Source organism: Symphalangus syndactylus, chromosome 7 (assembly GCF_028878055.3).
Source record: "Symphalangus syndactylus isolate Jambi chromosome 7, NHGRI_mSymSyn1-v2.1_pri, whole genome shotgun sequence".
NCBI classification, from domain to species: Eukaryota; Metazoa; Chordata; class Mammalia; order Primates; family Hylobatidae; genus Symphalangus; species Symphalangus syndactylus.
The window spans coordinates 54,813,338-54,930,315 of NC_072429.2; the positions used below are offsets into that span (position 1 = coordinate 54,813,338).

The 116,978-nt window shown below is 39.4% G+C and overlaps 2 protein-coding genes across 5 annotated transcripts; one reads left to right on the plus strand and one right to left on the minus strand.

Annotated features, from left to right (window-relative positions):
* Nucleotides 1–32,585: 32,585 nt before the first annotated feature.
* Nucleotides 32,586–77,204, minus strand: YTHDF3 (YTH N6-methyladenosine RNA binding protein F3). Of its 4 annotated transcripts, none has more exons than XM_055286240.2 (5): nucleotides 76,562–77,204; nucleotides 76,052–76,076; nucleotides 69,149–69,234; nucleotides 58,329–59,927; nucleotides 32,586–35,687 (listed from the first exon to the last, which is right to left on the minus strand). In XM_055286240.2, exons 1-5 carry the CDS (start codon nucleotides 76,583–76,585, stop codon nucleotides 35,664–35,666), a joined length of 1,758 nt encoding a protein of 585 aa, XP_055142215.1. In that variant the 5' UTR covers nucleotides 76,586–77,204; the 3' UTR covers nucleotides 32,586–35,663. The 4 variants fall into 4 exon arrangements, with proteins under 4 accessions (XP_055142215.1, XP_063499342.1, XP_055142216.1 ...); XM_063643272.1 differs by having other exon boundaries at nucleotides 69,149–69,228; nucleotides 76,562–76,845; XM_055286241.2 differs by having other exon boundaries at nucleotides 76,649–76,828.
* On the plus strand, nucleotides 76,723–77,743 carry LOC129486404 (uncharacterized). The gene has a single exon (XM_063643275.1). The coding sequence runs from the start codon at nucleotides 76,723–76,725 to the stop codon at nucleotides 77,200–77,202; it is 480 nt and encodes a 159-aa protein (XP_063499345.1). The 3' UTR covers nucleotides 77,203–77,743.
* Nucleotides 77,744–116,978: the final 39,235 nt, after the last annotated feature.

Consider the following 116,978-nt stretch of genomic DNA (forward strand, 5'->3'; position numbering starts at 1 on the left):
GGTTAAAGGATATTTACTTAAGCCTTCAGTTATGCCCACCCCTGTATATGCACATAGAGGAGTCTTACTTTTCAGCAGTTCACATTCTAAAAGATATAACTTTGGTATGACTAAACACGGATATAGCAGTAAGGCAGACATCTTATATTGCGCTTCCTTATCTACTCATAACACCCTTCCAGGGTCAACAGATATTCAGAAAATGATACACATGATAAATATTAATTCAACAAATAGTTTTTAAATCCCTGTTGTGTGCCAGAAGCTACATTAAACACTGGGAAAACAGTGGCAAATAAGACAAGAAACATTCTTCCCTGATAGGACTTACTCTGTACTGGGAGAGCTAGACAACAAATATTTAAACAAATAAATAATATAATTACAGGTTGTGATAAGTGCTACCAAGGAAATCAACATGGTTATGCAATATCTGAGAGAGGTTAACCTCTGTAGGGTGGCCGAGAAAGACCTTTGTGACAAGGTGATATTTCACCTGAAAGAATGAAAATGCACTGGACTTCCAGAAGCCCAGAGAAAAAGTATTGCAGACAGAGGGAAAGTTAAGTACAAAGACTGTTTGTGGCAAAGAATTTAAGTGACTATGAAAAAGAAAAGGAGATGGTGCACCTGGTGCACAATGACGATGAAGGAGAGAACATGAAATGAGCTCAGGGAAGTAGGCAGAAGCCAAGCATCCAGGAAGCTTGATGGCCAGAGAAAAGATTCTGATTTTAAGAACAGACGGGATAGTGGAAACTGATGTAAATTTTTGAAATCTCCCTGGTTGTTGTGTGTGAATGGATGGGTGCATAAACTTAAGAGGAAGTGGTAGGGACTGTGAGGAAGCTGTCCCAGGCGGACAGGTGCCAGGCGAGGACAGCTTGGATTAGACTAGTGGCAGTGAAATTGGAAAGAAGTGAGGGATTTCAAGAAATAGGTCTGAGGAGTTAGATGTGAATAGTGAAGAAAAAGGAGGAATCAAGGTGAGCCTCCTAAGTTGGAAGCCTGAGTTTTTGGAGAGACTGTGCGGAAAAGGTTTTGGAGAGAGCAGGGGGCAGCATTGAAGGTGTCTGCAGTAGGATTTACAAGTTTGTTGCTCAAGAGACAAAACTGGGCTGGAAATATCAATTCTAATGTAATCAGCAAATCCATGGCATTTCAAACCATGACAGCAGATGAGATACCTGTGGAGAGACTGTAGATGGAGAAGAAAAGAATGCCCACGAGCAAGCCCAGGGGTGTGGAAATAGACATTGGGTAGGGGAGGAAGAAGAATCAGCAGGGAGTGTTAAGTAGGAGGAAAGCCAGGTAGGTGGAAAACCAGGAAGTGGTGTCAGGGAACCCAGGAGAGGAGAGCATTTTAAGAAAAGATACTGGAGCCAAATGCTGCTGATCTAAACACTGAGAAATTGTCCTTCATATTCAACCGGGTGGAGCCTGCAATGACGTTGACATAGAAAGCGGGAGTGGCATGGTAGAGACTGACAGTGAATTTGAGTAAGCTGAAGAATAAATGCAGAGTGAGAAAGTGCAGACAAGTGGAGACTACCGATCTGAGAAGTATTAAGAAGGCAAGGGAAGCCTTGAATGAAAGACATTGTCTTCTAGCTCTTTGAATAACTCACCCAAGACCAGCCCCAGGGTTCATGCCTGCAATCCCAGCAGTTTGAGAGGCTGAGGCGGGTAGATTTCTTGAGGCCAGAAGTTCGAGACCAGCCTGGTCAAGACCCCGTCTCTACAAAAATAAAAAAAAAATTTAATAATAGCCAAGCACTGTTGAGCTTCTTTGAAGTTCTTTGAATAAATTGAGAGAGGAAGAGGAAAATGGGGAGGTAGCTGAGAGGAAGAAGGTAAAGGGAAGTTGTTGACATCTATAGCAGGGGAGAGTTGAATATATTTAAGTGCTGTTAGAGCCAAAAGGGAGTGAAAGACAGAACGCTGGAGAGAGGTGAGATTGCTGACAGATGGGAGCCTCTGAGCAAGCAAAAGGACACACCATTCAGAGCCCTACTGGTGGAACCAGCTTTGGCCAGAGAAATTCACTTGGCGAGGAGGAATAATAGAGATGTAGCGCACGGGTGGGGACGGCGGTGGGCGTGGGGCAGGGGGATTTCTACATTCTATGTGAAACCGGAACAAAAATCATCTGCTATTGGGGAGGAGGAGGAGGACAAGTCTCAAGAGAATGCAAACAAGGGTGTATGAATTAGGAATTGGGGAGAGAGACTGGGCTGAACTGAAAAAGGAAAGAGAGTAGAATCAAATATCAGACATTCAAATCTCAGCAGGATTTTCTATTTTAGTCAAATACATCTCTTTGTACTGAGAAGCTGTAAAGTTAGTATAATGCGGACTTTCTCCAAATCACAAGAGCAGGGGAATGCTAATGCCCTGTCTGCCTACAGCAAATCAGCTCACTGGGCTCCCCAGCTGAGTAGCAAGGGAAGCAGCCTCCAAGCCCCTTCCTGCCATTGGGTTCTGATTTTTTCACAAAGTGCCGTCTTATCCCTGGTACCATCCCTGGCCCTGCCCTAGGCTTTTGAGGGCCTTGCTCTGGCCTTGCAGCCAGACCCCTTCCCACCAAGCAAGGATCAGGGACAGAGCTCACACCCCAGACCTCCAGAATAGGGCCAGAGCTGCCTCTTCCCCTGCCACATTCATTTTGGGGCAGATCACTCCGTGGATGTACTCTTCTCTAAACCTGAGTCGTGCCTGCAAGATGGCTGCTTGAAGGGAGAGGGGTGTGGACAGAGTCGGGGTTGCAGGTGGAGGGGTCCACATGCACACTTACACACACACACACACACACACACAGCACTCCTGGCACAGGATGGAGCTGGGGGTGGCAGAAAGAACAAGTGGCATTGTGAACTGTGTCAGCCACATTCTATTATAAGAGGAAATTCTAAGGCATCTAAGAATTTTAAATTAGCCTGGATCTTTTAGGTCATTATGAATGTATATTTATCATGGCGAGAGGATAAAACATATTTGACTTCAAAATGTTTTCTCCTGATTTATAACTTTTAAATATTTGGGTAAATGGCGGGTAAGCCTGCATTTGTTCTCTTGCCTCAACCTCACAAAAGATGGGGTGGACCACGTGTCCATACAGTCCTCCTGACTGTCCTGTCCCAGGGGGCTGGCATGAGCACTCTTAATTCCCTTTATACATTGGCATTGCTGCTGCTGTGGGAAACCTGAAGAATTCAAGTTCTAGTCTTGCCAGATCCAGAAAATGCTCTCTGAGAGGGTGTCTCTTACTTTGTGTACCCTGGTCTGCATAGAGTCGGTTCACCACCTTGGTGCCTGCACAGTGATCACTGTTTAGTTCCAGGCTAGAGGTGGAGTTGTTTTCCAACTCTCACTTGAGTGAGGTCTGCACAGTCAAACTCTGTCCCGCCTCTGGGGGTGAAGCTCTGCATTGCAGTAGGTTAGGGCAGCTCCTTCTTCCATTTGCCCCCCACAGCTGATCCTGGCCTCTGTCCAAAGGTTCACTCTCAAATAGGAAAAGCAAATTAATTCTCCTTCTCTCTCTGTGTGTGTCGCTCCCCCTAACTTGCACAATGCGAGGATTCAGGTCTCCCATTTCCTATACTCCCTTCTCCTCCTCCATTGCCCTTCCCTTCATTGATTTTTCTATACAGCTGTCACTGTTGATTTTTCTTGGCAAAGATTTTGACCACAGATGACTTACCTAAACATTTTTTATATTTCCTCAACCTCCATTTGCAACTTGGGCAGACAAGCTGGAGCTACTTAGTGTAGTCTTGGGAGATATTAAAGAGCATCTTTAAGGTCATTTGTTTGGAATATTCCACACTTGCACATATTGTAATACGAACTACTTGAGGACTTCAATCCAGTTTACTTATGCACCCAAACTAAGGCTCTTGTTGCAAACTCTGATCTTAAATGCTTCATCCATTCCATGCAAATTCAGCTTTATTTTCAGAGTTAGGGGCATGAAACAGATTGTTGTCACCATTATTGAAAATGTGTGTAACTCTTCACAACTGCAAAATGATGTACTAATGTAAGAAAGCAGATCACTTTAAATCAGAGTCCGAAGAGGGCTGTCACAACAAGAAAATCAGTTATTCACTGTGTCTCCTTCAAGAAACTTGCTAATGACATTTCTAATAAGAGCAATCACAAACGTTTCTCCATGATTCTCTGGGAAATCATTCCTAAACTCTCAAGCCAGTGGGGAGAAACTGCTTAAAAGGCTAATTTGATATCTAAATTATTCTAATTTACCTTTTCCCTCAAATATGAGAACTTAAGCCTGCTCCAGTAACACATATTAATGTCACATTTTCTGTCATCTAGTTTTAGTTACATTTAAGTGAAACTAATATTCACTTATTTTCCAGCTGCTTATAATAAAATAAAAAAAATTCTGTGGATTCAGGGCAGCATTAAAACTTTAATGAGGTAGAAATTTCTGTTGTGGTCACATTGTCTTCAATTAACATAGCTCTTGTGCTCACTGTTACAATTGCAGACTGCTGAAGAAACTTGACTATTAAAAGTAAAATAAATAATTAATTAATTAATGGATAATGCACACACACACACATACATATATATATATATATATATATATATATATATATATATATATATATATACAGGCACACCTCATTTTATTGCACTTCACTTTATTGTGCTTTGCAGACATTGCATTTTTCACAAATTAAGGTTTATGGCAATCCTGCATTGAGCAAGTCTATCGGCACCATTTTTCCGACAGCATATGCTTGCTTTGTGTCTCTGTGTCACATTTTAGCAATCCCCACAATATTTCTAACTTTATTGTTATTATTATTACATCCATCATGGTGATCTGTGGTCTATAAGCTTTGATGTTACTATTGTAATTGTTTTGGGACTCCACAAACCCTACTCATATAAGACAGTGAACTTAATGGATAAATATGTGTATTCTGGCTGCTCTACTGACCGGCCATTACCCTAACTCTCTTCTGCTTCTCAGGCCTCCCTATTCCCTGAGACACAACAGTATTGAAGTTAGGTCAAGTCATAACCCTACAGTGGCCTCTAAGTGTTCAGGTTAAAGAAAGTGTTGCATATCTTTCACTTTAAATCAAAAGCTAAAAATATTTAAGCATTTCTACTGCACAGAAAAAATATTCTTTCTAAAATATTACTGCTCATTGGCAATGCACCTGGTCACTCAAGAGCTCTCATGGAAGTGTGCAAGGGAGATTAATGTTGTTTTCATCCCTGGTAACACAACATCTATTCTGCAGCCCATGAATCAAGGAGGAATTCTGAATTTCAAGTCTTATAATTTAAGAAATACAAATCATAAGGTTATAGCTGTCACAGATAGTGATTCCTCTGATAGATCTGGGCATCTGCGCAAAGTTAATTGAAAGCCTTCTAAAAAGAATTTACCATTCTACATGCCACTAAGAACATGCATGGTTCATGGGAGGAGGTCAAAATATCCACATTAACAGGAGTTTGGAAGAAGTTGATTCCAGATCTCGTGATTGACGTTAAGGGGTTCAAGACTTCAGTGGAAGAAGTAACTGCAGATGTAGTAAAAATAGCAAGAGAACTAGAATTAGAAGTGGAGCCTGAAGATGTGACTGAATTGCTGCAATCTCATGATAAAACATGAACAGATGAGAAGTTACTTCTTATGGATGAGCAAAGAAACTGGTTTCTTAAGATGAAGTCTACTCCTAGTGAAGATGCTGTGAATATTATTGAAATGTCAACAAAGGATTAACAATACTACATAAACTTAGCCGATAAAGCAGCTGCCAGGTTTGAGAGAATTGACCACTTTTGAAAGAAGTTCTACTGTGGGTAAGATGCTATCAAACAGCATCTCATACTACAGAAAAGTCATTCATGAAAGTAAGAGTCCACCAATGCAGCAAACTTCATTGCTGTCACAGCCACCCTAGTCTTCAGCAACCATCACCCTGATTGGTCAGCATCTATCAACACCAAGTCAAGGCCCTTGATTAGCAAAAAGATGTACTCACTGAACATTCAACCGAATGTGAGCATTTTTTAGCAATAAAATGTTTTTTAATTAAGGTATGCATATGGCTTTTTAAACATAATGCTATTGCACACTTAATAGACTACAGTACAGCATAAACATAACATTTACATACATTGGGAAGCTAAAAAATTCATGTGACTCACTTTATTGTGATATTTGGTTTATTAAGGTGGTCTGGAACACAATATCTCCAAGATTTGCCTTCTAAAGAGAGATTGGCCTGGCATGGTGGCTCACATCTATGATCCCAGCACTTTAGGAGGTCAAAGATGAGAGAATCTCTTGAGGTCAGAAGGCCAGAAGGATCACTTGAGACCACTGGATAGCCAGACCACATTTTTACATAAAATTAAAAAAACAATTAGCCTAGTGTAGTGGTGTGCACCCAGCCTCAGGAGGCTAAGGCAGGAGGATTACTTAAGCCAAGGCTACAGTGAGCTATGATCACACCACTGCACTCCAGCCTGGGTAACAGAGCAAGACCCTGTCTCTAAAAGAGAGAGAAATCACTACATAATGCTAAATTAAAAGTCACACATCATTAAAAATCCTCTCGCTACATAGTATTCCATAAGTAGCAGAGATCCAGAACACCAAAGAGAATTACGTCATTGTGATTGGTAAAACTTAGGCGTTGTGAACAAAGTTCTGAAAGTAATTCTTTCCTAATCAGGCAAGCAGGCACATAAAAAAAAAAAATCTGTGAGAAAAAATGTGCCTTTTTTTGCATTTTATCAACTATGGAAGAAACATCAAGGACTTGCCAGTCTCAACTATTAGCTGGACACTATGGGATTTCACTTGCCCTACTTTGAAGAGAAAAGGCTCCCATTGTCCCTTCTATCCTTGCACTTATTTATGCTTGTAGATAGAAAGGATCTCCATTACTTTTACATTCCCGTTGTACAAATTGAAACACTTATTCCATTGTACTATCTTATTTTTTTTATATTCCTATCTTCTATTTGTCAGCCCTCTAAGATAGTGAAAATGTTATCAAATGATGAATAACAGTGGGAATTCTTAAGCACTGCTAGCAGGAGTGTAAATGATTATAACAACCTCTGAAAACAATTTGACAAATTCTAGTCTAGCTGTTAAGTGTCATACCGCAAGACTCAGTAATTCCATTCCTAGATATGTTCCCTAGAGAAAACCTTTGCACATTTACATGTAGATATGCACAAGAATGTTCAAAACATTGCATCTCTAATAACAAAATAATATAAACAACTTAAATATCCATTAATTTAAAAAATGGATTAAAATTACAATGTACTCATATACTGGGATATTATGTTAAAGTAGAAATTAATGGATTACAGCTACATGAATCAACATGAATGAATGTCACAAACAAATTTGAACAACAGCCCGGGCACGGTGGCTCACACCTGTAATCCAAGCACTTTGGGAGGCTGAGGCAGGCAGATCACTTGAGGTCAGGAGTTCGAGACCAGCCTGGCCAACATGGCGAAAACCCGTCTCTACTAAAAATACAAAAATTAGCCCAGCATAGTGGCACGCATCTGTAGTCCCAGCTACTCAGGAGGCTGAGGCAAGAGTATCACTTGAACCCAAGAGGTGGAGGTTGCAGTGAGCCAAGATTGCGCCACCGCACTCCAGCCTGGGCGACAGAGGGAGACTCCGTCTCAAATAATAAATAAATAAATAAATAAATAAATAAATAAATAAATAAATAAATCCGAACAAAAAACAAGTTGCAGAAGGAAAATGCAGTATGACGTTATTTACATAAAGCTTACCAATATGTAAAAAAAGAAAATGCCAGCCAGGCGTGGTGGCTCATGCATGTAATCCCAGCACTTTGGGAGGCCAAAGCGGGTGAATTACCTGAGTTTGGGAGTTCAAGACCAGCCTGACCAACATGGAGAAAGCCTGTCTCTACTAAAAATACAAAATTAGCCGGGCTCAGTGGCACATGCCTGTAATCCCAGCTACTCGGGAGGCTGAGACAGGAGAATCGCTTGAACCTGGGAGGCGGCGGTTGTGGTGGGCCGACATCGCACCATTGCACTCCAGCCCGGGGAACCAAAGCAAAACTCCGTCTCCAAAAAAAAAAAAAAAAAAAAAAACAAGGAAATGCCCAAAGAGATGATTAATTGCCCTGATTTTGCCCTGATCACATGGCATGTAAGAGCAGAGGTGGAATTTGAATACAAATATGTCTAAAATCAAATGTTATGTACTTCCCATGACACATTCATTGTCTTGACTGATTTTTCTTTGTGGAAGCAACCTTCCTCCTATCTAAGGCCTATGGCTCACTCCACCCCTTAACTCTCGGGATACACATATAATCTATAAATAACCAATCAGAAAAGTCCATACTCAGGCAAAGTAATAGATTCTAAGGAAGACAGATGGCAGAGCCAGGTAAGTGAAACATAATCTAGGGACTGTTACAAAATTATTGAGAAAGATATCTATTTATGGGGCTTGCTTCAATAATAGAAGACAGTTAAATTAGGTGTTGCAAGTTGCTTTGGTGTCTAGAATGGAGTTGCTAGGCTTATAGGATGTAAACCCAGACCACTAGTAGCCATCTTTGTTACCACTTAAAGAGAACCCACTAGAGGATGAAAACAACACAAAGTAAAAAAAAAGACAAATGATGAAAAGAGATAGATCCCTATTGTAGACCTGGACTCTTCACTAAGTGAGCCATTAAATTTCCTTTTCATTAGTTCACCTTCACATAGGTTTCTGTCACTAGCAGCCAAAAGTATCCTAATACAATAATTTATTTTATTATATGCTTTCATATAACTGTGGTCTTTTCATCACGTTAGTGGGTAATTATTCATTTATTTAAATGTATTTTGATTACTATATCTCTTTCTAAAAGTAAGATTGATGAAAGTAAGAATCATGTCATATTTTGCTCACCATGGTAGTATCAATATTGCCCAGAACAACCAATAGGTGCTTATTATATATTTGGGGTTTTTTTCGTTTGTTTGTTTGTTTTGTTTTTTTGGTTTCTTGTTTTTTTGAGATGGAGTCTTTCTCTGTTGCCTAGGCTGGAGTGCAGTGGCCGCAATCTCGGCTCACTGCAACCTCCACCTCCTAGGTTCAAGAGATTCTCCTGCCTCAGCCTCCCAAGTAGCTGGGATTACAGTCACCTGCCACCATGCCCAGCTAATTTTTGTATGTTTAGCAGAGACAGGGTTTCACCATGTTGGCCAGGCTGGTCTTGAACTCCCGACCTCAAGTCATCCTCCCGTCTCGGCCACCCAAAGTCTTGGGATTAAAGACGCCCAACCCTATATATTTGTTGAATTAATAAAAAAGCAAGGAAACATAGAGCTCTCACTTCTTGTGTTCATGGAAGAAGCTCAATAGCAGAGTAAAGTCACACCAACTATCTATGGTAATCCACCTGGTCTTTCATTCTTAAACAGAAATTACCAACCAAGGGTCTCCAGATATTTGAGAAAACACTTCATAGAACTACAATTGTCCCTCAGTATTCATAGGGTCTTGGCTCCAGGACGGCCCACAGATACCGAAATTCACAGATGCTCAAGTTCCTAATATGTAACCCACACACATCCTCTTACATACTTTAAGTCACCTCTAAATTACTTAGAACAGCAAATAACAATGCCTACAGGTCACTTCATTTATGTGGATTCAATGTAATACTCAGCATGTTGCAAATCAAGTTTTGTCTTTTGGGACTTTGTGAAATTTTTATTCCCAAAAACTTTCCATGCCAGTTGGTTGAATCCATGGATGTAGAATCCACAGATACAGATAGAGACACCTGACTGTACTGGATGAAAAAAAAATCTATCAAAATGGAGAACTTGAAAACAAAGAAAAGAATTTGATAAAAGAAAAAAGAGGCATGGAAGTTCATTTCAGAAGGTTCAAATCAACTAATATAAAATCCAATAAGAGAGAATAAGCAAAAAAAGGGTGAAAGATAATCAAATAAATACAAGAATAGAATATTGCAAAAGTAAAGAATGGCACAAATTGTGTTTGGAAGTACCCAGAACCATGAATTTAAAAAGATCCATATGTACACATATTGTGGAACTTAGGTACCAAAGCAAATGCTACAAAGGAAGACGTTTCAGATTGGCACTGGAGTTTTTATCAATAACACTAGATTTAGCTGTAGTCCCAGCCACTTGAGAGGCTTGTATGGGAGGATGTCTTGAGCCCAGGAGATCTGGGCTGTGTGTGCTATGGTAATCGGATGCCCACACTAAGTTCAGCATGAATATGATGACTTCCAAAGAGTAAAGGGCCACTAGGTTGCCTAAGAAGTGGGGCACTGGTCCAGTGTGGAAACCAAGTGGGTCAAAACTCTCATGCTGATCACTAGTGGGATAGCGCCTGTGAATGGCCACTGCACTCCAGTCTGGGCAACGCAGCAAAATCCCATCTCTAAAAAAACCAAAACCAAACCAACCCAAAACAAGCAAACAAACAAAAAACAACACAAGATTTAGGAAGAAAACAAAGCAATTGTTCAAAATTCTGACAGGAAAACAATTTTGAATCTAACAATTTTGAATATGAATAAGTGGGATAGAAAACCATTTTTCACACGTGCAAAGGCTCAGAAACTTTACCATGTACTTAACCTTTACGAAGAAAGGATTTCACACTTGCTTGGGGCCTGTAGCCCCTTTGTTTTGGCCAATTTCTCCCATTTGGAATGGCTGTATTTATCCAATGCCTGTACCTCCATGTATCTAGGAAGCAACTAATTTGCTTTTGATTTTACAGGCTCATAGGCAGAAGGGACTTGCCTTGTCTCAGATGAGACATTGGACTGTGGACTTTTGAGTTAATGCTGAAATAAGACTTTGGAGGACTGTAAGGAAGGCATGATTGATTTGGAAATATGAGAACTTGAGATTTGGGAGAGACCCGGGGTGGAATGATATGGTTTGGCAGTGTCCCCACCTAAATCACATCTTGAATTCCCACACGTTGTGGGAGGGACCTAGTGGGAGGTAATTGAATCATGGGGGCAGGTCTTTCCCATGCTGTTCTGGTGATAGTGAATTAAGTCTCACGAGATCTGATGGTTTTGAAAATTGGGGGTCTCCCTGCACAAGTTCTCTCTTTGCCTGCCACCATCTATGTAAGACAGGACTTGGTCCTCCTTGCCTTTGACCATGATTGTGAGACTTCCCCAGCCACGTGGAACTGTAAGTCCAGTTAAACCTCTTTCTTTTGTACATTGCCCATTCTCGGGTATGTCTTTATCAGCAGCATGAAAACGGACTAATACATTTTCTATATATTCTTTATTCATTTTTCATAATTTATACCTTTCAAGGAATTTATCCATTCCATCTAAGTTATCAAATTTATGGGTATAAAGATGATAATAATATTCATTTATTATATATACTTATAATATACATTTAACATTTATAGGGTCTGTAGTGACATCTCCTCTTTCATTCCTGGTTTTGGTTATTTGGGCATTGTCTATTACTTGTCCAGTCCAGCTAGATGTGTTATTAATTTTATTTATATTTACAAATAACTGCCTTTTAGGTTCTTTGAAGCTTAATTGCCAAATATTTGGAGATTTTCCAGATTTTTTTGTTCTCTATATGGTTTAAATTCTCCCAAGTTTTTGAGACTTTTTTTATGATCTAGTATGTGACCTATCTTGAATGTCCCATGTGTACTTTAAAAAATGTGTATTATGTTGTTGTTAGAAGTAGAGTTTTAAAAATATAAATTAGGTTAAGTTGATTGATAGTGCTCCTAAAGTTTTCTATATCCTTCCTAATTTTTTTTGTTTTCTTGTTCTCACTGAAAGAAGAGTATTGAGACTCTAAAAGTAATCATAAATTGTCTATTTATTTTTCCAGTTCTGACAATTATTGCTTTGTTTAATTTTAGGTCTCTGTCAATGTTTTCATAAATTGACATTTTCATCATTAAGAAATTTCTTTCTTTCTTTCTGTTATTATTCCCCATCCTGAGTCTACTTTGACTGGTTTTTATATAGCCACTCCAGCTATCCCTACACTTCGTGTTTTCATGCTACATATTTCCATTCTTTTTTTAACCTATCTGTGTCTTTACATAATACAAACTAACCCTAGAATAAATACTACTCTAATCTGCCCTAATATATCTTAATAGCAAGCCTCAAAAAAATCAAGCTAATCCCCAAGTAGCCTGTCAAAATAAAATTCAAATATTTTTTAAAGGAAGACAACAACCAGGAAGTCAAGCACTTAAAATGCCAACTAAAAATTACCAGACATGCTAAGCATCAAGAAATGTGATCTCTAATTAGGAGAAAAGTCGGTCAATAAAAATAGCCCCAGGAAATGATGGTAATAATAAAATTAATGTATAAGGACAAATTCAGGCAGTGATGCTGCCTGTATAGGCTGTGCTAGCCTGATCAGCCACATTGTTTTATTTAGTCTTATCTCAGTATAGACTCTTCCCAAAAGTATTCACATGGATTATATAAATGCCCCATCTGGCTGTAGCAATGCCTTTCCAGAGCCCACAGCCACACAGAGATGTGTCTTTAACACACCAGTCAGTCATCGCCCAGGTATTCAACCAAATAGTTATGCTGTTAGTCACAGCCCAAGAGTGAGTAAAAATAAAATATATATGGCCCTTAGGATTATTGTCTAGAGTAACAACAGTAGCTTTGAATTTAGGCCATTGTGCTGCTACCCTTATTATAGTCAATTTTCCAAATTTCCTTGGGTCTAGACAGCTGCTGCCATCCAGTAGATAACATTGGCTTTAAATTTGGCTCAGCAGTCAGGAAATCTGTCACTCTTTGCCAAAGGCTCTAATGAGCATAGTTATTAGCAATAGAGATCTGTAGTTCAAAGAGATCCTAGAGTCTATATGCCTCCCAGATTAGGGCTGCGGAAACAGCCAGTTGCACTGCCTCTATCTCTGCTTGCTGCTGAGATCCCCAGCTAAATTTAGCATATTTTCTGGTCACTTTATATATTGGTATCAACAAAATGCCTAAATGAGGTGTGCTATACATTGAATGTTTACATCCCCCCAAAATTCATATGTTTAAATTGAATCCCTCATGATGGTATTTAGAGATTGGGCCTTTGGGAGATAATTAAGTCATGAGGGAAGATTCCCTCATGAGTGGGATTAATGTCCTATAAAAGATGCCAGAGAAGTCCCTTGTCCCTTTCACCATATGAGGACACAACAAGAAGACAGTCATCTATGAACCAGGAAGAGCCCTCACCAGACATTGTATCTGCAAGTATCTTATTTTGGGACTTCCAAGCCCCCAGAACTGTGAGAAATAAATGTTTGTTGTTTACAAGCCACCCAGTCTATGGTATTCTGTTATAGCAGCCTTAATAAACTAAGACAAGATGATACTGTCTCCAATATTCAAATAATCAAATGGATTGCTGAGCTCCCTTTTTGGTAGTGAGGGTCAGAAGGTAACTCTTCCTTTACTGTCCCAGTGGCCAGGCTTTGAGCCTCATGACACATTGTTTCCAAGAAATTGGCTGTTCCCTGAATCTTATCAGAATTAACAAGACATCCTGGGCTGTCATGTGAGTTAGGGTATACTCTAAATAAGTCATTGTCACATTTTTTATTGGGGTGTGTAGGGGTGTATTAGTTAGGGTTTTCTAGAGGGACAGAACTAATAGGATATATGTATATATGCAAGGGAGTTTATTAAGGAGAATTGACTCACAGTCACAAAGTGAAGTCCCGCAATAGGCTGTTTGCAATTGAGGAGCAAGGAAGCCAGTGGTGGATCAGTTCCAGTCCCCAAACCTCAAAAATAGGCTGATAGTGCAACTTTCAGTCTGTGGCCAAAGGCCCAAGAACCCCTGGCAAACCACTGGTGTAAGTCCAAGAGCCCTAAAGCTGAAGAACTTGAAGTCTGATGTTCAAGGGCAGAAAGCATCCTGCATGGGAGAAAGATGAAGGCTGGAAGACTCAGCGAGTCTATCCTTCCAAGTTCTTCGGCCTGCTTTATCCTAGCCATGCTGGCAGCTGATTAGATGGTTCCCATCCAGACTTGAGGGTAGGTCTGCCTCTCCCAGTCCCCTGACTCAAATGTTAATTCCCTTTGGCAACACCCTCACAGACACACCCAGGAACAATACTTTGTATTGGTCAATCCAATCAAGTTGACAATTAATATTAGCCATCCCAGGTGGGGAGACTCTAAGATAGTCTCCAATAATCACCACCTCCTGGTATTCCTAGACTTATATGATCCTGCCCTTGGTTAGAACTTGCTTCTAACCAATAGAATACCTCAACATTCAGAAGTTGTCAATTCATAATTAGATTACATAAGAGTGTGATTTCTGTCTTGCTAGCAACCTCTCTCCCTTGCTGGCTTCAAGAAGCAAGCTGCTCTGTGGAGAGGCCCACATGGCAGGGAATTGAGGATGGGGCCTTCAGCAAAAACCAGCAAGGAACTGAGGTCCTCTATTCAAGAATCCCTGCGGAACAAAACCCTACCAACAATCACATAAGCTTAGAAGCAGATCCTTCCCCAGACTTTCACTGAAGGCACCAGCCTTGGTAGTCACCATGATTGCAGTCTCATGAGAGACCACCTAAGCCATGCCTGATTCCTGACACAAAGAAACTGTGAGATAGTAAATGTGCTATTCTAAGCTTTTATTTATTTATTTATTTATTTATTTTTGAGATGGAGTCTCGCTCTGTTGCCCAGGTTGGAGTGCAGTGGCGCAATCTCGGCTCACTGCAAGCTCCGCCTCCCGGGTTCACGCCATTCTCCTGCCTCAGCCTCCCAAGTAGCTGGGACTACAGGCGCCCGCCACCACGCCCGGCTAATTTTTTGTATTTTTAGTAGAGACGGGGTTTCACCGTCTTAGCCAGGATGGTCTCGATCTCCTGACCTCGTGATCTGCCTGCCTCAGCCTCCCAAAGTGCTGGGATCACAGGTGTGAGCCACCATGCCCGGCCCAGCTTTTAAGTTTGCAGTAATTTGTTACTCAGAAATAGATAACTAATATAGGGCCTCTCTGCATAATTACATCATGTAGTGGAACTAAACTCCCAGAGGGAGAGAAGTTTGTTTCATATTTCTGTCCACCTATTGGTGAGTATGAGAATTCTCATACTCCTGTTGCAGTATCATAAATATGCACTGAAGCCTCAGCCAGGTAAATGCTACTGATCTTAATCTCTTTGTGCATAAAGATTTAAAAAAAAGGCATTTGCAATGTCCAAGATGACATTCCAGGTGCCAACAGTTTTGATATACAATGTCTGAAATAGCAGGAATATAACAACTGAATTCAATAGTAATAATCTACCATAATGGAAACCTCTAGCTCCTATCAGCCTGTCCAATGGGCACACTGAACTACTGTAATAAATTGCATCTGTCAATACCCCTTCTGTCTTGAAGTCTTTAATTATGGTTTTGTGTTCCTTTACTCCTCCTGTAATTATATGGTGTTTTTGTTGCATAACATGGATGGAATTGGAGGCCTAGTAAGTGTGTTCATCCCACTATCACAAGCAACTCTTCTCAGTTGAAATTTATGAGCACTTATAAGTATGCAAAGTATCAACACCAATTGTGCATTCAGCAATAAGAGCAATAATGGCAGTGCCTAAGAATGCTTTAAGTAGCCCAACACAGATGATTACAATTACTTCCCTTATATATTTCACTCCCTTTTCAAATCTGGCCAATTGAAGCTGTGGTCCTCACCCCTCGAAAGAACCTGCTAAGATAATCATGTGAACACTGATACCCAAAAAAGCCATAAAAATTTGTATGCCAGCTAGGTGCAATGGCTCACGACCGTAATCCCAGCACTTTGGGAAGCCAAGGCCAGCGGATCACGAGGTCAGGAGTTTGAGACCAACCTGGCCAACATGGTGAAACCCCATCTCTACTAAAAACACAAAAATTAGCTGGGCATCATGGTGGGTGCCTACAATCCCAGCTACTCGGGAGGCTGAGGCAGGAGAATTGCTTGAACCTGGGAGGCGGAGGTTGCAGTGAGCCAAGATCGTGCCACTGTACTCCAGCCTGGGTGACAGAGTGAGACTCCATCTCAAAAAAAGAAAAAAGTATTGTATGCCGAATCCCTTCATCCTATCCCACTGTATTCTCAATGGAATGCAAGGTCTTCAGTAACTTCTAGGATCAGGGACCTTGGTCCAACCCTTAGTCTATCTTCCTTTCATAGGCTGTCAAATCGGGATATAGGAGCAAGGGTCAGGCAGCCTCTTGACTTCTTTTCTCCAGTAGTTGGAGGTTGATCATTTTGGAGGAATCTGATTCTAAAGAAGCACTTTCTGTTTCAAGTGGGTGGAAAACTGTCTGCTGAAGCCCACCTGCCCCATTTAATATCTTGGCCCAATTACTCCAAGTGCCAACCCCATCAGTCTCTTCTTTGGGATCCATATCACCTTATCACCAGGTTCCTTTGAAGAGGGTTTGTTTTTATTCCTATCCTTCGTTTTGTCTCATTTTGCAGAGATATTGCTTTGTTTGCAGGGTGTGTCAATCTTTATCCTGGGTAATCAATCATTCACAGATTCTTGCACAGTGACTCCAGCTACCAACAACAAAGTTAATGTTCCCAACATTTAGGGGCAGATTTGGGTACAGAGGTCGTTTTTGGAGTTGCCATTTTGTCTATTGTACAGCCAGTCTGGAGAAGCTATAGCTCTTGTGCTGTAATACCATATTCCATAGTATTTTCTGGGATTTTATTGCCCTGAAAAAGTCTCCATGAGTTGGCCATAAGTACATCAGTACAATCAGAGGGCCATGGAAACAGAGATCCACAGCCTTTCTTTGAAGCCTGATTCTACTCCAATTGAAAAGTCTGTGTAATGGCTTGAGGCATGGAATCATATATGAGAAGGCCTAGTTGCTGCCTTTCACATCCAACAACATCACCTTCCTCACTTTCTTGTCATACAGACACACCAACCAAGTCTCTAACAGCTTCCTGCTTAGAAATGTTTCCTTCAAGTTCTGCTCAAAAACTAAACTGTTTCTTCTTTAGTTCATCTCTATTTTTTCATGCGCAGCCAAAAGAAATCCATTGGTACTTTTTCTTTTGCCTGAAAAATTCCTTTAGCCAAATTGTGTTAAAAGTATCTCTCTGCAACTTACCAGATATGATACTGGACAGACATTTAACTTCCTTTAGTTGGATTTCCTCACTTCGCTAATATGAATATTGTTCCCATTCTTAACAGGCTGTTCAGAGGAGTACAGTGGATATACGCAAAGAGCTAGGACCATAAGTGTATTAGTTATATTTTCTATTTTCCATGTTTTCAACTTTCTACCAAGCTTTCTGTCATAAGTAATATGAGTGACTTTTTCTCCTAATGACAAGTTCTTTCCTGTCCTAACAGGCTTCCCTAAAAATGTCCTCGAGTCCCTTCCAGCTTCTACCTATCCCAAAGTCAAACCCTCATGTAATAGTTTACCATTAAGCCGCACTCCACTTCCAAGAAACAATTTCGGTTTGGGTTTCTACTGCGATGTAACAAACCACAACAAAACTGTAGGCACTTAAGAAAACAATCGTTTTATTATCTCTCATACTTGTATGGTTTGAGCTTAGCAGGGAAATTCTGCTGGTTTCTCACTTGGTTGTAGTCAGGAGGGGATGAGACTGAAGTCATTCAGGCCCTTTCCTTGGACAACAGGATAGATCGACATTGGCCTCCATGTAATGTCATGTGGTCCCTCCAACAGGAAGCTAGATTTTTTATATAGCCACTCAGGTTTTCCAAAACTGCAAAACTAAAAGCTGCCAGACATCTTAAAGCTTTGAGCCACTGAGGCAAATGTCACTTCCATTGCATTCTGTTGGCTAAATGGTCACAGGGCAGGCAGATTCAAGGGGAATATAAGCTATACTTTCCCAATGCAGGGCATGACAAGGAAAGCCCGAATAGTCTTATTGGAGATGTACTTTAGAAGTACTTTAGAAAGTACTTGCTACCAGGCTTAGAATTGACATATTGACTTGATTGGCAAAGGTTTTGGTAGGGGTAATATGGGAGAATCATCTGACCTCTTGCTAGAACAATGCGTCTCATTAAGAACAGATTTTGCTATTGTCATTTTATGAAAACATATTTTCACTGACTCATTTCCTGGGATAACAATTTTAGATATTAACAAAAATAGACCTTTAATTCATTCTTAGGAAGGAAAAGGGGGTTAAGGTTTAAAACAGACATTTAAAACAAAAAATAAAACAACACATCTCCTGTTGCTGATAAAAAGCAGTGTCCGAATAAACAGAAAAGCTAAAACCAAGCATACCTGTGGCTTAAAGGAACTAAAGGAGACAGGCAGCACTGAATTTTTATGGGATCTATTTCTGACATGTATTTCACTCACCTGGATGCATCACCTTAACACACTGTTGCAGTACCAGATGCCAGAAGCATCTTCTGGACAAATGAACTCTGCCAGTATTGTTTATATGTTTGTGGAACAATCAAGTCAATCGGCGATTCTTACCATCTGAATGCTTCTCAAGAAGCAAAACAGTTTGATGATATCTCACTAAACAAATGACATACAATTAGATGACTGGAAGGTCTATCAAACTCTGGGAAAAGTCATGGGTTGATTGATTCATTCATTCATTCAAAAATCTGTGTTCACAAAACTCTGATGCAGGGCAACTGCTGCTTACAATTTCAAAATAAAAGCATAATAAAGGGCAGTATGGTAGAGTGCCTTTAAAAAGAGGTAATTCATAAGAGAGGGTGACACTTAAAATTAGAAGAAGACTATCCACTATCTCTGATGCAGGCAGGTGATACTCTCAGTAGCACCAATTTGACTGCTCCTTTCTGCTTCATGCTGGACAGATAAAATTCAAACCATGGGCAGATAGCATAATTAAGAGACTACCCATATAGCTGGCTTAAAAATGCCAAAGCTTCACTCTACATTTTCTATAACTGTGCTCTTCCTAATATGATGCTTGGATGCCACCATTGCAATCACCTTCAGGTAAGCCATTAGTGGGTTCTTAGAAACATGTCAGCAGGCTTTAGTATTAAGCCATAATCAGGACTGTTCATCCAAACAACTAGCTGAGAGCTGGCTTGGAGTGAATGAGACCATAGTACAGGTACAATTTGATACAGAAGTCTAGAGAATGAAGCCATGTCACAAAAAAAACTCAGAATAAAAAGCATTACGCCGGGCGCGGTGGCTCACGCTTGTAATCCCAGCACTTTGGGAGGCCGAGGCGGGCGGATCACGAGGTCAGGAGATCGAGACCACGGTGAAACCCCGTCTCTACTAAAAATACAAAAAAATTAGCCGGGCGTCGTGGCGGGCGCCTGTAGTCCCAGCTACTCGGAGAGGCTGAGGCAGGAGAATGGCGTGAACCCGGGAGGCGGAGCTTGCAGTGAGCCGAGATCACGCCACTGCACTCCAGCCTGGGCGACAGAGCGAGACTCTGTCTCAAAAAAAAAAAAAAAAAAAAAAGCATTACTGTGTTTATTCAATAAAGAACCATGGCTTATAAGAATGGAGTAAACAAGGCTGGGCGCGGTGGCTCACACCTGTAATCCCAGCACTTTGGGAGGCCGAGGCGGGCGGATCACAAGGTCAGGAGATTGAGACCGTCCTGGCTAACATGGTGAAACCCCATCTCTACTAAAAATAAAAAAAATTAGCTGGGCGTGGTTGCAGACGCCTGTAGTCTCAGCTACTCGGGAGGCTGAGGCAGGAGAATGGCCTGAACCCAGGAGGCAGAGCTTGCAGTGAGCCGAGATAGCGCCACTGCACTACAGCCTGGGCAACAGAGCGAGACTTTCTCTCCAAAAAATAAAAAAAATAAAAATTAAAAAAAAACAAAAGAATGGAGTAAACAATCTCCATTCTCAATAATAGTACCCGTTACTGTTAGAAGTGTTTGAACCAGAGCAACTCCATCTTGAATAGGGACTGGGTAAAATAAGGCTGACACCTACTGGGCTGCATTCCTAGGAGGTTAAGGCATTCTTAGTCACAGGATGAGACAGGAGGTCAGCACAGGATACAGGTCATAAAGACCTTGCTGATAAAACAGGTTGTAGTAAAGATGCTGGCTAAAACCCACCAAAACTAACAGGTCAACGAGTGACCTCTGGCCATCTCACTACTGCACTCCCACCAGCACCATGACAGTTTACAAATGCCATGGCAATGTCAAGAAGTTACCCTGTATGGTCAAAAAGGGGAGGCATGAATGATCCACCCCTTGTTTAGCATATAATCAAGAAATAACCATAAAAATGGGCAACCAGCAGCTGCTCTGTCTACGGAGGAGTCATCCTTTTATTCCTTTATTTTCCTAATAAACTTGCTTTCACTTTACTCTATGGACTTTCCCTGAATTCTTTCTTGTGCAAGATCCAAGAACCCTCTCTTCGGGTGTGGATCTGGACCCCTTTCCAGTAACATTACCTCTTATTGAACACCTACATATGCCTCTTGTCTTACAATGACACTTTGCACAAATTCACTCTGCTGCTAAAAAATTGTGCAAGATTAACATCAATTTTCCCACTCTTGAAGTAAAGAAACTGAGGCCAAAGGAGATTAAATTTCTTGTGTAATATCACACAGTAGATAAAGGCTGAGTCATACTTTAAGCCTGTTTTATCTGACATCAAAGTCCCTACTGGTTCTACTACATTAAGCTGGCTCCAGCAGAGGATTATAAGTCAGTGTCCACAAAGGAAGTTCACCTAAACCAGACCAATGGGACCATGAAAGGCTTCCGGGAGACACTGATGCTGGAACCAAATTTTGGAATATCAGTGTATCTAAATTTACATTTATTTATAAATTATAAGGTCTTGCTAGACAGTTCAAACCAAAGAAAGAGATAAGGCAAAAAGTAAAACCTCTTCTCTATCCTCCCTCACAGCCAGCAAGTCTAGCAACTACTTCAGAGGTAACCATTGTTAGGAATATTTTGTACCTATTTCCATTTTCTCTACCTACAAAATCCTTTCAAAATTTGATTTAAACTTAAATTATGTATTAAAATCAAATGCAAAACATATTTCGATTGTGTATTAAATTTTAAAACTCATGGTGCAGACCACTATTTGTTTTTTTAAGAAAATACATTAACATCTTCCCACATTAGCATCAATGACTATATAGTATTTCATTGTACTGAAGTTTCACAATTTAATTTTTGGGTGAACAGATTCATTCCCATTTTTTAAATTTGCAATTACAAATAATACCACAAGCAGTATCCCTGTGAACCCACACATTTTCTGTGTACTTACAAACAAAAGGACAAATTCCAAGAAAAGGAACTCAGAGTTGTGTTTAATAAATGACAACTATGGCTAACGTGTGGAGGATGGACTTGCAGTGAGTACAATTCTGAGGCTGAAGGACCAGTTAGGAAGCATAGGAATTGCGGGTAGGACAAGGAGAGACAAAAATATAAAGAGCAGAAGTGGGTTGTACACATGAAATGTGGCATCAGGATTGTGGAGAAAGGCCTGAAACAAACCTTTCATTTCCCTCTTCCTAACCACCACCCACCTGTACGCTACACCCACCCCTAGCCTAAGTACAATCCTCCTCTTCTAATGAGTACTCTTCATAAAATTCTATGAATTTTAACCCTTTTAGGTCTCATAATCCACCCCCTATAATGGAGGACAGGGCAGAAGACTTTAGAAGCCCAGGAGAGGTCTCCAGGGAGCCTATAAAAACACAATCAGAGACAATGCCCTGTAAAGCAGCTGATCTTGGATGATCCAGATTTACACTAATGAAATAAACACACTTCTAAAATTACAATGGAAAATTATCATTTTTCTTATACCAACTACATTTATAGGAGTGATGGGGGTGATTAACAGAATTTAAGTAGGGGAAGATAGGAAAAAAAAGCCTCTTCTTATGCCACCCCCACACTCCATATACATGATCCAATATGATAAAACTTTTCCTGCATATTGATAAGTGAGATGAGAAACAGTAAGTCAAAACATTATAGTTTTTTCTTTTTTAAAAAAAAAGCAAAACCCAACACAAAATGTAATCAAATCTCAATAGCTCCCTCTGCTGTCCTTCTGTGTAATTTTTTGTTTTGTTTTATCTTTCTGTAATTACTCAACTAGGAGCCACATTAAGCTGGGTAGTAGAGAAGAGTAGTTGATTAAATGCTTACCACTCTAGCTAAAAGTGGAGGCAGCGCTCCTGTATTATGACTAATGACCATTTTCTGTTAAAACTTTTTTTTCCTATATGGTAGGTATAGAGGGATTTAGAGTGATTAGATTTCTGAAAAGTTCTATATATACTTTAATAACAAGGAAACATCAACCTCTAAAAACCAGACTAATTTTTAAAAATAAAACTTTTAAGTTTCACCTGTCTAGACAATCTTGGACATGTGAAAGCTGAAAAGCCAATGGCTTTGAGAAGGATTTAGAGGATCTACAGTTGAATGCAGAAAAAGCATTAGCAAATTTAGGGGAAAAAGCAAGTTCTTCTGCATGAGGACAGCCAGGACTCCTAGAAAAAGAGGGGCAGGAGCAAAAGCTAACACAATGAAGGCTTCAAGATGGACTGGGCCGGCCAGGCGCAGTGGCTCACACGCCTAGTCCCAGCACTTTGGGAAGTCTAGGTGGGTAGATCGCCTGAGGTCAGGAGTTCGAGAAAAGCCTGGCCAACATGGTGAAACCCCGTCTCTACTAAAAATACAAAACTGACCTAGCATGGTGGTGCACACCTGTAATCCCAGGTACTTGGAAGGCTGAGGCAGGGGAATCGCTTAAACCCAGGAGGTGGACGTTGCAGTGAGCAGAGATCACGCCACTGCACTCCAGCCTGGGCAACAACAGTGAAAGAAACTCCATCTCAAAAAAGGGAGGGGAGGGGAAGGGGGAGGGGGAGAGGGGAGAGGGGAGGGGGAGGGGAAAAGGGGAGGGGAGGGGAGAATGATGGGCTGGGCGTGGTGGCTCATGTCTATAATCCCAGCACTTTGGGAGGCAGGCATATCACTTGAGGTCGTGAGTTCAAGACCAGCCTGGCCTACAGGCTGAAACTCTGTCTCTACTAAAAATATAAAAATTAGCCAGGCATGGCGGTGCACGCTCAGCTACTAGGGAGGTTGAGGCAGGAGAATCGCTTGAGTCTGGGAGGTGGAGGTTGCAGTGAGCCAAGATAGCACCACTGCAGTCCAGCCTGGGTGACAGAGGAAAACTGTCTCAAAAAAAAAGAAAAAAAGATGTTATGCATTGTGCACTTTTGTTCAATTCTCTGAACAATTCTGAGTAAGGATGTTTCTCATTTTACAAATAAGAAAAATGATAGAGGCACTTAATTGTTGGGTCAGTCAACAACTAAATACGAGTTGAGTATTCCTTATTTGAAATTCTAAACACCAGAGTATTTCAGATATCCAGTTTCTTTCGACTTTGGAAGATTTGCATTATATTTACCAGGTGAACATCCCTAATCCGAAAACCCAAAATCTGAAGGGCACAGATTTAGAGGAGCTTGACATTGAAGTAGGAACTAGAAAATCAGGGCTTTTATAAAGTCCTGATTCTCTCACTCACTTGGGCAAGTTTATAGCCTTCCAGGCTGTTTCTTCATCTATAAACAGGAAGATGAGATTAAATGACCCGCATAGGTCCTTTCCAGCACTCTATGATCTCAGGGTAAATCACACTGTATTCCTCCCCCTTATCTGACCCAGAAAAAATCTGGTTTAAATGAGAGTCAAAGGTAATTTTGGAAAGAAGAAAACAACGAACGAAGGGAGTCGGGGAGAGAAGGCAGCTTCACAGGAGCAGCCAAATAGAGTATTAAAGTGGAAGTGGGGATATTATCAAGCAGTCAACTTTCTCTTTGGTAAGAAAAATGTAAGTCTCATGGCTTTCTTTCAAGCAGTTACTAGCATCACCAGTTTCACAGACTGACTTCTGGCTCCCTAGCAGTGAAGGCTATCATTGCAGCATCAACAGTAATGATCCATTCGTCACAACTTACGAATGAGCTTGGAGGCTAGTCAATGACTCATTCAATCAGTAGCTGTTAAGGATGCTATGTGCCAGGCAGTGTTTACAGCAATAAAGAAGACAAAGTCTCTTCCCTCATGAATCTCAGTTTATAAAGATAAAGCCATACACAAATTAACTTTAGATAATTTCTTTGAAGTAAATGGAGGATAAGGAAATAGAGGACAGAGTTACTATTTTAGACAGTGATCAAGGACATACTCACTAGTAAAGTGTGATTTTAGCAGACCCATGCAGAAGACAGGAAATATCTGACACAAGCAGAGAGGACAGAAAAACCCTGAGGTAGAAATGCACCTGAAAGTTTGAGGGAAGACAAGGAAGCCAGTGTGGCTAGAGCACAGTGACAAGGCAGAAGATGGGGTGAGTTGACACCTGAGAGGAAGTCCGGGCTGGTTAAAAACAGAAGAGTGCTGTGTTGGACAGAGGAAACACACTGAAGTGGAGAAGAGGAATCAATGATGACAATTTCCTCTGCTTTTGTTACCTCTACCTTTGCTTGGAGTTTGATGAGTTAATAAATTAGTGGTACTGAAAGTAGAGCAGAGGAAAAAAAAAAAAAAACAAGCTTTTTTTCCCCTGGGAGAGTTGGGGTTAGGATAGACAAGGAAGACTAAAGTTAAACACAAACATTTCCCTTCAGATACCAAGTATCTTCACAAAAATCCCTTAAAAATACAAATCCATATAAATTTATGACACAAACACAATTCAAAGCTAATTTTGACTGTAAAACTACTCGTTATTTTTATAGGCAATGAATTACCAGATAAAGTAAGAAAATGATATGAAGCTGAAGCAAAAAAATTCACTGATAACTAAAAGCTATGACTCAATAGATTCCAAGTAGTAGATACATTCCTTGAGATGAGAATGTGATTTTACATTAATGAGATCAAGGAAAGAGACTGGTGTGCATCTGTAGGAGGCTGGGCAGGCCTGTACATGGCAGAGTTGCCCCAAGACAGGGCTGCTCAAGTGATGCAACAGAACCAGTTGGGAATACCCATTCACGTAGAGGAGCTCAAACTGCAAACAGTCCATCATCGACGTGTATCACCAAAGAGTGGTTCTCAAAGGACATCTGCAACACCAGATTTATATTCATAATACTAAGACTTTTTCACTCGTATTCTTTCATGTGTATAGTGTTTTCCAGAGGCTTCCATGACAAGAGATATCACAATTGAATGCAGAAGCAGAGATGAAAATCCAGCTGCTTTCTATTAAGTGAAACAATGCTTTAAAACTTTTCAGCTTTAATTTCCAATACGGGAAATATCAACCGACATAACCCACATGAACAAAAAGCTCTTTGGGCTCCTCAACAATTTGTATTTAAAGGAGTCCTGAGAGTAAGAAGTTTTGCTGCCCAACCTGTTAATAAATGTAAGATTATGATATATGATCTATCATGTAAATATTTCAAATTTGATATTAATAATTTTACTCTTAATTATCAGCATACATTAACACCAGACACCTGGGAAAGTGGGTCTGAGGATCAAAACCACTCAAGAACCACTTAGGTGGCAGATGCTTATGTGGGTCTACGGTGGGTCTGTGTGACACTCCTGAATTGTGTTTTGAAAAATAGACCAAAAATGATGAAACACCTGAGGTTTTCCTTGAAAATGGCAAAAGCTGCGACTTCTTTGTGGAGCAGTTTCTTCACCAAATGATAAGAATGAACTAAAAGGGAAAGAGTGGCTGTGGTCTCTATGTGAATAAAACTTGACATTAATTTCTTTTTCAAATGTGAGCCTTTGTTGAAAAGCTGTTCAAATAACTTCTGTAAAGTCTTTTTTACCTGCTTGCCTATGAAAATCAACACTGATTGAAGTGATTTATTTCTACATATATATGCTATTGACAAACTTTCTTTTTTTAATGCATGAACTTTCAAATCTTGCCTGGAAAAGTAACTGGAAATTAAACAAAACTACATAATTCCAAGATAGGTATTTAATGGTTAACTTCCTCTTCCTCAGGCAATTTTTTTTTTCCTTATTAAAAGGGAGTACTGGCCGGGGGCGGTGGCTCACACCTGTAATCCCAGCACTTTGGGAGGCCGAGGCAGGCGGATCACAAGGTCAGGAGATCGAGACCATCCTGGCTAAGACGGTGAAACCCCATCTCTACTAAAAATACAAAAAAAAAAATTAACCAGGCGAGGTGGCGGGCGCCTGTAGTCCCAGCTACGCAGGAGGCTGAGGCAGGAGAATGGCATGAACCCCGGGGGGGCGGAGCCTGCAGTGAGCCAAGATCGAGTGGCTGCACTCCAGCCTGGGTGACAGCGAGACTCCGTCTCAAAAGAAAAAAAAAAGGGAGTATTATGGAGGAATAAAAGTTTATACAAGCTCTGAGAAGCAAAACGTGCCCTTCTAAAAGAAATGATTTACGCATGGCAGTTCTCAAGACCTGACATGGTTTCAGTAGCTTTAAATTTAGACACCAAGGTTGAGTGGGGTGGCAGATAGCCTGTAATCCCTACACCTTGGGAGGGTAAGGCTGGCGGATCAGTTGAGGTCAAGAGTTCAAGACCAGCCCGTGCAACATGGTAAAACCCCATCTCTACTAAAATACAAAAAGTTAGCTTGATGTGGCGGCAGGTGCCTGTAGTCCCAGCTACTCAGGAGGCTGAGATGGGAGGATCGCTTGAGCCTGGCAGATGGAGGTTGCAGTGAGCCAAGATTGTGCCACTGAACTCCAGCCTGGATGACAGAGCCAGACTCTGTCTCTAAATTAACTAATTAATTAAGATGCCAAGACTTGATGTTGGGTTAATTTCTTCTCTCCAACATTTCACACACGAAATATTTCTTACAGTTTAGACACTTAATTAATGTGTTAGCACATTATATTTTCTAAGTAGCATGAATACTTCTTTTTATTACATTTATTTACAAAGATATCATAACAGCTTATTATTACATATGTTCACATGCAGCCACATGCAGAAGATGGTCAACTTGTTTAACGCAGAGGAAAAACGTTTTTGGATTTTAAGTAATACAAACCTATCTTAAAGATTTTAATTTAAAAGACACTTTAATTCAATTATTTGATACAGGTCCAAGACTTTTTCTTTAAATAAGTCTGTTATTTCAACTCCTTAATACTTTTCTTCTATGAAGCACACTTGTAATGCATCCTCTAAGTGTTCTCAGTGGAATGAGAAGTGAAAAAACACTTGTAAATTAAAAACTTCTACGTTTTTATGATTTTCCCACGGCTTTTAAGTCTTCATCTACCTAATCAGACAACTCACCTTTACCAGATATTTCCAAAGCAGTCAACTTAGTTTTCTTAGAAACAACTCTTTTTCAGTCACGTTTTATCAACTTACATATTTAAATTTCATAATAAAACAAGTACAACTGGAATCAACAAGTTCAGAAAGAAGTACAAATGACTCTAGGAAGGCATACAAACACGAGCAAACTAGAAAATAGCTGAGATACAAGTACCAATTGTATTCTCAGCACTGGCTGCTTTCCAGAAGACACCAAGTCACTTAATCTGGCAAAGTAGTAATAGCAAACAATATATTTGTTGGGGATAGTAGCTTTAATATTAGCATGCGACAGCATTATGTTGGAGCTAACTTTCATATTTCACGTGTAAACTTATATAATCTTCCTTTTGAATATTTACTAAAATAGAATTGCCATCTAAGTTTATGTATACCAAATACCTCTTCCTTTTAAAGTTACATGACTTCACTGAGGAAGTATGGAAGTAACACATCTGCATTAGTGTTTCCATTCTGTAATGATACCAAACAGACATAATGAAGTGCTTACAATTTACTTATATATCTAAATGACACTAAATATCAAGGGGCATTTGTAATAAGCAAATCAAAATACATCTTCATCTAATTTTTACCTTTGGTTTCTTTAATTTTATTCTATTGTTTATACGCTTTCTTACCATTATTCCCCCATGTTTGCTTTCCTTTTAATCTAATTCACCTTTGGTTCTGCCATCTGCTCTAGCAGGATAAGCTCTATATTGCTATATTTTACTCGGAAAAAGCATGGCTGTCACTGAAAACACTGGAAACCAAAGTAGCAAAAACAAAAGATAAGCTATAATTTAACAAAGCTTTATTCACAGTGGCTGTTCTCAGGATCTCAATGATGTAACTCTATAAATTGAAAGTAATCAACTTTGACTACAAGCTCTAAGCTGCTAGAAGCAGTAAGGGCTGTCCTAAAAAATCTTCAATGGCAATCAATAAATTCTAAATTCTCCCAAAGAAACAAGATAGTTAACAACTAACTTTTGAGGGCTTGAAATGGGTCCAGGGATTGTACTAAACACTTGATAATTACCTCATTTAACCTTTCTGAAATAGGTTCTGTTTTCATTTTTTTATATTTTTCAATTGACCAGAAAATTGAGGCTTCGAGTTAGTTAAGAAGTGAACCTAGGATTTCAGGACAGATCGATCAGTGTCTTAAATTCAAGGTCTTGGCCACTATATTACACAGCAGGCTGAAAAGTATTTCAAAAGAATTACATCAAAAAGCAGATGCCAAGCTATTTGGAATGTTTTTTCAAGGGAATGCACCATTCTAAACATAATATATTATGGTTTATCTCCCCCAGCTAAATCTGAATGACTGTTTCTACCTATATCATAAGATCAAGATATTTTGCTTTTATCTAAATATTCTCTATGACTACAACTTCAATCCCTTTATTACACACACAATTAGAATTCAAGAAATACGTATAAGTAAGTCTTCATTACAATTCCTCCAATATCCAACTGTCCTGTTGAAAATGAGGGGAAAATGCGAGGGAGTGTTCTAAAAATATATAGGCAAAAAAAAAAAAGTGTATTGGCACACAGGCCTGCTGAGCCCGGGTCACAGACCAGTAGTGTTATATGTAGCCTGCTGGTTTTGACAACACAAAACAATTCTGTAATTTTCCTATCTGAACAAATACCTTAGAGAGCCCAGCAATAATTAGTGCATCATCCAGAGTCGCCATGATGCTATCCATACAAACTATGAATCCCAAGAGGTAATGCAGACAATGTCAGAAAAACATTCCTTGGTACCAAGAGTAGGGGATTAGGATTATTAGCTGCTGCCACTATTTCCTCCTGCTACAAAAAACCAACAGGTCTTCTCTTTTTCTTTTGCTCTTAACTTAGTATTAAAAGCATGTAAGTCAATAAGCTCCTTAGAATGGATAAAAAATAGGGTAAATTGTTACCCTCCCTCTGTTTACAAATGGTATGAAGGACAAATGGTATGAAGACAGATTCCTGTCTTCCCCATTAAAAATACCAGGATAAGGCCGGGTGCGGTGGCTCACGCTTGTAATCCCAGCACTTTGGGAGGCTGAGGCGGGCGGATCACCTGAGGTCAGAAGTTCGAGACCAGCCTGACCAACGTGGAGAAACCCCGTCTCTACTAAAAACACAAAAAAATTAGCTGGGCCTGGTGGTGCATGCCTGTAATCCCAGCTACTCTGGAGGCTGATGCAGGAGAATCGCTTGAACCAGGGAGGCGGAGGTTGCAGTGAGCCAAGATCGCGCCATTGCACTCCAGCCTGGGCAACAAGAGTGAAACTCCATCTCAAAAAAAAAATACCAGGATAAGAGAGACCATAATTTCCTACTCAAATGTGGGCTGTGACTTCCTTCCAAAGAGTACAGTACAGAAAGTTTGTGAGGGGTGGGGGAGAGGGACGGGAGGGAGAGTAATGTTATAAAGTGGAGAAACCTAACAAACTCCTACTACAGCCAGGTGATCAAAGTCCAACATCAACGGTCATAAAGTCGGTGGTATGTATCCTTGATTTGAAGCGATGGAAATGGCACTTTACTAATGTGTTTACTCCCTAAAGCCAGTCTAAACATAAGAAAAACACCAGCCAAATTCCAAAGGAGGAGCATTATGCAAATCTGATGTTCTGGTGCAGATAGGAGTTTTAAAACATTATCTAGTAGTATACCTCAATACAATCAAGGTCATCAAAAGCAAGAAAGAGAAACCATCACGGCCAATAGGAACCCAAGGACACATGACAACTAAAGGTAATGCAGTATCCTTGATGAGATCCTGAACCAGAAAATGGGTAGTATGTAAAAACTTACGAATTCTGCAAAAGTACACATTTTAGTTAGTGATAGTGTATACTGGTTCATTCATTTGTAAGATGTTAATAGTGCCAAGTGCAGGGTGCTGGGAACTTTCTGTATGGTCTTTGCAATTCTTCTGCAAGGCTGTACTGAAAATTAAGGTCTATTTTAAAAATACAAATATAGTATGAAATGGTAGAATGTAAAAAACAACTTGGATTTCTTTGAGACACACATTATCTTCTCTTTACTAACGCTTAGAAAAGATGGACATTTTGTATCACTAGACTGTAATTCACGGAAAGTGGTAGTCATATTTGATCAGTTCCAAACATTTATTTTCTGGGCTATTTATTACATATACTTTGAATAAAGGATGATTATTAAATAAAGGATGATTATTAAAAATCATACTGGCCGGGTACAGTGGTTCACGCCTATAATCCCAGCACAACGAAGGTTGTGGCAGTTCAAAACCAGCCTGGGCAGCAAAGGGAGACCCTATCTCTTTAAAAAAAAAAAAAAAAAAAAAAAGCATGTTTGGAAACCAACATGTTATATATGAATATATATAACATCACTTTCAAAAAAACCATTCACCATTGCTAGAATAAAGCACAGCCTACAAAGCTACCTATTTAAATCATAAATTATAAAATATCAAAACTGGAAGGAACTTTAGATGCCTTCTACTGCCACCTCCTGATTTTATTAATATGGATACTTACAATAAAAGAAATTATTTGATCAGTGTTGAGCCTACTGTTGTTAATAACTACGTCTGGTCTTTCAACTCTTAATACTAAAATCTTCCCTCAGACAGTAATTCCATTCTGGTAATAGATGGGTCTCTTATAAATATCGAATACTGCTTTAAGTAACATTCTAATATCTAAATCTTTAAGTGTGTTCTATGAAGGAAAAAGTATGGTGGCAGAAGAAGTGGGGAATCTTCCAGTGTTATTAACCCTGCATTCATAACTTTCCTTAAACACTAAGCTTTACAAAAACAATTTTTCATTTACATTTAGTCCTAATGTTATAAAGGTAACTAAATTATAAAGGTGATAAATTCTGAATTTGGTGCACTATTTACAAATAAACTACATTTAAACTGCCACTACTTATGGGTTACACATATATACATATATATAGAGAGAGAGAGAGGGAGAGAGAGAGAGAGAGTTCTTTTTCTCACTATTGCACCAAGAGAAATGAGGAAAGAATACATCAAGATTATGCAATGGCAAGTACTGTGATTAGAAAGTAAAGATAAGCTGGGCACAGTGGCTCAGGCTTGTAATCCCAGCACTTTGGGAGGCCGAGGTGGGCGGATCACGAGGTCAGGAGATGGAGACCACCGTGGAACCCCGTCTCTAATAAAAATACAAAAAATTAGCCGGGCGTGGTGGCGGGCGCCTGTAGTCCCAGCTACTCGGAGAGGCTGAGGCAGGAGAATGGCGTGAACATGGGAGGCGGAGCTTGCAGTGAGCCGAGATTGCGCCACTGCACTCCAGCCTGGGTAACAGCGCGAGACTCCGTCTCAAAAAAAAAAAAAAAAAAAAAAAAAAAGGTAACAACTTTGGTCAGTTAACTTCTGGCTGCAAGAATATGTTGGTTCATAGACTAGAATGAGTAAATCCAGTATCACTAAGCAACATAAAGCCAAGCCAAATTAGGCCCCAACTATGACTGACTAGCCTCAATTTTAATATGCTGATGAGCCATACACCCTTGCTCTCTCTAGATGACCAGTAGTAAAAGGGAGGATTCTGATGCTGCTGCAGTGTAGGCACCTGGAGTGATTCTTTAAGCTTGTGCCCGGGTCACAGACCAGTAGTGTTATATGTAGCCTGCTGGTTTTGACAATACAAAACAATTCTGTAATTTTCCTATCTGAACAAATACCTTAGATAGAGAGCCCAGCAATAATCAGTGCATCATCCAGAGTCGCCATGATGCTATCCATACAAACTATGAATCCCAAGAGGTAATGCAGACAATGTCAGAAAAACATTCCTTGGTACCAAGAGTAGGGGATTAGGATTATTAGCTGCTGCCACTATTTCCTCCTGCTACAAAAAACAAACAGGCCTTCTCTTTCTCTTTTGCTCTAAGCTTAGTATTAAAAGCATGTAAGTCAATAAGCTCCTTGGAATGGATAAAAAATAGGGTAAACTGTTACCCTCCCTCTGATTAACTGATTAACCCTCTATTTAAAGTCAACTAGAAGGAGTGATATAATCTATTTGTATGTGAAAGATATGTCAATCAGGAAATCCATAACAGAGTAGGCAAAAATGTTACGTTTTCTGGCAAGCAATACATATTCATGAAGATAAAATGGAAAGAACACAGATATGAGTGAACAATTTTTATTGAAACCCTCAAAGATTAAAGAGGACCAAATGGTGAGTTTGGGTACCATAACAGAAAATCTCACCTAACTGTACCATCATTCACAGGAATGAACAAACCCAAACACGACAAAATTCAAATTCTCATGTAATTGCTACAAGTGAATGTAAATGAACTAATCATTTTATCATAACCTTCCTTTAATCATACGAAAAAGGGAATTTACATGGCATAACAAAAGATATGCAAAACTTAATGAAAACACAATTCTCTTAAATTTCTTAAACTTATTTTTAAAGGATGCAGAATGCACTTGAAATGATTAAATGACTTAAGCTGATTCATTTTTTTTTATTGCAAACTGTTTTAACATCAGCTTAACCCCCATGCATGGTATTCAAAAAGAACACAGCTTTCGAATTAGAAAGATCACTTAAATTAAAAAGAGAAATTAAGTACTAAAATTAGGAAAAGGCTGGATTTCTTTTGAAAGGAATCTTCAAGTACCAATATGTATAGAGAAATACTAATTTTGGTTACAGTTTCCTCCTTACTGTTAAATATACAAACTATAATACCTTTCAAAATAAAATACCCACATAAGATAGCTTTAATAAGAAATATTCAAGCCAGAACTTGGAAAACATTAAGCAAGAAATTTACTGGGCTGATAATGTCTTAATTTGTGATCACTCGAACATTTGATGATGTGTCTCCTCTTGTAGACCCCAGGCTCTCTCCTTTTTGGTCCCCACGGTTAAGAGACATTCAGTTGGTTGTGCTTGAGACAACCTGTAATAATTTCATTTAGAGGAAAAATATTTTGCAATATAATGACAGACCAAGAAGGAAGAGAAGGTGGGTGCTCTGGAGAAAACTTATATGAGAAGAACATAAAATTATCACTTGAAAATAAAAAGATTTTTTTTTTCCAAAGGAATGCTGCACCCATTTCACTTAAGATTAGAAATCCAGGTTAAAGGCACTGGGATGTACTCCTCACCGTGAATAGACTCTCAATTACATTTATTCACATGTCTGAGTCTATTGCAATCAGCCTGCTTGCTGAGTGCTTCCATGACACTCTTACATAAAAACCTAATGTAAATTAAACATGTTTGAAACCGTTTATAATGTAACTAGTTTTATAAAAATATCCAGAGTTGCTAATAAAGCACCAAGAAAAAGAGAACCTCAGGGGGAGGACTCAGATCCTTCCTACAAGGTCACCCTTTTATAATATTCTCTAATAGGACCTCCAGAATGACAACAGTCATCTTTGACATGTCCTACCTATATAATCTTAGGGATGTGGAACATCGCTGTGGTGACTATACCCAAATGCCGCTTTTCATTATAAATAGTTAAGAGACATGTTACAAGATTTCATGGCTTACTCTTAAAAAGGTAAAATAGGTGCAATTTTCCTTTAAGAAAGTCTTTATTTTATAATATACCATTAATATTTTGATGTTCCCTTCAGTAAACACTGATATAACTACACTGGGACTACCAAAGAACTGTGTAGTAGCTATGGTTATCTACAAATACTGTATTTTTTCACTTGAATACAGTATTTGCACATTTAAAAAAAACATTGTACAAAACAAAATTATATAAATGAAAGCCTCAAAGAAATATCCATCACTAAGTCTTTGAGCTGAAGTGACCAAAGACCATAGTAAATGAAAACATTTCTAAACATGATGTAAACATAAATGAAGTAATGCAAAACATCAAGGTATTCAAATCTACTGTATTGCTATTTTCACCCTTAATGTATCTTTCTACATAGCTTTCTCCTTTTGGAACAGTAATACATGGGGCAGTACATTATTTTCATAACCTTATGCCATCAAATCAATTAATACAGATGCTTGACACATTTAATTATACAAAATCAATTTGCTTCAAGATACAAAATTAATGTTGATATGTAATTAATGAAAAAAATAAGATGTTAAAAAGATAACTATAAGAATATCCAGATATATGCTGTATTCCCACTTATATAGATCTGATCAATAAAACATCAACACATTCACTTAGATACTGATTTAATCCATGGATCAAGGCCATATTTTCAAAGTATTTTAAGGATGCCAGGACACTGCAAAAGCTGGAGAAAAGAGCTGAGGAACAATATATGCTTGCTAAACAAGAACTATGTTTATTTAGCTAGTGAATACCTAGAGTAATAAATTTTTACTTCATGATAGCAATCAGGCTCGCAAACACCCAGAAATAGGAATTAAGGGTTTTAAATGTAGTTATAAAGGTCATAAAAAGTCTGATTAGACTGAGGTACATTTACTCAAAATTTTGAGATTCATTAAGTGGTAGCAAACAAAATAATTCCTCAGACAAATGCACATTTTTCAGTATACATATTAATGGGGGGAGGAAGGAAGAAGAATGTGCATTAACTGGTGAAATCCACCAAGCTGCATATCAATATTCTGTTACACCAAACAGTTTGAAGACAAGGGAAATGTTCTAATATAATTTCAGATTATGTTTCATTTGGCTAAAATAGAGCTTAAGGTTGCTTTGCCATATTAAAAGTTTACTACAATAATTTTTCACATAAACATTTAGACTTGAACTCCAGGACTAAATATGGCATGATTATTTTGCTTTTAATCTGTTAAATAGCTAAAAATCGACAATTTAAAAACTACAACAAAGAAAAAGTTGAAGCAGTGTGACTCTTACATCATTGAACCACTTCTAATGGTTAACTGTTAGTATTTAACAAATTCAAAGAGTTAATGAATCCTTGCATTCATTCAGTCTTCTGTGCCTTAGCTAGGATGCATAATTACAAAAGACAGCAGATACTGGTAAAAGCTTCAGGACAGAAAGTGCTTGACGAAGTTACAGTTCTCAAGTGTGTTTGGTGAGAGTATAAGGGCAGATGCGCTGATGAAAACCATTACGAGAGAGTCAACTTTGTGTTAAAGTGTTCAAAGATGTCACCTTAAGCAGAAAAAAAGCTTTAATACGTCTTCTTTGACTTATTAGGCATTTCCAGAGTCTACATCGTTAGTGTTGTAAATTTAACAGGACATCTTCATACAGTTATTGTTTGTTTCTATTTCTCTCCTGAAAAAAAAAAAAAAAAAGAATTACAATGAAAAACTCATTATTTAAATATTTAAACTATATGCACATACAATGTAAATCATCTCCACATGAAGTTCAAGTACTAATTCAAGTAATTAAAAACAATTGATAATTACCTCTATATACCATGGTGAGATTATTACCACAAAACATTTTAAATAAAGAACTCTCAAACACAAAGACCTACTTCAGGAGAGTATAGATCCTCTCCACATCCCTATTGTTTGTTTATGATAAGAATGTAATAACGTCTTTTCAGTCCGTTCAAAGAGTTTTTGATCTTGAGGTGTCAGACTAAAAGCTATTGGCTGAGGTAGGGGTAGGAGAAAAAGGTTAAAAGTTACACTAAATTGCAGTACAATTGCATTCAATGAAGATTTCAGATTAATAAAAAAAACTTTAAATCACAAATTTCCTCCGTATCTTACACTCTCTTTCAGCACACTATAACTTTTCACATTAAAAAGTAAGTTGAGGCCGGGCACAGTGGCTCATGCCTGTAATCCCAGCACTTTGGGAGGCCGAGACAGGTGGATCCCCTGAGGTCAGGAGTTCGAGATCAGCCTAACAAACATGATGAAACCCCGTCTCTATTAAAAATACAAAAATTAGCTGGGCATGGTGGCGGATGCCTGTAATCCCAGCTACTGGGGAGGCTGAGGCAGGAAAATCGCTTGAACCCAGGAGGCAGAGGTTGCCATGAGCTGAGATCGCACCATTGCACTCCAGGCTGGGCAACAAGAGCAAAACTTCATCTCAACAACAAAAAAAAAAAAGATGAGTGTTAAGACAAATTCAGTTGAATGCTGGCTTATAACATAATTGGGAGAAAAATTATAATTCCTATTTTAAAAAGCAAAAACTACTTGAACAAAAGTTAAACTGAGTTAAACAATGTTTATTAGAAATCAAGTATTTATCTGTAACACTTCTGATGAAAGAAATGACTAGCATTGTACATGCCTATCAACTGAACACATCAAGTAGTTTGTACAACCTTGTTTTAATGTGTAACTTAGTGGTTCTAAAACAAGTATCAAAATCACCTACCTGGATGGCACATCTGGGCCCCAGAGGTCTGACGTGGAACCTGAGAATCTGAGTTTCTAACAAGTTCACAGGTGGTTCTGGACTGCTGTTCCAGACACTGCACTTTGAAAACCACTGGTGTTTAACACATTAAAAGACTGTCACACTTTGCTTTTGCTACTCTCATTTTATTTTTGCATGAGTAAAACATGTTCTGTAACAAATATAAATCATATTTTGCAAGTGGTCAATTTAGTTTTCCATCCTCTGTGACACCACCTAAAAACTGCATTATAAATTTCAAAGAGAACCTCAGTTCTGTTTGTTACTAAAAGTCCTTTCTTTTTATTTTTAATACATTCCTGGAACTTGAAGACCATTATTTCATACATAAAAGCTAACAAAAGAAATGTCCTACTACATAACTATAAATGAAACTATTTCATAGACTAACGAGTATCGGTGAGACACATTGAAATGGAAGACTAAAATAACAAAAACAGACAGAGCTAGCTAGATTAAGTACATTTCAAGATAGTAAACAAAAACAAAAATCCCACAATATCAGCAAAGGAAGAAAAGATAAAACAAGGATTTGGTACCATGAAGCTGTAGTTTAATTTTACAAAGGTCCTACAACTTTTCACAAATCAGTTGAAACATAAAGAAAGTTTAATTCACTGCTAAAGGAAATAAATAGCTTTGGATGAGAAATTTGGAAGCACTCTAATAAGCTAGATACAAAATACATAGAGAAATTAAGTAAAAAGATGTAAGGGCAATCTGCTCATTCTCCCCATAAAATAACTCATCAAAACTTAGAGAAATTTCTCAACTCCATGAAGAGCCCTAGAAACTACAGGAAAAAAATGCAACTCGTCTTAAGGATAAGTTAGACAAAGAATAGTTTAATGCCAGTGAGATGATCAGTCATAACAATGAGGACCACGTGTTATGCTGTTTCAGTTTGAATTGTAATCAACTATGTACTTTAAATGAATCACTAAAATATATAGATTACACAGATAATACATCTATATATATAACGCATAACTTCCAACTCAATGGACAAGGGGAGAATAAAGAAAATATCCCAAAAGGACAGAAAAAGAAGAATGAGTTTGAAAAAAATCTAGATTAGAAAGCACAAAATAAGAGGGTAGAAATAAACATTTGTATCATTTACACATTTAAACTAGGAGTCACGATAAATGTAGGCCCATCAATGAAACCACCAGACACCGGCTAAGGAAACTTTAAAATCCCATTATACATAATTTATAAGAAATAAAACTAAAACTTAAGGAAACTTAGTTTAAGTCTTAACTAAGTTAAGACTAATAGAGAGAGATAATAACACAAAGCAAATGAAGACTCATACAACTATACTAATATCAGACAGTGGACTTAAAGTCAAAACCACTGTTGGAGACACAATGGTCACCACATGCTACATAACAGTTTTTGAAATGCTGTAACAATACTACACTAAAACTACAATTTTAAATATGTTAATAAGTTGTCAAGTACAAGGAGAAGCTGACAAATTTCTAAGAGAGCAGGAGAACTTAACACATTAGTAAAAATACAGATTGAGTATACAGAATACAGAAAACTGAGACAAATAATTACAAGGTACATATTTTACCAAGGTATACAATCAACAACTATCAAGTGAATCTTAGTAAATGCCAAAGAATTAGTAAACAGATCACATTTCCTGACATCAATTTTGGAAACAAAACAGACAACAAGGAAAAAAACTCATGTTTGGAATTTCTAAAACACGATTCTAACAGTCTCCAAAACATCATAATGGAAATTAGAAAAGAGAAACAAAATCAAAAGCTGAAGTTTTAGAGGGGAAAAAAAAAAAAGAAAAGTCTCTGAAATTACTGATTTTTAAAAAATGAAGTCTAGATATCATGAACACTAATTTGTATTATTAGTAAATGAAAATGTTAATCATGCTAATATGGCAATAAATCTGCATGTTAAAGACAAAAAATTTAAATCATAATTAAAGATAACTTTAATTAGTAACTTTAGTAGAGTTACTAAGAAGTGCCTGGATTCAGTATATATTTGAAAGCAAAGCCAACAAGACTTACTGATGGATTAGACTTTAAGGGGTTAGAAAGGAGTATCAAGGATGAGCCCAGAACTTTTGGCCTAAGCAACTGAAAGGAGAGTGATGTCATACCCTCTCCTCTACTAAGATAAATAAAGTTTGGAGCAGGCAAAAGAACAGGAGTTACGGCCAGGCACGGTGGCTCACACCTGTAATCCCAGCACTTTGGGAGGCTGAGGCAGGCGGATCACCTGAGGTCGGGGTAGGTTCTAGACCAGCCTGACAAACTCCGTCTCTACTGAAAACACAAAATTAGCTGGCTATGGTGGCACGTCTGTAATCCCAGCTACTCAGGAGGATGAGGCAGGAGAATCGCTTGAACCCGGGAGGCGGAGGTTGTGGTGAGCTAAGATCGCGCCATTGCACTCCGGCCTGGGCAACAAGAGCTAAACTCCGTCTCAAAAAACAAAACAAAACAGGAGTTACACTAAATTTAGGCTGCTTATGAGACAACTAAATAAAGATGTCAAATAGGCAACTGGATACATCAGTTAGCAGGCAGGAGAAAAAGGTCCAGATGGAATACAAATTTGAAAGTTCACAGTGCATGGTAAAAAGTCCATCAACAGACCTCCAATCCTCCAAAAGTTTATGATCCATTTTTAAAGAACCTCTGCTTTAAGACCAAAAAAACCCCACATTTATATTAGCAAGACGGACTGTGCCCGACAGTGTTACTATTAAAATATTTTAACACAATACCTATGGGCATACTATCAGCTACAGACCACTAGAAGTGTGAGACTAAGAAATGATGAGCGACCGGGTGCAGCGGCTCACGCCTGTAATACCAGCACTTTGAGAGGCTGAGGCAGGTGGATCACCTGAGGTCAGGAGTTCAAGACCCGCCTAGCCAACATGGGGAAACTCTGTCTTTACTAAAAATACAAAAATCAGCCAGGCATGGTGGCATACACCTGTAATCCCAGCTACTCAGGAGGCTGAAGCAGGAGAATTGCTTGAACCCACAAGGTGAAGGTTGCAGTGAGCGAAGATTGCACCACTGCACTCCAGCCAGGGCAACAGAGTCAGATCCCATCTCAAAAGAAAAAAAAAAAAAAAGAAAGAAAGAAATGATGAGCTATCAGTGATATCATTAACTTCTGATGTTATTACAAAATGAGGTACTGTATAGTTAACATCATAATTACATGTGCTGGTATGTTGTTGGAAAGTAACTTGGGGATAAAGGAAACCTAAATTACACAAAAATAGCCACGATCCCATACACCCGGAGAAGGACTAAGCCCCTAGTTATAGTTTAGAAAAAGACACTTTAGACAGATTCTGAAATTTGAGGGCTGAATCTCTTGAGGAAAAACTGAGTAGTACAGGGCTTCTTCCCCACCGTGAACTAAGCAAATACACTGGACACCAGCATAGGATCCTAGAGCAAAGATTGGAATTGGTCATATAGAAATGAGCCCAGAAGGAAGTTTACTGCCAACTCCTGTCTTTTTCACAGAGGTTAACAAATGAACTAAGACTTCCCTAGTCTTCAAACTAGGAAACAGCCTGAAAACCAAGACTTTCTTCAATGTCCTAAGAGGAGCCTACCACATGCCCTTAACAAGACAAGACAGATAAATGACTTATTTTCCTTGTAATCTCCGGTAGGTTTATCACCATTAGCAATATTTCAGTAACCAGATCTGAGCCTAAAAGAGCCACAAGGGAAAAAGTCACTGTGTATCTAAAAGGCCATAGCATTCAAAAGGAAAAGAAGAATAAACACTGAGAACATAAATAACAATAAAACAGAACTGCTGAAGAAGGCAGTGAACATCTGAAAAAAGAAGCAATCAGACACTTGCTATGAAATGCAACAAACAAGCCAGGCGCGCGGTGGCTCATGCCTGTAATCCCAACACTTTGGGAGGCCAAGGTGGGCCGATCAAGGAGTTCGAGACCATCCTAACCAACACGGAGAAACCCCGTCTCTACTAAATAATACAAAATTAGCTGGGCGTGGTGGCGCATGCCTGTAATCCCAGTTTCTGGGAAGGCTGAGGCAGGAGAATCGCTTGAACCCAGGAGGTGGAGGGTGCGGTTAGCCGAGATCACGCCATGGCACTCCAGCCTGAGCAACAAGAGCAAAATTCCGTCTCAAAAAAAAAAAAAAAGCAACAAACACACAAAAAATTTTGTAGCTAAGAATCTTGATTTTCAAATTGAAAAATTCAGTAGATTAATTAAGGAAGAAATGGTCACTGCCTCATTTGTGGAGTAGAATATTAAATCCAAGAAATATCTCACATCACAGAGCAAGAATAAAGAAATGGAAAGCACAAAGGAAAAATAATGACAGGATAGATCCAAGACAAAAATGAATATTCCAGCAGAAGAAAAAAGAACAAACAGAAGGGTGATAAACAACAAAAAATGTCACGAAGTCTTTGATATTCCTCTTTGCAGTAGGTGGGGCTTGATTTCCTTAAGTGTGGGCTGCACAGTGCATGACTTGCCTCTAAGAACAGAGCACACAAAGGGGAAAACAGAACATTTTATGGTGGAGAAACCTAGCAGACACCACTTTAAGCAATCGAAGTTAAGATCACTAGTAATAAGATATATGATGAGACGAAGAGGATATATCACTTCTGTGGTATACTTCTCAAAAATCCATAACCCCCAGTCTAATCATGAGAAAGTATCAGCCAAACTGAAATTGAGGGATATATTACAAAATACCTGACAAGTACTCTTTAAAAATGTAATGGGAAACAAAGCAAGATGGAAAAACTGTAACAGCTTAGACAGTAAGGAGACATGAGAACTAAATGCAGTGTTACTGTCCAGACTAGATCTTGAAAAAGAAGACATTAGTGAGAAAACTAGGAAAATGTGGAAAACCTCTGTAACTTAGTTAACAATATTGTACCAATGTTCATTTCTTAGTTTAAATAAATGTACTATGATTATGTGTTAATATTAGGGAAAATGAATAAAGAATATACAGAAATTCCCTGTGATCTTTGCTACATTTCTATAAATCTAAAATTATTTCAAAATAAAGTTTTTAAAAAATCACTAAATTTAGTAAACTACAACTTGCATACAACTACCAAATAACAAATACCATATTGCAGAAATATATATGTGTGTATATATATATTCTATACGGTATTACTATTTTAATGGTTGTCCTGCTTATCCTTATTGTTTATGAGGATAAAAGTGTTACTGAAACTTCACCCAACAGTTAAAGCCAGGGAATATATCAGACTGCATTTTTTTTTTTTTTTTTGAGACGGAGTTTCGCTCGTCACCCAGGCTGGAGTGCAGTGGCACAATCTCAGCTCACTGCAACCTCCGCCTCCCAGGTTCAAGCGATTCTCGTGCCTCAAGCCTCTCGAGTAGCTGGGATCACAGGCGTCTGCCACTACGCTCAGCTAATTTTTGTATTTTTAGTGGAGATGGGTTTTCACCATGATGGCCACGCTGGTCCCGAACTCTTGACCTCAGGTGATCCGCGTGCCTTGGCCTCCCAAAGTGATAGGATTACAGGCATGAGCCACCGTGCCTAGCAGACTGTATTTTTAAATTAAGAAAAGAATAAAAAACACAGTGTGCATGTTTCAAGAAAAGACGACGTTCATAAAGGAAGAATGAAATTAAAACATCTAATAGATTCAATTCTTTAGGAAAATTAATGACTTACCAGGAATGAAATCTGCATAGGTGGCTGGCTGACAGGCCTAAAAAAAATTCATGCTAAAGAGTAGAACAAGGGCCAGGTGTGGTGGCTCATGCCTGTAATCCCAGCACTTTGGGAGGCTGAGGCAGATGGATCACCTGAGGTCAGAGGTTTGAGACCAGCCTGACAAACATGTCAAAACCCGTCTCTACTAAAAATACAAAAAATTAGCTAGGTGTGGTGGCGGGCACCTGTAATCCCAGCTACTCGGGAGGCTGGGGCAGGAGAATCGCTTGAACCCAGGAGGCGGAGGTTGCAGTGAGCCAAGATCGTGCCATTGCACTCCAGCAAGACTCCATCTCAAAAAAAAAAAAAAAAAAAGAAAGAGTAGAACAAGGGCGGTAACAGATGGATAAAACCCCAGCTGCTCAAAAGCCTGCACATATGTCCACCTTTAAAGTGCTATAATACTTAGATAAGCTTCTAGCATGCACTGTCCCAAGAACAGGACGGATCCTTTGGCATTAAAAAAGCAAAAGACAAAACTGTAAAGGAAACAAACCAATTCTGAACTGTAAAACTAATTTCAAAACTATATAGTTATCAAGGGAAAGGAAAATCATGTTTTGGGGATGGAGAGGTTCTGTTTTGGAAATCCACTCTTCAGATTTCTTAAACTTACATTTACATTTTAATGAGGCTCTAGCATTGCAAAATTATCCAGAAAGGAAATAAACATTTGGCTTCCTAAGTAGACTGAGTTCTACAAAGGGTTATTTATCTTTGGTGGCTTACGGTACCCTTTATTATTTATCTGTTGAATGAGGGAACACAGTTAAGAAAAGAACATGCAGGATCTAAATATATGGTGACAGAAGTTGATTAGAATACAACATGTGTGCAGGGAGAAATCTCAGGAGAAAAGACCTGCTAACAGAGGCTCTTAAAGCCAAGCAAAGGAATGCATATGCAATTCTATTTGGGATGCCAAACTTTGGGCTCTTTTTGATAAAATAAAAATAATTATTATATTCTAGACTGTTTTTCATATGCAGAATTGTTCACTAATAGCTTTTATAGCCTAGTTCTCTAATTGTAGATTTTCACTATGCTTTAATTCCCTCACGTTATTTCTAATTCAGCAGAAAGTACATCAAGTGTGTCAAATGCAGACAATACCAGAGTTGAATCATCTTTCAATAAATTCAGAACTTTCTGCCACAAACAGTGAAGTCAATTTCACTCAGAAATTAGAGTGCAATGTAAAGTTTGGTGAGGATTCTCTACAATGAAAATGATTAACTCAACATCTGGTAAATTATATTTATTAACTAGAGATCAACAGTAAGTACAGTTTTATGCATATAATGTTACTTATGCTAACTGTTAACAAAATGAAGGAACAGTAGTAAAATAAAGGTTTTACTGGCATTCACATAATTTCCTATGTAATTGAAACATAACGTAAATTTTTATTTATTTAGTTTTTATTCTAAATATAGAGACAAGGTCTGTGTTGGCCAGTGTGGTCTTGAACTCCTGGCCTCAAGCAATCCTCCCACCTCACTTTCCCAAAATCCTAGGATCACAGGCATGAGCCACCACACCTGGCTGTAAATCTCTATATAACACATGCAATGACTTAGATATTTCTCTTACTTTTTGCAATCCTTGTTTGACTGAAGGCTTAGATATTCTAAAGTGACACTTCAATATATCTAATTTGTATGTAGCTTCCTTAAAAACTTTAAAAATGATTCCTCAATACTATCAGACTTTAGCTCCTTGAAGACAGAAATTTCCTTAATGAGCTCTATCCCTTAAGTGTCTAGCATGTTCAAAAATGCCTGCTGAATAACAATTTCTTCAACCTGTGATTCATCTTTCCAACTTTATCTCTTTTTCTGTACTGCCGCCCCTCCCTGAGTTTTAGCTGTTTTACATTACTTCAACATATCACAATGCCCTAGGCTCTGAATGCCTGTCTTGGCTTTATTATGAAATCCTACATATTATAATTCAACGCCAATCTTAAAAATTCACCTTGACACCTTGAGACTCCCGATCAAAACTGTATTTGCTAGAAATAAAGATAACATGTTTTAAATTGAGTAAGGCTTTAATCTAATTTTTCAGTTTACAAATAAAAATTTGAAGACCTGATGATCATAACAAACACTGCCAGACCACCAAAAATTCAAACCAGGTACCATGATTTGATATAACTATATGGTCCACCCATAAAAAGGTTCAAAAGGGTTGTGGCAGGCAGTACCACAATGGTCTCTGCATCCAGGTATTCACACCCTTATAAATTCCCTCCCCTGCGTGTGACCTAGACCCAATGAGTGAATTGCTTCTAATCAACAGAATTCAGCAGGGGTTCAATCCCCAGTATCTCAAATTAAAGAATAAGGAAAAAAAAAAAAAAAGAAAAGAAAAGAAAAATGAAAGAAATTAAAAAATTAAATTTAAAAATAAAAATAAAATTAAAAGAAATTTTAAAAATTTAAAAAAAATTCAGCCGAGGCAACAGAGTGTCACTTCTGTAATTAAGTTACAAAGACTGTGACTTCTGTCCTGGTAGCTACTGCCTCCTCAGCTTACTCTATTGCCCTCTCAGCTTGCTTACTTAGATGAAGCAAGCCTCCTGTGGCAAAGTCCCTGTGGCAAGGAACACAGTATAGGCAGTCTCTGGCATACAGCCAACAGGAACTGAGGCTCTTAGTCCAACAACGCTTCAGAAACCGAATTCTGCCAACAACCATGAGCCTGGGCGCAGATTTTTCACCAGCAGAGTATTCACAATGAGACCTCAAGCCCAGCCTTGACTGCAGCCTTGTGAGAGGCCCTAAAGCTGAGGACCCAGACAAGCTGTGCCCAGATTTCTGACATGCAAAAACTGTAAACTGTATGTTTTAAGCCAATGAGTTTTGGAGAAATCTATTAGACAGTCATAAGTAACTGAGACAGCAATTCACAACAGACCAAACACTATCTCTACTCATTTAATACAACAAAGGCCAAAGTACAGAGAATGGAGCTGTGATATCTTTCCCCAACTTCAACAGTATTCATGTGTGAGTAGGGTAAAATACCCAGCAGATTTTTATAAATTAAAAAAATGTTTAAGCCATTCCAAGAAACAGGTAAAGTCAGTTAAGCACCTCAAATGACCCTTATGGAAGAATAACTCTTATCTTCAGTAACTACAGCTCTCTATTCATGAAAAAATATTCTTTCCTTGGACACACATCCCTTAAATTAAGAAACTGCATGTCACATTTAAAATAAACTATTAAACAGGAATAATCCAATAATTTAAATTATTTCTGGAAACATAAGATATTTCATATCCACCTAAGGTTAAATATATTGCTACTCAAGTTATCATGTATTTGCTGAAGAAAAAAAAACACAGCTTACCCTTCAACAACACTGGTGTGAACTGCAGGAGTCCACTTACAACGAATTATTTCAACGAAAGAGATAAAAAAAAAAAACGCAGTATTCAAGGAATGTAAAACATGCCTATATGGAGGGAGAAGCGTCTGCGGAACTTGAGTATGTGCAGATTTTGGGTATTCGCAGGGGTCCTGGAACAATCCCCTGTATATACCAAGAAATGACTATAAATGAAATTCTGTCCAATTTAATGACCTCACAATTATGGTATGGAAGAAGTATCTCCCAAAGATCTATGATTAACTTGATAAAGTTATCAGCATTGGAACATAACCACTATTAATAATCTGAGAAAAAATAAAAACAAATCAATATGTTAACTGAAGCACCCCCTTTCCAATTCTAACTCATAAAAAATATTTACCAAGTTCAGAATAGAGTACTACTACAGTAAAAACTCAATCATCTTGACTATTCAAAATACCAATGTTTTTATCAAGGAATTACTTAATCAAATGTTACATTATTTAATTAAATATGTTACATAAAAGTTTATTGTATCAAATATGTTACATCCTGGGCCCAACTTTACTTTCTAGAAAAACATTCTTCAAATTTTACAAAAGTAGATTTTATATATTAAATCTGTTTCTGTTAATTATAATCAACTTTTTCAGCAACTGAGAACTATAACCACAGAAAAATTTACCAAAGGGTAATAGACTTCAATCCACGTTATTAAAAACTGCCAGGGAAATGTTTGCTGTTGTCATAGGTATAACTATTTTTGAAGTAATTTCTTCTATGTTAACACAAACTTGAGTACTCTGAGATAGACCTAACATCATCTCATCTCAAAGTTATTCCAAATATGAAAAAAACTGCATCAAGTACTAAAACTTAAATCTTCAGAAATGCCCAACTTGGCCAGGCACGGTGGCTCAAGTCTGTAATCCCAGCACTTTGGAAGGCCAAGGTGGGCAGACGACCTGAGGTCAGGAGTTCAAGACCAGCCTGGCCAACATGGTGAAACCCTATCTCTACTAAAAATACAAAAATTAGCCGGGTGTGGTGGCGCACACCTGTAGTCCTGGCTGCTCGGGAGGCTGAGGCACGAGAATCGTTTGAATCCCGAAGGTGGAGACTGCAGTGAGCCCAGATTGTGCCACTGCACTCCAGCCTGGGCAACAGAGCAAGGCTCTGGAAAGAAAAGAGAGGGGAGGGGAAAGGGAAGGAAACGAGAAAGGAAAAAGGAAAGGAAAAGGAAAAGGAAAGGAAAGGAAAGGAAAGGAAAGGAAAGGAAAGGAAAAGAAAAAGAGAAAAGAAATAAAGAAATGACCAACTATGTAACAGCATAAAGAACTAAAATACACAGAAAATTCTAGCAATTTTATTATAATTATGCCTTGCTTATTTGTGCATAAACTGTAGGGCTCCATCTCTTTATGGAGGAATAGGTAATGCCATGATTTGAAAGTTTATCTCAATGTTATAGGCAATTGAAAACTCTAATTATTCCTATGTGGAATTAAAAGAGCAACTGAACCAAAAATAGTCTCGGATTATGTTTCCTAATTAATGAAGATTTACAAGAATGAAGGAATACAGGAGGATTTAAATGACTCACATTCACTACAACAATGGAAAAATTTCAAAAGAAAGAATCACCTCAATAGTCAAAAGTAGATACTGCTATGCAGATTATTTGAATTTATACCGGACAAATATACTCAGGATTTTTATTAGTTTTCTTTTCCCTTCTATTATTCAGTTCCTCTGAGGGGTTGCCATTATAAATTTAAACAGCATACTAATACAAAAATTGCTTATCAATTCAGATGCTATCAATTCCCATTGTACATAATGAGTAATTTACCATATCACAGTGAATATGGTATATCCCACTTCTCCCGTACTACAAGTCACACTATTTTTAATTATTCCAGTGGCTGTGCTTATGATTTGAAACAATATGCTTAAGGTACTGTTCCTTGATATATCTTTAAACAATTATGTTGCTGTCAGAAAGATCAGAAAATAAGTGATTTACTCTTCTTTAAACTCTTCCCATTCCATCTGATAACATTCTGTTCTAAATATAATTAAATCTTTTATATCCTACTGTCCATTTCTACAAATGAAAAAAACCAATAGCATTTTATATAACTTCAATGATCAAGTAACACAGCGATTACACCTATAAAGAAGAAAAAATCCTACAGACATTCATACTTTGCAAATGGGAAGAGATTCTTCAAAGCATTTCCACTTTTAACAAATGTCTACTTAAAACCTACCGTGTGCTAGGCATTTTTCTAGGTGCTAGGGATTCAGCAGAGAGCAAAGCCAATCCTGCTCTTTCAAAGGTTATCTTCCAATACGACAAAGGCTATCTAGAAATTTTATTTCTTTTTAACTTCCTTCAATTCTCCAAGGTCAGTGGTTCCCAACCAAGGGCCCACACTGTCTGGTGTGAAGGACCATAATGCCAATTAAGTAGGCAGGATGAGATGGCCAAAAGTTCTGATCCTCTATAAACAATGTCAACCTGTGTGACACAAAATGCACATAGGGTCCCTGCTGAGATATATTTGTTCTAGTATAACCAGGTGCTACGGGTTGTTGTTCTTTGTTGAATTATTTTTCATTCTGCTGAAACATTTTAAGTATGGTTTTCATGAACAGTACGTGGCTAAGCTCTTTTAAGTCTACATTTCTTTTATTCCCTCGACCCTCCAATCCACCTCACTGATATAACTAAACATTCATCTTTACAGGTATAATTCCATAAACCACTCCTCTCCACCCCTCTCAACCTAAATATAAGATTTTAAATTTGAGTATCCAGGGTTATAGAATTCTGATGACAGTCTGATTCTCCTTTCTTTGTAGGTAATTTGTCTTTTACTCAGGAAGCTTTTAAGATTTTGTCTTTGTCCTTTATTATTCTTTTCCTTTTTTTTTTTTTTTTATGAGACGGAGTCTTGCTCTGTCGCCCAGGATGGAGTGCAATGGCACCATCTTGGCTCACTGCAACTTCCGCCTCCTGGTTTCAAGTGTTTCTCCTACCTCAGCCTCCTGAGTAGCTGGGATTACAAGTGCCTGCCAGCACACTTCACTAATTTTTATATTTTTAGTAGAGACAGGGTTTCACCATGTTGGCCAGGCTCGTCTCAAACTCCTGACCTCAAGTGATCCTCCCGCCTCAGCCTCCCAAAGTGCTGTGATTACAGGCGTTGAGCCACCATGCCCAGCCTTTTTTTTTTTTTTTAAGAGACAGACTTCTGTCGCCCAAACTGGAGTTCAGTGGCGCAATCACAGCTAAGTGCAGCCTCAACTTCCCAGGCTCAAGCAATACTCCAAACTCAGCCTCCCAAGTAGCTGGGAATACTGGCACTTGCCACCACACTTGGCTAATTTTTAAATTTTTTGTAAAGGCCAGGTGTGGTGACTCATGCCTGTAATCCCAGAACTTTGAGAGGCCGAGGTGGGCAGAGCGCTTGAGTCTGTAAGTTCTAAACCAACCTGGGCAACATGGCAAAATCCTGTCTCTACTAAACAAGGAAAAATTAGATGCGCATGGTGGCGCATACCTGTAGTCACAGGTACTTGGGAGACTGAGGTGGAGGAATCACCTGAGCCTGGGAAGTCGAGGCTGCAGTGAACTTATGATCACACCACTGCACTGCAGCCTGGGCAATGGGAGTGAGACCCTGACACACACACACACACACACACACACACACACGTAAATACAGGGTCTCACTATGTTGCCCAGGGTAGTCTTGAACTCCTGGGCTCATGTATTCCTCCCATTCCATCTGAAAATATTTATCTGTTTTCGTTAATCATTCCTCCTTTTGATTACTGTTTCCTGTATTCTTTTAACACTCTTTTAGAGAAATACTGGAGCACCTCTCTTTCCATCACATCTTTCCCGTTCTGTATTTTCATCTCTATTGCTGCACATTTGAAATTTTTCTCTAATCTGAAGTTTCAGATCATCAACTGGATCTAAAACATGACATTTTATTAATCTGGTTACTCAGATTTTTAAATTCTGATAATTATGTTTCTAATTTCCAATAACGCTTTCTGGTTTTCTGTTCTTTTTTACACAGGAATCCTTCCTAACAATACAAATTACAATTTTGTTTTGTATTTTTAATTATCTTCCACTCCCGGAATTACTACTTCTTTTAATGGCGTATTGGTTATTCATTCATCAAGCTTGATTTTACTCAAATATATCAAAATTATGTTTTTAAATGTAAAACAAATACTAACTAGCATGGATTTCTCCTACAATTTGAAGCTTCACTAATACCCTTCACTCTAAAATAGAGGGCCTGACATTCCAAGTTTTATATAAGCAGACAGGATATGACAGGTTGGCTCCTCCACAGGAAGAGCCTTGTTGGCTGGCAAGGCAAGCTGAGGAACTCCTGTTGCCAAAATAATCAGTCAATAAAAAATATCTAGCAATGACAAGAGATGAAACTAGGTTTTTAAAGTCCTTGTTTGTTGTCATAATCAAGCTCAAGAATTTAAAGAAAAACATGAACATAGGAAGGAAATGAAAGATACAGTAACTATAGACCTCAATGTAAATTTTAGTTAAAATCTCCCCAAACTTGGGGAAGGCAGGTTAGTATAACCCTTTTAAACTTATTATTCAAAACTGTTGTAACCAAGTTAGATCCTTTACCTGATCCTAGACTGGATTTGCTACTAGAAGAAAGCAATAAGCAATTCCATGATCATCTGACAGAATATTATGGTTATGCAAGATAATACCCTTATTCTTTCCTATAGGAAAAAAACACTACAGTTTTTTGGGAGAAAATTATCTCAAGTGGTTCAAAAGAACCATAAAGCAGATGGGGAAGCATGTTAATAATAAGTGAATCTGGATAAAAGGTATGAATGTTTCACATATTCTTATTCCCCCCAAAATTTATATTTTTTTTACTTTTATTGTTTTTTGAGACAGAGTTTCGTTCTTGTTGCCCAAGCTGGAGTGCAATGGCACGAACTCGCCTCACTGCAACCTCCACCTACTGGGTTCAAGTGATTCTCCTGCCTCAGCCTCCAGAGTAGATGGGATTACAGGTGTGTGCCACCACGCCCAGCTAATTTTTTTTATTTTTAGTAGAAAAGGGGTTTCACCATGTTAGCCAGGCTGATCTCGAACCCCTGACCTCAGGTGATCCACCCGCATTGGCCTCCCAAAATGCTGGGATTACAGGCATGAGCCACCATGCCCGGCCTCTCCCAAAAAGTTTATTTACAACCAAAAAGATGAAGCAAAAGTATAGTTACCAATACTTTTGCATGTAACTACAGTTTAACTATTCTATTATACTGTCTCGGCACCAATATATTTGGCCATTTTCCTAATGATGGACATTTGAACTGCTGCCATTTTTTTTAAAAAAAACTATTGATTGCTCCTAACATTCTTATACATGAAAGTTTCTACTAGGTATGTATCCCAGAAAACAACTGCTGAATTATAAAGTAGATTATGTTCAACTTTACAGGAAAATACAAAACTGCTTCTTGAAGTGGCTTTATCAATTTAGATTCTCATTTGCAACTGTGTAAGAGGTCTTGTTGATCTACAATCTTTCCCATACTTGATACTGTCAAACTTCTTAATTTTGCCAAATGAATGGATATAAAATATTCTCACTGTAGTCCTGACTCATATTCCCTCATTTTTAGTAAGCCTGTATATTCTTATCAGCTACATGTTTTTCCTCTCATTAAATGCCTATTCACATCTTTGACTATTTTTCTATTGGTTATCTTTTCTTAAATTAATTCACAGAATTTCTATATATATTCTTTTAAAAATATATTCATTTATTTTAGAGATGGGTTCTCATTGTGCTACTCAGGCTGGTCTCAAACTCCTGGGATGAAGCAATCCTTCTGCCTCAGCCTCCTGGGTAGCTGTGAATACAGGCATGTACCACCACACTAGCTTATATACTCTTGATACAAATCTTTAGTCAGTTAAGTTCAATTTTCTTTTAGTCTTTTAAAAAACATGGCTGCTGTTGCTGCTTTTTTTTTTTTTTTTAAACGGAGTCTAGCTCTGTCACCCAGGCTGGAAGTGGAGTGGTGCAATCCTGGCTTACTGCAATCCACCTCCCCGGTTCAACCAATTCTCCTGTCTCAGCCTCCCGAGTAGCTGGGACTACAGGCACGCACCACCATGCCTGGCTAATTTTTGTATTTTTAGTAGAGACAGAGTTTCACCATGTTGGCCAGGCTGGTATCAAACTCCTGACCTCAAGCGATCCACGTGCCTGGGCCTCCCTCCCAAAGTGTTGGGATTACAGACGTGAGCCACCATGCCCAGGCAGGCCTCTTAAACTTTTTTAAAAGCATCTTTTGATGGACAGATTTTAATCTAATCAGATGTAGCAGTCTTTTGCAATTAGTGCTGCCTCCCCCAAGGTTGGGTTTAAGAAACCCAACCTTTACCCAAGGTTTCCAAGATATTCACTTGGGGATATAGTACATCCACATACCAGAAGCTTTGAGAAATTCCAGCTAAATACATGACAGATAAGGCCATATTAAAACCGGACACTAATAATGACTTACAGCTACTTTTATTAAAAAAAAAAAAAAATGCATAAGTAGTAAAGAAAATCTTAGCAAAATACCACTAATCTGTTCTTTTCAATGAAGTGAAGAAGGACCTAGAATAGACAGGCAACACATCCTTCCTTCAGCACTAAAATGACCGAAGTATTTGAAAGCAGCTATGCTGGGAAGTCCAAATGCAAGCACAAGCATATCAAAGAGAAAATCTACAAATGAAAATACAAATTCTGCCTACACAAGGCTAAAAGTACCAGGAAGAAAACTGGACAAAAACACATCGTACCCTATATGCTAACCAGCTAACAAGCAAGGAAAACTGGTTCCTAACACAGTGGTTTCAAACTTAAGGGACAGTCAAATACCTAGCACAACCCATTATACTGGCTTTCCCTTTTAAATCTCCACAGGCTGGTGAATCGCTTAACTGGTAAAATCAATTTACAGCATGACTCTCCCATCTCCCCATTTGCAAAGAGAAAGGTATATGCAACTAGCACCATGCAATGAAAGAAATGGGGTGGGGAGGGTAAAACTACCCATTTTGAGACAAATAACTGAACTCAATGATCCTCTTACTGGTTCAATGACAAAACACAAAAAGCCCAAAGACAGTCCTGAAGCCTCTCTGCAACCACAAAGGAGATTACAAAATTATGAGTCCAGATGAGTGGCTGTCAGGGCTTAGGCATGGGGGAAGCATGGAAAAACAAAAGGCTAGTATATAAGGGAGGGTGTGGGGGATGACGAAACTGTTCTGTATCCTGATAGGGTGGTTACACAAATCTACATATGTTAAAATTCCTAGAGCTGTACACCCCCCCAAAAGTGAATTTTATTGTATGATTTAAAAATATACATATTTTAAGTATACATAAATTCTTATAGGAGCCTTATTTACATTACCCCCAAAAGGAAAACACCCCAAATATCCTTCAAAGGATGAATGGAATAGACACAATGGTCGTCCATCCATGTAATAGAAAACTACCTGGTAATAAAAAGGAACAAAGAATTGAGTTATACAACGACATAGATGAATTGCAAAGACAACCATGCTGAGTGAAAGATAAATGTCTTAAAAGATCATATAGTACATAATTTCAATTATGACAATACGGAAAATGTCTTATAGGGACAACCAATCAGTGGTTCAGTAATGAGAGGGAGAGAGGGGGCTTGAGTATAAACTGGCAGGTCAAGGGAATTTACAATTTTATTATATTTAATTTTTTTTAGAAGAAAAAAGATATAGTTTCTAAAAACAGTTAAGTACAGAAAGCAGACATAAGTTTTAAACACAGTCCTTTGTGCTCAATAAAATCAAGATGAATTCTAGGATCAAGGGATTCCATTAGCAAAACAGAGTTAAGAGGGGGAGCTGAATGTGATAACAGAAGCAAACAAATACTATCACTGAAGAATGCAAAACCTCACAAATCACAGAAACAGCACAAATCAAATACACATGAAAAGTAAGTGAGCAGGAAAATTCAAATCCTCCAAATGAAGAGAAAAAGAATAAAGAACCAACAGAACTCAAGGACAAAGATTCAACATATTTGTTGACATTAACAGAAAAGAGAAAAGTGGCCTGCAGATAAAGGATTACAGAAAACAATATTCATATTGTACACGTTTTCACATTTACATTCATAATGTAAAATTAAAGAAAAATCTTTTGTGCACACACCAAAAAAACAGCTATTTACAAACAAAAAATGTAGGCTGGCCTCAGAATTTTCCATAATACAAAACCACATAACTGTAAAGCAAGGCCTATACATAGCACTTTAAGTGAAAAGGCTGTTGACTAGAAAGAATTCTATACCCAGCTAAATGGTTGTTTACATATTCTGACCAAAGACATTTTATGGATCTAAAGGCTTACTAATAAATAATAAGTTAAATAAGGTTCAAAATAGAGCTGTCAAAGGTGGGTTAGGCATTAAAAAGGGTGGCAGCAACGTGACAAAAGAAAAACTTCAGCTGAATTAAATTTAAAGGAGATTAACTGAGCAAGGAATGTGATTCACGAATCACAGAGCCAGCCAGAGTAGGCTCTGACATTCAAGCGCAGCCCTGTGGTGGAATTTTTATAGACAGAAAAAGGAAAAGTGATATACAGAAAACAGAAGTGAGATAAACAGCTGGATTGGTTACAGGTTGGTATTTGCCTTATTTGAACAGTTGGCTACATTTGATTCAGCCAAAATTTAGTCATTGGCACAAGAGTAGGCTGCGGTCTGTTTATACTTCCACTTTTATAGTTCGCCATGTACAGAAAAACCTTTAGGCTGGACTTAAAATATGTAAGGAGGCAGCTTTAGGATAAACTTTATGTAACAAAACAATGAAACAATATAAGGGTAAAATTAAAGTTTAAATCACTGTTGTGTATATGGCTACAATATATATAATACAGCTACAATATATACTTGTCATTAAAAATTTCCTGAAACTACTACATAATATTAACATACCAAACACATTATAACAAAACTAGGATTAAATTTTCAAGTTTGGGGGGGAGGGGGGAGGATAGCCTTAGGAGATATACCTAATGCTAAATGATGAGTTAATGGGTGCAGCACACCAACATGGCACATGTATACATATGTAACAAACCTGCATGCTGTGTTCACGTACCCTAAAACTTACTACATAATATTAACATACCAAACACATTATAACAAAACTAGGATTAAATTTTCAAGTTTGGGGGGCAAGGGGGAGGATAGCATTAGGAGATATACCTAATGCTAAATGATGAGTTAATGGGTGCAGCACACCAACATGGCACATGTATACATATGTAACAAACCTGCACACTGTGTTCACGTACCCTAAAACTTAAAGTACAATAATAAAAAAATTTTCAAATCTGGTGGGAAAATTAAAAAAGACACAGAAGGGTAATTATCTCCTCATGGTGGGCGAAAAAAAAGTTGGTATTTCCTTGCCACGTATCCTTTGTCCTAAAGCAATCTCATCCCACTTCCATGCTATTAACTGTTTAAGAACAAGGCCGGGCGCGGTGGCTCACGTCTGTAATCCCAGTACTTTGGGAGGCCGAGGCGGACGGATCATGAGGTCAGGAGATCGAGACCATCCTGGCTAACACAGTGAAACCCCGTCTCTGCTAAAAATACAAAAAAAAAAAAATTAGCCGGGCGCGGTGGTAGGCGCCTGTAGTCCCAGCTACTCGGGAGGCTGAGGCAGGAGAATGGCGTGAACCCGGGAGGCGGAGCTTGCAGCGAGCCCAGATTGCGCCACTGCACTCCAGCCTGGGCGACAGAGCGAGACTCCATCTCAAAAAAAAAAAAAAAAAAAAAAAAAGAACAAAAGGTCAAAAGGTCCCCAAATCTGTGACTCTAACTGCCTCAACAGGTCCCCAAATCTGTGACATCTAACTGCCTAATCAGAGATTTTGCTGACTATATTTCTCAAAGGTATCTTAAAATCAGCACAATCTAAAAATGAAGTCTTAACTTGCATCCCACCTTTCATACCTCGAATCATTTCTCCCGATGTGCTACTTGTAATGGCAGTTATAATATGACCACTTAACTGCTAAACTGAAAGACTCAGTAGCTATTTCTGATCCCATTTCTCTCATTTCCCATATTTAAGTGGGAGAAAACACAATTATATTCAGCAACGCATCTAAAAGGTTCAGGAGAGCCTTAAAGTCATTTGTATTAATTACTCCAAAGCAAAGTTTCCAACAATCCAACACAGCAATCAACAACAAGCACCATAATCACCTGGATGTTTATACTTAAAAAGTACACTGCAAGTTCCTTTATCAAATATACCAAGGGATGGGTCTCGAGAATCTGCAATTTCAATCAACACCCCAATTAATATTTATGTGACTTAAGGTTTGGAAACTACTGCTCTAGGGTCATTATTCCAACACCTTCCCTCCGAGGAATGTTGAAGCACTTCCCTCTGCTGCACACAACCACAAAGACAAGATATTCAGCTTCATACACAGAAACAAATCACTGATTTTACATAGAATTAAATTAAGTTACCTCTTTATCTTAATTTCTACATAGGAACAAGCATTCCATAAGAACATGCTTTCCATAGTAACAAGCATTATTTACTGGAGAAGCTTCTAACTTTTTCCCTACTAAGTTTCAAAAGAAATTTAAATGTATCCCCTATAGAAAAGCCCATTCATTTTCTCTTTCCACTTAAAAATAGGACCCCAATTTTATGTTACAGTTTGGAAGAGAAAACATTCCCTAGTTGAACTTATTCTTGTGGCCCTGTGATCAAAGTCTGGCCAATATTTGGGCGGCTAATCCCCATATGGGCCACTCAATAGGATATTTTTAAAAAATAAAAATAAAAATATTCTGGCCAATGTAACACAAGGATAAACAGCATGTTTTATTTCAGGAATGTCTCCCTCAATCTTACAGAGGGTACATAACAGAACTAGGAATCAAATTCTGCAAAGCCTCTATTTTGTGCAAGTGCTTTAAGTATAAAAATTATAAAAATACTTCAAGAGTTTTATGTTTTAAAAACATATTTTGCCAGGCACGGTGGCTCGTGCCTATAATCCCAGCACTTTGGGAGGCCGAGGCGCGCAGATCACGAGGTTAGCAGTTCAAGACCAGCCTGGCCAACATGGTGAAACTTGTCTCTACTAAAAATACAAAATTAGCCAGGCATGGTGGCGGGCGCCTGTAATCCCAGCTACTCGGGAGGCTGAGGCAAGAGAATCACTTGACCCCGGGAGGCAGAGGCTGCAGTGAGCCGAGACCACACCATTGCACTCCAGCCTGGGCGACAGAGAGACTCCATCTCACAAAAGAAAAAGAAAAAAAAAAAAAAATATATATATATATATATAATTTCTTATAAACACAAAATTAGAGTAAAACATTTATTTAAAAGTTGTTTCAGCTGGGTGCAGTGACTCAGGACTGTAATCTCAACATTTTGGGAGGCAGAGGGGTAGGGGCAGATCCTTTGAGCTCCGGAGACCAGCCCGGGCAACGTGGCGAAACCCTCTATCTACAAAAAATACAAAAATTAGCCGGGCGTGGTGGCGTGTGACCGTAGTCCCAGCTACTCAGGAAGCTGAGGTAGGAGGATCACTTGAGCCCAGGAGATCAAGGCTGGAGTGAGCCATGTTCACGCCAGTACACTCCTGCCGGGACAAGAGAGACCCTGTCTGAAAAAAAATTAAATAGTATATAAAATATAAATAAAAACTTGTTTTAAGTGCCAGGTTCAGTGGCACAGGTCTGTAGTCCCAGCTACTTGGGAGTCTAAGGCAGGAGGATTGCTTGGGGCCAGGAACTTGAGGCTATACGTCATGATTGCACCTGTGAATAGCCACTGCATTCCAGCCTGCGCAACACAGCAGGATGTCATCTCAAAAAAAAAAGTTGTCTGTTTCAAACTCTAAATATATTTTCTCCTATGTTAGTATGATTAATATTAGTGATTAGAGCCCCTGGTTAGTTCATAAAGTCTGTTTAGTTACAAATGCCAAAATTCATTCAGCTTTGATAATAAACTCTGAGGCCCAATGGCTTTTATCATCTGGGAGTATGAAGAATGAGCAAGAGGCTAACTCAGCGTGAGTTACCCTGGGAAAGGAAAGAAGAAATGGTTCATATAAGGCACACATAGATACCTTCAATGGTGTCTGTACAGTTGTTTCTTAAGTAGTTGGTTTCCTTCACAGAAAGTTCTTAAACTCAGAATATACTCATCCATGCATCCCATCAGCAATACAAAGACCCCAAACAAAAAATTACTATATTCTTACCCTACGCATGGCTTCCTCCTCTTCTTGACGCTTTTCATAATGTGCAAAGTCATCAAAGATTGAGGTGGTATGCTTGAAAGTAGCAATTATTTTAAGCACTTGCTTAGCTTTTTCTAGGGGTACCTCTTGAGTGTCCCTTGAATTGGTAACCGGTTTGTTGTCATTATTTTCTAAGCGAATATGCCGTAATTGGTTATTGGGAACATCTTTGACAAAGATCCATTTAACTTCAAATTTGCCCTTCCACTTATCCTGAGACCAGACACCAGCATACGCATTGTAGTCCACAACAGACTTCATTTCAGCCACTCCACAAAAATGTCCACTGCCATTCACACTGAAGAGTAAATAGAGTGGGCCTTTCCCATTCAGGGAACGGTAAGCTGCATCCAAACGCTTATTACCATGCTCAGTACTACACCAGATAGAGTATTTAATGGAACGATGTATGTCATCCTCAGAGTAGCTTTTAATTATAAACACACGTCCATTCTTCAGATTCCAATCAAAGTCTTTGGGATTATAGTTGTTTATGGCCTTTAGCTTTTCCAGCACGGGATGCACTTCTACACTAGAAGGTGAAGCACTGACAGGTACAACACCTAAACCAAAGTTTTCACTGCCCGCTCCATTGTTCTGGTTGAAGCCTGCTCCCCTGTTCCGAGGAGCTACCCAGCGATTCTGCAGCTGCTGCTGTTGAGGCTGCACTTGGTGAGGCTGGGCCTGTGGCTGAGGTCCTTGTTGCTGCTGTGGTTGTGGTGGTTGAGGCTGCTGTTGAGGCAGTTGGCTTTGCACCAATGGTGGTGGTTGAATTAATGGCTGAGGCTGCTGGATTATTGTTTGAGGAGGCAGAACTGGTTGGGTTGGTGGAGCCTTTACCACTGACCCCTTTTCATCCCAAGTTCCAATATTCATGTTGTGTTTTATAGGAGGTGGTGGTACAGCAGAACCCCCAATTCCCACATTGCCCTTGGGTTTAAGTTTCGGTTGAGGTTTGGCAGGCTTTCTGGCAATGGCAGCCCAGGAGGTTGGTTTAGGTGCTGCACTGCTAACTGGGGGCACACTGTTGGTTGCAATGCTAGTCATACCACTGCTGCTCAAAGCTGTACCTACAGTTTTTGTCACTGCAGCTGTCAGGTCACCACCAATTTTCAGTCCAGTCATGCCTTGCTCAATACTGCTAATGCCAGGCACCTTACTCAAAGTATCATTGCCAAATCCAGCCTGTCCATCAGTAATGGCTCTCCCAAGAGAACTAGGTGGATAGCCATAACTGCTACTATAAGCAGAACTTTGTGTTGATTGTCCCTGAGATCCACTTGTCCCCCATGTAGAGAAATCAGCATTACCAGGAAAAAAGTTAAATCCATGTTGACCAAGAAATGGAGGGGTATTTCCTAATGCCCCAGGTTGACTAAACACACCATCTGGTATATAGTGATGTTCTCCATTACTCATTTGTCCATAGGTTGTCAGATATGGCATAGGCTGGTCTCCAGCTGTGGACCACGCTGCTTCCCCAAGAGAATATGGAAATCCAATGGATGGAGCATAGTAACTAGGCATGTATGGATCTGACATTGGTGGATAGCTGTTACTCTGCAAAACAAAACATCACAATCAGTAGCGAAATGTACTCTTAAAAGAGCAAAAAAAGAAATCTGAAAGATTAAAATCAAGAAGTTTTAAGTAAATGAAAATAAAAGATGTACCTATTCTAGATAAACAAAATTCAAATTTCAAATCCAGTTTTTTCAACAGAAAAATTTGCTGATGAGTAGTCACATCTTAAAATATTTCTTACAAAATAACCTATATGGCTTTTTTCAGGGATGAGAGTGGGGGTATAATGAGTATTATTTTTGTTTGAAGAGCCAGACTCTCTGTCACAACTTAAAAATATCGTAATTTCTACAGAAGGCTAATATATAAACTTTGTGGACACAAAATTACCATTTACAGCCAGCTGTACTTTAATCAATTGATGTATGCAATCACTTACATGCAAGGATTAAATAACTAGACAACTCTGCCAAATAATAGAGGAATTACAGCTTATCTATATGATGGAATCCAGTTCAGCCATTAGATTTTATACTTTCATTAAGGAAAAAATGGAGAAATGCTCACAGTCTGAGAAGATTCAAGATTATGTTTATAGCATGATCCAAATTTCTTTTTGTTTTGCTTTGCCTTGTTCATTTCAAAAAAGAAATGAAACAAATTCCTTATCACAGTTTCTTATTGGTGGAATAACAGACATGATTTTTCTTTATACTCTCCTCTTCCCCAAATTTTACACAATAAACCTATTACAGAACAGGTTTGTTTTTTGTTGTTTTTTTTTAAATTTAGAAATAGTGAGTTCATGTAAATTTTTTCCAGAATTACTGCAATTAAATCAACCTTCACTATACTCATCATTTAGTGAACTGCCAAAATTCAAGACACTAAATTTTACTAAAGGAAAAAAAAAGTTCAAATTTGTTACTAGACAATATAAAAATAAAATACTTTAAAGTATTTTAAATACTTATTTCTTTTGAAGTAAGTTTCTCATGCAAAAAAAAAAGTCTGAAACTAGATTTTCAATCTTTGATTTAGGTGTGCTTTTATTCTATTTTATTTTTGAAACAGGGTCTCTGTCACTCAGGCAGAAGTGCAGCAGCACTATCTTGGCTCACTGCAACGTCCACTTCCTGAGGCTCAAGCAATCCTCCCATTTCAGCTCCCAGAGTAGCTGAGACCACAGGCGTCCGCCACCATGCCCAGCTAATTTTTTGTATTTTTTGTAGAGATGAGGATTTCACCACGTTGCCCAGGCTGGTCTTGAACTCCTGGGCTCAAGCAATCTGCCCGCCTCAGCCACCCAAAGTGTGATTTAGGTGTGACTTTAAAGCACTGCACAGAGCTTCACAATTTGTAGAATTATGCAAAGTGAAAAAAATACACTAATATTGTCAGTACAACTGGTATTACTTTTCAAGGGTCAATACCATTTTGAAGGTTAATTTATAGAGACAGTCAAAGTTCTTTGGAGTAAAGTTCTTAACCCTTCTACTGTTACACTCTTGTCACTATTTTATGGCTGCTTTTCCACTCATGAATGTGTGACAGTAACATCATAGATCCTGCCTGGAACTAATTTTAAATTATTTTTGAAAAGGCTTATCATTGAAAACTGAGATGTTTTATTACTAAGCTACTTGTTTTACTATTAAATTACCTGTAGTATACCCATCTAACTCTTGCAACTGTCTACTGTCTACGAGAAAGCTAACTTAACATACTGTCTTTTGAAATGATTCTCTAATATGACCAAAATAACTTAAGAACTAAATATAATGTAACAGAGGTTACATTTGAATTAATAATTCTGACAAAGATTTACTGGCTAGTGCCAGTAAAACTTGGACTTAAAAACCAAAAAACTCAACTCTCTCTTACTGTTTAAAAGAAAATCACAAAACCATTTTTCAAATACACTGGATGTTAAGTATATTTTACAGTACAGTCCTTGACAGACTATGTTGGTTTTTTATTTGTATTATTTTTTATTGTTGTATTGTTATTTGTTTTTCCAACACAATCAGTCCTTCGTATCAGTGGGTTCTACATCTGTGGATTCAATCATTCACAGATTGAAAATAGCTGGGAAAAAGAAATGAATCGTTGCATCTGTATTGAACATGTACACAGTTTTTCTTGTCATTATTCCCTAAACAATACAGTATAACCACTTACAAACCATTTACACTGTATTAGGTATTATAAATAACCCAGAGATAATCTAAAGTATACAGGAGGATGTGCATAGGTTACATGCAACTATTATACCATTTTATATAAGGTTCTTGAGCATACGCAGATTTTGGTAACCGTTGAGGGTTCTGGAATCAATCTCCCACAGATACCTTGAGATGACCGTATTTTTGATCCACAACTGACTGAATCCGTGAATGCAGACACTGCAGATACGGAGGGCTGACTACATTTAAAACTGGAAAATTCATGAGTTACTATTTACTAACTGAACACATTCTTCAGCTATAATGGATTATTAGTAACTCTAACTGCAAATATAGTCAAAGAATGCTCACAATACTCATTCACAATGAAAGGAATTAACAGCGTTTTTAAAACTGCAATAGTAGCATCTTACATAAATCAATACTGGAAGTATTGACTGCTATATTTAAATACATCTATAAAGAAAAGCCTGAGGGAAGTTCAAATACACCAACAATAGTTTTTAAAGAAAAAAATCTTGACAAAATTAATGACTAAACTTTGGAAGCTACGAAGACAAACACAAATGTGTAAGATTTGATCACTAAAGTATCTAATAAAAACGAAAAGTACTCACAGTGCTTCATATTGACAAAAAGTCACTGTGATAAAAAACTCTCAAAAGTTTAATAAAAATGAGAAGTTCATCTAGTATAAACGAATATACGTTAACTGACTAAAAGATAAAACTGGGCTGGACACAGTGGTTCATGCCTATAATCCCAGCACTTTGGGAGGCCAAGGCAGGTAAATCACCTGAGGTCTGGAGTTTGAGACCAGCCTGGCCAAAATGGTGAAACCCCCTCTCTACCAAAATTACAAAAATTAGCTGGGCATGGGAGCATACACCTGTAATCCCAGCTACTCGGGAGGCTGACTGAGAATCGCCTGAACCCAGGAGGCAGAGGTTGCAGTGAGCTGAGATGGCACCACTGCACTCTAGGCCTGGGCGACAAGCGAGACTGTCTCAAAAAAGAAAAAAAAAAAAAAAAGATAAAACTGTCTACTGCCTTCATCCTTTTTTTAAACAGTTAAACATATCCTTTATAATTTTAACTATTTCAACCACTTATCAAATGCATACATTGTAAAAAACATTGATATAAGATACTCATTCTAGAAGAAAATCTACAGTTAAATGGAAAAGACAAATAATACAGGGAAGTGGATAAATCCCACATGCAGATGTATAGGAAAGGTGGGCTGAATATGAAGGTAACTGGTTTCGAAGTTTTAATTTTGATTGTTGGCAATGAAATCCAGATTCAGTAGTCTTTATCTGGATGTAGGAGTGGAAAAGCACACAAAGTAGGAAGTTTTTATGTTAATTCTTTATAAGAAAGCATTCAGAAAATTAAACTCAAAATTTATATTGAATATTCTTATTTCACTATGACAAATGCTGAATTCTACACAACAGTTACACATCAAGTTCTTAATTTCTCTATACCCATAGTGTAATTCAGGGGTCAGCAAACTAAGAGGCCAACAAGTAAATCAAGCCACGATCACTCTCTGTCACCTATTTGGGTTTTTTTCTTTCAGCAACTCTTTTAAAAGCTATTAGCTTAAAGCCAGGCACGGTGGTTTGCGCTTGTAATCCCAGCTACCCAGGAGGCTGGAAAAGGTGGATCAATTGAGTCCAGGAGTTCAAGACCAGCCTGCACAAGAGACTACCTCATAAAAAAAAAAAAAAAAAAATTAGCCAGGCATGGTGGTGCACGCTTGTAGACTCAGCTACTCGGGAGGTGAGGTGCGAGGATCGCTTGGGCCCAGGAGTTCGAGGCTGCAGTGAACTATGATCATACTACTGCACTCCAGCGTGAGCTACAGAATAAAATCCTCTTTAAAAAAAAAAAAAAAAAAACACACACACAAAAATTGAAGTGCTTCAAACTTCTGAAGTGACTTCTGATTTAACAACCAAAAGTTAAGTGATGTTCATTCTAATTTTAATGCTTGTATTATGCTATGTACTTTCCCCTATTATAATTTTCTATAAGTATAATTTATGCATATCTAATGTCATAAGAAAAATGTCATAATAATATTCAACCTGAATATTTCACCAACCATAATTCTTCATTATCTAATTCTATTAGATAACCTAATCCATCCATTCACTTAATAAATAATGAATGCTATATGTGCCAGATACTGTGCTGGTTACTGGAGACAAAAAATAAAGAACATGGTCTCCAACCAGGAGCACTTCACAAGTATCGTGAGGAAGACTTATTTACCCTATAATGTGATAGCTACTCCAACTGAAGTACAAAGAAAGCAAAACAAAATACTTAAGTACAAAGTAGAGGGAGTAAGTAACTGGAAATCAGAAAAGACTTTCTGAAGGAAATGCCATAGGTGTGTGTACACATGTCTGTATAAGACATACATACAAAAATCGAGATCGTGAAATATTAAGAAAATATTTATACTGTCATAAAATAATGGTAAGCTCTATTTTGCCAATCAGATGGAGAAAGCTGGCAGAAGATGAGCTAGAAAGGGAAGTGGAACCACTTTAAGGGCATTCATAAAATAAATGCATCCACTGTTGAGAAGCTATAGTAATTATTTAACATTACAGTGACATAATCAGACTTGGGATTTTAAGACTGCTGAGTGGCAGTATAGAATTACTAGTTAGAAAATCACTTCAATAGGCAGAACTAATGAATACCTTAACTAAGGGCAGTGATGACAATGGCAGAAAATGACAATTTAATTCTCTATATTACTTCTCTGATAAAGATAGCTAAGAACTTACTTTCCCAAACACACAAGCAGACAAACTCAACTTCAGTTTTCCAAATTATTCTTCAAATTTATATGCACAAATTACATGGCATATTTAACAGTGCCAATTAAAATCTAAATTTTCCAATCTATTTAGTCATAAAATTATTCTGAAGAACTATAAAGAACTAATTTTAAGAAAAGAAGGACTGACATTTACTTTCAAAATTACTATGAACATTATTCCTTCAGAAACTGAACACTATAAAATAGAAGAAATATGCTGCCACAGAAGTAGAAAGGCCAACAACTTGTTTTAAAGTACCCTTGGGTTTGATATGAACTAGATCTAAGTATACAAAGCAATTTAAATCATTAGCAAAAGACTTGTTAAACACCTTTCCCATCAAAATATTTATTTTTAATTTTAAAATCAGATAAATGAATTTAATTTTTAAAACACACTGTGTACAGTGTATAAGGACCTTATTAAATAGTTGTATAACTGTAAATTTGCCAATATCTTCTTGAGATCTTTCACCAATAAATCCAGTTTTCACTAATCTGTTATAATAGTACAATTTAAAAGGTCCAAACATTTTATTTAATTTTCTAGCTAGGTAATTGAGAGTAACTTAAATTCTCATTCAACTTACCTTTAAGATTCCAGATAATTTTCAATAAACCCAGTTTTCAATATTCTACAGTATTAATCCTCTTTAAAATGTAAATATGTATCTTGTTAGAGATAATTATTTTTAATATTAAAGAAAGATGACCGCTGAAAATCTATTTAGTACCACAAAGGATAGGTAGAACAGGCCTTACTGGAATCAAACTTTACAACTTCTCTTCAAACAGGATACAAATATGCTGATTCCAAATATCATGAGTTAACACAAATCTTTTAAAACATTAAAACAAATATTTTACAAATGTTTTGCTCCAACATAACCAGCAATGATTCAGCTGAAAAAATTCATTTGGGTTCACTAAGGTAAATGCCTTTATATCTTTTAAAAAGTAATGGTTTCCCAAACAGTTTTTAAAACTTTTTTTTTTTTTTACAAGTAAAGTCTTATGCACAATTCCAATATATAAAACAGATAAAACGCAAACCACAGTGCTGGCTGCTACACTGGTGGGATTCAGGCACCCTCCGCTGGTTTTCCCTAGGAAGACACTAAGGTGCCTCTATGGAATACCAGAAACCCTCTTGACAAAAATTTTTCCTCCAGTAGAAACCCTTCTATGTCCTTGTGACAGATAATAAAGAATTGTAAAATATCTGTTACCAAGTAAAACATGCAAGAAGATTACTTCAGGTAGCAATTCCAAAACTGTCTTTTACAGTTCACTAAAATCCCTTAAAAAAGAGTTTGAAAGGCTGAGTGCGGTGTTCCACGCCTGTAATCCCAGCATTTTGGGAGGCCGAGGCAGGCGGATCACTTGACGTCAGGAGTTCAAGACCAGCCTGGCCAATACGGTGAAACCTCACCTCTCCTAAAAATACAAAAATTAGCCAGGCGTGGTAGCATGTGTCTGTAATCCCAGCTACTTGGGAGGCTGAGGCAGGAAAATTTCTTGAACTTGGGAGACTGAGATTGCAGTGAACTAAGATTATGCCACTGCACTCCAGCCTGCGCAACAGAGCGAGACTCCGTTTCAAAAAAAAAAAAAATAAGAATTTGAACAAGTCAGGATTTTTTATACTATATCTTCATCTTAAGAACTTCATTTTCAATTATAATTTATAAACTATGAAATCAAGTAGCAAAAAAATAGTTCAACTGTTTAGCCCCCAAAATTTCTCAAACCTATCTAAACATGGAGATCTTTTTGAAGGAATACTTATTATACCTCCTAATATTAAAATTTCTCAGCAAAGTTGGAAAATACTGCCATACTGCCATAAGCGTTAACTGAGATTACTATATGAGCCAGAATATAGTAAAATCACGCTTATTTTAAAACTCGCACTACATTTCACAACAAATGATCTACTTTCATAACCTTTAGGTGGAAAAGTAATTTTGCTGAGATCGTAAAGTTTTTTTCTTTCTCATTTATTTCTTCTCCTCCCATGTATGCTAGGAATGCTGCTCAGTAGATAGGAAGGGGTGGTTAAGGGGAAGTAACCAAGAGGTGGATGAGGTTGAACACAACCACCACTCTCCATAATCCTAAAAATAATCCTGCATCCCACAAATTGGGAACTACTTTTTGTTCAAATTTTCCCTATAACTCTACTGTACAAACTGTTCAATTCTGTAGTAAGATCTGGTTCCTTGTTCTTTCACAGTTTCAAAGATCTAGGTTAAAATTTTAGAGTATATTTTTCATTTTCTCCATATATGCAAGCAGACAAGTCAAACTTCAGTTTTCCAATTTATTCTTCAAATTTACACACACAAACTAATTGGCATCTTTAACAGTGCCAATTAAAATTTGAATTTTCGGCTGGGCATGGTGGCTCACGCCTGTAATCCCAGCACTTTGGGAGGCTGAGGCAGGCAGATTACTTGAGGTCAGGAGTTCAAAACCAGCCTGGCCAGCATGGTGAAACTCTATCTCTACTAAAAAATACAGAGTAGCCAGGCGTGGTGGCATGTGCCTGTAATCCCAGCTATTCAGGAGGCTGAGGCAGAAGAATCACTTGAGCCTGGGAGGCAGAGGTTGGAGTGAGCCAAGATTGCGCCACTGCACTCCAGCCAGGGCAACAAAACAAGACTGTCTCAAAAATTAAAGAAAAAAAACTGAGTTTCTAATCAAATTAGTCATAAAATTATTCCAAAGAACTACAGAACTGGGCTGGGCACAGTGGCTCACATCTGTAATCCCATCACTTTGGGAGGTCGAGGCAGGCGGATCATGAGGTCAGGAGATTGAGGCCATCCTGGCTAACATGGTGAAACCCTGCCTCTACTAAAAATACAAAAAAATTAGCCGGGCGTGGTGGCGGGCGCCTGTCCGGAGGCTGAGGCAGGAGAATGGCGTGAACCCGGGAGGCAGAGCTTGCAGCGAGCCGAGATCGCACCACTGCACTCCACCCCGGGCGACAGAGCGAGACTCCGTCTCAAAAATAAATAAACAAATAAATAAGAACTACAGAACTGCTGGGCGCGGTGGTTCACGCTTGTAATCCCAGTACTTTGGGAGGCCGAGGCAGGCAGATCACGAGGTCAGGAGATCGAGACCACAGTGAAACCCCGTCTCTACTAAAAATACAAAAAAATGAGCCGGGCTTGGTGGCGGGCATCTGTAGTCCCAGCTACTCGGAGAGGCTGAGGCAGGAGAATGGCGTGAACCCGGGAGGCAGAGCTTGCAGTGAGCCGAGATTGCGCCACTGCACTCCAGCCTGGGTGCCTGGGTGACAGAGTGAGACTCCGTCTCAAAAAAAAAAAAAAAAAAAAAAAAAAAAAAAAAAAAAGAACTACAGAACTAATTTTAAGACCCAAAGTTCTTGAGCATTTTTTTTGCTTTTTTAAAGCAAAACAAAAACAGTTTCATTCCAGAATGTTCTCTCTAAAAAAACTGGTGAATACTGAAAATGTATTTTTTCATTTATTTCTATCAGTGGCTTATTTTTAATAACAGAGAGAAATGGATGCAGAAATAGCATACAGATACCTAATACCATTGTTCTTCAATGTTTCAACTGGAATTATGCTTGTACGCAAATACTCAAAGCCACCAGTTACCAATTACTTGATTTGATAAAACTGTCCATGTCTACAATACAGAAGCAACTGTGTTTATAAAGCAAGTATGTTTATAAACTCCTTAATTCTATCACTAACATTACCAAGGTATGTTAAAAATTTTCAAGTTATCAATGAATTCAAACTGCAATGTCTTAAAAAAAAAAACACTACACTTGACCCAAAATTGCAGGCAATTTCAGGCAACTAATCCCTCCTCCAAATACACAAACTTCTAGCTAATTAAGCCTTTTATAATTAGCTTAAGCTATGAAGATATAGCAGTGACATTAAAAGATTAAGTTCCTTCAATACACACACAAAAAAAACCTAACCATAATATATACAAATAATGGTCACCTTCAAATCTTTATTCTATATTTCATAACCTAGTTTCTGGTACCTATACTTTCTGAAGAACTCTCCTGTGCCATAAAACTGCAACTGCTACTCACTACTCACTTACTATATAGGTACACTAGATGAATGAATCCATGTTATGGTTAATCTCATTAAATAATCTATTTGAAAAATCAATTAATACTAATAAAAGGTTAATTTCCTAAAATCTGAAACTGTCAGAAGACTTACCTGATTTGTCTGGCTACTTAAGTATGGCTCAAAATCATCATCATTTACAGCATCTTTTTGATGAATCGAACCGTTCTGTACTGAAACTAAAAAATATGTTTGTATTAGAAGTGTTGTAGTTATCTTTATGAAACTCACAGCACAACCTAATGTTTTTAATATTTTTCAAGCCAAAAACAGTAATCAGAAAAAATAATACTGAGTTATTTTTCTTTTTAAGAACCCTCTTAAGGATAAACTATTTTAGATACAAATATTTATGTGCCACAAAAACTTAAGTCTTTTGATACATAAGCCCAAGATTACATAAACACAAGCCATATATACAATTCCCCTTACCAAAAACTTCAGGTAAATATCCCAATCTCAACACTGTAGTGAGTAAATTGTCACATAAGAATGTTGGAAAGAGTTCCCTAATGCTATATTTGAATGTAAAATAACCATTTCAAGTAGCGTTATAGGCAATAAAAAAGATTTCTGAATGTTCTCTACCTTTGTTTAAATCTCTAGATTATTTAGTATAATAAAGAATGAAGTAACTATTTTCGATCTAATTTGTTATAGTAAATGTCTTAAATGTCTCCAGTAAAGTTTAGGCTAAAATTAACTTGAAACAATATCACAATGAATAGACTTATAATTATGAAATATCTAAATAAAGAGGGCTTTAATTCTAAGCTCCCTGAATGAAGACCTTCACATGAAACTACAAACAAAATTAAGACACAAAAGATAGCCATAATTATCCTTGCAACACATGAGAAAACAAGTCAGAGAATAATTTTGTTCAAAAGTCATCTCCATAAACACTCTAAAGTTGTTATTCTCTGGATGCTGTTTCAGAGTGCTTTTGAGCAGACTCAAAGTAAGGTCCTGAATTTGAATCTCAAGTCCACTACTGAGGAGATGATCTCCAGTTAGGGATTTAACCTCTCTAAACTTTGACCGTTTCTGTTTCAGAAGGTTATGTATGAATAGTACCTACCTCATCTCATCTGATTATTAAATGACAGTGTTCAATAATCTTAGATATTATCACATTAAATATTACAAGATCCAAATAGGACTAATATGACTCTAGAACCATTTAAACAGAAGTGTTACTAGGCTAATACTTGATAGGGTGGCACTACGTAAATATACTATTCTATACTAGTGAAGATAAAAAAAGTTGAAAGTTTCCGATGGATGTCTACAAATTAGAAACAAAAAGAACTCAATATCTAAAGATTTACTGCTCAAAGGTACAACATCACCACATTTTATGAAGTTAGGAGGGTGACGGGTTTAAACTGCGTATTCCTCTGTAATATCTTAACATTTTCATTATCCTTTAATTTTCCCATGAGTGTAGAACACCTGAAATGTAATATTGGCTGGGCGCGGTGGCTCATGCTTGCAATCCCAGCACTTTGGGAGGCTGAGGCGGGCGGATCACGAGGTCAGGAGATCGAGACCATGGTGAAACCCCGTCTCTACTAAAAAAAATACAAAAAATTAGCCGGGCGTGGTGGCGGGCGCCTGTAGTCCCAGCTACTCGGAGAGGCTGAGGCAGGAGAATGGCGTGAACCCGGGAGGCAGAACTTGCAGTGAGCCGAGATCGCGCCACTGCACTCCAGCCTGGGTGATAGAGCGAGACTCCGTCTCCAAAAAAAAAACAACAAAAAAAAACTGTAATATTATTAGTTAACAGCGGCTTGGGAGCAAAGATATACAAAATCCCTTAAATCTTTGCCATCCAGTGAGTGGCAAAGATAAAAAATATGATGCTACTGTGTAAAGCATTCAAAGTAGACTTCTTACTACACCACATTGCCCCTGAGAGGCCACAAGAAGCAACCTGAAGGTCAACTTGATCCTGGCTCCACTAATACAATTTAACTATGTCTGATAAGGACTGCATCAGAACTAGGATTGAGCTAAATATGCTCCATGGAATTTAAATATGTAATAGCCACTAGAAACCAAAATAAAGAGGGTGCCTTAGGTTATTTCTAGTGCCATTTTAAGGCTGGGTTATTCATTTCAGTCCAAGAGATTCTGACATACCTGTTCTCCTCTGACACTGGCTTTACTGCTCCTAAATCAAAGGTAGGTATGCATGGTCTATTACTTCTTGAAAAAAATTCTTCACTATTACACTCGTACATGTTAGTCAGTATTTGCAACAGCTAACAACTTAAAAATTATGACTATCTATCTCTCATACCCACTAGGTTCTCAAAAATCTAGTTCATACAAATACAAAAAGTGCCAAACCAAAAATCTAGTTCATACAAATACAAAAAGAGCTCAAGACCAGCCTGGACAACATAGCAAGATCCCACCTTTGGCCAGGTGCAGTGGCTCACGCCTGTAATCCCAGCACTTTGGGAGGCCGAGGCAGGCGGATCACTTGAGGTCAGGAGTTCGAGACCAGCCTGACCAACATGGAGAAACCCTGTCTCTACGAAAAAAATACAAAATTAGCCGGGTGTGGTGGTGCATGCCTGTAATCCCAGCTACTCCGGAGGCTGAGGCAGGAGAATCGCTTGAACCTAGGAAGTGGAGGTTGCGGTGAGCCGAGATTGTGCCATTGCACTCCAGCCTGGGCAACAAGAGCAAAACTCTTGTCTCCAAAAAAAAAAAAAAAAAAGATCCCACCTTTACGAAAAATGTTTAGAAATTAGCCAGGCGTGGTGGCACGTGCCTATAGTCCTAGTTACTCAGGAGTCTAAGGAGGATCACTTGAGCCAAGGCATTCCAGGTTACACTGAGCTATGATTATGCCACTGCACTCCAGCCTGGGGTACACAGCGAGACCGTGTCTCTATTTAAAAAAAAAAAAAAAAAAAGTAATACTTAAAATTTATCTGTGTGTGTGTATATATATCAAATACTGTTATTCTTATTTCTTCTCTTCTATTATTTCTCTTCTAAGAGGCTAGGCCTGAGAACAACCCATATACTATTATAAATACAGTCTACAGTCATTTTTAAATGATGCATAAATGTTTATAAAGCCTTAAAATATAGGACAAGAAGTCAATCTACTTTAAAAAATGTTTAATTAAAAGTAATTCATATACACTGAGAAGCAATTTGCATTAAACTAGCCCTTAAGTTTTGGAAGTGTATCTTTAAGAAAACTATCTTACCATCCTGGCTAACACGGTGAAACCCCGTCTCTACTAAAAATACAAAAAAACAAATTAGCCGGGCGAGGTGGTGGGCTCCTGTAGTCCCAGCTACGCGGGAGGCTGAGGCAGGAGAATGGCATGAACCCCGGGGGACGGAGCCTGCAGTGAGCCGAGATCACGCCACTGCACTCCAGCCTGGGTGAAAGAGCAATACTCCTTCTCAAAAAAAAAAAAAAAAAAAAGAAAACTATCTTAAAGACTTTCGTTTTTCAATATTTACTTAATGACAAGCTAATGTCTTGGAGTCTGAAAACCATTAAATAGAAATGAAATCCAACCTAGTTCCATAGTCTGTAAAATTTCTTCGGGGAAAAAAGAACAGATGACTTACATGATTCTTCACCTGTTTCCTCTGCTCTATGAAACAGAGTCAAATCAAGATAGAACATGGGCCTTAGGAGCCAGGTGATTCTTTGCTCTGGTCCTGACTACATCAAGTTAGGAAAGTCAACAATCTGTGCATCATGTTTCCCCACCTACAAAAACAGGGACAATACCATACACCCGCTATCTCCTTACAAGGATGTTGTGAGGATTGATAAAATGAAGCCTAAAATAATGACAGTAAAGTGCTTTGAAATCATTTCTCGGGAGGATGAGGAGAGAATACAACAGAATATTGCCAAAATATAAGGCACTTTCCACTACTTTTCGAAAATTAAAACTTAGCCAAATTTAACCTAATTATTTTAAATTACAGTTGCATAAAACAATACGTATGTCTCTCCGTTGGAAGAGAGCGGAGAGGAGGAAAAAGATAAATCCTGTTCCATGAATTTGCTATTTATAAACTTAGAAAGAGGACAAAGGAGGCAGTAAGGCCTAAGACTGTAAGTATGGCATCTGACACTTCCATCCATAGTACTCCCAAATAAAAGCACTGCACACCTTTATTCCAATAAGCAAAACTTCTACTTGTTAATAAAAAAATAAAATACAAAGTCAGTGTTAAATTATGAACCAATAGGCAAATAATTATCCTTAAATTTCTACTATCCTTTGGTACTACTCTTGCCAAGGATAATAAAGAGTTCTGATATTTAACACAGGGACAGTCTATTAATTAAAAAACAATTCAAACTTATAAAACAAGTAAACCTTGAATTATTACTTATTCTACAAAACCATTTTTGCCATATCAAAGACAATTATTTAGAATTCTCTTTGGCTTCTGTAATGAATTAAGTAATTAAGGATATACAGAAAATCAAAGACACTAAAACTAGGTGTTAGGCTAAGGCTGTCAACTGAAGACAATTCAGAAAAGAAACAGAATCTCTGAAATTATAGTAAGTTGACTGAAAAGGATTATGTGTTCAAAACTGTAACTGACAGCAACTTCTCAAGGACATACTATTTTTCATGAGCTTGCTAAGTTCTGATTTCAAGATTACTCATATTTAGAATACTGAGCCTGTGGTTCAAGAAAAATAACTTCATAAAAGTAAACAGAATTGTAAAACAATTTTACTAGCTGGAAACAAGCTAAGGCAGAACAGCTTTTCTCAAATACACACATAGCTACTTGTATCAGGTTCACTGGTGGTGTTGCCTTTGCCTTGTAATTCTCCCCGCAGTCATAAAAATACAAGTAATGTATATGTGTATTTGTGCACTTGTAGCATCTGCCATTTTTAAGAAACTTAAATAATTAGCAATACTTTCAGGCCAGTAGCATTTTTCCCCTCCTGCCAAGGCTCCATACAAAGGAGTCTTCCTGCACCTTAAAAATAGATTAAGTGAGGAAAGTGAAAAGAAATCCAGCAAATATAACTGCTACTAGAGCAGTGAACTATTGTAATTACAAGAATCCTCACAACATACTATAGGAATTATGATTAGAGTTATTTTTATTTTATAGAGGGGAGATTCCGACAAACAGGTAGAATGTTTTCAAGCTCACTTGGCAAGTCAGTAGCCAAAGGCAGTATTAGAACTCAGGACTCCAAGGAATCCAAATCCATTATTCTAACCTTAGATGAACTTATTAAACTGAACAACAAGGGGGAAAGAAAGAAAATTTCTTGAGAATAAAGAACTATCAAAATAAACACTTTGTGTATGTGTCTGAATACACCTAACAGAAGCGATACTGATGGATAAAAATTTTTGAAATAACCAAAAAATACTTATTTGCAAACAGTGGATGTATTATGTAGTTTATAGATAACTCATATCTAATATCAAAGATGCCACCAGTGCCTACCTAAGTGAAATGACCACTCATAAATCAAACTTATTTTACTGACTTACAGTGCTGTAGAGGCTCTATGTTGTTTTAACAAACAAGTACCTCATAGAACTTGTGTACTCACCTTAAAGCAGGTAACACAAAACACTTAGCATTTCAAATAGCCTTGCAAAGTGCCACCTCCCCACAGATCTAGGATAAAATAATTTATGCTAGGCAATAATGACCACAATTTCACAATCTCCAAGTCTACATACTTAGGAAGTCCTAATGGGTAGACTAGCAAAAGAAGAAATTAATGGATCATTCTTTTTAAAATTCACAAATTTTTAACAACTCATTTAAAATAAATCAATATCCAATTTTATTTCAGGTTTATGCTTACAACAAAAAAAAATTCTAGAAATGAAATTTTAAAAATTAAAATGTCTAAATATTTACATACTGCAAGAAAACATCTTTAATGAAGACAAACAAATGTTACCTAATATGGTGCCATGTAACTGGTATGTACAAATTCCACAATTCAGAGGAAATTAATCTACATATCTAAAACCTATTATTTTAAATTCACCAAATTTGCAATAGCAAATAAATACCCTAACAAGAATTTAAAGGGCACCAAAGACAATCTATATCTAAAAGGCTATGATAGATCTTAATTTCTAACACTGTTACTGAAATCAACAGAAAGCACAACTTTAGTGTAATTTCAAGCACTGCAAAATGTTATATATAACTTGCTCTGATGTTATTTAATTGGCACTATCCCAAGAAAGCAGTTATTGTTCTATACTTAACTAAATGTCACATGACTAATGTCATAATGTTTCAGTCAGCTGACTGCACTGTTCCATATTAATACAAAACACACTTTTTAAAAAAACACTTTACTTTCAACGGTACTTTTACTAAAGAGAAAATTATAAAATCCTGGAAGAAATGTCACAAATTATTTTCTTCTCAGCCCTTTATAAAATACCAGATTGAGTCACACCTTGCAATCAGGACAACAGAGCAAGATGGCATGCCTACTTAGTTCTAACCTCTCTCATGTTGTTGCCTCATTGCAACTGACTTCAATAGAATCAGTGATTAATAGTACAATTTTCATTAATGTGATGGAATACTATGTAGACTTCCATTTTCCAGTGTAATCCAGACATGTCAAACAAAATGTCCACTTTAAGAATATACTTGTCTATACACATATGTAGAAATTTTTTGTGGCAGAAGTTACATAACACAGAAAAACTGAAAAACCAAAGAAATACCACTAGTTCACACCAATACCTGCTTAACTGACAAGGAAACTTTCTCGTACTACTTTGGTTTCTATAAAGTGGCTTCAAAGCAACGAACTACCGAAGTTCTGGATAGAACTTGGCTACCTTAGTCATGATGAATATTTTCTCTAATTCTACATTTTTCCCCAAGAGGGAGCAAAAACAAACAAAAAACCCTCACAGAGTTTAAAAGTAACATCAAGGCAACATTGAGCAATAAGAAGAAAAAAAAATCCAAACTCACCTTTATTTCCTTGCCCTTTAGGTCTCTGTGTAGCAAGACGAAAGATGCGGTAAAGAGGAGAAAAAGGAAGAAGAGAGAAAGTGTGTTAATCAAAGGCATTATCAAAGACAAGTTATTTTAAACTATCCGCGTAGGCGTAAAAACCCACCATATCCTCCACAGCCACCAATTTCCCAACCACCCCCAGCCTTTAAACCTCCCACCCACCACTCGGAATCCGTCTCCCAGAGCTCGCCCGGTCTCAGCCCCATGTCTGCCGCCCTCAGGACGTGTCCTAAGGCCCCTAAGACCGGTCCTTGCCCCCACCCGCCGCGGCACCGCGCCCGCCCGCCCGCAGGCTACTGGGCCAGGGCGCACGCCCCGGCCCGGGTAGCTACACCGCAGCAACTTGCGCCCGGGGCACTGTTATGGGGACAGCAGCGGCGGCGACGGGGAGGAGCCGAAGCCCCGCGCGAGGGTGGAGCTCCGGGGCTCGGGCCTTCGCCGAGCCTGGGGCCTCTGCTCCCTCACCTGATCCACGCTAGTGGCTGACATTCTTCACCGCAACCCGAGAGCCGCCGCCGCCGCCGCTGCCTGGGCCTCTCCCCGTGCACTCACAGCAGTTGGCTGTCGCCCTTGGCCGAGTGATTGTTCCAGCCGCTGCCGCAGCCGCCGCTCGCTGAGAACCCAAAATGAGGGCCTCGCGCTCGGGAGTCGGAGGAAGAGGCCCGTCTTTTCCGCTTGCACGCTCCTCTTCCCCCTCTCGCTCTCTGCTTCTCGGGTCCACAATGGCGGACAGACTCCCTAGTCTCACTTCCGCTCCGAGCCTCCCTGACCTTCCGCTCTCCACTCTGACGTCCGCGCTCACCTCGCTCTTCCTCCCCCACCCTCCCGCCGCTGATCTTGGCTCCGCCTCCTCACCGCCACGTCACCGGAGACCGGACCCGCGCTCACGGCCCGTGGGCGCATGCGTCGTGGAGGGAGCGCGTCGGGGCGTCAGCGAGCGCCAACTTTCAGCGTCTTTTCTGCGGCTTGCTTCTATCCCGCTCCGAGGCTGCAGGGCCCTGGCAGAGTGGCGTCAGCTGGAAGGCTGGCCAGAGCCGGATTTTGTTGCCCTCCGGGCAGGAAGATGGCCAAGGCGGCGGCTGACGGAGATAGTAGTGCCTTGCTGAAGTCACGGCGGCCGGCGGCGCCCTCCTGGAGGCTGACTGGACGGAGGCAGGGAACTTCCCGGTGAGCGGCCTGGGCCGGGCCTAGCAGGAGCCTCCGGCGGCTGCCCAAAGCCGTGGACACGGCTGGCTGACTCAGCCGCCCTTGGGACGGAGTTGCTGCGTCCCCACAAGCCTGCCCGTGCAGGTGAAGTGGCAGGTTAGAGTTGTGGTACTCAAACTTATGTCCAAGCAAACAGGAGGAGCACCGGCGTGGGTTCAGTCTCTCCAAACCCAGCTCAGCCGTAACTTCTGGAGTCAGACTTCGTCGCCCAATTCATGGGTTTGTGCTTTTGACGCCGCTCTGATTTTTTTGAATGAATAAAGTTGCCTGGGATACTTAAGTATGGTTGCAGAGCGTCTTTTCGGCCCTAAAAAGAGGGAAAGTTTCCATTGCAAAAGTTCTTTACCACATATTGGCAAGCTCAAAGTATGCCAATTTGCAACATGTTGACATTTTCATTGAAATATCTACAGTAAAGGCAAAGATTCATTGTCTCAGTGACATAGACTCCATGGAAGGAAATAATTTAAATGACCAAATACTTTCTGTACTTCAAAACCATCAAATAAGTGATCATTTAGAAAGTATAATTGTAGAATCATAAGATTAATTTTGTAGTGTACAGTGCAACAGTATCTTAGAAGCACTGAATAGAAGAAAAACTTGAGAGGCCACTTTTCATGTAAATCACCAAGAGGCCGTTTTAAGTTCTGATCAGACAGTTTCCCTTGCCCTCCCATTCATTGCCACAGGCCCCAACCTAAGCACCCGTGCATTTCCCAAGACTCCCCCAACCCTTTCTGCTGTTGCTCTCAATGTCTCCCATCCTTCACTCCCAAACAGACCGTTTTAGTTTTAATGAGTTTGCTGGTACATGCTATGAGCCAGGAACTGGAGAGAGAATATACAAGAGGAGGCTTATGAAATTTTTTTTTTTTTTTTTTTTGAGACAGAGTCTCGCTGTCGCCCAGGCTGGAGTGCAGTGGCGCGATCTCGGCTCACTGCAAGCTCCGCCCCCCGGGGATTCCCGCCATTCTCCTGCCTCAGCCTCCCGAGTAGCTGGGACTACAGGTGCCCGCCACCTCGCCCGGCTAATTTTTTGTATTTTTAGTAGAGACGGGGTTTCACTGTGTTAGCCAGGATGGTCTCGATCTCCTGACCTCGTGATCCGCCCGCCTCGGCCTCCCAAAGTGCCGGGATTACAGTCGTGAGCCACGGCGCCTGGCCTTCTTTCCTGTTCTAAAGCCTTTTTTTTTTTTTTTTTTTTGAGACGGAGTCTAGCTCTGTCTTCCAGGCTGGACTGCAGTGGCGCAATTTCCACTCACTGCAACCTCCGCCTCCCAGGCTCAAATGATTCTCTTGCCTTAGCCTCCTGAGGAGCTGGGACTACAGGTGACTGCCACCATGCCCCACTATTTTTTTTTTTTTTTTGTATTTTTAGTAGATACATGGTTTTGCCATGTTTGCCAGGCTGGTCTCGAACTTGTGATTTCAGGTGATCCACCCGCCTTGGCCTCCCAGAGTGCTGGGATTGCCAGCATGAGCCACTGTACCCAGCCCAGTTCTAAGCCTTTTTAAATAAACCTTCACTCCTGCTCTGTAAACTTGCCTCAGTCTCCTTTTTTTTTTTTTTTTTGGTATTTTTAGTAGAGACGGGGTTTCACCGTGGTCTCGATCTCCTGACCTCGTGATCCGCCTGCCTCAGCCTCCCAAAATGCTGGGATTACAAGCGTGAGCCACCGCGCCCGGCCACCTCAGTCTCCTTTTCTGCCTTGTCTCCCTCAGTTGAATTCTCCCTTCTGAGGAGGCAAGAATTGAGGTTGTTGCAGACCCATATGGATTCACCACTAGCAACTTGAATACCTTCTAAGGGTAACAGGAGTGCTTTTAACTTTTCCCCATTCAGCATGATAATGGCTGTGGGTTTGTCATAAATGGCTTTTATTACTTTGATATTCCTTTACTTTCATAATAAACTTGCTTTCACTTTACTCTGTCAGCTTGCTTTTGAACTCTTTCCTGCATGAAGCCAAGAACCCACTTGTCCTTCCAGGCTGAGCCCCATTTTGTGAGTTCACCCTGCCACGGGAGGACAGTACCATAAGGAGAGGTGCCTTTCTCATCACATCATATATCATACATGACTTCAGTATGTATATATTGGTGATACTCCTCTTGATCATTTGGTTAAGATGACGTCTGTCAGATTTTTCCATGGCAGTTAGTATTTTCTCCTTAAGATGAGTCATTAAATCCAGCCCATACTCAAGAGGAAGAGAATTAAAACTTCACCTCTTTGGTGGGAGAGTACTTAGATATGTTATTTACAATTCATATGTAAGTAAGGCTTGCCCCTTCTCCCTCATTCTTTTTCTTTTCTTTTCTTTTTTTTTTTTTTTGAGATAGGGTCTCACTCTGTCACCCAGGCTGGAGTGCAGTGAAGTGATCTCAGCTCACTGCAACCTCTGCCTCCCAGTTGCAAGCAATTCTCCCACCTCAGCCTCCTGAGTAGCTGGGAGTACAGGCGCCTGCCACCACGCCTGGCTAATTTTTGTATTTTTCATAGAGACAGGGTTTCACTATTTTGGCTAGGCTGATCTGGAACTCCTGGCCTTAAGTGGTCCACCCGCCTTGGTGTCCCAAAGTGCTGGGATTACGGGTGTGAGCCACCACATCCAGCCTCCCCCATTTATTTATATAGTAATGGACTAGGAACCCAAAATATGTAAGACAGGTCGTACTCAACTTAGTTTATTTTGCCAAGGTTAAGGACATAGCCATGACACAGCCTCAGGAAGTCCTTTTGATATGTGCCCAAAGGGGTCAGGGCACGGCTTGGTTTTATACATTTTAGGGACACATGAGACATTAATCAATATATGTAAGATGCACATTGGTTCAGTCCAGAAAGGTGGGACAACTTGAAGTGGGGATGGGCGTCCAGGTCATAGTGATACAGAAGAGCTGGGCTCCCTGCTAAACCCCACCCTTAAGCCTAAAACTGAGGCCCTAAGTGAAAACAGCCGACCCCATTTTTTCCACCCAAATGTTGCCTCTTTGATCTGCCATGCCCATATCATGTGCCCATGAAAAGACTTCAGCTGGCAGAGCAATATAAGCGGCTGTTGGGGATACAAGCAGCTGAGCAATGGAGATACAACTGGTTGAGTGGTGAGCAGAGAAGCAACTGAGCATTGGAGACTATGTATAGACATGGCTAACTTCAGATGATGCGGCTTCAGAGAGGGGCCCGGCCAGAGATGGCCAGTTTTCAGGGAAAGATCACTTTCTTCCCATACCATCCATCCCCTTTCTGACTCCCCATCCCACTGAGAGCCACTTCCACTGCCCAGTGAAATCCTCCACACACACTACCCTTCAATCCATTCATGTGACCTGATTCTTCCTGGACACTGAACAAGAACCCAGGTACCGAGAGGGCAGGGGCTGCCAACTTGACCCTTTCAACTGGTTGGCACTTGGCCATCCCCAGATGGCAGAGATGAAAGAGTTATAACATGCTTGGATGCTGCTGCGGGGCTGCAGAGCCTGCTCCCATCAGAGGGGAACAACAGGTGGGTTCCAGAGTTCATTTGGTTTGTTTGCTCCGGTTCCCCTACTTGCTTGCTTGCACGCTCCCTCTCATGAGGAGTGGCCAGCAGAGGGCTACGTGAAACAAACCATTCCAGTTCCTGCCCATGAAGGGGGTCAAGGGAATTATCCCATCTAGATAGGCAGATAAGAGACAAACGATTGCATTCTTTTGAGTTACTGATTAGCCTTTGACTGAATACACAATTTATAGGAATAGTCACTTATGCCTTCGTCTAGCTTAGTGAAACAATAGGGCAAAAGAAGCATCCACATTTGCATTTGTCTCACAGGAGCAGAGGGATGGCTCTGAGTTCTTTCTGTCCTTTGTCTACAAGAAATTTCATTGTGGGAAAGTTGTGAGGGAGGTATACAGCCTTTTTATCTTTGTAGCTATTTTATTTAGGAATAGAATGGGTGGCAGTTTTAGCCGACAGCTTGACTCTTCCCTTTGGCTTAGTGAATTGGGGTCCAAAGATATATTTTCCTTCACAGGACTTAGAGATATTTGTTTTATTCTTTAGGTTATAATCCAGTACAGTTATTACTAATTTTGTTGTTCAAATTATTCTCGTTTAGCCTTTTGAAGATCAGGTTGGTTCTTGTGTCTTTTTGACATGTTCCCAACCATTTTTGGTAGCACTTCGCTTTTGAGCACAACTTTCTCATTCATTGTCAGTTTACTACAGGAAAATTTACAATGACAAAAAAAGGTGGGTGTGGTGCAGTGGCTCACACCTGTAATCCCAGCACTTTGAGAGGCTGAGGCAGGGAGATCCCTTGAGCTCAGGACCAGCCTTGGCAATGTGGTGAAACCCCATCTCTACAAAAAAATAAAAAAATTAGCTGGGTGTGGTGGCATGCACCTGTAGTCCGAGATACTTGAGAGGCTAAGGTGGGACAATCACTTGAGCCCAGGAAGTTGAGGCTGCAGTGAGCTGTGTTTGCACCACTACACTCCAGCCTGGGCAACAAAGTGAGACCCTGTCTCAAAGAAGAAAAAAAAAAGGCAGCAGGAAATTATTTCCTGGAATAAGAGCATCAGCAACACAAGGGAGTTCATTGGAAATGCAGATTAAATCTAGGGCCCTACCCGTAGTTACTAAATCAGAAATTTGGGTTGGGTCGCAACAATTTGTTTAATAAGCTCTACTCATGATTCTGATGCACACTAAAGTTTTAGAAGCACTACACTAAAATTTCCTCAGAGATGCAGGTTAAAAATCTATCCAAAGAATGACTTAATTCTGTTATTACCCCTCGTGAAAATATTTCTAAAGAACTGCTGGTTATTTACATTAAAAATAATGCAGACAAAGAGATATGGACAGATATTTTACCAAAGAGAATATACAGATGACATGTAGAAACCATGAGTATATCCAACATCTTTAGCTATTAGAGAAATGCAAATTAAAGCCATGGTAAGATATCATTAACCACCTATTAGAATGGCTAAAATAAAAAAGAGTAATAGCACCAAATGCTCGTGAAGTTGTAGAGAAACTATGTCATTCCCATGTTGCTGATGGGATTATAAACTGAGGCAGTCACTATGGAAAACTGACAATTTCATATAAAACTATACATACAACTACCATATGAACAAATTGTTGCACTTTTAGGTACTTAAGAAACTGTCATTGTAAAATTATAACTGAGATAGTGAAAGACATCTTAACTAATCAAGTCCATTTTGCTTCTAACCTCCAAATTATGCTTGCTCATCCCTAGGCATAGGTTGAACTAACTTTGGGAGGAACTTAGTTTATAGTTTAAAACAAAGATGATAAAAGCCCTTTCTCAAAACAGACCTCCTTCTTGTCTGGGGACAGGACTGCCTTTGTAGGACTAACAAATTAGCCATAAGATTAGAAATTATGATTTTGGAGTCATGCACCTGGAGGATAACATTATTATTATAAAACCTAAGATCAGTGCTTGAGATATTTTGCAGACCCTGCACTTCATGAATCAGCTGGCACTGTCCGAGGTACATGAAGCAGAACGACTCCATCTTAAATAGGGGCTGGGTAAAATAAGGCTGAGACCTACTGAGCTGCATTCCCAGGAGGTCAGGCAGTCTAAGTCACAGGATGAGATAGGTCAGCACAAGGTACAAGTCATAAAGACCTTGTTGATAAAAGGATGAGATAAAGAAGCTGGTCAAAACCCACCAAAACCAAGATGGTGACACAAGTGACCTCTGGTCATCCTCACTGCTCATTATACACTAATTATGATGCATTCACTTGCTGAAACACACTCCCACCAGTGCCACGACAGTTTACAAATGTCACGGCAATGCCAGGAAGTTACCCTATATAGTCAAAAAAGAGGAACCCTCAGTTTTGGGAATTGCTCACTCTTTTCCCAGAAAACTCCTGAATAATCCATGCCTTATTTAGCATATAATCAAGAAATAACCATTAAAACAGCCAAACAGCAGCCTTGGGGCTACTTTACCTATGGAGTAGCCATTCCTTATTCTTTTACTTTCTTAATAAACTTGCTTTCACTTTATGGATTTGCCTCAGGTCGTTTTTTGCACAAGATCCAAGAACCCTCTCTTGGGGTCTGGATCAGGACCCCCTCCAGTAACAGCACCATCCAGACTGATAAACTGGCTCATCTGATCTTGTGACGCCCACCCAGGAACTGACTCCGTGCAAGACAGTTTTGACTCCTTATGATTTCATCTCCGACCCAGTCAGTCAGCACTCCTGACTCACTGGCTGTCCCCAACCCACCAAATTATCCTTAAAAACTCTGATCCCTGAATGCTTGGGGAGACTGATTTGGGAAATAATAAAGCTCCAGTCTCCTGCACAGCCGGCTCTATGTGAATTACTCTTTCTGTATTGCAATTCCCCTGTCTTGGTAAATCAGCCCTGTCTAGGCAGCAGGCAAGGTGAAACCACTAGGCAGTTACACTTATCTCAGAAGTGAAAATTCATTGTGCCCCCCCTAAATAATAGCCCCATAATGATGTACCCACCCTAATCCACAGAATTTGGGAACACATTACTTCACATGGCAGAGGCTTTTTGCAGAGGTGATTAAATTAGGTGGATTAATGAAGCCAAAAGCAAGAAATGCCAGCAACCTCTGGAAGGAAAAGACAAAGAATGGATTTTTTTCCCTAGAACCTCCAGAAGAAAGGCAGACCTCTGACCTCCATAAGTGTAAGATAATAAGTTTATATTGCTTTAAGCCACTAAATTTGTGGTGATTTGTTACAGCAGGAATATAAATCTAATGTACATTTCATATTCATGGAAAAACCAGTACACAAATATTTATAGTCACTTTATTGGTGAGAAATCAAAATGAAATCCTAAGACCCTCAACCAACTGGACAGACTCCCTCTTGGCCAAGGGAACCCCAGAGAAACCTGGGGTTGGATACACCTCCTTGTGCCCCTCCTTATACTCCCTGCTTATACTCCCTCCCTTACTAACCACCGTTAGGCTTTCTTTCGTAAGAATTACACAGAAACTAGATCTTTGGAAAGACTCACTCCACCCCGATATCAACCAACTGCCTGATGCTGCCCCTACCTTTTGAAGTTTCAACAAAATAACCAACCAGCATTCCTTACTGATAGAGATCATTGACCATGGAATCATTCTGGCCAGTCTACAGAGGATGCACAGTGAGGGTTTTCGTTTTTACTATTTTTATTAAGACAGGATCTCACCCTGTCACCCAGGCTGGAGTAGAGTGGCATGGTAATGGCTCACTGCAGCCCCCTGCTCAGGCAATCCTTCCACCTCAGCCTCTCAAGTAGCTGGCATCACAAGAACACCCCACCACACCCAGCTAATTTTTTGTATTTTTTGTCGAGACAGGGCTTTGCCATGTTGCCCAGGCTGGTCTTGATCTACTGGGCTCAATCAACCCACCTGCCTTAGCCTCCAAAACTGCTGGGATTACAGGCATGAGTCACTGTGTCTAGCTCAGTGAGGCTGCGTCCTCTGCTTCACCTTTTGATGTCGGAGGGCCAAAAACTCTCCCCTCATTTTGGGGATGCCTCTCTGATTATTCAGCCACGTTCCATTGGTGTCTGATCTCCTTCGGGATGCCTGCCTTGGTCATTCACCCACATTCCGTTGGTGGCAAGTCAGTTGCGGGGATGCCTGCTTTGGCTGCTCCCCACCCCCCTTCTCTGTGTCTCTACCCTTCTCTTTAAACTTGCCTCCTTCACTATAGGCAACCTTCCACCCTCCATTCCTCCTTCTTCTTCCTTAGCCTGTGTTCTCAAGAACTTAAAACCTCTTCAACTCTCACCTGACCTAAAATCTAAGCATCTTATTTTCTTCTGCAATACTGCTTGGCCCCAATACAAACTTGACAGTAGTTCCAAGTGGCCAGAGAATGGCACTTTTGATTTATCTATCCTACAAGATCTAGATAAATTTTGTTGAAAAATAGGCAAATGGTCTGAGGTGCCTGACGTCCAGGCATTCTTTTACACATTGGTCCCTCCTTAGCCTCTGCTCCCAATGAGACTCATCCCAAATCTTTCTTCTTTCTCTCGTGTCTGTTCCTTCAGTCTCCAACCCAAGCTCTGAGTCCTTTGAATCCTTCTTTTCTATGGACTCATCTGACCTCTCCCCTTCTCCCCAGGCTGCTCCTCCCCAGGCAGAGCCAGGTCCCAATTCTTCCTCAGCCACTGCTCCCCAACCCTATAATCCTCCTATCACCTCCCGTCCTCACACCCAGTCTGGCTTACAGTTTTGTTCCGCGACTAGCCCTCCCCCACCTGCCCAGCAATTTCCTCTTAAAAAGGTGGCTGGAACTAAAGGCATAGTCAAGGTCAATGCTCCTTTTTCTTTATCTGATCTCTCCCAAATCAGTTAGCATTTAGGCTCTTTTTCATCAAATATAAAAACCCAGCCCAGTTCATGGCCCGTTTGACAACAACCCTTAGACGCTTTATAGCCCTAGACCCTGAAAGGTCAGAAGGCTGTCTTATTCCCTTTTTTTTTTTGAGACGGAGTCTCACTCTGTCGCCCAGGCTGGAGTGCAGCGGCGCAATCTCGGCTCACTGCAAGCTCCGCCTCCCAGGTTCACGCCATTCTCCTGCCTCAGGCTCTCCGAGTAGCTGGGACTACAGGCGCCCACCACCACGCCTGGCTATTTTTTTTGTATTTTTAGTAGAGAGGGGTTTCACCGTGGTCTCGATCTCCTGACCTCGTGATCCGCCCGCCTCGGCCTCCCAAAGTGCTGGGATTACAAGCGTGAGCCACCGCACCCGGCCAAGGCTGTCTTATTCTCAATATGCATTTTATTTTATTACCCAATCTGCTCCCGACATTAGAAAAAGCTCCAAAAATTAGATTCCGGCCCTCAAACCCCACAACAGGACTTAATTAACCTTGCCTTCAAGGTGCACAGTAATAGAGTAGAAGCAGCCAAGTAGCAATGTATTTCTGAGTTGCAATTCCTTGCCTCCACAGTGAGACAAACCCCAGCCAGATCTCCAGCACACAAGAACTCCAAACGCCTGAACCGCGGCTGCCAGGGGTTCCTCCAGAACTTCCTCCCCCAGGATCTTGCTTTAAGTGCCGGAAATCTGGCCAGTGGGCCAAGGAATGCCTGCAGCCCGGGATTCCTCCTAAGCTGTGTCGCATCTGTGCGGACCCCATTGGAAATTGGACTGTCTAACTGGCCCAAGGCTCTGATCAACTCCTTCCCAGATCTTCTCAGCTTAGCAGCTGAAGACTGACACAGCCCGATCATCTCAGAAGCCCCCTGGACCATCAAGGACACCGAGCTTCGGGTAACTCTTACAGTGGAGGGTAAGTCCGTCCCCTTCTTAATCAATATGGAGGCTACCCACTCCACATTACCTTATTTTCAAGGGCCTGTTTCCCTTGCCTCCATAACTGTTGTGGGCATTGACGGCCAGGCTTCTAAATCTCTTAAAACTCCCCAACTCTGGTGCCAACTTGGACAATATTCTTTTATGCCCTCCTTTTTAGTTATCCCCACCTGCCCAGCTCCCTTATTAGGTCGAGACATTTTAACTAAATTATCTGCTTCCCTGATTATTCCTGGGCTACAGCCACACCTCATTGCCACCTTTTGCCCCAGTTCAAGCCTCCTTCACATCCTCTCCTTGTATCTCCCCACCTTAATCCACAAGTATAGGATACCTCTACTCCCTCATTGGTGACAAATGATGCACCCCTTACCATCCCATTAAAACCTAATCACCCTTACCCTGCTCAATGCCAATATCCCATCCCACAGTGCGCTTTAAAATGATTAAAGCCTATTATCACTTGCCTGTTACAGCATGGCCTTTTAAAGCCTATAAACTCTCCCTACAATTCCCCCATTTTACCTGTCCAAAAACCGGACAAGCCTCACAGGTTAGTTCAGGATCTGCGCCTTATCAACCAAATTGTCTTGCCTATCCACTCCGTGACGCCAAACCCACATACTCTCCTATCCTCAATACCTCCCTGCACAACCCCTCCATAACCCATTATTCTGTTCTGGATCTCAAACATGCTTTCTTTACTATTCCTTGCACCCTTCATCCCAGCCTCTCTTTGCTTTCACTTAGACTGACCCCGACACCCATCAGGCTCAGCAAATTACCTGGGTTGTTCTGCCACAAGGCTTCACAGACAGCCCCCATTACTTCAGTCAGGCCCAAATTTCTTCCTCATCTGTTACCTATCTCAGCATAATTCTTCAGGAAAACACGTGCTTTCCCTGCTGATCGTATCTGGCTAATCTCCCAAACCCCAACCCCTTCTACAAAACAACAACTCCTTTCCTTCCTAGGCATAGTTAGGTACTTCCGCCTTTGGATGCCTAGTTTTACCATCCTGACTAAACCATTATGTAAACTCACAAAACCAAACCTAGCTGACCCCATAGATCCTAAATCCTTTTGCCACTCCTCTTTCCATTCCTTAAAAACAGCCCTAGAAGCTGCCCCCACACTAGCTCTCCCTAACTCATCCCAATCCTTTTCGTTACACATAGCCAAAGTGCAGGGCTGTGCGGTTGGAGTTCTTAGACAAAAGCCAGGACCGCGCCCTGTAGTCTTTCTGTCCAAACTTGACCTTACTGTTTGAGCCTAGCCCTCATGTCTGCGTGCAGTGGCTGCCGCCGCCCTAATACTTTTAGAGGCCCTCAAAATCACACATTATGCTCAACTCACTCTCTACAGCTCTCATAACTTCCAAAATCTTATTTTCTTCCTCACACCTGACGCATACACTTTCTGCCCCATGGCTCCTTCAGCTATACTCACTCTTTGTTGAGTCTCCCACAATTACCATTGTTCCTGGCCCGAACTTCAATCCGGCCTCCCACATTATTACTTATACCACACCTGACCCCCATGACGGTATCTCTCTGATACACTTGGCATTCAGTCCATTTCCCCATATTTCCTTCTTTCCTGTTCCTCACCCTGATCACACTTGGTTTATTGATGGCAGTTCCACCAGGCCTAACTGCCACACACCAGCAAAGGCAGGCTATGCTATAGTATCTTCCACATCTATCATTGAGGCTACTGCTCTGCCCCCCTCCACTACCTCTCAGCAAGCCGAACTCATTGCCTTAACTCGGGCCCTCACTCTTGCAAAGGGACTACGTGTCAATATTTATACTGACCCCGTATCCTGCACCACCATGCTGTTTTACAGGCTGAAAGGTTTCCTCACTATGCAAGGGTCCTTCATCATTAATGCCTCTTTAATAAAAACTCTTCTCCAGGCTGCTTTACTTCCAAAAGAAGCTGGAGTCATACACTGCAAGGGCCATCAAATCCCACCGCTCAGGGCAATGCTTATGCTGATAAGGTAGCTAAAAAAGCGGCTAGCGTTCCAACTTCCACCCCTCACGGCAGTTTTTCTCCTTCTCATCTGGTCACTCCCACCTACTCCCCCCACTGAAACTTCCACCTATCAATCTCTTCCCACACAAGGCAAATGGTTCTTGGACCAAGGAAAATATCTCCTTCCAGCCTCACAGGCCCATTCTATTCTGTCATTTCATAACCTCTTCCATGTAGGTTACAAGCCGCTAACCCACGTCTTAGAACCTCTCATTTCTTTTCCATCATGGAAATCTATCCTTAAGGAAATCACTTCTCAGTGTTCCATCTCCAGGCCCCCTCCCTTCCCTACACATCAAGCTTGGGGATTTGCCCCCACCTAGGACTGGCAAATTGACTTTATTCACATGCCTCAAGTCAGGAAATTAAAATACCTCTTGGTCTTGGTAGACACTTTCACCGGATGGGTAGAGGTCTTTCCCACAGGGTTTAAGAAGGCCACTGCGGTCATTTCTTCCCTTCTGTTAGACATAATTCCTTGGTTTGGCCTTCCCACCTCTATACAGTCCAACAACAGACTGGCCTTTACTGGTCAAATCACCCACGCAGTTTCTCAGGCTCTTGGTATTCAGTGGCGCTTGGTTTTACCTCAAACTGCCACCCTTAAGTCTCTCTTGAAATGGATAGATCTTCAGTGGCAAAGTATACTCCAATACTTTCACCCGGATGAAGTCCTATTCTTTACTTTTATACTTACTCTTATTCTTACTCCCATTCTTACGCTACTCTCTACCTCTCCCCAGCTATCTCCACCACACTATCAATCTCAGTCACCTTGTCTTTTTTTGCATTTCAGTCTGGCCACAGTACGAATTAGACGGCCTGCAAATGGAACATTAGACTTTGCAATTTTAACTGATTTAAGCAATTATTGCCGATGACTGGAGAAATGAAGAGAAATTCCTTATGTCCAGGCCTATTTGCACTCAGATCACAACCCGACCTCTGCAATTCTTGCTCACTTGTTCAAATTCTTCTCCATTCTTGCCGTCTAGATCGACTTTCTCCTCCTGATTCCACCTCTTTTTCCTCGTTGGATCCAGCAGACTGCTGTGCGTCCCTCCCAGCCCCTACCTCTCCCTCTCAACCTTCTTCTTTAAACCCCCAAGCCTCCTCTTTATTTTCTCAGCTGCGATCTTTTCAGCTGCCATCTTCCCACTCGCCATCTTCTCTGCCGCCATCTTCCCAGTGACCATCTTCCCAGTCAGCAGTATCCACTTCTTTTCCTACACCATCCCCTCCTCAGGACAATTCTAGTATTGCCTGTACCCATTCTCCTCCCTCATCGCCCTCTCCTGAGGCTTGTAAACCCTTGTCGCCACCTTACACCCCTATCTATCCTCCACTGCCTGTTAACTCAATCCCCCTTCCCCCTTCAAACCCTCAGCGGGAACCACTTCCAGGTTCTTCCCTCCTGCCCATACTCGCTCGGGTGCCATCTTTGGCCCATGCCCCACCCTTACTTCAGCGCCTGTGCTACAGTGCCCCCTTCGGGAAGTAGCAGGAACTGAAGGTATTGTTAGAGTTCTTGTTCCCTTCTCCCTCACTGATCTCTCTCAAATTAACAAAAGACTCGGTTCATTTCCAGAAGACTCTACCTCTTATATTTGAGTTTCAGTACCTCACCCAGTCTTATGAACTAACTTAAGCTACCTCAATTGTGTTCCGTCAAAAAGGGCCTGGAACTGTACAAACATCACTAACCCTTATGCCACACACCCCCGCCTAAGTGCATTATGGGACAATCCTATGAACACCAGCCTACAATGGATTGCCCCGATGGATTCTTTCGGATATGTGGAACCCAGGCTTACTCATGGCTACCTTATCACTGGCAAGGTACTTGCTTCCTAGGCACAATAAAACCTGGATTCTTTTTACTTCCAAAGCAGGCAGGCGACACCTCGGAGTCCCTTAAACAGAGAAAAACAATCCTTAAAGGTAGGAGGAAGCCAAAGATGGCAAGAGGGCGAATGGCCTCCACAACAGATCATGGAATATAATGGTCCTGCCACTTGGTCTGAGGCTGGTTCATAGGGCTATTGCATTCCCGTATATATCCTAAATAGAATAATTGGACTACAGGCGGTTTTGGAGATAATCACTAACCAAACCACCTCGGCCCTGGAAATGCTCGCGCAACAACAAAACCAAATGTGCACAGCAATGTATCAAAACAGGCTAGCGCTAGACTACTTATTAGCAGAAGAAGGTGGGGTCTGTGGTAAGTTTAATATCTCTAATTGCTGTCTTAACATAGACGATAATGGAAAAGCGGTTCTAGAAATTCCTTCAAACAACAGAAAAGTAGCCCATGTACCAGTCCAAACCTGCAAGGGATGGGACTCAACAAACTTTCTAGGAGGGTGGTTCTCTAATTTAGGAGGATTTAAAACGCTGGTAGGGACAGTCATCTTCATCATTGGGTTCCTCCTATTTCTCCCGTGTTATCCCACTGATAATAAAAGCCATTAAAACTCTTGTTGAAACTACAGTTAGCCGCCAGACAACAGTAGCTGGGACTGCAGGCGCCTGCCACCTCGCTCGGCTAATTTTTTGTATTTTTAGTAGAGACGGGGTTTCACCGTGTTAGCCAGGATGGTCTCGATCTCCTGACCTCGTGATCCACCCGCCTTGGCCTCCCAAAGTGCTGGGATTACAGGCGTGAGCCACCACGCCCGGCCTAATCTCATTTTTTAAATGCCCTAAATATGTCCATGAGTGAAGACATATGAAATATGTCATGACAGATCATGACATTAGCTGTATAGTAATTAAATACATAGAAGTAAAAGCTGAAACCACATTATTCTTACAATTTCATAAAATGGTATGCATTTGACTCATTTTATTTATTTTTTAGAGACAAGTTCTCACTGTCACCCAGGCTGGAGTGCAGTGGCATTATCATAGCTCACTGCAGCCTGGAACTTCTGGGCTGAAGCAATCCTCCCACCTCAGCCTGCTGAGTAGCTGGGATTACAGGCCCACATCACTGCACCCAGCTCTCATTTTTATTTAATTTCAGACGGATATTATATTAAAACATGTGTGTAATAAAAATTTAACATTTTATTAAATCAATTTAATTTTTAAGCAAATTCTATGAATGTTCTTCAAAATAAAGAAGTTTTAAGGCTTAGTTGTGATAGGTTAATTTTAATAACCATGGAATGACTTTCCAGCATAACTGAATTATTTATTTATTTAGAAATGGAGTCTTGCTTTGTAGCCCAGGCTGGAGTGCAGTGGCACGATCTCGGCTCACTGCAACCCCCACCTCTGGGTTCAAGCAATTCTCCTGTCTGAGCTTCCTGAGTAGTTGGGATTATAGGCCCCCGTCACCATGCCCAGCTAATTTTTGTTTGTTTGTTTGTTTTTTAGTGGTTTCATCATGTTGGCCAGGCTGGTCTCCCGGCCTCAAGTAATCTGCCCACCTCAGCCTCCCAAAGTGCTGGGATTACAGGTATGAGCCAGCTAAATGATTTTTATATCTATTTAATGTGCATCAACCAACTTATAGCTATAGTTACTATTTATTATCTCTGTATACTAGTTTTTTATTTGCACAATGTGCCATTTATCCCTATTAACCTTATGAAATTGACTTTATTCAAGTTTTATTGAGAACAAACTGACCTTCAACAGATTTAGCCTGAGGTTGCTTATCTAGTTCATAGAATTTTTCAGACTCAATTTCCAGCCTATCTTTTTCAAAGTTTTCTCTTTTGCTTATTTGCCAAGATATATGTTCAAATTACATGCATTTTTACTGAATCCATCCATGAAACATTGTAGTAGATAAATGTTTAATAGCTTGATGTAACCAGAGAAGTGTTAAATGAAAACAGTGCTACAACATAAACTCCATTTTGAAATGTAAATGTATACCCATGGACATAGAAAAAAATGTCTGAAATTACATACATACTTGAATGGGGGAATTATGAATGAGTTTTAACCTAGTAGACTTTTTTATTTTGTAAAATACATAAGATGGGTAAGTTTCAACTTATAACTAGAAAAAAAGGAGTTTTACAAATATAAAGTTGCTTCCCATTTTTTTTTTGAGATGGGATTTTACAATGTTGCCCAAGCTGGACTCTAATTCTTGGGCTCAAGTGATCCCCCCTCCTCAGCTTCATAAATAGTTGAGACTACAGGGCTTCTTGTTTTTAAATGGAGCATATCCGTTTCCTTGATCACTTTAGGAAGTGCAATTTACATTGAGCTGACTTTAAAATGAACTCAGTTCGTTTTACGTTTTTCCTTGTTTGAAAGACAGAGAAAAAAATCCAATTTATTTCTTCAAACTTTCCACTAGGTGGTGCTAAAGTGAAATTAATTAAATTGCCTTTTAAAAAAATCCGCTAGTTCTCAAACTTTAGATCTTAGTTTGGTGTTCAAGGTGTCTTTGATTTCCCCACTCAGTGTCTTCATTGTGTTACTGCTGATAAACAAAAGCAGATCAACTTGTTGCAAGTCTAGAGCTGATTTAATGCAACACCTATAAGGTGACATCTATCAAGTATTATGGAAAATTAATTGACTTATGCTACATGACAAAACAAGCAATGATCTATTAAAAACTTTTAAGGCCGGGCGCGGTGGCTCACGCCTGTAATCCCAGCACTTTGAGAGGCCGAGGTGGGCTGATCACACGGTCAGGAGATTGAGACCATCGTGGCTAACACGGTGAAACCTCATCTCTACTAAAAATACAGAAAAATTAGCCGGGCGTGGTGGCGGGCGCCTGTAGTTCCAGCTACTCTGGAGGCTGAGGCAGGAGAATGGCGTGAATCCAGGAGGCGGAGCTTGCAGTGAGCCGAGCTCGCGCCACTGCACTCCAGCCTGGGCAACAGAGCAAGACTCCGTCTCAAAAAAAAAAAAACAAAATTTAAAAGACATAATTCTGATCCTTATAACTGTGAGGTCTTTGGAAATAAGAGGTGGTACCCGGACTGTACTTTGTGAGCCATTAATTTACAATATAGAACTTTAAGAAATTTGGATAAGTAATTTTCCAATTACCAGTAGTTCTCAACTTTCAGGTATTCAGCTAAAGTAATAAAAAATTATGGCACACTTCTGATCACATGCACTTATGTGGCATTACCTATGGTATTTAGAGCAGTCTGCAAAAACTGTAACTTACAATCTTCTCCCTCGTGCTGTGGCCCAGAGGTCCTTTATCAATGAGGCTCAGTAAGTTTCCCCCTTTACTGTATGTTTGTTCCCCAGTGACCTCTCTGGCTCATGACTGCAGATATCACAAAATTACCCCATTGTAATATATGGTCTTCAGCTTTTTTCCTGGTTGTACCATCAATAAATGCAGGTTAATTTTAATGGAATTAGTTGTAATTTTATGCCATTACACTGATTTAACAACTAAAGAATGTGAAAGTTTATTACTTGTGAATAAATTTATAGAGTATCTATAAAAGGTTTTTGTGGCTGACTGAATAATGGTTCCCAAATATATGAGGGAATTTCAAAAAGTTTATGGAAAAATGGAGTTAAAAGATAAAAATAAAATGATAAACTTTATTTCTCAACATAACATCCATCAAGGTCAAGATACTTTTTTGTAAGCAATAATACCAGCTGTTTAGTCCATTCCTAAAGAACTGAAAATCCTGGGAATTTAACCATGTTAATGTAGTCTTTTTTATATTACTAACAGAAATGAGCTTCCTTTAAAGATTTTTTAAGATTAGGAAACAAAAAGAAGTTGAAAGGAGTGAAATCAGCACTGTAAGGTAAATACCTAATGATTTCCCATCAAAACGCTCACAAAGTTCCCCTTGTTTGATGGGAGGAATGAGCAGGAGCATTGTTGTGGTGGTGAAGAACACTCTGAGAAAGTTTTCTTCCATGTTTTTCTGCTAAAGCTTTGGCTAAATTTCTCAAAAACACTCTCATAATAAGCAGATGTTATTGCTCTTCAGCCCTCCAGAAAATCAACAGGTAAAATGCCTTGAGCATCCTGATACACTGTTACCATGACTCTTACTCTTGACTAGATAGACCTTTCCACCTCTTGGTAGCCATTGCTTTGATTGTGCTTTGTCTTCAGGGTCATACTGGTAAAGCCATGTTTCACCTCCTGTTACAATTCTTTGAAGAAATCCTTCAGGATCTTGATCCCACTTGGTTAAAATTTCCATTGAAGCTTGTTCTTGTCTGCAGCTGATCTGCATGCAATGGTTTTGGCTTCCATTGACTTGAAAGTTTGTTCAAATTTGTTTCTTCAGTCAGAATTGTGTGAATGAAATCAATTGAGATGTCTATAGTGTTGGCTATTGTTTGTGCTGTTGTCAGTTCTCTTGAATTAAGGCATGAACAAGATACATTTTTTTCCTGACAAATTGATGTGGATGGTCTGCCATTCAGGGCTTCATCTTGAACATTGTCTTGTCCCTTCTTAAAACAAGTATCCAATTGTAACCTCTGATTCCTTTGAGGCACTGTCCCTGTAAGCTTTTTGTAAAGCATTAATGATTTCGTCTTCTTTCACCTAAGCTTCACCACAAATTTGATGTTTGTTCTTGTGTTAATTTTAGCAGAATTCATGTTGCTGTGATAGGGGCTTTTCTCAAACTGATGTCTTATACTTTTTAGTGCCTTAAACTAGATTCTGTTTAGACATGTTGTAATAAGTTAGTATGAGCCTATTTTGGTGCAAAAAACTTAAAGTCCATGCATAGTTTTTTCACAATATGTATTTTCTGTGAGTTTTTTTGAAGACCTCTCCTATTTATGTCTTATTCCCTGGAACTTGTAAATGTTACCTTATAAGGCAAAAGACACTTTACAGATATGATTAAATCAGGGATCTTGAGATGGAGAGACTATCCTGATTATCTAGGTGTGCCTGATGTCATTACAGAACTCATTATAAGAGAGATACATGAGGAATCAAAAGTTAGAGAAGAAGGTGATGTGATGACAGAAGTAGATGAGTAGTGATGACATACTTTGAAGATGGAGGAAGAAGCCACAAGCTAAAGAATACAGGCTAGGCTGGGTGCGGTGGCTCATGCCTGTAATCCCAGCACTTTGGGAGGCCGAGGTAGGTGGATCACTTGAGGTCAGGAGTTCGAGACCAGCCTGGCTAACATGGTGAAACCTCATCTCTACTAAAAATACAAAAATTAGCCGGGTGTGGTGGTGGGTGCCTGTAATCCCAGTTACTCAGGAGACTGAGGCATGAGAATCACTTGGACCTGAGATGTGAAGGTTGCAGTGAGCCAAGATTGTGCCACTGCACTCCAGCCTGAGCGATAGAGCAAGACTCACTCTCAAAAATAGAATACAGGCTAGAAGCAGAAAAATGCAAGAAAATGAATTCTCCTTTAAGATCCTCCAGAAAAAACCCACACCTTGTAAGTACCTCAACTATAACCATGTAAAACTGATTTTGAACTTCCAGCCTCCAAAATTATAAGAGAATACATTTGTGTTGTCTTTTGGAAACAGCGTCTCACTGTGCTGCCCAGCCTGGAGTGCAGTGGCTATTTACAGGCCTAATCATAGCACACTACATCCTCAAACACTTGGGCCCAAACAATCCTCCTAGCTCAGCTTCTTGAGTAGCTGGGACTACAGGCACATGCTACTGCACCTGGCTAAATTTGTATTATTTTAAGTTACTAAATTTGTGGCAATTTGTTACAATAGCAACAGGAAATTAATATAGTTGCATATTAGATCCTTATATCCATTAATATAACACTGCTGCATCTATTTCAGATTCACAACTTGCCTATTTTGTTGAAATATAAAAATTGTGATTCATTGGAAATATATGGTCTACTTTTGGTAGATTTATTAACTAATTTGATTTTACTGGAAGAAGGTTTATCAACATGAATCAAAATCTTTAAAAACATTTATACTCTTTGACTCAGTGATTCTAGATATCTAAGGAAATAACCTGAATTTTAAAACATACTACAAAGCTACGGTAATTAATACAATGTGGTACTGGCATGAGGATAGACATATATAGATCAATGGACTAGAATTGAGAGCCTAGAAATAAACATGTTTCATTGATGGTCAGTTGATTTTCAACAAGGGTACCAAGACTGTTCAATGGGGAAAAATAGTATTTTCAACAAATGATGTTGGGGCAACTGAATATTCACATGCAAAAGAATCAAGTTTGATCCCTCCCTCACACTTAATACACAAAATTAAGTCAAATATTAAAGCTAAATGTAAAAGACCTAAACCTAAATGTAAAAGCTAAACTTATAAAACATATAGAAGAAAACGTAAGAGTAAATTTTCATGATTTTGGTACAGGCAAAACCTTCTTAGATGTGACACCTACAGCACAAGTGACAAAACAAAAAAGTAAATTGAATTTCATCAAAATTAAAAACCTTTGCATTTCAAATGACACAAGCAAGAAAGTCAAAAGACAACCCAGAGAATGGGAGAAAATATTTACAAGTCATGTGTCTGATAAGGAATTTACATCTAGAATATATAAAGAACTCTTACAACTCAGTAATAAAAAGACAGATAATTCAATTTAAAAATGAGCAAAGGATATAAACAAATATTTCTTCAAAGAAGAGATACAAATGGCAAATAAATATATGAAAATATATTCATCATCATTAGACATCAGGGAAATGAAAATCAAAATCATAATTAGATACCATTTCACACCTGTTAGTATGGCGATAATAAAAAAGTCAGATAATAACAAGTGTTGATGAGGATGTTGAGAAGTCAGAATCCTCATATATTGCTGGTAAGAATATGAAACATTTCACCTACCTTGGAAAACATCCTGACAGTTCCTGGGAAGGTTACACGTAAAGTTATCATAAGATGTAAGCATGAAGTTACATCAATAGCAGTTAGGTGGGAATAATTTTTTGCTCTTTCTTATCTTTCGTCCTTCAACCCTCTTCTCCTTGTCCTTTTAAACCCTGAAAGGGCCATGAAGAAGATGGTGTGAAATGAGTGAAATTTTCAGTTAATTCTCCTTTTTCTAACTACAGAAAGCCCAAGCTGGGAGTCAAGTGCAATTTTATCTTATTTTTTAATGTTATTATTTGTGCTCTATGCATTCAGAGAAACTTCTCTGGTAACAAAAGATAGAAATGATCCCTGAAAGTCTTTCAGGTGACAATTTAAATTAAATTCATAGTTGTGGTTATTACATAGGACTAAACATTGTAATTTCTAAATCTAGACTGTTTTGCTGAAAATAAGGGATCGTGGGAATGATTTTAAAAAATTTTTCCAGTGGTTGGAAATAATTTCTTCTAATAGACAGATTGTAAAGCCATACTAGGATACAAAAATAAAGTTTCCTTCTGATTAACTTCCATGGGTCCTGGTTATTCAATGTGTTGGTTACATATTAACTTTTTTTATTATAAATTTATTTTTATAAAATGATGTTTTTATAAAACAATGGGCATTGCCATATTACAGAAATAAACTTATAGTATAAAAATATAAATTATTATATATGTGAGATATGATTCACATATGTAATAATTCATCCATTTAAAGTGTACGTCTCAATGGTTTTTAGAATTTTAGTATGTTAATAGAGTTATGCAATCATCCCACAATCCATTTTTTGACAGGTGTTTAATACTATACTGACTCTTTCTCTCCTTCTCCATGATATAGATCAGGGTTTCTCAGCCACAGCACTCTTGCCATTTGGGCTAGATAATTGTTGTCTTGTATAGGATGTTAATCACCATATCTGGCCTCTACCCGTGAGTGTAACACTCATATCAGTTGTGACAACCAAAAATATCTTTGGACATTATCAAATATCCCCAAGGGTGCAAAATAATCCCCGGTTGAGAAAGCACGGTTATAGATGATGTATTTTCTAACAGCTGAACTCTGCCCCCTCAACTCCTGTTTTCTATTTGTGGTCTGTAGAAGACATACTTCTGCCCACAACATGGTCTGCTTCATACAGACTTTTTTGGAACCTGATCCCTCCAGACAGTTTCCCTTGGACAGAATTTAAAGCAGCTCCAGGCTAGCTCTTTTTACAAATGTGCTCTGAATCTCATTCATGGGAAACACTCAGCATTTTTTTACCCTAACAAGCTCTGAGAGTGGAGACACTCAGCTTCCCTCCTCTCCTCTTGCCACAAAGCAGCTCACCAACAAGTCTCTGCCTTGTATGTTTTCCAACCAAGAATTAGATGCTAGTCTACGACATCCCCCTAATTACAGGGGAATCATATTAGCCCTCAGAGTGACCCCACTGAGGGCCAAATTTCTTGATGTAAGAAGAAAAAGAGAAAGTCTTCCTTTTCCCTTTCCCACTGGGACTCAGCTTGAATCTCTCTGGAGAACTCCTTTTTATAAATCTTCCTTTCATCTCCACTTTTGACCCCTTTATATGCTAGATGAGGAGAAGGTATTCAAAAGTTATGAGCAAGTTTTCAGACAATTATTTTGATATTTTTACAGAGTAGTTTGTCTTACAAATCACATTGGTATCTGATATCTAAATACCTTAGGGTCTAGAAAACTTCCATTTTATCATCTTGTTCCAAGTTTAACAATGCTGTGAATGGTTAAGTAATTTAGAGTGTATGTTATTTGATAAAATATTATGCAATTATTAAAGTTACCCTATGAAGAAATACAATATGTTGGTTAAAGAAAAAGCTATACAATATTTTCACTTTATCATTTTATTTTTATTTTTGACATAGGGTCTTACTCTGTCAGCCAGGTTGGAGGGCAGTGGCGTGATCATGGTTCCCTGCAGACTTGAACTCTGAGCTCAAGTGATCCTCTCACCTCAGCCACCTGAGTAGCTAGGGCTACAGGCATACACCACCATGCTCATCTAATTTTTTTATTTTTAATTGTTTTTTTAGAGATGGGATCTCAGAATGTTGCCCAGGCTGGTCTCGAACTGCTGGGCTCAAACAATCGTCCTGCCTCAGCCTCTCAAAATGCTGGCATTACAGGTGTGAGCCACTGCACCTGCCCTACTTTATCATTTTAATATTTAAAAACATGTATTTTAGACAAAAAGAAGGAACTATATTGAAATAGTAGTTGTGACAATCTCTAGATGGCAGGATTATTTTCTTTTTAATAATTTTATGTTGTTCTCAAATTTTTCACTGTAAGTATGTATTTTTAAACAGAAGAAAAAGGTGTTGTATGATAATAAAATGAAGTTTGGTCATAATTACATTCTCTTCCTCTTCAATGTAAATATCGTTAAAACTCAGATACAGTTAGACTTCCAGGAAATCTAATTTATTTCTTCTTCGGAAAGCCTCTTGTTGCCTCAGGAGTGATCCAAACCTCTTGGCATGGTATTGCAGGCTCTCAGCAGTTGGCCTTTTGCCTGTCATCTGCCTCTTTGCTCTCAGTCCCTATGCCCACCCCTCCCTTCTGTGCCTGGGTATGTATTTTTGGGCTAAGAACCTTGCAAACTTTATTTCTCAGACTCCTTTGCTAGCTGGCTTCTGGTCAACTTCTTTCTACCAATGAGAAATAGTGGGGGATTAGAAGATGGGGGGAAAGGAAGAGGAACGCATCCTTCATTGTGTCAATATTCTTTCAGAAGCAGCCAGCTATGGAAAAGTGTCTTTTAACTGTCTCATTATCCAATGGGCATAGCCCATTCCCGGTGCTGACTTCCTCAGTCCCAGCATCAGCACTCAGATCCTGCTTGTGGTCCCAGAACCTGCTAGGGGCCTCTTCCTCATGATCCCAGCAGTGCTCTGTGGTGGTCCCTCCATCTTTCAGTGGATCCAGCACCAGCTCAAGGGCTCTTCTTCTGTGGTCCCAAGCACCAGCCCAGGTGGCTTCTCCTCTACATTTCTGGTCTCTGGTGACACCAACTCTTCCCATTATTCTTCCAATCGTGTACGTGGTAGGTGCTTTCTGACATGACTAATCTTTGTATTTCATCACTTTATTCTTCTTTTTACTTTCTCAGCTCTTCCAGTACCTGTGCAAGCAATAATCTGCATTAACTTTCTGTTACTAGAAATGCTTTATGTCTGTTTTCCTAATTGGCTCTTGACATCACACATCACATCTGCTTAAATTTCACTGGCCAGAATTCAGGCACATGTCCCACCCAACTGCAAGAGGAGGGTGCACTGGGAAATGTGGTCTAGCTGCCTGTCCAGCAAGGAAACCACAGATAAAGGAGGTACCAGTAGTTTCTTCCACATTGCCTAACGAGGCACATAGTTGACCATAATGCAAATGTAGACGATTAGAATTTTTTTTTAAAGAAGAATATAATTGTCTAAAGAAAATCTAGGTATATATGTGTGTCTGTGTGTGTGTGTGTGTGTTTGTGTGTGTGTATATATATATATATATATATATTTTTTTTTTTTTTTTTTTTTTGAGATGGAGTTTTGCTCTTGTTGCCCAGGCTGGAGTGCAATGGCATGATCTCGACTCACCACAACCTCTGCCTCCCAGGTTCAAGCAATTCTCCTGCCTCAGCCTCCAGATTAGCTGGGATTACAGGCATGTGCCACCACGCCCGGCTAATTTTGCATTTTTAGTAGAGACAGGATTTCTCCATGTTGGTCAGGCTGGTCTTGAACTCCTGACCTCAGGTGATTCACCTGCCTCGGCCTCCCAAAGTGCTAGGATTATAGCCATGAGCCACTGCCTGGCCCAAATCTAGGCATATTTAACCAAAGATCTGAAATGAGTTGATTTGTTTTCTTTTTTCTTTTTGTTTTTGACAGGGTCTCACTCTGTTGCCCAGGCTGGAGTGCAGTGGTGCGATCTTGGCTCACTGCAGCCTCAACCTCTTGGGCTCAAGCCATGGTCCTCCTGGGCTCAGGCCATGATCCTCTTACTCCTCTTGTGAATGACACAGCTTGGTCAGCGTCCTGGAGCTGTAGCAAGAGGATGCCCCCCTCCTGCTTGTTACATTCAGTTAGGGGGATTTCACAACAGAGACTTTAGGCCTTAACCTTTAAATATTTAGCGAGAAATCTCTGAGTTTACCACTTCTGCAATGAGCATGTTTGTATGTCGTCCTTTATATTCTTGTCCAATAATTTCCTCAAAATAAATCTTTGGATTAAATTGCATGCAGTTTTTCCCCAGAGCATTTGAATATGAATTACCAAACAATTTGGACAGGTGTGCCAAACTATACTCGCACTCTCTGTGGTGTATTGTTCTGTGTAAGTATTGGTTTCCTAATGTTCTTCTTAACAATCATGCTGATCTTTAATCTTCATTTAACCAATTCTAATCTGATGTATTAAAAATAGTATTTCTGGCCAGGCATGGTGGCTCATGCGTGTAATCCCAGCACTTTGGGAGGCTGAGGTGGGTAGATCACCTGAGCTCAGGAGTTCGAGACCAGCCTGGGCAACGTGGCAAAACCCCATCTCTACCAAAAAAAAAAAAATTATTTCCTTGTTTTATTTCTTTGATCATAGTTTATGCAAGCTGTATAAAAATACATTTTGGAAACATTTAAATCAGGAAAATACCAAATTTTTGTGTAGTACAAAAAAGCAAATACTGTTTTGAAGTATTATTTGAACTTGGCTAATAGGACGAAAGTTAATTTGTATAACTGATGTCCAGAACTAACTCAAAGGGCAAGGTTAAGTAAGCACATGCTGGCATTGGCCTTTGGATATTTACAACACTGGGTAGCCGACTCCTTTAGTATACTATCCTAAAAAAAGTAGGTTACCACTGAATAAACAGACTACAGATGCCTGGGTGCCTCATTCTTCTTAAAAACTCTGCGTTCAGATACTTATTCCTATTCCCAGACTATGACGATCTATACAAATGACTTTCATGTAGCAGAGTAATTATGTGTTAACATTATTCTCTGAAACCAGACAAACTGGCATTTTTCATATTCTTAATCTGATGTTAAATTATAACTGTAACACAGAAAATAGTTTCCCTCATATAAAATTCCTTTCTCAATTATCACTCTGCTGCTGTCATCCTTGCTGGGAGTGGAGCATCACTTGGGAAGAGGGCTTTTCTTAGTGTGAATTCTAGATGCTACATGCCAAGTAGATATGGCTATTTAGGTTTGTTTTACTTTTATACCATATAGAAGCTCTTTCATGACAAAGAAGATTTTTATACTTTCTAGATAACGTTAGTCATATTAATACTGTCATTTAACATATTACAGGAGAAAAAGCAAATTTTAGGCTGAATATTTTTGAATATTTTAGAACTATAACATTTATACCTTAGAAAGTGTATGGTCCAATTCCTCTCTTTTTAGATAAGGAAAACCGATTGAATGATTTTCTGTCACTTCAGTTTTGAAACAAGCTGTTTTAGCTTGGTGATTCCAAAATAAAGTTTCAGATGATCTTGCAGTGTCTACAACACAGAAAGCTCTTACCCACCTATTTCCTATCTCCCATGTTGTCAGCTGCCTTCAATTTCCCTAGACCTCATTTATGCCATGAATACTAGCATGACATTTATCCATGAAACAAGAGGAATTAGTTAAGCTCATGTGTGCTATGCCTTTTAACTTCCCTTATTGTTTGCCTCTGGATCCCTATGATCCAGTTTTCTTTCCTAAGGCTCTGACTCTAAGCTTGGAACTGAATTTGGACAAAAATGTGTCTCAGGGGATTGCATGGACTTTTTATCATAAGCCGAATGCTAAGGCAAAGCTATGGAATTGAGTCCTCCTCCAACAAGGGAGAGAAAGGGATGTCTTGTGACACACTCAGATAACTGGTAGCTAGAATTATGCTTGCTAAGATTCGGGTGCATGGGGCTTGGCTTTGGTTAGCTCCCTTGGTCTTACTGTCCCAAAAAGGAAACCTCTGGATTATGGGCACCCTATTTATTCCCATCACTTGGCAGGATTTGCAGGATAATTGCTCAGAACTAGAATATTGATCCAGATTTTTACATTACCCATCCCTTTTGTTCCTTCTGAGTTGCAGTCAGAGATTGCTGGTTGGTTCACAGGAATAAGCAAGGTTAGTTTAAAATGTAGGCAAAAACTCTACAACAACTAACGAGTACAGAGTTTAATGACAAATGTATGATAAGCCCTGAAACACAATTTCTTTCTCTCCAGTCCTCATTTTTTTTTTTTGCTGTTGTTGTTTTTTTTTTTTTTTTTTTTTTTGAGACGGAGTCTCGCTCTGTCGCCCAGGCTGGAGTGCAGTGGCGCGATCTCGGCTCACTGCAAGCTCCGCCTCCCGGGTTCACGCCATTCTCCTGCCTCAGCCTCTCCGAGTAGCTGGGACTACAGGCGCCCGCCACCACGCCCGGCTAATTTTTTGTATTTTTTTAGTAGAGACGGGGTTTCACCGTGGTCTCGATCTTCTGACCTCGTGATCCGCCCGCCTCGGCCTCCCAAAGTGCTGGGATTACAAGCGTGAGCCACCGCGCCCGGCCTCATTTTTGTTAAAAACAAATCATAATGGGATTGAGTTGTTTGTAAAATAAACTTCAGTCTTATACTTGGCGTGATTATTTGCATAAGGTGCAGCAAGAATAATTATTTCTACATAGGCTTTTATGATTGGCTTTCATGGAACTCTATTCCACAAAGAATCTCAGATAGGACTTTCTAAAGCCGAGTCCAGCCATGAGTTTGTACCCTCAAGTACCTGTGAGTGGGGTAAACTTCTCTCTTCTTGAGGTCCCAAGAATATGGAGTTCCTGGGCCTGTTAGAAAGTGGCATTCTTTTTTTTTTTCTTTTAATTGAGACAGTCATGCTCTAGAGTGCAGTGGCATGATCCTGGCTCACTACAACCTCTGCCTCCAGGGTTCAAGCAATTCTCGTGCCTCAGCCTCCTGAGTAGCTGGGACTGCAGGTATGCGCTACCATGCCTAGCTAGTTTTTGTGTTTTTTGGAAGAGACAGAGTTTCTCCATGTTAGCCAGGCTACTCTCAAACTCCTGGTCTCAAGTGATCCACTCGCTTCGGCCTCCCAATGTGTTGGGATTACAGGCATGAGCCACTGTGCCCAGCCAGAAAGTGACATTCTTTCCTCACTCATTCTTTATTTGCAGGTTAGGAACCCTGTACAGGGACTGTGTAGACAAGGCCAGTTTTCCCAAGGGGCTTTTATTGGCTTTGCAAGTCAAGCTTGACTCCTTAAAAGGAAGCATACCCTTCCAGTCAAAGCCTTGATAAAAAAAATCAGTTTCTCCATTTGTGTCCTGTTGCAAAAGAAAATGCATTTTTATTATACTGATGCAAACAACTATATTGCCATAAGTTAAGAATACTCACAACTAGTTTCCAAATTCTGGAGAAGCCAGGCAGAGAGAAACAAATATGCTCCAAATTTTGTTCTCAGGAATATACCTTACTCAATTATTAAAGGCCATAAATAGCTCAAAATCAGTTTCTTTGACTCTGAATAACAAAACAAGGATCAGCAATGTTCCAAGCAAAAGTCAAAAACATTACTTCAGTTTTCTATTAGTTCAGTCCATTCTTTTAACTCTTGTTCTGTTTGATATTCGTGAACATTTCAGCTCTTTATGAGTCCTGTACGTTTTTCCTTTATTTCAATGTCATAATCTCTAAAGTTACCAGGAACCTGCATTTGAGAGCACCTGTCAAAGTCCTATAGCTGATTATAAACCAACTTTTGAAAAGAATCAAAACAAGACAACAATTGTCTGTGAATAACAAACTGTCCACGGTAGTTACAGTTGGAAACATAATTGACAAAGAAATTTGGTTATCTCCATGGTTTGCAGTAACTTAACATAACAACTTCATTGTGATTGACAGCATATAATCACCTTTTCTCATGTGCCCATGCGGGCCATGAAAATAATGCAAGATTTTTTGCTTTTTAGTTAAGCTAAAATCTGGGTTCTTGTGTCACAACCAGGAAAAATTAGGCACTTGGACACATTGAAAGGTGAGGAGGGTGGTATTTATTTATTTATTTATTTATTTATATTTTTTGAGATGGAGTTTCGCTCTTGCTGCCCAAGCTGGAGTGCAATGGCGCAGTCTCAGCTCACTGCAAAAAAAATCAGTTTCTCCATTTGTGTCCTGTTGCAAAAGAAAATGAATTTTTATTATACTAATGCAAACAACTATATTGCCATAAGTTAAGAATACTCACAACTAGTTTCCAAATTCTGGAGAGGCCAGGCAGAGACAGAGAAACAAATATGCTCCAAATTTTGTTCACAGGTATACTATACCTTACTCAATTATTAAAGGCCATAAATATCTCAAAATCAGTTTCTTTGATTCTGAGAAATGAAACAAGAATCAGTAATGTTCCAGGCAAAAGTAAAAAATATTACTTCAGTTTTCTATTAGAAAACTGTAGGCTTCTATTACACGAGATACCTATAATAGGCAAATTCATAGAGACAGAAAGTAGAATAGAGGTTACCAGAAGCTGAGAGAGTAGGAGGAGGGGAGTTAATGGTTAATGGGCACAGAGCTTTTGTTGAGAATGATGAAAACATTGTATGTACAGATAGTAGTGAATAATTTGGGAATGAATATATTAAACTGAACTTAATTGTATACTTACAGGTGATTAAAATGATAAATATCATGCTATGTATATTTTACCACCAAAAAAATTTGTGTCATTATTTTATCTCTGGTTTTGCTTCCATGTCACAGTTTGAAGCCAGAGGTCAAGGGAGCTCATTAAGGAAATCAATAAAGGTCAGTTTTATGGCACACAGAGAATTGTGGGAAAGAATAGTGGGTGCACCTGGAGTGAAAACAGAAACTATTCAGCACATTGGTCTGTTGCATTATTATATGTTAGTTGGGTCTGGTGAGCAGGCTATAGCCAACAAATGAGGTGTTTTAGTAAGTTGGCACATGCCAGAGGACAGAAATGAACCTCATATTAGTTCAGGTGCTGCCATGTCAGTGAGGAAAGAGGCACATCTGATTGGCCCCTTGGATTTTAGAAGCAACATATTACCACATTGGAGCCTGCTGCTCCAAATTACTTGGCATCCAGCTGTCAGACTGTCAGTGTTGAATGGGGCATGAAGTAAGAAAAGGCTTTGCAGTAGGTCCAAGCTGTAGCACCAACTGCCCTTCCATTTGAGTCTTATGACCCACCCAATGATGTTGGAAATGACTATGGCAGACAGAGGTGCCTCATTAGGAGAATCACAGTGCATACTTCTGGGAATTTTTAGTAAGGGCATGTCCTGTTCTGCTCACAACATTTCTTCATTCAAATAGAGCTCCTGGCTTGCTATTGGGCTCTGGTAGAGACTGGAGGTCTGACCGTGGAACACCAAGTGCTTATCTAACCTGAATTGTTCATCATCAATTGTTTGTGGGCCGGGCGCGGTGGCTCACGCTTGTAATCCCAGCACTTTGGGAGGCTGAGGCGGGTGGATCATGAGGTCAGGAGGTCAAGATCACGGTGAAACCCCGTCTCTACTAAAAATACAAAAAATTAGCCGGGCGTGGTGGCAGGCGCCTGTAGTCCCAGCTACTAGCAGAGGCTGAGGCAGGAGAATGGCGTGAACCCGGGAGGCGGAGCTTGCAGTGAGCCAAGATTGCGCCACTGCACTCCAGCCTGGGCGACAGAGCGAGACTCCGTCTCAAAAAAAAAAAAAAAAATGACACTTAAAAAAAAAGAAAATTGTTTGTTACCTGATCTAATGAATCATAAAATTGAATGTTTGCAGCAGCATTTTGTTGTAAAATGGAAAGAATATATACAAAGCGGGGCTCTAGCAGGTAAGGAAGCATAGAAAAATTTCTTAAGTATGCAGCCCAAATCTTCATAGTACCTGACCCTACTGCTTTGCCTTCTCTCTCGTAACTCCTGGCTATGGTCTTATGGAGAATTCCTATAATTAGTTAACAGAGGAGGAAAAGCATGGCCCAGTTCATGAATGGGCCTACACCAAAAAGGCACAAACTGGATGTAAACAACTACTTCATGATGCATTCATTCAGGTTACCCCTGAAAGATGATGGTAAACGGAAACCTTCCTAGTGGGCAGAACTTCTGGTACATCTGGTTGTCTGCTTCATGTTGTAGGAGAAAAGGCCTGAAATACATATCTACTCTTATGTACAGTTGCTAATGGGTTGTTGGGATAACAGGCTTGGAAACAACGGTATTAAAGATCTGGCAATCAGGCAGATGGGTGGAAACTTGTGGATGTATCTCCTGAGATGGGCACAGCCTTCAAATATAAATAAATACCTTTTGGAGACAAGGATTTATGATGGAAAGGTGATGATAAAAGGTTACTAAAGGTCTCCACTGAAGAGGAGTCTCTCAGTAATTAAGAGGATAAGACAACCCATCCTGTGTGTGATACTTTTTATCGCCAGGCATCCTATTGCCAATTTAGTGGGTTCCATTACAAAGTGGCAACTACATGATAGCAGAAATGTGGGCTATATACATGACTCAAAAACCTGACTTCCCTTCACTAAGTCTGAACTGGATCTTTCCTGATTTGACATCAATGTAAGCCAACTGAGCCCCAATACGGCACCGTTCCCTGGGGAGACAATTCAGCTGCTGACCTGTTGATTATACTGAACCACTTAACATCAGGGAGAGGCAGTAATATGTTCTCGTAGAAAAGTTCCACATTTCACATATAAATTGGCTTTCCTCACCAAAGTAGCTTCAGAAACACCATTGTGGGGAGATGCTGTTTTGTCATCACTGATGTGTTGTCATCACTGATGTGTTGTCATCACTGTAGTATCCCACACACCATTGCCTCAGACTGCAGAATTTATTTTATGGCATAGTAGGCCATAAAATAATTCCAACAGATTTCACTGGGCTTGCCAGCTTGCTTACCACCTAGATACAGTTGATTGACTTAGAATCAACTAAAGATTGACAAAGAACCAACCTAAGACTCAGTTATGGTGCCACCTGAGATAAAACATCCTGCAAGATTTATAATTTGCTTTAGAGGATATTGATATACCTTAAACACATGGCCAATATTTGGTGCAGAAACACTATTGCATAAGACAGGGGTCAGGAAACAATAGATAAAAGTGACCATGTGTCTCTTACTATTACATCTAATAACGTACTTACTAAGTTTTGTTTACTGTATCGAAAAGCTTTGATTCAGAAAATTTAGAGGTCCTAGTGCCCAGGAGAATTATTTGGTTAGGAATACAGTTACAGTTGTAATAAATTAGAAACTGAAACTGTCACATAGCCATTTACAGCTTCTCTTACTATTGAATTGACCTTCAGAAAAGGGTAGTCACGGTACTAGCCAAATTCTAGCCCCTCCTGGGCTTTTCATGAAGAGACTTTTCATGATCTGAATTACTAAGGAGAAATTGGGTTTCAGCTACAGAAGAGGGGTAAGAAAGACCATGTTTGCACCCTAAGGAATTCACCCAAGAGTTCTATGTTATGTGGTAATAATTAAGAAAAACTACATTAACCCAACAGAGTTAGGGCCACCAAGGACTCAGAGCTTATGAAACAAAGGTTTGGGTTATACCATCAGATAGATTCTGTCCCACTGGTACAGAATATGAGAACCATGAAGAAAAACTGAATGAGATTCTCCTCTTGTCTTGTTTTAATGTTTTTGAGAGCTTGACTTGTGACCAAGTGGGAGCACTGTCATTCTGGATGTGATTTTCACGTCATGTCCAGTAGCCCTGTCTGAAAAGGCTGGAACCCAAGACACACACAATTTTGAGCAGCACATTTTTGTTCCAAATGTGTCAAGCTCTCAGGAGAGTTTGTCTTAATAAAAAGTCCCATCCATAAGAGGCTTTTGTCATATCAACACTGTTGTCTGGTTAGTCCTGGCAATGTGCAATCCGAGGAGAAGCTACCCAGTGTCATGGATTAACAGGTCTGTTAGCAATATCCACAGTTTTGTGGGATATTGGTGGCCCTGTATGCACAAATGCTATGTTTTTTTTTCTTCCCTGAGACTTCAGCAGAACAAACACTATTCATAGCCATCTGTGGCAACAAGTATTTTACTATCTCAGCCTATTCTTAGGAGTGAATTTTTTTTCTTCCTTCCTTCCTTCCTTCTGTCCTTCCTTCCGTCCTTCCTTCCTTCCTTCCTTTTTCTTTTTTTCCTTTCCTTTCCTTTCCTCTTTCTTTCTTTCTTTCCTTCTTTCTTTCTTTCTTTCTTTCTTCTTTCCTCTCTTTCCCTCTTTCGAGGATAATCATTGAGATTGCCTTTTCTATGCTCTCTCCAAGAACATCTCTTGCTTATATGGTGAAAGCTTATTCTAAATCTGGAAAATTACCTCCTGGGCTTTTCATGAAGAGACTTATTGCATTGAGTCACTACAAGAATAAGTACACCATTGGAAAGTTATACTTCTGAAAAGGTACTTTTGGGGGTACTCTTTTGTTACTGATCCTTTTCCCTTTCAACGACAGGTTTTGATTGCCTGTCTTCTTCCACCTCTGAGAGCACATGGGCTTTTGGGTCTTTGTAGGTAGATGGTCAGCTGAGAAGCTGAGAGCCTAGAGAATATGGCTGTACAGAAACGTGGGTTATTCCCTGTTTGAGGATAGTAAAACTTTCCTTTCTTTGAGCCATCTTTGTTGTGGTCCTGCATCTTGTGAGAACTGCTTTGCGTCTCTTTGGAGCTGCCTAGGGCGTCCTCAGTTTCAGTAATAATCTTGGTTAAGGCTTATTGATTTTAGTGAGTCACTTGGAAAGATACCTTTGGTTTAACACACACAAAAAAGTTCAAAAGCCAGGAATATTGGCTGGTTGTGCTGGCGGAAATCTGATAAGAGGTTTGAAAACTTTTTTTTTTTTTTTTTAAAGAACTCTAAGGTCAGAAGCCAGCTTAACTGAAAGCTGATAACAAGTTATGATTTTTTTTTAAAGGTCTTTCTACTTTCTCTCTTTTGGGCCCTGTTCCTGGAAAGCTTTTTCAGTCGACTGAAATCATTTTTAATAAGGCATTAATCTCAGAGGGATTGGTCCCTCTGTTTGCTTCCTCCCTTGTTGGCATGTTTTTTTAATGAGAAAAATGCAGAACTTCATTCGCATTTGGAAAGCTTAAAATCTCTCCCACTTGACTCTTCTAAGACTTGTTCTTCCATTTACTCCCACTTTGGCTCCTCCTTCCTTTTGCCACGTGAAGAAATCTAGAGATTTTTAGCCACCCTGAGACCCCTTGAGGAACCCAGAAAAAGGTGCCACACACCTCCTCTTTAAGGTCTTCTGTCTTCCTCGTGGAGTCGCAAGAGTTATGGACAGGTTTTTCTCAGGTCTAAAGCTCTGCTTTCTTTTGCATTGAGTTCCATGATCTTTCTTTCTTCTTTTCCTTTCCTTTTCCCTCCCTCCCTCCCTCCCTTCCTTCCTTCTCACTCCTCCTCCTCCTCCTCCTCCTCCTCCTTTCCTTTCCTTTCCTTTCCTTTCCTTTATTATTTTACTTTAAGTTCTGGGATACATACATGGATTGTGCAGGCTTGTTACCTAGGTATACATGTGCCATGTTGGTTTGCTGTACCTATCAACCCGTTATCTAGGTTTTAAGCCCCACATGCATTAGGTATTTGTCCTAATGCTCTCCTTTCCCTTGCCCCCCAACCCCATTGTGTGTTGCTCCCCTCCCCATGTCTATGTGTTCTCATTGTTCAACTCCCACTTATGAGTGAGAACATGCAGTGCTCAGTTTTCTGTTTCTGTGTTAGTTTGCTGAGGATGATGGCTTCCAGCTTCATCCATGTCCCTGCAAAGGACAGGATCTCACTCTTTTTTATGGGTGCACAGTATTCCATGGTGTGTGTGTATATATATATATATATATATATATATCACATTTTCTTTATCCAGTCTATCATTGATGGACATTTGGGTTGGTTCCAAGTATTTGATATTGTAAATAGTGCTGCAATAGACATATGTGTGCATGTTGTCTTTAGAGTGGAATGATTTATATTCCTTTGGGTATACACCCAGTAATGAGATTGCTGGGTCAAATGGTATTTCTGGTTCTAGATCCTTGAGGAATCACTACACTGTCTTCCACAATGGCTGAACTAATTTGCAATCTCACTAACAGTGTGAAAGCATTCCTATTTCTTTTTTTTTTATTTTTTTATTTTATTTCATTTTTTTACATTTTCTTATTTTTTTATTTTTTTTTTACATTTTCTTTTTTTTATTGCTCTTTTTTTTTATTATACTTTAGGTTTTAGGGTACATGTGCACAATGTGCAGGTTTGTTACATATGTATCCATGTGCCATGTTGTTTTGCTGCACCCATTAACTCGTCATTTAGCATTAGGTATATCTCCTAATGCTGTCCCTCCCCCCTCCCCCCACCCCACAACAGTCCCCGGAGTGTGATGTTCCCCTTCCTGTGTCCATGAGTTCTCATTGTTCAATTCCCACCTATGAGTGAGAACAAGGCATTCCTATTTCTCCACAGCCTCACCAGCATCTATTGTTTCCTGACTTTTTAATAATCGCCATTCTGACTGGTGTGAGATGGTATTTTATTGTGGGTTTGATTTGCATTTCTCTACTGATCAGTGATGATGAGCTTTTTAAAATATGCTTGTTGGCACATAAATGTTTTCTTTTGAGAAGTGTCTGTTCATATCCTTCGCCCACTTTTTGATGGGGTTGTTTGTTTTTCTTGTAAATTTGTTTAAGTTCCTTGCAGATTCTGGATATTAGACCTTTGTCAAGTGGGTAGATTGCAAAAATTTTCTCCCATTCTGTAGGTTGCCTGTTCATTCTGATGACAGTTTCTTTTGCTGTGCAGAAGCTTTTTAGTTTAATTAAATCCCATTTGTCAGTTTTGGCTTTTGTTGCAAATGCTTTTTGTGTTTTAGTCATGAAGTCTTTGCCCATGCCTATGTCCTGAATGCTATTGCCTGGGCTTTCTTGTAGGATTTTTATGGTTTTGGGTTTTACATTTAATACATCTTGAGTTCCATGATCTTTTTGGCTTTAGGGGGTGCCAGGGATTACTGTGTTTTGTGAGAAAGCACTTAGCCACTGTGTGTGCAATAGCTACCAGGTCACTGGCAAGGGCTGCAGTTTTGGAGACGTCTGAGAGCAGTTGCAGTAAATAGTTATTACTGCAGGGGGCTGTTCATTTCTTTGCGCATTTAGAGGGGGAAAAAGAACAATTTAAACACTTTGAAGCTGTGGAAACATTTGCCTTCCAGGGCAATAAGATTCCCATTGGAGATAGGCAGATCAGAGAGTGGGTCATCCACTAGCATCAGGGGAATATCTTTTGAGATGCACCATGGAAGCATTGCATGGTCCATTCTCAAAGCATTTTCCTCTTTTGTGAGGATCTACACTGGGAATAAAATAGATATTATATACCTTTTCATGTGATGCACCTCATGAAACATTCTTGCCAAAGTAAGATTTAATCTAAATCTAACCAATCCTCTAGATCTAACTATTCTTTACCAGAAACACAGGGGAAAGGAAAACAATGTAATGATGCCAGTAAGAAGCAATCAGAAAAATCCAGAAGATGGTAAATGCTAAACAAAATTGACCTGGTCATACCGGCAAATTAATAGCATTTAAAAAAGAGAGAGGCTATTCTTGACACTTATGCACAGCAACCAAAGGCACTGTGTGGACTGTATGTGGATCCTAATTTGAAGAACTTAAACAAGATATTTTTGAGATAATCAGGGAATTTTGAATACAGAGTGGGTACTAGATATACTGGGGAATTTTTGCTAATTTTCTAAGTGTGAAAAATGGTATTCTGGTGATGTAAAAAATTTATTTTGCAGTATTTACAAGAGTATGATATTTAAAATAGTATGATATGTGGGTATGTCTTTAAAATATTTCAGCTTATTAAAAAAGTAGGGGAGGTGGATAAAACAAGATTGGCAAAATCTCATTGATTACTGAAGCAGGCTGTACATTGGTATTCATTACTATTATTTTTACATATGGTTGAAATGTTCCATGGTAAACATTATTTTGTAAATTTTACATAGAGTCTCCCAAGTGATGTGGGGTAATGTTTGTGCTTCAATGGAAAATTATGCATTACACAGACTCTAGATGGCACCTCCTGCATTATTTGATTCTCATTCTATCGAAGCTATTTTACAATTCTGTGAACTGTAGATAACTGACAGCAGTGGCAAATAATTCTTGTCTAATGACATGCTAAGTCTGTCCTGCCTGGAGGAGTTTTAATTGACGTCTCTCCCTCACTGTGAAAGAAGTTAGTTTTGCCTCCATTTGCACCTCCCTTTCAACATCCTTTACTCCATGTAAATGTGTGCTTTTTTTTACTTCTTTGAACTTGCAATAACATGTGTCTACTTTCCTCCTTACCAGTCGAATAAAATCTTTAACACATGTTCATTTTTATAAATGTATAAGCGACATAATTTTATCTTTTTTTGAAAATGTTATCTTTTAACAGTGAAAAATATTTGTCTTTTCTGTGAAGCTAAAAGTAAGATAAATTGGTATACTTATGAATTATTATGCTAATAAATAACTAAATGTTAAATAATTTCAGAGTAAATTGTAAGGTAGCTACAAAAGTCAACTAACTTTTCCTTCCAGTTTTGCTTTTATTTCCTCATACCATTAGTTCCAGAAATCCCTTTGGAATCTTTCAGCCAGAGGCCTGGATGCATTTTTGGTAAACACAAGAGCTCACCAGAGTAAAATATGAGCATAGAAAATTTGAAAACATTTCAAAACAAAAATTGAGTAATAGCTCTTGAAAGCTTGTGTCAAGAATTCTAAAATTTTTATATAAATCCAAGATAACATTGTTGAAAGACAGAAGCACGATCTGTATAATTTACCCCCAAAGTAATCAAGTTTTAGTGTAAAATTCTCACCTTTTATGTCTGCCCCATCAATTCTTCAACTTTTTTCTCTCTTTCCCATAGTCGTGCAATCTTTTCTACCACTGGGCTAACTGCTGACATTGGCATTGCTTCCCACTTGAGTTATAGGTATCCACTGCTTCCTCTGCCACCTCTTAGGTATTTAGGAGCCACCTCTCACCACCATCTGGGCTCCACGTTGGCTCATTTTCACTGAGTTTAATGGCAGTCAATCAATCAATCTTATTGATTTCTTAGAAGAGTTTCACAGATGCAGAAATAACAGATTTATCAGTTCTAAAAAGGGATACTAGGCCGGGCACAGTGGCTGACGCCTGAAATCCCAGCACTCTGGGAGGCTGAGGTGGGCTGATCACAAAGTCAAGAGATCAAGACCATCCTGGCCAACATGGTGAAACCCCATCTCTACTAAAAATACAAAAATTAGCTAGGCATGGTGGCGCGTGACTATAGTCCCAGCTACTCAGGAGGCTGAGGTAGGAGAATCGATTGAACCCTGGAGGCAGAGGTTGCAGTGAACTGAGATTGCGTCACTGCACTCCAGCCTGGCGATAGAGCAAGACTCCATCTCAAAAAAAAAAAAAAAAAAAAAAAAAAAAAAGGGATACTACAATGGAGGAAACCAAAAATATGCCATTCACAATATACTCCTTTGGTCTATTTTGAGATGGCTGTTCAGAGGGACTGCCAGCAGAAGAATAGCCCTGAAAAGCTGTCTTTTATAGGGGAGATTTGTATCTGTAGAGAAAATCCATATAGGTGAAATAAACAACCAAGCTTTCTCTGAGGCTCCCCTTCTCTGCATCTAGGAAAGATTAACTTTTGGGAAAAAGGGACTAAAAGTTGGACACCTTAGAAGTCCGCTAGGGAAACTGTTACCACAGGCTCCTGTCTTATTCTTTCTGAGAGCTCCTCCTTGGAGGATTTTATCCGCAAAACTAGGTAGGCTCTATGTCATGCTTTCCTCCCTCTCTTTCCCATAACCTGTGTCTCCATCTCTCCCCGAGAAGCCCCAAGCCCCTATTCTTTCTGTAACCTCAGGATGGTATAAAACTTCATTACCTGGCCCCTTCTTTAAGTCTCATACTTTGTGTATGACTCCCTTGTTTACACATGTTAATATGCGTGTGTGCCTTTTTCCCATTAGTCTGTCTAGTGTCAGTTTGTTTTATAGACTAAAATCATGGAACTTTCAGAGGTGAAGAGGCATTCTCTTTGCACCTTCAATGGCTATAGCTAGATAATGTCCCCGATCTCTCACTGAACTTTCTGCCCAATTTCAAAAAAGTGGATGCTAATTACTAAAAACAAGTAGGAGAGTGAGTCGAAAAAAATTTTTTGGAAGCGAGGAAAACATGTTCTATAGGCCCTCTCTTATTAATTTACTTTTAGACACTTAAAACTTCTAGGGAAGAAAGGCTGCCATTGTCTTTTAATTCTTCGGAGCTTCCAGAAAGGCCTTGCACAGTCAGCCCCTCTTGACTAGTACTTTCTTCCTTCCCCCTCTCTCCTTTGGTTGGCAAACATTCCCAGTGCATTCACTAAGGCCATGCAAACAGCCCCTTTGTGAGGCCTTTCCAGATCTCCCAGGCAGTGTCGGTAGCGTTCCTCTGTGTTCTCACACCATGGTCTCCAAACCCGTTTTGTACACTTGTCACATTGACTTCCGTCAATGTGCTGCCATCTCACTCTGAGTATAAGCCAAAGCTAGGAATCTTTTGACCCCATGTATAGTTGCTTTCTGATTGGATTGGGATTATTTACTTTAATGCTTCCCATCTCCCTCAGAACAGAAACCAAAGTCCACAGCCTTCCAGTCCCAGATACCCCTGGGCCAGCTCGCTCACCTCACTCAGGTGTTTATTCCAACATCACTGTAGGTGCTGCCCACTTTTTGGCTTTGCTTACCCATAGCATTGACTGCCATTTCTTATATCACATTATTTACTGATTTATCTTGTTAATAATCCATTCCCTCCCCCAAAAGAATGAAAACTCCTCGAAAGCAAGAGTTGTGTCTATTTTGTTCACAGGAGTGCCCTCAGTACCTAGAACAGGGTCTGGACACAGTAACCACCCAATCACTCTTTCTTTAATGAATGAAATGGCAGTCTCTTTCTCCACCCTCTGAGCTCCTTAAAAGCAAAGATTTGGTTTAATTTGTTTTTCTCCAACTCCAGCATTTACCTGGAGCATAGTATGCATTTAATAAGAAATGGTTTCATGGATTCTCTCTTGGGAAGACAAAACAATTCTAGGCTAGTTCCAATACAGAGAAATCAAGAAAAGGACAATGGAACAGCCTTTCAAGTTTCCACATTATTTCCCTACTTCATCTTCATTCCCCAGGCTTTGATAGACACAATCATATAACAGCTTGGGACTGTCCATTTTAGCGAGTAGACATGCTTAAAGTTTAGTGGTGGTGGAGTGTAACAGGGTAAGTT

Coding starts and splice junctions, on each gene's coding strand:
- LOC129486404 (XM_063643275.1), top strand. CDS start 76,723: ATGAGGGCCTCGCGCTCGGGAGTCGGAGGAAGAGGCCCGTCTTTTCCG.
- YTHDF3 (XM_055286239.2), bottom strand. CDS start 72,719: ATGTTCTATCTTGATTTGACTCTGTTTCATAGAGCAGAGGAAACAGGT. Junction 69,235..72,661: donor GGAAACAGGTGAAGAATCAT/GTAAGTCATCTG, acceptor CATATTTTTTAG/TTTCAGTACAGAACGGTTCG. Junction 59,928..69,148: donor TAAGTAGCCAGACAAATCAG/GTAAGTCTTCTG, acceptor TTTGTTTTGCAG/AGTAACAGCTATCCACCAAT.